Genomic DNA, 137,042 nt, shown 5'->3' on the forward strand with positions numbered 1-137,042 from the left:
TATACCCAAATGATTAGTCATCTAACTTGATCTAAGTTGTATCATTTTGAAGACTTTTCACGTTCTTGTCCTTTCACCAAAAACCTCAAGATACTTTGGATCAGTGCAATAAATTGCTACTATTAGAACGTGTAACGTTTGAACAGATTGTGATTTATAACATTTCTCTTTCATGCCCCACTTTACTTAATGTGAAGATTCAATCAGTTGTTTCTGTTAATATAGGAGATAAATTCCACTTGGAATCATTTATGAGCATTAAGAATGTGAACCTGATGCTTGTTTAAATACTTGGGATTGCCTCATGCAGGTAATAATAAAATCCATCTGGTCTTATATATTCTTGCATGTATACATGCACTTCCTGTTGAGGGACAGTTGGCAAGTCTTTGAGGTTGTAAGGTTACCATTTCAGTGTTCAACTCCAGAGACTTGTGGACAAAAATCCAGTTTTGACATTATAGATCACTGATAAGCGACTGTTGCTTTGTTAAAAGCTTTGTCCTCCTCTAGAGCACAAAATGTGCTTAGACCACGACAAACAGACTGTGTACATTTATGGTTAATGTACTACTGGAAGGATGTGATAGCATCAGAGAGGAAACAGGAAGGCTGCAGAAGGACTTACACAGATTAGGAGAATGGGTAGAGAAGTAGCAAATGAAATAAACTGTTGGAAATTGTAGTCATACACTTTGATAGAAAAAATAAGTATGCAAACTATTTTCTAAATGGAGAGACAATTGAAAATTTCCAGATGAAGCGGGACCTGGAAGTCCTCATGCAGGTTAGCTTGAAGGTAAACTTGCAGGTGAAGTTGACATCAAAAAATGTAAATGCAGCAAATCTGGCATTCATTTCAAAAGGAATAGAATATAAGAGCAAGGATGTGATGTTGAGCCTTTATAAGGCACTGGTCAGACATCACTTGGAGTATTGTGAGCAGTTCTGGGCTCCTCATTTAGGAAAGGATGTGCTGATATTGGAGAGGGTTCAGAGGAGGTTCACAAGGATGATTTGGGGAATGAAAGGGTTATTATATGACAGCTTTTGACCTGTACTCTTTGGAATTTGGGAGAATGGTGGGATCTCAGTGAAATATTTTAAATGAAGAAAAGCATGGACAGAATAGATGTAGAAATGTTATTTCCCACAGTGAGAGAGTCTGGGACAAAAGGGCACAACTTTAAAAGTGAAGGATACCTACTTAGAACAGAGATTGTAAGAACTCTTTAGCTTGAGGATGGAATTTCTTTAGCCAGATGGTGATGAATCTGTGGAATTTGTTGCCACATTTGGTTGTGTAGGTCACGTTGTTGGGTGTATTTAAGGGAGAGATTGATAGGGTATTGATTAGCCAGGTCATCAAAGGTCATGGGGAGAATGTGGGGCTGTGGGAAAATGGAGTAGCCCAAGACTGAATAGAAGGGCAGACTCGATGGGCTGAATAGCCTGTTTCTGTTCTTGTGTCTTGTGGACTTATAGCTTTAAGAGATCTATGTTGCTAGGCCTGGGGCATTTTAGTCATTGAAGCTAAGTGTATTCTTTGGTACAAAGGAAACTGAAGGAACTTATAATTGAGAATACAAAAAGCTGATGGAGGAGGAACAGGTGAAGTCCAGAAAGGGATTTTTTTTTAACCACGGGAACGCAAACTGAAGTTAGTTAGTAAATGGATAAAATGGATCTGAAGATGAATACTTTCAACTAAAGACAGTCTAGTTGAAATGATGAAACTGAGTATTTGAAGTACCTTGAGAATAAGGATGGAGAGTGGGGAGGTGGGATTCAGTAAGATCATTTTACTTTTGGCCAGAATCAATCTGATGGGCTGAATAGTCATCCATGCAGTAAAATCCTCACTCTAATCTGAAATATTAAACTGAGGTAATTTTCACCCTCTCAAGGGGAAGCAGAATATTTCAGAGGTATCCCATATTTAAAAGAAAAATGAACTGGACATCATTCTTTCTTTATCCTTCGAACACCCTTATTGTAACACATCACCCGACACTAACACACAGTTATTTAATGAATATTAAATTATTTATGCACATTGGTTGTCACATTTCCTTTGTTGCTGCAGTGACCACACCTCAATTAAAATTTCATTAAACCTGTTTGCCTGGAGGTTATGAAATGTATTGTTTGTGCAAGTATTTATTTTATTTCTTTGAATTCATGACTATCCGAGTATGATTCTTTAATTTTTTCAGCATATCTTGCTTCAACATGAAAGTAAGATTCAGAATAACAGTAATTATCTTCTTCACCTAACACCATGACAGCATTTACTCTTATTTCTGAATCCTCCCATCATCACTCTTACCAGAAATGCTATCAATCTGGCATTAATATGAAACATCTATAATTCTATATCTAAAAAAAAATTGCACCCTCCAGTTAGATCCTGAGCTTTCTCTTTGGCTTGGCTTCGCGGACGAAGATTTATGGAGGGGGGTAAATGTCCACGTCAGCTGCAAGCTCGTTGGTGGCTGACAAGTCCGATGCGGGACAGACAGACACGGTTGCAGCGGTTGCAGGGGAAAATTGGTTGGTTGGGGTTGGGTGTTGGGTTTTTCCTCCTTTGCCTTTTGTCAGTGAGGTGGGCTCTGCGGTCTTCTTCAAAGGAGGTTGCTGCCCGCCGAACCGTGAGGCGCCAAGATGCACGGTTTGAGGCGATATCAGTCCACTGGCGGTGGTCAATGTGGCAGGCACCAAGAGATTTCTTTAGGCAGTCCTTGTACCTTTTCTTTGGTGCACCTCTGTCACGGTGGTGGAGAGCTCGCCATATAACACGATCTTGGGAAGGCGATGGTCCTCCATTCTGGAGACGTGACCCACCCAGCGCAGCTGGATCTTCAGCAGCGTGGACTCGATGCTGTCGACCACTGCCTTAGCTTTAACTTACTGTTATATCTCATTGTGTGTGAAATAGTAACTACAATTCAAGCTCATAAAATTACTAATGAACCTTAGGAGCTACTGCTTCTAAAGGACATAATTTCCTTTAAGGAGAATTATTCAGTCCACACAACTTCAAAACTAGTACTCATGGTTAAAAGAAGCATTTGTCTATCATAAAATGCTACAATTATAAGCTTCCTCTCATTGGAATGATATCACTCATAAATCAGTGAAAGTGTTCCGAGGATTCGTATTAAGACAAGATACTTTATCCTTGCCTGCAGTTTTTCTAGTTTGATCTGGCAAGATCCTTCCTCTGCAGGACCATACATAGAGGATATCTTTTATTTGGTGAAACCTGTTTTGAATTGGATGTGTGTAACTTGATAACTTGTGCAGTTCCTGCAATTAAGTGCCAGTATAAGTTATTTAGGAATGATTTGCTAAAGAGTAAATCATTGAACCAGTTGCTCATTTCTAATTGTTCTACACTTCTGGAAAAAATAGGTGCCTACCAAAATGGATCTGTTCCTTCTGTGATGTAAATGAAGCATATTATGTTGTTGAGAAGTAAGAAACTACAGATGCTAGAATCTTGAACAAACAAAGCAAAACTCAATGGGCCAAGCAGTATCCACTGAAAGAAGTGAACAGTCAACATGTCAAAACATTGGCTGTTCACTTCTTTCCAGGGTTACTCTGTTACTCCAACATGTTGGAATCCCAGGCCCGTTACTGCTCAGAATGAAGGTCTGTGGCTTCCTCTACTCAATGCCCTTACTGATGAAGGCAAGTGTTTCAAATGCTTTTTCACCATCCTGTCTGCCTGAGTCAGAGAATTATGTTCTTGTACCCTGACATCTCTGTTCTACAACACTCTTCAGGGTCTTGGTCAGTGTTAAAGATAAATATGACCAATCGATTTGTTACATGTAAAAACTTCTCTACCAAATTGGGTTAAGCATGTAATGATGTAAATATTTTTAAAGAACAAAGTTCAATGAGTTAAATCCACCATACTCTATCATGAGTGTTCCCTGGTCCCTGATTCCTTAATTCGAGTTGATATTTGGTTTTTATAAAGGATTAATTAAGCATTCTGCAAAGGAAGAGTCAAAGCATGCTGTGGAAAACTAGCATAGAACAAAGAAATAACACAGTTACAGTATTTTTGCTCTCATTAGAGAGCTCAGTGGATTGTATACTGTGGATTGTACACTGTGGATTAATGTGAATTGGCAAAGAACAATGAAAATAAAATTAATTCAAATATTAAAAGGTGGTTTAAAAGCTAAGTGGCCACTGGCATCACTGGGGTAGGGGTGGGGTGGGGTGGGGGGTTGCGGACCGCACTGAGTGATGTTATCAGAAGGGGTGACACCAAAGTGACTGTCTATAACATTTTTGTGCAGTGTTTCAGAAGAATTGTATTATTTATAAAAATTTCCTTATATTTAATTGTAACACAAAAGCATTTTTCGTAAACCCAGCATACATGTATCAATATAGCTAGAAGGCTAAAACTCTATGCTAATTTACTTTTGAACCTTCTAATGCACTCTGGTCAGAGCTGTCATTATTACCTAGTTGCAATGGTGCATTGAATCACACGGTTTTGTATCCATGTGCTGTTGTTTTCATTGCTGTTGTTGTTTTTATAGTCACTAATTTTGTCCAATTTTTTGGTATTTTACCCACAATATTGTGGTAATTAGTATTTTGAACCTATTGTTAAAATCAATAAAATTTTGATGTAATTCTTAAACATTTTTATTTTGAATTCTATCGTTTTCTTAACAAATTTTTACTTTAACAACATGAAACTGTAAATGTAATTACATTTATTCTGTGCTATTATTTGTAATTTGAAGATGTAATTTTAATTTTGCTAGTTTTTATCTATTATTGCCATTACATTCAGTGATATATAGGAATTATAATTTATGAGTAACATTAGGGAAAAAAAAATCACTAAGGATTCTGCATGGTCTGGTATGAGAGAAGGTCCATGTTGGGTGACACTGGGTGACACCAGCCCTAGTGATGACATTGTAAGTGTCATCTTTGTAACGATCCTTATTTAGTTATGTACATCATGCCAAAAAAAAACAGTATTTACCATTCTTTCCCCTAATACTAACATAACATAACAATTTACAGCACGGAAACAGGCCATTAGGCCCTTCTAGTCCACACCGAACCAAACACCCCTCTCTAGTCCCACCTCCCTGCGCAATGCCCATAACCCTCCATCTTCTTCTCATCCATATACCTGTCCAACCTTTTCTTAAATAATACAATTGACTCCGCCGCCACTATTTCTCCCGGAAGCTCATTCCGCACGTCTACCACTCTCTGAGTAAAGAAGTTCCCCCTCATGTTACCTCTAAACCTCTGCCCTTTAATTCTTAACTCATGTCCTCTTGTTTTAATCTTTCCTCCTCTTAACGGGAATAGTCTATCCACATCCACTCTGTCTATCCCTTTCATAATCTTAAATACTTCTATCAAATCCCCTCTCAACCTTCTACGCTCCAAAGAATAAAGACCTAATCTGTCCAATCTCTCCCTATACGCTAGATGCTAAACCCAGGTAACATTCTGGTAAACCTTCTCTGCACTCTCTCCACTCTGTTTATATCCTTCCTATAATTAGGCGACCAGAACTGCACACAGACCTCCAAATTAGGCCGGACCAACGTCTTATACAGTCTCAACATCACCTCCCAACTCCTATATTCCATGCAATGATTGATAAAGGCCAGCATACTAAAAGCCTTCTTCACCACCCTATTCACGTGAGTTTCTACCTTCAGGGAACGATGTACCGTTACTCCTAAATCTTTATGCTCTTCCGTATTCATCAGTGCTCTCCCATTTACCACGTATGTCCTGTTCTGATTCTTCTTACCAAAATGAAGCACCTCACACTTATCAGCATTAAATTCCATCTGCCATTTTTCAGCCCACTTTTCTAAGCAGCCCAAATCCCTCTGCAATCCTTGAAAACCTTCTTCATTATCCACTATTCCACCTATCTTAGTATCATCTGCATGTTTACTAATCCAATTTACCACCCCATCATCTAGATCATTAATGTATATAACGAACAACTGTCAGATCTTTTGATCTGGTTGTCTGCCCAACTGCTATCAGTGACTATCTTGATGGCACAAATTAATAAAAGTGATTTTGATATCACAAATAAGTTATTAGTCTTCCATCATCAGTACAAATAACATGTTACCAGTAATTCAGAAATGGATCGGATAAACCTTGTTCTGATTGTTTAGAACTCAAAATTAAAACATACTAGGTTACAAAAAACATTGAAAGTGAAATAACTTTTAGACACCCTGTTAGTTGAACAAATCACAAGAAATGTGATGAATGATAATTTACATATTAATTTATAAATGTTCAAAGGCCCTTTAAGACCTATAATTTTTTAATAGAAATAAATCATGTCTATATAATTGTCTTGGGTAAACTTATACCTCTCATTTTGTTCATTTTAGATTGGTCACAGTGTTTGAGCTACCGAAAGAAAATAGACACACACACCGAGAGCAGTTCAGTTTATACAAATGTTTATTACTAATTCAAAAGCTGATTTCACACAACAATATGCAAGCCCTTCCCAACTATACTTATCAACGCTTGGACTGGTCCCAACTGCCGAAGCGAGGCAACGACTGCACACTTGTAGTAGGTTGTCAGGGCGCTGGTAGCAGCTTCTCCACCTCCCCCGACCGGGACGTTGCTCGGACTCTGGCTGTTCTTCCTTCTTGACAAGGGGTATTCCCACCCCTCGGAGAGTCTAAACTTCAGCAGCAGGACCACAGGCTTATATACCCCAAAAACAATTAATCATGCGCCTACTCCTTCTAATATTTGTCAGTCAAAATCAAAATTGAACATTACATTCTACAATTTAGAAGATTAATTATATGGAACCAGGATGTTATGATTTCCTGGTTTATCTCGTAGATACAAAGACTTATTAAAACTTCTCTAGCAAGACAGGTTGTGACCAATTCGTCAATTTCAGAGTGTTGCATTTTACAACTGCTTTCCCTGGGCCTCACAGTGGAATTCCATTTCAAAGTGTATCTTCAGATAAGTCCCCATAGCTGAGTTTAATTACATCTGCTAGTTCTGAAAGTAAGGTGACCTGCGTGTGGACCCAGTGTCGTCAGTTCCACATAAGCAAAAAGCATCTGGGTACATGGTTTTAATCCTCCATTACAATAATACACACAAACATCTATCTATCTATCTATATACATACACACATTTATGCGCGCGTGCACACACACACACACACACACACACACACACACACACACACACACACACACACACACACACACACACACACACACACACACACACACACACACACACACAAAAATATATGTGAATGTATGTATGCCAAACAAGGAGTAATATTTCAGATGAAGAAAGATAAGGCATGGCTAAATATAGTAATTACATTAAGTCATTCCAGTGTTTCACTTGCCTGTCTAGATTTGAATGTACTAATGTCCTTGCTGTTTGAGCTTCCCAATGAAAGTTTAAAAAATATATAATTCCTCTAATGATCATAATTTATCATAAGTCTTCATGAAAATATTTCCTCCACATGCAGGTGAACATAAGAGAAAATTTCACAACCTAACACAAATATCATTTAAGCAATCTGCTCTATGTGGACATCATGTTTTAATATCCTGAAAGAACATCCTGCTTCAAATTCTCTGATCCCCTTGGGTAGTTAAGGTAATCCACCATATTGACCTAAACACAAATCCCCACTCTTCAACCCTGACTTGTTGTTCTTTGAATATTTTATTTAAAATCAACACATATAATGACAATTAATAAAATCATAAATCACATTGTTATAAAACTTACAAATATATGTTGATTTATATATCTATAAAAAAGAAAAGAAAAAACCCCATATAACCCCCAACTAATTCCTACTTCCGACCCTAACCCTTACTACCTCTACTAAAAAACTGATTACTAAATTAGATAATAACATCGTTATATATTGAATTGGATTGCTTCAGAAGGTGCTCAAAGTTCCAAAAAAAAATAATTTTTCTAAAACAATTGTTACTGATTTTTAAGGGAAGACTTCACTGGTCTGGAGGATCTGAAGGAACTATTTATAATTTTAATCCCATTGTTAGAGCATACAGGCTCCAAATCTGTAAAAATACAGAATATTTACCCCTCAAATTATATGTAATTTTATTTTTATAATGCCATCTTCCTAATGTTTTTTAAAACTTTATTTGAAGAATCATTAATAGTAATACAAAATACATTCCATAAAGAATATTTTATATGAATATATATAAAAAAGGAAAAAAAAGAGAAAAAAAAAATCAAATCCCCACCCCCCTTCCCACCCCATCAGCTCTCTTAAGGAGAGCTAAAAATATATAAACATAAACTAAAAGTACATAATAAATCAAAATATATCTAAATGCATATATTCCAAATATGATAACCACTTATTAACAAAAAAAAATTATCATGTAGATTATATGTATTTTTCCATAACAATACAAGCTTTCAATTCATTATGTCATCGCATTATGTCAATCACTATATTGTCTTTCCATGTACTTGCTACACATTTTCAAGCTACAGATAATGCTCAATATATAAATGCAATTTGAAATTTATCTAACCCTAATCTCCTTAAATGAATCATATAACCCATTAAAAAAATAGATGGATCTAATGGTAACTTAAAATTATTTAATTTTTCCAAAGTTAACTTAATTTCATCCCAGAATGGTTGTACATGCACACAAGATCAAACAGCATGTAAAAAAAGTTCCAGTACATACACCACATCTAAAACAAGAATCCGAGTTACTGAAACCATATTTTTTCAATTTCTCTGGTGTTAAATACAACTGATGTAGAAAATTATAATTAACCATTCCATACCGCACATTTGTCAATTTAGTAACACTATCATGACACATATCTGCCCAATAGTCTTCAGGGAAAAACAAAGGCTAAATCATTTTCCCATTTAAGCTTAGACTTCTCCCATTCAGACTTATCCATATTGTCTTGTAATACTTGGTACATGACAGAAATATAACCCCTTTTTGGCTTAGAAGAAATCAAAAACTTGAATTCCATCAATACAGGTAAAATCATCTCTCTACCAGACATATTTTTCACCAAAGATTGAAGATGATAATAAACAAATAAAGAATTTTCAGCAATATCAAAATGATCTTTCAATTGATTAAAATAAAGAAACTGTCCTACAAAACAATCCTGTAACATTTTTATACCGTTAGAATCCCAATTCTTTAAATGACTATTAAAGATTGAAAAAGAAATAAGCTGATTGTTATATAATGGGGTTAAAATTGACAATTTACCTTTTGATTCTAAAATCTTATTTTTTTAATCCATAATTTTAATAGATGTTTTAATATCGGCATATTATATTCCCTCAACAAATTTACATTCCATTGAAATATAAATTGACACACCTCGACTTCAGAAATACAGGCCATCTCAATTTTAGCCCAACTTGGGGGATGGTCCAAATCCATCAATCTACTAATAAATTTCAACTGGGCTGCTTCATAATAATTTTGAAAATGAGGTAATTGAAGCCCACCTAATGCATATTTCCAAGTAAGTTTATATAATGCTACATGTGGTAGTTTACCTTTCCATAAAAATTCCCTCATAACTTTATTTAAATCCTGAAAGAAACTCTGAATGAAAACACGTTATTGATTGAAATAAATATCGAATATGAGGAAAAATATTCATCTTAATACAATTAACTCAACCAATTAAAGTTAACGGAAGAACTTTCCACTTAATTAATTATGCTTTAATCTTTTTTTAATAATGGAACATAATTTAACTTATATAAAGATTGATACTCAAAATTAAATATTTAGGAATAATTGTAAATACTATCAGATCATTTCAATTTTATAATATTTTTATACTCTGAATAATCTCCTTCTCTGACTGACAAAATTTCACTCTTATCCCAGTTAACTTTATATTCAGATAATGTTCCCTATTGTAATAAACATTCCCGTAAATGTGGCAATGATTGTTCTGGGTTTGTTAAATATATCAAAACATCATCTGCAAACAAATTAATCTTATACTCTTCATCCATAACTCTCATCCTTCTTATCTGTTCATTCTGCCTTATTGTTTGAGCTAATGGTTCAATAGCCAATGTAAACAGAGCTGGTGACAATAGGCAACCTTGTCGAGTTGAACATGTCAATTTAAACGATGATGAAACTTGACCATTTGTCACCACCCTAGCAGTCGGGTTCGTATATAAAGTTTTAACCCAACCAATAAAAATGGGCCAAATTTAAACTTCTCCAATACTTTAAATAAAAATCCCATTCGACCCTATCAAAGGCTTTTTTCTGCATCAAGCGCAACCACCATTGGATGGTTGGGCTGCTGTCGATATGCATTGACCAAATTAATCAATCAAAGAATATTATCTGAAGCATTTCTATTTTTAATAAAACCTGTTTGATCAACATGTATCAATTTAGGTAAATACTTAGCAAGTCGATTTGCTAACACTTTTGCTATTATTTTATAATCAACATTCCATAAAGAAATAGGTCTATATGAAGACACTTTCAACAGGTCTCTATCTTTTATCAGGATTACAGTAATTAAAGCACTAGAGCAAGATTCTGGTAACTTATACTGTTCAGTCACTTGTTGTAATACCTCCCCAACCACTGAAGATAAATATTCATAAAAAGTTTTATAAAATTACACCGAAAACCCATCATCGTCTGGTGACTTCCCATTGGGGATTTCCAACATAGCTGCCTTAATCTCTAATTCTGTAAACAATGCTTCCAGATCCATAACATCCTCCTCTTCTAATGGTGATAACGTTAACTTAGATAAATAAGAATCAATAGAATCACTATCCTGTTTCCCCTCAGAAGTATATAATATTTTATAAAATGAATAAAACTGATCATTAATTTCTTGAGGTTTATAGGTAACTGTTGAATTCTTTTTTACAGCATGAAATCTGTCCCTTCTTTAACTGCCATGTGCCCTCTCACCCAACTCATAATAATGCTGCTTAGATCAATTAATTAAGCATTCAAATTGATAAGTCTGCAACGTATTTTAATGCAATTTCAATTTAGTCAAAGCCACTTTTTTAAAATCTTCTGTCACTTCTTTCTAAAATTCCTTCTCCAATTCATCAATTTGCTTTTCTAATTCAAAACTTTCTCCCATATACTGCTTCTTAACGTTAGTGGTATAACTAATAATCTGTCCTCTTAAATAAGCTTTTAACGCATCCCATAACACAAAATGAATTAACATTTTTAGACTAAAAAAAAGTTATAATTCTTTAACAAAAATAAAAAACTCTGTTTTTTTCAACAACATTGTGTTAAATCTTCATCTATAAGATGAATGTACCACTTCTGAATTTACATAAGAAAAAAATGATAAATTATGATTTGATATAACCCTGCTTTTAATTTCTGCCTGTAATACCCTTCCTTGCAAATGTGCTGATACTAAAAAAAAATCTATTCTAGAAAATGAATCATGACGAGATGAAAAAAAAGAAAAATCCTTCCCTGTAGGATTAACCCTTTTCCAAATATCCACCATATTTAAATCCTTCATCAAGGCCCCAATTTGTATTGCCATCTTTGATTTCTTTATACATTGTGGGGATCTATCCAACAAAGAATCCAAGACACAATTAAAATCTCCCCCAACTAAAATATTTTCATTAGCTTGATTTAATAACAAAAAAACATCCAAAATAAAACACTCATCAATGTTAGGTGCATAAACTTTAAGAAAAGTCCAAGATTCAGTAAAAAATGTAGAATTCACCTTTAAAACCCTTCCAGCATTCCCTTCCATAGTTTGCAACTCAAAAGACAAATTCTTATAAATTAAAATTGCTACACCCCTTGCCCTAGAATTAAATGAAGAAAAAATCACATGCCCAACCCAATCTCTCTTCAACTTCAAATGTTCTTTTTCAGTCAAATGTGTTTCTTGTAAAAAGGCAATATCAGTTTTCATTTTCTTGATATAAGCCAAAACTCGCTTTAGTTTAATCGTATTATTTAACCCCTGAACATTAAAAGTTGCAAATTTCAAATTAGACATCCTTACAAACTAACAATATAATCACTTACTACAAAATATTGCTCCCCTCTAGTAAGTTAAAACCACTTTCCCTCCCCTAAATATTTTTTTTTAAAGAAAGTATATATAGAATTTTTTTTAAATTATCCCCCCCCCCAAAAAAAACACTACCCAAAGGTAGTAATACCCTAAGAAACTGGATATGGTAAACCCCACTAGTGGCAGATGACTATCAAAGATTTCAGTGCTATCCACCCCCCCAGCTAAAAATTCATCATTCACATCAATACAATCAAGTACTGTAAATATATTCAACCCAATGACTCCATTCCCAATGATTGTTCCGGATCTTCAATGTCAATAAGACTTTGTGTTAAAACCACTTTCTTTCCATTTTTTTTTCTATTTTTCCCATTCTGCCCATTTCCATTTTCCCTCTTTTTAGGTGACGATGGCAAAACTCTTCCATGTCCTCGTAAATCCGTTAATGAATTAGCAAAAATTAATGCATCATAATCATTCTCAAAAAATTAAGATTGAAAGTGATCATAAAAGACTTTTAACACAGCAGGATATCGAAAAGCAAATTTATAACCCTTCCACCACAATACTTTAGCCGAATTAAATTCCCGTTGTCGCCTAAATTTCTTGACTCCAATCTGCATTAAAAAATACTCTGTTATTGTGAGTCATCATTGGAGATTGACTTTGTTGTCCCCTCTGTCCCGCCAACCGTAATATCATTTCTCTGTCTTGGTAGTTCAGGCACCGAACTAAGATCGCTCGTGGTGGTTATCCCGGTAATGGTTTCTTTCGTAACACTCGATGTGCCCTCTCCAATACTAAACCTTCAGAAAAAAAAAACTCTTTACCCAACACCTCGGGACTCTAACTCTTGAAAAATTTTATTGGATCAGACCCTTCAATATCTCTGGAAGACCCATAGTTTTCACATCGTTTCTCTGACTTTGATTTTCCAATGAATCAATTTTTTTCAATAAGTCTTTCTTCTGGATTCCCCAAATCACAAACAAATTTTCCACTTTCTCTATTTTTTCCTTATTACATACAACTTGAATTTTACATTTAGAAAGAACTGCTTCAATTTTTAAAAAAATTCTTAATACATTTACTGACATCCCTCTTAACTGTAGATATATCTTCAGACATATTAGATATTTTAGTTGTCACATCCAAAAATCCTTGAATCATTTGTTTAAACATATTGTCCATATGACAGGCAATCCCTTCCAAGACTGTGCAAACAGACTCCATTCCAGGTTCCGGTTCCACATCTTGAGGTCTACCTTCTCTAGACTTCACCTCCAATTGTTCCTGTGAACTGCTCGTTAAAGATAAGTCTTCCTCTTCTTTCAACATTGTTGGGGCCTTCCTGGTGCGGCTGCGGGTCTGCACACTTGATGATGGTATCCCGATCATGTCGGGACGCTGCTGCTTGGGCCCCCCCACAGCCCACATGTGGTCCAATAATTCATGGATCCTTGAGGCTCCATGTATGCTCGCCAAAGCCAGGGACCATGCAGAGGCAGCTTCCAACGCCATTCTGTGTGAGCCCGGCTCACCCGACGGCAGCCTGGGCTCAAGGGCTCTTCTCTCAGCCAAGTTGCCCATGCATCCAACATGGTGAATGTGCGAATCGACTCCGGCCAAGCTCGTCAACCTGCTGGCACCATCTTGTGGAGACAAGGTTGGTGCTGATGTAATACTCAGTCTGGCAGGAGTTCTCAGTGCCTTGTAGGTTCCAAACAACAAGTCCGTGGCTTCAACTGGACAGGAAGGCCTCAATTCTTCAGCACTTTTAAAAGGTAATTTCTTCTGTAATTGAGTTTTTGCTTTTTTTTAACATTAGTTGCCATTGTGACCCACTATTGTTCCCAAAAATAAAGATACAACTTTTATTTACTTAGATAAACTTTAAAGACGGGTGCTTAAAAAACTGGCTGAGATGGGGTAGGATCGCAAGTCTGCCTCTTCGCCATCTTGCCATGCCCCCCATCTTCCTAATGTTAATGAAACATATGATTTCCAAGTAACAGCAATATACTTCATTGCTATTACCAAAGATAATTTAACAAATTTCAATTAAAAAGAGATAATTTAGGAGTTATATTCTCAAAATTTCCCATCAACCATAATTCAGGATTTAATGGAAAAACAACACCCGTAACCTGTTGTAAAAACTTACTAATGGAAATTCAGAAAGGTTTAACCTTTGAACAAGACCATTTAGAATGGATAGAAGTTCCAATATCTTCTCCACATCTAAAACATCGATCTGATGTGTTAAATTTCCATCTATTCAATTTCTGAGGCATAATATATAACTGATGTATATATTATACATTTAAGATACATTTAAGAATTTAAGATAAATTAATTGCATTGGACTTAACTTCTTTACATAACTCTTGCCAAATCTGTTGATCTATTTAAATATTGTTTCCATCTTTCTTTTGACTTAAACAAACCTAATTTAGGTGCTGTTTCTTGTAATGTCATATAATTTCTTGTAAAATCATATAATTTTTTTAGCCATTCCATTAACAATTAACTGTTCTTTTAAAATCATATCAGATCTTCATTTCTCTCTTAGATAAGAACTTGATTGAAAATAACAAAAAAGTGTATTACGTGGAATATCATATTTAGTTTTTAATTTATCAAATGACATAAATCTACCATTTTCATAATAATGTCCTATTTAGAAATTCCTTTGTTATTCCAATTATTCAAAAAAGGGTTATCTTTTGAAAAAAATTAAGAAGATAAATCAATGGCATTTTTAATGACAAAAGATTTCCATCATTTTCTAACTTAATTTTATTTCAAACATTAATCAAATGCTTCAATAATGGAGCATCTCTGTCAGTGGTCATTAACTTTGGTTCTCATTTATAAATAAATTCTTCAGATATAGTTTCTCTGATCTTATTTAATTCAATTTCTACCCATGATGGTTTAACTTTCCCAAATAAAGAAACAAGAAATCTTAATTGTGCTGCTTTATAATAATTCTTAAAGTTAGGAAGTTGTAATCCACGTTAATGATTTTCTTGCCATTTTCCCTTTCCAAAGAAATTTCCTAACTTGTTCATTTAAATCCTGAAAGATATTTTGAGGCATAGAGATGGGTTAAGTCTGAAATAAACATTGAATTATTGGAAAATATTCATTTTAATGCAATTAACTCTTCCAATTAAAGTTATAGGTAAATTTACACACCTTTCAAAATCTTCAACTGTTTTCTTAAATAATGGAATATAGGTTAATTTATATAAAATTTTCAAATTATTATCTGTATGCATACCTAAATATTTAATCTTATCTGTCCACTTAAATTGAACGTCTTTTTGACATTGTGAATAATCACCCTGTACTAATTCCATTACCTCACTTTATCCCAATTCATTTTATATCCTGAAACTCTTCCATATTATATCAAAGTCTAGGTAATGATAATTGTGGTTGAGTTAAATATACTAGCACATCTGCAAATAAACTAATCTTGTGATCAATCTGATTTACTACAAACCCTTTCAATGTTGTCCAAATTCAAAAAAGTATCTTGTATAAATTTTTCATCATTTGAATTTGGTGCATACATCTTCAACAAAGTCTTATTCCTCTGAAAGTATATGACCATTTTCTATTAAATATCTAGCGGCCAGCTCTATAATCACATTTTGAAACTTAATTGGCAAATTTTTCTTAAATAAAATTGCCACTCCTGTAACCTTAGAATTAAATGAAGAAAAAACTACTTGATCTACTCAATCTCTTTTTAATTTTAAGTATTCTTTTTTCAGTTAAATGAATCTCTTGTTTAAAAAAAACATTTAAACTCCCAATTACTTTTTAATAGTTACGTTAATCCCATTAATATTAAAACTCATAACCTGAATTACTTTATTCATTTTGCTGATTTATAAAATTTATAAAATTCCTATTCAATAATCCTATCCAGGAAGAATTCCCATAAGATGATTTGCTCCTGAACTTTATCATCTGCAATCCAAAAACCTCAAGATTATTCAAACGAAACACAAAAAAATGAAAGAAGATAAAGGAAAAAAAAAAATCCCTCCCAAAGTGCTAGAAGAATTAGCACTACCTCTCTCCATTTTACAGGTTATGGGCAAGCCACAAAAACACATGCAGCCACCAGAAATCAACCTAACACATCCTCCGACCCCTATGGGGGGGGGGGGGGGGGGGGAGGAATAAAACCTTTTTTTTAATCTAACCAACAATTCCAGCCAATATAGAAATTCTTCATCCATAAAAGAAAAGAAAGAAAAAAATGTGGGGGCATGGTAAAACCCCCTCTCCCTATACATTAAATTTGTTGCAACAAATCGGTACCTTCTGTTACTTGAATTTTTGACAGACTCTGAGCATACTCTTCAGCTTGCATGTAATTTGTAAAAAACATATTCTATTGACCTGGTACAAATATTTTCAAAGTAGCTGGATTACGCAAAATATATCTATAAACTTTATTATATAAGATTTTCATAACTAAATTCTCTCCTTTTCTTTAATAAAACTTTTCTCAAGTCTGGATTTTTAAAAAAATCATCCCCTACAGAGCTCAAAGGTTCATGTTCTTTTGCTCTTCTCATCACCAAACCTGAAAGGCTCTCTCTATCCTGATAATTAAAAAATCTAACCAGGATAGATTGAGATCCCTGGCTTAGACCCGGTTTGGGTCTCAATTAAAATGTTGCCTTCAAAATGTTCCTATCCAAATATCTTTGGAATCCATTCTTGAAAAAAAAGAATCATGTCGTCTTCTTCTTTACCTTCAGACATTCCCACTATTTTAACATGATATCTTCTACTATAATTTTCCAGACCATCAACTTTTTCCAACAGTTTTTCATTCATCAAAATCAAATTAGTCATCATGTCTTCAATATGTTGAACTTCTTGAATCTTATTTTCCAACTTATCAACCCTCTGTGAAACATTATTTATTGCCTTTAATGCATTATCCACTTTAACTGTCAAATCTGTTTTAACTTGCTGCAATACTGTAGTCAACAATTTAAAATTATTTTCCAAAGACAAATTAAGTTCATCTATTTTTGTCTCAATCTTATTCATTTTTTCCTGAAAAAATCTTTTTCTTGCCTCTGGATGGTTCCTCTTCTGAACCTGACATTTCTTCTTCACTCTCATATTCTTCTGAAGCCTCTTCCAGTGGAGATGTATCTCCTTTTTCAGTTATTGAAACACCAGACTGCCCCTTTAAAAGACCTTGTATTTTTTCCCAACTTTTTTCTTCTGCACTGTGCATGCCTGACTTCTCGTGCATACATAATTTTTCCTCTGCTGCCATCTTTAAGGGACGCCACCATGAAGACTCTGGAGGAAGGTCCCTCACCACGGTCCTTGCCGGCAGATCCAGAGAGAACTTCAACGGCCTGCTTCGTTGATAAGGTTGGCCCAACTTCTTTCTTCTTCTCTTCTGATTTTTTTGGTAGTTGTTAGTTTAGGCATATCTTCTTAGGAGCCATTTTTATTTTCTTCTATAAATCACCTTATATTAACTTTAAAATAGTTTTTATAGAAAAAAATTCTTAATATGCTCTTTTTAAAATTAATCCCATGGGCGTCATTAGGGTGCATTGTTGCTTCTCACGGCATCATGTGACATCCCCCAAGACCGGTTGTTCTCCTCACACTTATTCAAGCAATAGAAATGACTGAAATTTCTTAGAGAAATATTCCTTTGGCATAATTCTTGAAGTGTCATGGATCCAAATACCTTTATTTATGCATCAACAAGTGTCATATTTGGTACTTGAAGTTGCTTGTTCAATGTATTTAGATTCTCAAAAAATGTTCATCAAGTAACTCACACAAGCTTGTCCATCTGTTGTTAGCAAGAGCTTCATTTCAGGTTTGTCTTTCAAAAACTCGCTGAGGAGATCAAACAGTTCCATGAACCTTTTGAAGTAGTTTCCCTTTGACAACCACCTTACTTCAGTGTGAAGCAATAATCTCACGTTCTGCATTTTTATCAACACAAAACTGCTTAAACAGACATTCACATTTGGCATGAGCTTTGATGGCATTGATACATTTGACCACATAATGCAGTCTCTTGTGTAGAAAAGGGGAAACTTTCTTGGCAACAATTTCCTCGGTGGATAACACAATGCACAACCAACATGTTTGGATTTTCATCCTTTATTAATTTTAAACATCCCATCATAGCAGGTGCACCATCTGCAGCACAAGATGCATTGTTTCCTTTTGGTATTTCATTTTCATCCAAATAATTTTTGAGCTTGCTGTAGATATCAACTGCATTGGTGGTTGTTTCTAATGATTCACAAAACAACATCTCTTCTTGAAACTCTTCCTGATCAATATATCTCACATAGGCCAATAACAGTCTCACCGACCTGTTGTATTGAGAACTTTCATGATTTCAATTTCTCAATAAGCTGTTTTTCAACATCTTGACCTATGTCATCTATTCTGTTGCTGACAGTCCTATTACTCAAAGGCATTGCCTGGACATCCTTGTCATCCTTTTGCAGAACAGTTTTGAGAAAATAAAATGATATTGCGGGTTTAATCAGTTCCTCCCCAATTGTATGATTCTTCCCATGTTTTTCTTCCCATGAAATTTCATCTCTAGCTTCAAGGGTACGATTCAGGGCTGTAGTTTGCAAATCTATTTTCAAACCTCTTTCAGAGATTTAAGATATTCTAATTTCGAATTGACATGGTTAGGATGTTTTAACCTCAAATGAGCTTCAAGATGACCTGCTTTCATGATTCATTTGTCAAAGTCTATTGGCATAATAGGCAAAAAGCTGCATGTTCATTGTGTACAGCAGGTAGAAACACAAACTTCAAGATCTCCACTGAATATTGACAAACCTTTTTCTTGCTTGGTCTGCTCATTTTGAATAAATAACAATGCAACCTCCCTGAAACAGATTAATCAATATTTTATGTCTTCGAACTGAAAAATGGAATAAAAGTAATGATCGAATCAAAGGAATACTGACCCTAAAAAAAAAAGAAAAAAACACTAACGCGGTTTCTGACATTTTTTTTTCGCAGAGAGGGCATCAAAACTGCCTTGGCCTCATGCTTTACTTTCTGGGGTCCCTATATTTTTTTCCAATTCTTGCATCCACCTTAGGCTGGTGTCTGGGGCAGACTCCCACCCCACCCCACAATCAAAATTGTAGTACATAAAGATACATACAGATACAGGTCTCACTCACTTCAAAACTGAAAAAGTAAAGGGGTATGGATGGAGACATGATCGTTGAGATAATTTGGAATCCTCCTTGCCAATGAGATATTTGGAATGGATGATAATAAAAATGGTCAGAAAAAAAATATAATTATAATGTTAACTGAGGATAATAACAGTTAAAATAAGAGAAACATTGGAAGAGCAAAAACATTTTATGAAAATAAAAAGAACTAAGTGATTTTACTTGGCAGTTACCACAATTGTGTTGTACTGACAGTATTGCCAAGTCACATTTTCACACCAATATAACGAGTTTTTTTTTCAAACCAACTTTTTAATTATTTACCAAAATATTCCTACATCCCATGAAAATATTCTTAAAACCCACGCCCCACCAAAATATTCTCACGCCCCACTGGTGGGCTGTATGCCCCACCTTGAGAACCAAGGAACATTCCAGACTGGAAATTAATATAGATGATCTCTTCTGCCCCAGGCTCTGGAATATATAATGCATTTAACACAAAGATGCTAAATGCTTGCCACCTGACTCCACTACTTGTCAAACAGGCTGACATTTTCAAGTGTTAATGAATAAGTGAGACTGAAGCAAACAGAGAAATTATATTGCAAGCAGCTTCCAGACTGCTTCCATTGTATATGCTACAAATTCATATCTTTTAATTATAACGTGTACATGTAAAAAGCCAATTGACATCAACCATTTTCTTGTCTTTAGAAATGTGCAAATACTGACTTCAACAGCCTCAACGTAACAATAATTTCAAAGCGATAACTAATTTGTATGTGAGAATGGTCCTTCAATATTATACCCCTCAACTGGATTCTTTGAATGAGATTCACCAGTATTAGTGAGGTGACCGTCGGCCCTTTCAAGCAAAGAAAATGCCCAACTATAAAGGCGAAGGTTCGCCGCCCTTGCGTCTAGAGACTTAACTTTCTGAATGTGCCTTGGCTGGCTCTGAAGCACTGAATGCAACCCTTCTAGATGAAGGATAATTGCACTCTGCTGCCCCACATAAATCTACGGCCATTTAAACGGCTGGTTAGGGATGGGTCGTCAGCCACGACCATCTCCCCACTCCCCCTTCTCCCTCCATGACCCTCTCAAGGCAGGGGTGGCCGTCGGGGCCGTCATAGCAGTCAGGGGTGACCGGCGGGGGCAGTCAGGGGGCAGCTGGTGTGGGCTGTGACAGTTTCACCAGGCCACTTCGGCCTTTGGTGCTGTTCTCTGCAGCTCAAAATGTGGCAGAGCAATGACAGTCTTCCCTACCTATAATCCCCCACGCAGCTGGAACTGTTCTGGGAAACACAGAGCGGTTCCAGTTGCATGGGGGATTATGGGTAGAGAAGACGGCCATTGCTCTGTTGCATATTTATGATGGGTGGCGCTACCGCACCAGTCGCCCTGCCTTCATTAGCTCCGGAGGGCACTATGATATGGCGCTCAACATGAGTGCAATGCTAGCGGCTGCTCAATGAAAGGTAAGTTTTATGTTTTCTCTCCATGCTTATAGTCGGCCTCTGGCTGAGGCCTGGCATGAAATGACCTCTTGTCTATCCACCTCTAAAAACTGCTCATTCCCACTGGAATGATTTGAATAAAATCTATGTTTTGTACTGTGTGGTTTGGTTGTACCCTTTGTACCTTGACAGGAGCGGGGCTATTGCATGCTAAGCCCACTACTGGTGATGTGTCTGCACTGCCAACAGAATCATCACATTTGCAGATGATACAACAGTAGATGGGCTCATCCACAATAATGATGAATCACATCATGGAGCTGAGATGGAAAGGCTTGTAAAATGATACAAGAATCACAATATGGAGTCTCCTTATGACAAAGCAGATGATTGTGGATTTCAGGACAATTCTCCACTACATATCAATGGTAGAGAGAGTGGAGAGTACAAAATTCCTTAGCGTGTATCTAAAGGCCATTTAATGGCAGGCCTCTCCCTGTAGGCCGTCTACAAACACGGAGGGAAAACATAAAACTTGCCTTTCATAGAGCAGCCCAAAAAGGCTGCTCCTGCATTGCACTCATGTCAAGCGGCGCCTTGTAGTGCCCTCTGGAGCCCTCCGGCAGAGCAATGTCCATCTTCTCTACCCATAATCCCCCACGCAGCTGGAACAGCTCTGTGTTTCCCAGAACAGTTCCACCTATGTGGGGGATTCTGGGTAGTGAAGACGACCATTGCTCTGCTGCGTTTTGATCCGTAGAGAGTGGCCCTGAAGGCCAAAGCAGCCCAGAGACCCCCTGTAGCCCCTACTGCCCTGACAGCTCCTGCCTGCTGCCCCTACCTTGAGGGGGTCATAGAGGGAAAGGAGTGAGTGGGGAGATGTGTCGCGGGCTGACAGCATAATCAGCCTGCCCCTAACCAGCTGCTTGCAGCGGTTGTACATTCATGTGGGGCAGCGGAGCGCTGAGCTCCACCAATTATCCTTCCCCGAGAAGGGTTGCATTCGGCGCCTCAGAGCCGGCCACAGCACATTAAGAAAGATAAGTCTCTAGATGTAAGGGCGGAGAACCTCTGCCTTTACAGTCAGGCATTTTTCTTCCTTGAATGGGCCTTATGGGATGACCTTTCCTCGAAGCACAACATCTCCTCGTTAGTCAGGAAGGCACAACAGTGCCTGTGTTTTCTAAGGTAGTTGAGGTGGACAAGGCTATTGTCCCCTACCTTGACATCTTTTTACAGGAACACAATTGAGGATGTCCTGTCTGGTATCTTCTTTGGCTTGGCTTCACGGATGAAGATTTATGGAGGGGTAATGTCCACGTCAGCTGCAGGCTTGTTTGTGGCTGACAAGTCCGATGCGGGACAGGCAGACACGGTTGCAGCGGTTGCAAGGGAAAATTGGTTGGTTGGGGTTGGGTGTTGGGATTTTCCTCCTTTGTCTTTTGACAGTGAGGTGGGCTCTGTGGTCTTCTTCAAAGGAGGTTGCTGCCCGCCGAACTGTGAGGCGCCAAGATGCACGGTTTGAGCCGATATCAGCCCACTGGCGATGGTCAATGTGGCAGGCATCAAGAGCTTTCTTTAGGCAGTCCTTGTACCTCTTCTTTGGTGTACCTCTGTCTCAGTGGCCAGTGGAGAGCTCACCATATAACACGATCTTGGGAAGGCAATGGTCCTCCATTCTGGAGACGTGACCTACCCAGCACAGTTTGATCTTCAGCAGCGTGGATTCGATGCTGACGGCCTCTGCCATCTCGAGTACTTCGATGTTGGAGATGAAGTCGCTCCAATGAATGTTGAGGATGGAGCAGAGACAAGGCTGGTGGAAGCGTTCTAGGAGCCGTAGGTGATGCCGGTAAAGGACCCATGATTCGGAGCCAAACAGGAGTGTGGGTATGACAACGGCTCTGTATATGCTAATCTTTGTGAGGTTTTTCAGCTGGTTGTTTTTCCAGACTCTTTTGTGTAGTCTTCCAAAGGCGCTATTTGCCTTGGCGAGTCTGTTGTCTATCTCATTGTCGATCCTTGCATCTGATGAAATGGTGCAGCTGGAAAGCATCAGATCAGAAGTCCAACAATAGTAAGATTGAAAATATGTTCATTTAATTGAAATGACATTGAGAATTTAAAGCAGCCAAGAAGATCCATAACCATCATTTACTGGGAGCATTGTTGAAATAGGGTTTGAGGAATTATTGAAGATCCTTTCCAACCAGTGCACAGTATCTTCAACCCACTACCAGATCTACAGGAGCATCAAAATCAGGACTGCCAGGCTGAGGAATAGCTTCTTCCCACTGGCTGTGAGATTGATGAACAGTATCCTGTAACAATGCAAATAATCCCAAATATTTCTACATATTTATTTAGATTATTTATGTAATCATTATGGTCTGAATGTTATGTGTTTTTGTGTGGTCTGGAAAGACACAGTTTCATCAAGTTGTATATCTGCAACCAGGTGATTTAAAAAAAAACTTGAACTTGAAAAGATTCCCAAGAATATTACTGGGATATGGGTTTGAGTTATAAGGAGACTCTGGACTGCCAGGGACTTTTCTTGGTGAGATGTAGAAGGCTGAGGGTGACCTGATAAAATCATAGCATAGATAAGGTAGATAGTCCTAGTCTTTTATCTGGGGTGGGAGAGGGGATGAGGTGGGGGGGGGGGGGAAATCTAACATTATGGGGTATAGATTTAAGGTATGAAGGAAAAGATTTAAAGGAGACTTCAGTAGCAATTTTACATACAGAGATGTGTGAAATGAACTGACAGAGGAAGTGGTAGAGGCAGGTACAATTGCAACTTGTAAAATATGTTTAGACAGATATGTGGATAGGAAATGTTTAGAGGGATTATGGGCCAAATGTAGACCAATGGGACTAGCCTAGGTAGACAATTTTGTCAGTGTGCCCACAAATGTATCCTGATTTATCTATGTAACAGGGCTGTTAAATTAGGATTATGGGCCAAATGTAGACCAATGGGACTAGCCTAGGTAGACAATTTTGTAATTGTGCCCACAAATGTATCCTGATTTATCTATGTAACAGGGCTGTTAAATTAGGATGCATTTACATGCCAGTACACTGGAGAAAAATGGGGTAAAATTTGGTTTCCAGCACTTCTATGGGTGGTACATTGTCTTCTTACAGGGTAAGTGTGCAGACACATCTCTGATGGAAGTGTGCTGGCTGCCTTTGCCACACAGGGGTTTGCACATGCTTTCATAACTAGAGGCAACATATGAGCAGACAGATTATGAAATCAATCACTGATCTGTTACCAGTGCACTCATTTTCAAATGCCTTGTTCCATTCTACACCCTAATTTATCCAGACTAAGTGAATATGGAGCTAAACATGGAGAATTGTCCTCTCCAGTGCAACTTAAAGGGAACATATTAGTTGCTGAATTATTTTTTCTGCCTGCCAACACAACTTCATACATTATTTTCATCTTTCCTATTCTCGATGAAGGTATGAATAGCCCATTGGATTTGGCTGGCTGGAGTTGAAATACCTTTTAGTTCATTTAAAAGCTTCTGATGAAACAAATTGCCTCCAGGTATGGGTTATGTTATTTCAGGAATGAATGGGGATCTTCATTGTTTTGGTGCAAGTGTACTATTCATACTTATTGTGTGACATCACTTACTGGTGTACTGTGAGCAGAAAACACACATTGTAACTCTGAGAGCAATCTGAAAGTGAACAATGAAGTTTAAGCCAAAGTGTCATTTAGAATTGGATCTTCGGAAGCATATTAATTAACGAGTAAATATTCATAAAATAATGGGCAATGCATCTGAAAATGGTAAATCATTTTATGTTAATATCTTATTTAATTTTTAATTTAGACATGCTGCACAGTAACAGACCTTTCTAGCCCATGAACCCAACCCATCAAAATACTCCAATTAACCTTTAATCCCCATGTGATTTGACGGTGGGTGGAAACTGGAGCACATGGAGGAAACCCACACAGACATGGGGAGAACCTGTAAACTGCTTACTGACAGAGCTGAATTCTAACCAGTGGTTTTGGTCCTGTAATAGCATTGTGCTAACCACTACGTTAACCGTGTTGCCCTATTTTCTTTAGTCAAATGGCAATGAGATTTTAATTGGGCCGGATAGTGCCAGGATGTGAGTGATGTGAGAGCAGAATTTCACTCTTTCAAAAAAATTCAATGTGCAAACATCTCTGTGTATAAATATCCTGAAAGAAGATTGCTATCCAAAGAAAAATTTGCTGATTCAGATAGTATATGGAGGAGGTAAAATTCCACAAATTGAAAAAGTCAGAAATTATCAAAACACAAAAGATCGGCCAATCTGGCTCTGGTAAATTGAGGGATTGTAGTTTAATTCAGTGAACAACAATGCACAGAAGAAAACATTGGGAATTTAAAACAACATGTAAATTGCAAGAAACCTCATCAAATAATGTATTTGTAATGTTTTAATGAAACTGTTGGATGTTTAGATGATTTTGAATATCACATTGTAGAACCCCCCCACCACCACCCCAAGGTGAAACACTTTAAAACTGCTGCACCTCCTGGGACCCAGGTGTGTTTAATGGGTCAAAGGTGCTTCCAGCACCTTTTAACCTTCAGGGAGTTGTCACCACATTTAATTGCCAACCCAGCGATATAAGGGGGATTCCGCCCCTGCGATGACATGGTGAGTGACACGTCATGCACTCACTGAATGAAATGAAATAAAAGATTTCAACACTACTCTTCCTGGGAAACACATTTAAACCATGTTATAATATCCCTTTTCCTGACCTGCACTGCTGAGTTCCTCCTCTACATTTGAACTTGGCGCCATCATGCTGCCCATTCACGCACACAAGTGCTGACGTCTTCAGAATAATCTGGTCGGCCATTTTCATTTTCAAGCCGTGAGACCTAGGTAAGTTTAGTTGGGTTCCGTGACTACCTCTGAGGTAGGGCAGGGACCAGGTTGATTTAGGAGCATGCTGACCGGGTCAGATCCTTTCAAGCTGCCTTGTGAGTGTTGGGGGGTGGGGGGGCTAACCAGGCAAATTGCCTGGTTAACCCCATTTTACAAAGCAGCTTGAAAGTGCCTATTGTCTCTCCTCTAATGTAAAGTACCAATCAATTTGTAGGAATTCCAAGAAATGAAGCAGAAGTGATTAAAAGTCAAAGTTAATGAACTTCACTATCTGAGTCAACAAAATTGTGATGAAAGATCAGTCTATTGCATGCATAATGAAATGCCTGGATATTAAGGACTTGAGTTAGATGATCAAGGAAAATCCACTACTGAATTCAAACTCTACATCACCTCTATTGGCAGAGCTTTAACTAAATTTGAGACCAGGATCATGTACTGGAATGCAGATCATTGTCACTCAACATGACATGAGGATGCAACCATTTCTAAAGGTTACCTTTTGTCATTGACCCAAGGTAGAAGAGACTCAGAGGGTACAAAGGAGCAGCACTCACAACTGATGATATCCAGATCCATAGACAAAGTCTATGACAGCCATTTCCACAAGGCAATGGAAAGAAAGAGAAGGGCTGGAGTTATAGTGCATGCTGACACTTCAGGAAATGGTGTTCAAGAATGTAAATTCTTTGGAATGCTGTACACACAAGATGGAGCTAAATGAAGCCCTGAGAAAGTTACTGTGATGGAAGCATGGGGAGGATAAGAAAGAACAGAGAAGCTTTTTACAGCCAATCCAATACATTTTTTATTTCTCACAAATCAGAATATGCATAGTCATGCAAAGCAGGCATAGGCCCTTCGGCCCAACCAACAATGCCGACCAAGTTGATTATCCAAATTGAGCTAAGATTTTCTGGCAAATGTGAGTGATCTAAAGAAAGAGGTTACAAAATAACGGTGGTCATGATTATGTGAAATGAGTTTACGGAGATGCTGGACACAGAGAGGAGTCTATGGCACTACGACAGATCAAAAACTGCCATGGTACAGATGGAAACTTGATTCAAAGTGGCAATTCTGGGGGAAGTTAGAGTCAGAGACAGACTCCAGCTATGGCAGGGAATACAGCCTACTAAGCAAGGCCAAACACCACGAGCTGAACACCTATGTCTGCTTTGAGGAGAACCCAACAGTTTCTACTAGAATCTCTGAAAAAGCTGAAGACCCTGAGGCTGATATCAGAATATCATTCAAGAGGGTGAATTCTCAAAAGGCAGCAGGTCCAATAGTGGATTAATTACCTCCCGGGCCCTAGACTGAGCTTTAGTAAGGCCCAAACCTGACCTTGCTCTGCCACGGGCCTGGGCTAACTCTGGCGCCACAGGGCTGGCTACCCTCGTTCCCCAGCAAAGGCCTGGCCACCCAGGCACCACTCACTACTGGCCTCTCATCTAGCAGTACCAGCCACCAGTCAGGCACTGCTAGTCACGCACCCCTCCCATTGTTCATTTACTACCACAGGTGACGTGCTGGACGCTGGTATTTTGGAGACCCTTTCTAGTACGTGCTGCAAATTTTCATGCCGCCGCCAGCTCACAGAAACCACCTTGCATGCTACCCCAGCAATGGTACAGCACCGACCGACTCTGGCCCACAGTTAACGGCTTCACCCAAGTGGAGTTGGGATGTTGGAGAACACACTGCATGCTCCTTAAGTCACTTCTGAGTCAACTGTGCCCTCGGCTCTTTCAGTGGAGACAAAGATCATTTTTGCTATGGGGTTTCGGGGTATTTCTGACTGCCATGAAACTGACTGCTGAACTGTTTGGTGTTCTGTGATGTTCACCCCAGTCACTTTTCAAAAGCCCGAGGTTTCTGAATTTGATTTGGCATTTTAAAGCCAAGACAAATGCAAGGCCATATTGACAAGTGAATTCAATGGTGTACTAGTGGTTTTGAAGGACCCCCTTACCTTCTGGGCCCCTAGGATTCAGCCTACTCAGCCTAATAGTTTATCCACTGATCAGGCCATGATGGCATACCTGGCAGAGTACTGAAAATCTGCACCAACTAACTAGCTAGAGTGTTTTCGGACATTTTAAAACTCTCATTGCTGCAGTCAGATTCTACCTGCTTCAAAAGAGCATCAAACATGCCAGTGCCCAAGAAGAACAGTGTGAGCTGCCTCAATGTCTATCTACTGTGATGAAATGCTTTGAGAGGTTGGTCATAGCCAGAATTAACATGTACCTAAGCAAAGGTCTGGACCCGCTGCAATTTACCTATTGTCACAATTGCTCCACAGCAGATGCAATATCACTGGCTCGCCACTCAACTCTGGATCACCTCAAAAACAGTAACTCATACATATGGCTGCTCTTTATTGACTACAGCTCAGCCTTCAACACTATTATTGTCTAAGTGCTGGACAAGAAGCTCCAAATTCTGGGCCTCTGCACCCCACTCTGTAACTAGACCCTTGACTTCCTCATTGGAAGACCACTGTCAGCACGAATTGGTAAAAACATTTCCTCCACATTGATTATTAACACAAGCGCACCTCAAGGATGTGTGATTAGCCCACTGGTCTACTCACTATACACCCATGACTGTGTGGCCTGGCACAATTCCAATGGCATCTACAAATTTGTTGAATATAGCATAGTTGTTGGAAGAATCACAAATGGCAACGAGGAAGCTTATAGGAGGGAAATAGATCAGCTCTTTGAGTAGTGTCACATCAACAACCTTGTGCTCAACGTTAGCGAAACCAAGGAGATGATTGTGGTTTTCAGGAGGAAGACAGGAGAACACAATCTAGTCCTCATCGAGGGGTCAGTAGTGGAGAGGGTCAAAACTTCAAATTCCTGGGTGTCAACATCTCTGAGGATCTGTCCTGGAGCCTCCATGTCGATCCAATCAGAATAAGGCTTGCCAGCAGCTCTACATTGTAAGGTGTATGAGGTGATTCGGTATGTCGCAAAAGACACTTGAAAACTTCTACAGGTGTACTGTGGAGAGCATCCTGGCTGGTTGCATTTCTGCCCAGTACAGAGGTGCCAACACTTAGGACAAGAAAAAAATTCCAGAGGGTTGTTAACTCGGCCCGCGGGGCACGAGACCACTCCATCGAGGACACCTACAATAGGCGATGTCTTAAGAAAGCAGCCTCTATCCTCAAGGATCCCCACCACCCAGGCCACGGCCTCTTTACTCTGCTACCATCGGTAAACAGGGACAGGAGCCTAACGACGAGCGCTCAATGGCACAAGGAGAGCTTTTTCCCTGCTACAATCAGATTTCTGCCTTACTTTGACGTTTCACATACTATTTTTATTTATTGTTGTACGGTGGTTTATGTGCATGTCTGCACTGTGAAGCTGTCGCCAACCAACAAACTTCATGACTTGCTCATGGCAGAAGGTTCTGATTCTGAGTTGCTTGGCCCATACATAGGTATGCCAGTATGGGCATTTGTATCCATAGCACATGCGCTAGGAGAAAAAGGTTATACCAATGCAGAAAAAAAGAGAAATGTGTAGCTGTAACCAGACACAAGAAGTTCCTTATTTCCCAAAGAAGTAAAACTGAAAATACTGGAAACACTCAATTGGTCAGTAGCATCTGTAGAAAGTCAAATATTTAATAGTTCAGTTCCAAAACATTTCATTGGAATGTTGATAAAAACAGGTTAGTTGCCAGTAGCAGTGAAGCGGGGGAGGGGATGCTTCTGTTAACAGCAATTAAGTAATATTTAAAGTCAGATTAAGCATCTTTGTGTGATATGCAGTTTATATCAAGCTGTGAGACGTGCCCAGCCTTGCTGCACTACATTCTCTGCAGAAGTGTCGAGAGCAAGTGATGTCCTGAAAAGACAAACTAAACACAGCAGTGAGAAGATGTTAATGGCTAATCAGAGATAACCCCTCAGCAGAGGATGGTGTCCAGATCTATCATATCCAAAATGACTCAAAGGATTCTCTAGAAAGGTGATGTGGGTGCAGAGGATTGCAAATTGAAAGCTAGATCAGCTGTACACTGAAGAACATCTGTAGATGGAGTCAAGATGCTTGGTAGGTCAGTAGCAGAGAAAGTGTAACTATATCTGATGATGGAAACAAGAGAGGCTGTGTTTACTGGAACCTGGGTCACGCAACATCAGTGGGAGAAAAAGACTGTGACCTTTTGGATCAGAACCTTGCATCAAGAAACAATCTCCACTGCAATACCACACGCAACTGCCATATGGTAGACTTTTGACCAAATTACCATTCAGAGGAAAGATTAAAGAATGACCAAAATAAGGATATTTATTATTTCTCTCTTTTAAATATTAGATCATAGAACCTTACAGCACAGTACAGGCCCTTTGGCCTATGAGGTTGTGCTGATTTATGTAAAGCTACTCCACAACAAGCTAATTTTTCCCTACCTCACACCCATAACTCTATTTTTCTTGCATCCATGTGCCTATCTGAGAGCCTTTGAATGTCCCTGTGTTACAGGCCTCCACCCCAGGCATTACATCCCAGGTGCCCACCACTCTCTGTGTGTAAAAAAAACACTTACCTCTGACATTTCCCCTAAGCTTTCCTCCACTCACCTTAAATAGATGTTGTCTGGTATTTGCTATCTAGATGTCTATATACTATTATGACCTATGACAACCTTCTACATTATCCACAACACTTCTGACCTTTGTATCATCTGCAAACCCACCCTTCCACTTCTTGATCTAAGTAAAGAGCAGGGGTCCCAGAAAAGATGCCCATGGAATGCCACCAGTCACTGATCTCCAGGCAGAATATGTACCATCTACAACGACCCTCTCCTTTCATTTTCTCCTCTTATATGAATGTTGTGCATTATAAGTATCTGGGGAGATGCATTTGTACATTGTACTTAAATAAAATGGCTCTGAGGAGAGGGAGTACCTTTGGTGCTGATAGCTGCGCCTCACTAAGATGGGGATGGTAGGCATCACTGGACCTCACTCATCTAAATCTCTTACTTGTTGGCTCTGGAAACTACTTCAGCTAGCGGGCAAAAACAAGTGAGGGGATGGTGTCATTACTACACCACTAAGTGATCATCCCAACGGCGGAGCAGGCAGAAGAGGAAACATCTCCCAATGGCTGCAAAGGCAGATGAGGATACCCAACAAGGGTAGGGAGGCTTGCAAGCTTGCTGCAGGAACTGCCGTGGACCCACAACACTCCGGGTTTGTCCACCTAGTGTTTGAAGCCTGGATTCAGCAGACTGTATGTAAGAAACCATCACTAGTTCAATGGACAGAAAGGTGATTCTCAGCAATGTGTTGTGGAGCACTAAGAGGGTACGGTGAGACACATACAAAAGACTGCTGGCCATCCACTGCATCCAGCCATCTCAACTATGTCTTGCCACTGAGTCCAAATAGGCCAGGGTGAGAGAGTGAGGCTGACGACCTGCACAACAATTCCTCACTTTAATCCAAGTCAAGCGCAAGTCATGACTTAAACCCAATGCACATCACCTAAAGTCCAGTGGCGATGGGGGAGTGGCGAAGCAGCAGATATGGATACACTGGAAGCTGTAGTCACAAACCCGCACACAGGTGGCCCAGGGCATAGGGTTGCTCTCTCAGGGACCAAAGCAGCAGTTGAGTTCGGCAGCCCCCTGGGTGTCTGAGCAGCCCTCTTTAGGATCACTCTGCTCACCTCCATGGAGGAAGGGGCTGAAAAAGGTGCTTCAAACATAGTCTGCTTCACTTCACCCTGGCCATCTTACTGCGGCTGGTGGGGATCCCTTATAGTGGTCGACCTACAACAGTGAAGAAGAGAGTGATGGTGCTCAACCTTGGCACATGGAATGTGAGAACTCTGTGAGATAACGTCAAGTCAGACAGGCCAGAGAGAAGAACTGCACTGGTTGCAAAAGAGCTAGCTTGCTACATAGCAGCTCTCAGCGAAATGCGCCTAGCAGACAAGGGCCAGCTGACAGAACTCAGTGGTGGATACAAGTTCTGGAGCAGTCACAGCAGCGCTGAATGATGAGAAGCAGGCGTGGAATTTTCCATCAATTCTAACCTCGCCTGTAAACTCACTAAGCATCCAGAGGGTATCAATGACCGCCTGATGACACTCCATCTCCCACTTGCAAACAAGAAGAATGCTACGCTGATTAGTGCCTACGCCCCCCACCATGGCCAACCCAGATGACATGAAAGACAAGTTCTATGAAGAACTCGACGCCCTCATTTCAGCAATCCAACAGTCAGAGAAGCTCATTGTTCTTGGGGACTTCAATGCCAGAGTAGGGACAGACAACCAAACCTGGGAAGGGATCATTGGAAGACACGGCACTGGCATGTGTAACAGCAACAGCCTTCTGTTCCTCAAGACATGTGCCACCCATGACCTTGTCATCACCAACACCCTGTTCCGCCTACACACACCCATAGGAAGACATTATGGATGCACCCACACTTGAGGCACTGGCATCTTATTGACTATGTCATCACCAGGGAGAGGGACATGATGGATATCAGAGTGATGAGAACCATATGTGGTGTTGACTGCTGGACCAACCACCGCCTCATTGTATCCAAGTTCAGGCTTCGCATTCTGCCCATGAGAACACCCCAAGGGCAGAAGACTGCAAAGAGGCTGAATGTCTCTAAGCTGAAATGCAGTAAGGTTGCAGAAGAATTCGCCATTGACCTTGAAGGCAGACTACCAGACACACCACAGGAAGATGGGACCAGTGTTGAGGAACAGTGGACGGCCTTCAGAGATGCTGTCTACACTACCACCCTTGAACATCTCAGACCAGCAACCCGAAGAAACCAAGACTAGTTCAATGAGAATCATGAAGAAGTACAGGTACTACATCAATAGTACAGTGCGCATCAGAACGTCCCCACGTCACTAGCCAAAAAAGATGCCTTTGCCAATGCAAGAAGAAAGGTGCAGAAAAAACTGAGATGCAGGACAGCTGGTTCAGCAAGAAGGCCGATGAAATCCAGGGCTATGCAGACAGCCACGACATAAAGCGCTTCTTCGATGCACTTAAGGCTGTATCAGACCCCAGTCCTCTGGCTCCTCACCCCTCCTCAATGCATATGAGACACAGCTGATGACAGAAAAGAAGCAGATTCTGGAGTGGTGGGCTGATCACTTTAACATCGTCCTTAACCGCCCTGCATACAGCAACGACAAGGCCATTGTCCGCTTCCCCAGGTAGAGATCAACAAGAACCTCGACACCTTTCTCACAGATGATGAAGTCAGGAAGGCAGTGAAGCAACTCTCCTGTGGCAAAGCGCAAGGACCCGATACAATCCCTGCTGAGGAATACAAAGCAGGAGGCCCTGTCATGATGCAAAAGCTCTTCCAGTCCATGTGGTAAAAGGGACAGGTCCCACAACAGCTGAAAGATGCCAGGATAGTCCACATCTACAAGAGGAAAGGCAGCCGACAGTCTTGCGACAACCACCGAGGCATCTCCCTCTTGTCCATTGCGGGGAAGATTCTGGCCTGTGTCCTGCTCAACTGCCTTCTCCAACATCTTGAGCAAGGTCTGCTCCCAGAAAGCCAGTGCAGCTTCCGTGCTGAACGTGGGACCATGGACATGAATTTTGCTGAGTGCCAACTCCAGGAAAAATGCCAGGAGCAACACAGTGACCTCTTTGTGACCTTTGTCTATCTAACCAAGGCTTTCGATACGGTCAGCAGAGAAGGCTTGTGGAAGATTGTGGAGAAGTTTGGCTGCCCCAGCAAGTTCATCACAATCGTCCAGCAGTTCCACTATGGTATGATGGTGAAAGTTCTGGATGACGGCAATGAGTCAGAGGCCTTCCCAGTGACAAATGGCATCAAACACGGCTGCATTCTCACCCCGACTCTGTTCAGTATGGTATTGTCTGCCATGCTGATAGATGCCTTCCTTAACTACGAAGAAGGAATCCACGTCAGGAACAGGACTGATGGCAGGTTGTTCATCCTCAAGAGCCTGCAGACAGTTACAAAGGTGCAAGAGACTGTTAACAGAGACTTCTTATTTGCTGATGACTGCGCACTCAATGCCAGCACAGAGCAAAAGATGCAGTGTGAAATGAACTGCTTCTCACAAGCCTGCGACAATTTCGGTCTCACTATCAGCACCAAAAAGACCAAAGTTATGTACCAGCCTTCCCCAGGAAAGCCATACCAGGAGCCACGCATCACTGTGAAGGGCCAGAACCTCCAGGCAGTCGAAAATCTCACCTACCTGGGCAGCATACTCACTCGCGCAGTGAACATAGATGCTGAGGTCAACAACAGGATTGCTAAAGCCAGCGCCACCTTTGGTGGCTTTGGGAGACTCCGTGAGAACGTCTGAGTGGAGAGGACCACCAGACTGAAGGACTAATGTGCAGTGGTCCTTACCACCCTCCTTTACACCAGCGAGACCTGGACTGTCTACAGTGGACATGCCAAACAGCTCAACCACTGTCACTTGATCTGTCTTTGCAGACTCCTCCACATCAGGTGACAGGACAAAGTCCCTGACATGGAAATCCTGGAACGAGCTGGGCTCTGAAGCGTCTACACCCTCCTCCTGCAAGCCTAAGCCAGGTGGGCTGGACGTGTGGTCAGAATGCCAGACAGCCAATTGCCTAATCGGCTGCTTTAAGGAGAATTGTGTCAGGACAAGAGCTCACTTGGGGGGCAGAAGAAATGATATAAAGACTGCCTCAAAGCATCCTTCAAAGGCCTGTGTCTCGACATCGACACGTGGGAGACGCTTCCCCTTGACAGTCCAGCTGCAGCAAGATCACCACAGGAGCCCACGCAGCTGAAGTCAGGCACATCATCGAGGTGCAACGAAAGCATGCTGTGCACAAGGCCCGAGCAGCATCCACTGCCATGACAGCACCCACCCACTTTTGTCCCACATGTGGGCGATCCTTCAGGGCCCAGATTGACCTCAACGGTCACTTCCAGACCCACAGCCACCAATCTCCCAACAACAACATCAACACTTAAATAAATGACAATGAATTTCATTCATTCAAATAAATAGATGTGCAAAATAGAAGTGCATTAAGTTTTTAGAATGATAGATTTCTGCAAAACCGGTGTATGACATTTGACAACAGTGAATATAATTCCAGAATATTTGATCAAGTTTCTTCAAGTCATGAAATGCATTTCCTTATTTGTTGTGAAAAGAATAGTTTGTTACCCCTTCTTGCTTGTGGCTTGTCAAAAGTCTTTTGACAAGGCATCTAATCATTGTATATTTCTTAACAGTCTAAATCAGTGGCTTTCAAACTGCCTCCAAAACTTAAATTCCACCTTAAGCAATCCCTATGCCATAAGTGCTCTGTGATTAGTAAAGGATTACTTAAGGAGGAATGTGAGTGGAAAGAAAAAGGTTTGAAAACCACTGTTTTAATTGTACCTATTTGACTCGTTATGTGCACAGTTTCATAGCTCCAAAGGAAGTGGGCCAATGGCAATTTTTCTCAAGCAAAGTATTTCAGTAGCAATTGGGTCTAGAACAGTGGTTCTCAACCTTCCCTTCCCACTCATATACCACCTAAAGCAATCCCTGAGCAATCACAGAGCATTTATGGAATAGGGATTGCTTAAGGTGAAATGTGAGTTTAGGGGGGCAGTTTGAAAACCACTGGTCTAAATGAATGGACTGAAAGGATTAAAAGAAAAACACAATGCATCCCAAAATGTGATTGAACATAAAATGGTTCTCAATTGTTTATCAACTTTGTTCCATAACAGTAGGAATAGCTAAATTTGAACAGACATTGTATATATTATATGAAAACTTGTGCTGTAAATCTTATCAATTGCAAGATTACAGAGTTGCTCATTTTGAGAAAACAAGGCATTTAAAAAAAAATGTTTTCATAAAGGCCAGTCATTACAATGATCTTTTGCAATCAATAAAATATATGGATTGACAAATAAAACTTTCTTCAAGAAATATCTGGTGCCTGAAGCAACTTGCACGAACAAATGCATTTTGCCATTTTTTAAATAAACAACTTAATGTGCCTTTTTATAAAGTTTAACCTCACTGGAAATTGTTTCTCTTTGCAATTCACATGAAAGTTTTGACCTGTCAAAACATGCAAACATTCTTCGATGTGAAAGAAAACTATTTCAGAAAGCACTTCTCGTCTCATCTCTGGAAATATATTTTTTTTAAATTGGCTGCCAAACTGGTTTGAGGACAGGTAATGTTTGAAAAATTGTTCTATGTGTACTTATTATTGTTAGACAAACACTTCATCCTATCAGGGTGATCTTCATCATGGCAGGATATTTTATCTTTCATCTGGAACATTTGTCAGTTACAAATCAAATGTTCTCATCTTTCTGGTCTCTGTGGAAAACAGTGACATTTTATCCTCCCAGCTCAAAGGTGAAATTTATGTCAGTTCATAAATTTGATTGATGAGAAAGCAAACAAGTACCATTGAACTGAATTGGATTAAACATGCAACTATTCCTGCTATGCCTTGACAAACACATACAGCAGAGGTCCAAAAATCCAGATGCCAGAAATCCAGACCATCTGAGAATCTGCAGTTTTCAAAAACTCTCAAACTTTTAAATTTAGTGGGCTTTTGTGTGCGTGCATGCTATGTGTAGGTGCTACAGATGTACAGCGACTACAAGTGTTGACTTTATTTTTCTTTAAAACTGCTCATTTTGATAAATGAAGCCTGTCGTATTTGCTAATGAGTAAACTATCAAAATTTACTGTTTATCTTTATTGCTCCTTAACTTTGTATTTTAAAAGTACTGCTCGAGAATCTGGAAAATCCAAAAATCCAGACTGAGTTACAAGATTAGGAGATAAAGGAACAGAAGTAGATCGTTCGGCCCATCAAGTCTGCTCTGCAAATCCAGCTTGAGCTAAATTGTTCTCACATCTAGTTCCAAATTCCAGCATTTTCCCCATATCCCTTGATACCTTGACTAATTACATACCTATCAATCTCCCCTTTAAACTTTCCCCAATGATCGGTCCTCCACAGCTGTATGCGGCAACAAATTCCACAAATCCATGATCCTCTGGCTCCTCATCATTGTTTTAAATGGGTATCTTCTAATTTTAAGAGTGTGCCTTCTTGTCCTGGATTCACCCATCAAGGGAAACATTTACCTTGTTTCTATGAGATCCCCTCTCATACAGTCCAAGAGCCTGCATTCCAGGAATTATCCTGGTAAATCTTCTCTGTACTCTCTCCTACATTATTACATCTCTTCGAAGATAAGGGGCCCAAAACTGCACACGTTACTGCAAATGAAGTCTCATCTGTGCCCCATCGAGACTCATCAACACTTTTTTACTCGAGCACTATTCCTCTTGAAATAAATGCCAATATAGTATTCCTTTCTTTACTGCCAATCCAACCTGGTGGTTAACCTTTGAGTTATCGTGCACAAGGACTCCCAAGTCCCTTAGCACTTACGAATTTTGAATTTTCTCCCCATCCAAATAATAATCTGCCTGTTTATTTCCTCTTCCAAAATATACAAGCGTACATTTCTCAACATTCTATCTCATCTGCTCTTTCTCCTAAGCTGTCCAAGTTTCTCTGCAATCTTTCTGTATCTTCAACACTTCCTACTCCATTACCTATCTTCGTGTCATCTGCAAACTTTGCTTCACAACCATTCAATTCATAATCTAAATCATCAATATACATTGTAAAAAGAAGCAGCCCCAACACTGACCCCTGGAGAATACCACAAGTAACTGGCAACCAACCAGAACAGGATCCCTTTATTCTCACCCTTTGCTTTCTGCCTATGCTCCACCCAGTCTAATATCTTTCCTACAATCTCATGGACTCTCATCTTATTAAGCAGCCTCTTATGCGGCACCTTATCAAAGGCCTTTTGAAAATCCAAATACACAACATCCACAGCCTCTCCCTTATCCATCCTACTTCCTCAAAAAATACCTCAATTTTTTGATTTCCTCAAAAAATTCCAATAGGCTGGTCAGGCAGGATCTTCCCTTCATGAAACCATACTGGCTTGGACCTATCATGGCATGCACCTCAAGGTATTTCATAATCTCATCCTAGAGGATCGACTCCAATAGCTTTCCAACTACCAACATCAGACTAATAGGCCTATAAATTTCTTTGTCTGCCTCCCTCCTTTTCTTAAACAGTGGAACTACATTTGCAACCTTCCAATCCTCTGGAACCATGTCGGAGTCTATTGATTTCTGGAAAATCAATTCCAATGCCTCCACTATCTCCAAAGCCATCTCCTTCAGAACCCATGGGTGCACCTCATCCAGTCCGGGAGACTTATTTATCTTTAGTCCATTCAGCTTACAAAGCACTTTCTCTCTAGTAATCTTGCCTGTACTTAATTCTATTCCCTGGGACCTCTATCAGGTTTATTGTATGGTCTTCCTCAGAGAAGACTGACACAGAACACTTATTTAGTTCCTCTGCCATTTCTTTATTACCCATTATAATTTCTCCAGTGTCATTTTCAATTGGTCCTATATATATCTATCTTTTACTCTTTATATATTAAAAAAAACATCTCCTAGTATTCCTTTGTATGTTATTTGCCAACTTCCTTTCATTATTCATTTTTTTTCTTTCTTAATGACTTTTAGTTTCTTTCTGTAAGTTTTTAAAAGCTTCACAGACCTCTGTTTTTCCACTATTTTTTGCTTCCTTGTACACCCTCCCTTTTGCTTTTATTTTAGCCTTAACCTTGTTACCCACATTTGCGCCATTTTTCCATTCATAATTTTCTTTTTTCTTGGAATATATCTATCCTGCACTTGCCTTATTTCTTGTAGAAATATCATCCAATCCATTTGTCCCTCTATCTAGACTTTTTCAGTCAACTTGGGCCGGTTCCGGTCTCGTACCACTGTAATTTACTTTATTCCAGTGAAATATTGACTCACTTGATATTAGCTTCTCCTTTTCAAAATTGAAACTAAGCTCAGTCATACTATGATTACTACTTCCTCAGGGTTCCATTACCTTTAGTTCTCTAAATACCTCAGGTTCATTACATAGCACCCAATCCAAAACTGCCAATCATCTGGTGGTCTTATCGACAAGATGCTCCCAAAAGCCATCCTTTAGGCATTCTACCAACTCTCTCTCCTGAGATCCAGTACCTTCCTGACTTTCCCAATCCCCTTTCATGTTAAAATCCCCTTTCATGCTAAAATCCCCCATAGTTATTTTGACATTTTCCTTCTGACATGCTTTGGTCTATTTCTAGTTGAAACTCATAGTCCACTTCCTGACTGCTGTTTGGGGGCCTGTATATAACTGCCAAACCCTGAGGAGTCCAGATTTTAGGACTTCTACTGTAAATGGATTTGTAATTTGTGGATAAGATCACATAAACAAGAAAAGAGAATAAGGAAAAGCATTGGATACAACTGATAATGACTAAAGAAAAAAAGGAATGTCTGCAGATGTTAGGGCAATGCACAAAAGTGCTGGAAAAACTCAGCAGGTCATGCAGCATCTATTGGAAGTAAAGGTATATAAATTACATTATAGGCCTGAACCCTTTTTCAAGGTATGAGCAGAAAGCAGACAGGCGCCTGAATAAAAAAAGTGCAGGGGGGAGGGTAGAGGGAGAAGGGCAAGAGGCAGATGGAAGAATGGCAGGGGAAAGTACAGGGAATAGGCCATAGGTGGATATGGATGGACAGAAGAGAAAAAGGCTGAGGGTCAACTGGGGAGAAAGTAGGTCTCTGAAGGGAGAGTGAAGGGGGTGGGGATCTGGAGGAAAGGAGACAGAGGGATAGGGAAAGAGAGACAGGGAAAAGGCCCAATGAAAACTGGAGGTTAATGCTAATGCCATCTGGTTGGAGAGTGCCCAGATGGGATATTAAGTGTTGTTCCTTCAATTTGCAGGTGGACTCAGATTGGCTGTGTTGGAAGCCATGGACAGATATGTCTGTGGGAAATGGATGTGGAATTGGTTGGCCACTGTGAGGTCTCCATTATTGCAGCAGGATGAAGATGTTTAACAAAATTATCTCTAGTTTGCGTTAAATCCCCCTGATGTATGGAAGGCAATAATGGGAACATCAAATGCAGTAGATAACCCTTGCAAATTCACAAGTAAAGTGTTGTTGCACTTGGAAGAATTTTATGGGGCTTTGAATGGTGGTGAAGGAGGAGATATGGGCACGTGTCGCATTTTCTGTGGTCACAAGGATAGGTGCTGAAGAGGGGATTCGTGAGAAGGGAGGACTGGATGAGGGAGTCACGAAGGGAGCAATCCCTGCGGAAAGAGGAGTGGGGAAGAGAGAGGAAGATGTGCCTGGTGGTGGGATCACATTTTAGATGACAGAAATTGCAAAGCATAATACGTTGGTCGTAAAGGCTGGGGGGGATGGTGGGTCGATAAGGAGAAGGCTAATCCTGTCCTTGCTGTGTCTAGGGTCAAAGGGGGCCAGGGCAGAAGTGTGGGAAATAGAGGAGATGTGGGTAAGGGGTGAGTTAATATCAGAGGAGGGGAAGTCACATTTGTTGAGGAAGAAAGATATCTTGGATGTTCTGGAATGGAAGACCTCATCTTGGGAGCAGATGCGACAGAGAGGGAAGAATTGAAAGAAAGGAATTCAATCCTTACATGGGAACAAGGTGTTGAGGTAATGTGGGAGTTGATGGATTGGGAGAAAATGTAAAGAGTTTATCTCCTGAGATGGAGAAAGAGAGATCATAAAAGGGGGATGAAAATTAGCAAAGTGGATAAAGGTGACAAGTTCATCCTGGGTGTGTAGTGATGCTATGGTGGTACTACAACTTCCAGAAGGCATCGAACCAGCCACATGACATCAGTGGGTGATGTTGTCAGTGCATGATTCTGGCTTTTAAAAGGTTGTGTGGGTGATGAAGAGTAATCTGTTTGATTCACTCTAGAAATTACTTGTGTGGTAATTTCATCATGTACACTATGATTTCAATGGCCACAGGTGCATGAGACAGCACCAAACACTCCATGTAACCAACAAAAAGGCAGACATAGCTGGGATTCATGCAGGTAACATGGCTACTCCTTCAATTTAGGAATGTGGGATGAGTCAATGGAAAAGTTATTGAGGTGAGAACAAATTCTGCCAGGTGGAAGAGATGGAGGTGGACTGGTTGGGTCTATTGTTGAGAAAGAAACGAAGGCCTTTGAGATCTTTGGTATGGGGGTTGGAGGTGTTTTGAGATTTGACGGTCCATGGTAAAAATGAGGCTGTCAAGTTCAAGGAACTGGAAGTTATGGATCATGGGTAGGATATAGATGTGGGCAGTATGGGGTTGTGAAACAATGAGGTTAGAGGCTGTGGGAGGGAGATGAACAGGTGATGAGGTCAGAAATGCTGCATGAGACAGTGGCTTGGTGTTTTTTGATGGGCTCTGTGCAAGGGGTAAATAAGAGGTGTCTGAGAGCTGTCATTTGGCTTCAGCAAGGTAGAAGTCAGTACACCAGACAACAATAGCACCATGCTTGTCTGCGGATTTGATAGTGAGGTTGGGATCGATGTGGAGAGAGTGGAGTGCAGAATGTTCCGAAGGTATGAGATTAGAGTGGTGAAATCGAGATGGTTACTGTCTTGGCAGCAGTTGGAAATGTAAAGGTCCAGACCTGGCATAAAACTGGAACGAGGTGTCCAAGAGGAGAAAGAAGGCTTCAGGAGGGAGAAGGGGTCTTCAATAAGGGGTCAAGAATCCTGGTGGAAGAAGTGGGCAAGAGTATGGAGACTATGGAAGAAGAGTTCAGTATCATGGCATGTGCAGAACTCATGAGAAGTGGGAGGAAATGGACAAAGGTGAAGCCTCTACTGAAGACAGATTGTCTGCCTCCAAGAGGAGAAGGAAGGAATGGATACCAAAGACCCAGCAGGGGTTAAAGTGGGGATTAGTTTGGTGGAGGGTGTTGGGGGAGGAGAGTTAGTGAATTAGAGGGATGAGGTGGAGAGCTTGGGACATCAGAGAGGGAAGTTTGAAGGTTGGGGATATTCAGAGGGGAAGATGGAGGTTTGCAGGTGTCAGGGTGAGGTGGAGGTTTAGCTAGGTGAAGGAGTGAGCTGAAGAGTGCAGGGAGTTAGAGGGAGAGGTGGAGAGTAGGAGCGATCAGAAAGGTGAGGGAGAGGATTGAAAGGGTTAGAGGGCTAAAGTGGGTGGGAAGAAAGGGGGTGGGTTCAAAATGGGTAGATGAGGGATGAGCAAGGAGAGGTGTAAGGGTATAGGGAGGCAGTGAGATCCAGCAGTGAAAGCACTCAAAAGTCTTAGCCTCGAGGAGGCTAAGCTTGGTGTAGGACCTTGCGAAGGCGTTAGTGCAGATGCTGGAATTGGAGTGGTCGGGAATGGGATAAACACCTCCGTCGATGGAGGTGTTGGGGGCTTTGGCATATGGGTGGCCAAGGTCAGGGTGAAAACTTGCATTAGAGGTTGCAGAGGCAGCTGTCTCTTGAAGGACAGCAGCTGAGTGAAGAATCAATGGTTGTACACATGGATCCAATGGAAGGTGAAGTGCAAGAGTGGTCCATGGCAGTTCGTGGTGAGTATGGATCAGAGGTGTGGTAGCGATAGGGTAAGGGTTCACTGGGTAAGGGTTGCATGGAGGCAAGAGGATTCTGTAAAATTTGGTAAGAGAAGCAAAGAGAGCAACAGTCAATGCAATGCAGGCACCTGAGAATCCTGTGGGGACTAAACTGGGGGCCTGGAAACAAAGCTGGAGACTGCATGGTCCAAGTGGAGGCAAGTAGCTATGAAGGATATGTAGCTATGGTCATGCGTCTGGGTGAGAACGTGGTCATAGAATTTGAAAGCACAAGGGAGTGTTAATGAAGTGTAATGAAAGACTCACAGAACTCCCTTTGAAGAGAGGGGAAGAACTTCAGATTAGACATTCTGATATCCATGATAATAACTTGCACAGCTTGCCTTTAAAAGGACAGGGTCTTAGCTGCCTGTTTCACATATCCTGTTCATGTGGAAAGTGGCCAATCAGCTCTTCCATGTTAGCCATCACATTTCCCCAGTTATTTTCCTGTTGCCTCTATTCTTCTGTGAGCAAGCTGAACAGATTAACTCTAACATTCATACGGCCATATAAAGTAGAAGAACAAGAGATTGAATACAGAGTATGGAGTTAAGGTGAAAATAAAAATCAATAAGTGCAAGGCAAGATCATCGTGAGAACATTGTTGTGGGGATCATTTAGGAGTGTAATGGCGGAGGAGAAGAAATTATCTTTAAGCCTGTTAATGCATGACTTCACACTCTTGAGTTGTTTTCCTAATGGGAAGAGGGAGAAGATAATGTGTCAGGCTGTGTTGGTCCTTCAGTTTGTGGGGTTCCATTACTAGGCATTGGGAAATCTAGATGAAGTTCATAGATGGGAAGGAAGTATGGGGTATGTTCTCAGCTACATTCACTACCTTCTACAGCTTTATCCAGTCTTGAACAGAGCAGTTCCCATACCACTGTACAGTCATGGGTGTAGAGAGAGTAGAGTAAGTCACAGATTTCTGGAGGAACTCAGTGAGTCATGTGGCTTCGATACAAAGGAATATATATTTGATGTTTTGGGTCAATGACCCATTATTGGGAATAGCAAGAAATGGTTGGACATCTGAGTGGGGGAGGAGCACAGGGTGGTGGGTAATGGGTGAATATAGATAGGAGGAGAAAGGAGCTGAGGTGAAATAGTGGAAGGAGCTGAGAAAGTTGCACTCTGATGGAAGGGAAAGGAGTGGGGGGGGGGTCTGCAGGAAGGGAGGTGTAACTGACAGGTAAGCAGGGAGAGTGAGTGATGGGAAAGAGAAGGAAACTAGAAATATAAGGTGGGTCAGAGAGATAAGAGAATGCTCTTGGATGTGGAATGATGCCATTTGGTTGAAGACTGCTATGACAGAATATAAGGTCCTATTCCTCCTATTTAGTAAGACCTTAACTTGATGGGCATGGACAGACATCACTGTGGGAAAGGGAAGTGAAATTGAAGTGACCGAACATTGAGAGATATTTGTTGTTGCAGCAAACAGACTGAAGGTGCTCAACAAAGCCATTCAATGATCATCACTTGAAAAACATTCCAGGAAATGGAAATATTGCCAGGGCAGAACAATGCTAGTGATCAATGATGAGGAAAGGAATCAAGGGTTATTGTAAGAAGGAGGATAATGGAGCTTAAAAGGATAGTAAATCATCCATGATGAAATGAAATGGAGGACTTGATGGGCCAAATCGCCTAATTCAGCTCCTATGTCTTATGGTCTGATTCAATGTTGCAGTTTAGTATTTAATTTTGTTGTTATCAAGACAAGGCACCATTTTCCCACATCTCTTAAAACCAGGCACATCAATATTTCCACAATAATTTCTCTTGCAGTTGTAACTTGTGACACCTGGTGGGCCATATCCAATTCCCTGTCTCCACTTTCACAAGAAATATTAGCATGAATCAGTTTGTGATGATATAACTAAAGTGTAACATTGTTCAAAGATGAGTAGAAGGTGGATGGATAGAAACAGATGTGTGGGCAGAGAGAGAGAAACATGGGTCACCTGCAAGATGGGAGAAGGTATCCGTTGATGTGAACTAGTTAAAGTTGAGTGAAGAGCTGAGCAGGTCAAGATACACGTAGCTATCCCAATGCAGTCATTTTTCCTGCCCTGCTCATATTACTAAGCCCCTTCCTGCATTAAATTCAGTAACATTCGACCATACACTTGTATCACCTGTCAGGCCTTCCAAATATTCCTAAAGGCTCCCTTCTTTTGCTAAAGAATCGCATCACACTCACATCACTTCCTGTACATCCATGCAGTGCAGGATTCAACTAGCTGAGTTCCTTTGCATCAACACATTCTCTCTTCACCTTTCCTAGTGCTTAAACTTGCTGATTGGAAGGGTTTTTAATGACTTACTTAGATTGTGTCATGGAGTCTCCGTTATGCCCCAACAACCAGCAACACACCAAAGAATGAAGTGATTGCAATAAAAGGTCATCAAGTTACAATTGACTGTCTGAGTGACTGACAAAAACTCATCCCATTCTACTCCCAGTTGGGTACACTCAAGAAAATCCAGCCCGTGGCACAGTTGGTTCTCTGTGACAATTCAAAATTAGCTTGTTCATAAGTGCCCGACTGTTTTGGAGACTTGGTGATGCATATGGCTATTGCAGTACCATAATAACTGACCTGAGGGTCTCACTATTATTAAACAAAGTAAACATAGTGTAAAAAATACTTTCAGAAAATGGACACCCAAATCCATAACAGGAACAAAAGGAAAGCCTATTCACAGTTACTAAATAATTATCAAATGCCTTGATGGTCAGCACAATCCCTGGTCTTTAATCACCATTGAATCATACAGTGGAGACATGAAGCACCATTTCATGTAATGATTTTTCTGCTTTACAGGTCTGCTTGTACAGACCTGTACAAAAGGGACGGACTCCACTTGAACTGGAGGGGACCAATATCCTGGCAAGCAGATTTGCTAGAGCTGTGGGGGAGGGTTTAAACTAGTTTGGCAGGGGGGGTGGGGAGCAAAGTTTGCGAGCAGTGTCTCGGGTGCATGGCCACCTAGTTAAGAATGATAAAGATAACAAAGGAAGGATGGAGGTTAAGATAAAAGGTAGAAAAGGGAATATATGTGAGGGTCATTCTCTGAAATGCATGTACTTTAATGCAAGAAGCATAGTGAACAAGGTAGATGAGCTTAGAGCATGGATTGGCACTTGGAATCATGATGTTGTGGCAATTAGTGAGACCTGGTTACAGGAGGGACAGGACTGGCAACTAAATATTCCAGAATACAAATGTTTTAGATGTGATAGAACAGGGGGTAAAAAAGGGGGAGGAGTTGCTCTGGTTGTGAAGGAGGACATTACTGCCGTGAGGTGGCAGGATGGTTTGGAGGGATCATCCAGTGAGGCTGTTTGGGTGGAATTGAGGGGTGGTGGAGGCATGAGGGCACTAATAGGAGTGTATTATAGACCACCAAATGGGCCAAGAAAATTGGAGGAACAAATTTGTAAGGAGATACCATATATGTGTAATAAACATAAGGTAGTGATCATGGGAAATTTTAACTTCCCCCACATTGATTGGGATACCCATACAGTAAGAGGGCTGGATGGGCTAGAGTTTGTCAAATGTGTACAAGATAGTTTTCTTAATCAATACGTAGAGGAACCAACTCGGGACAGTGTAATACTGGATCTCTTGTTAGGGAACGAGATAGGTCAGGTTTCTGAGGTTAATGTTGGAGAACCAATTGGGTCTAGTGATCACAACTCAATTAGTTTCAGGGTAGTTTTAGGGAAGAGCAAAGAAGGGCCTAAAGTTGAGGTTCTGGATTGGAGAAAAGCAAATTTCGAAGGAATAAGAATGGATTTGGGGAGTATTGAGTGGAACATGATTTTTTCAGGAAAGGTTGTAAATGAAAAATGTAAAATATTCAAAGAAGAAATTTTGAGAGTAGAGAAGATATGTTTCAGTGAGGATCAAAGGAAAGGCTGGAAGTCATAGGGAGCCTTGGTTTTCGACGAATATTAGAAGTTTGTTCGGAGAAAGAGGGAGGTGTACAAGAGGTACAAAGAGCAGGGAGCTGAGAGTTTGAAAGAGGGCTACAAGGAGTGTAGAAAAAATCTTAAGAAAGAAATTAGAAAGTCCAAAAAGAGGCACGAAAAGGCTTTGGCAGGCAGAGTAAGAATAAATCCAAAGGGTTTCTAGAGGTACATTAAAAGTAAAAGATTAGTGAGGGATAAAATTGGACCCCTTGTAGATAGAGAGGGTAGGCTATGTGAAAAGTCAGAAGAGATGGGGGAAATTTTAAATGATTTATTTTCCTCGGTATTCACGAGGGAAAAAAAATATTGTACCAGTAGAAGTTAAGAAAAATAGTGGGGAGGTCATGAATTATTTAAGGTTAACCGAGGAGGTAGTGATGGCAGTGTTAAAAAAGATAAAGGTGGACAAATCTCCGGGTCCGGACAAAGTATTACCAAGGACACTCAGGGAGGCTAGTGTACAGATAGTGGGGCCATTAACAAAGACATTTAGGATGTCACTGGTCACAGGGGTAGTGCCAGAGGATTGGAGGGTGGCTCATGTTTTTCCACTGTTTAAGAAAGGGTCCAAATGTAAGCCTGGAAATTATAGACCTGTGAGTCTGACGTCTGTGGTGGGTAAGTTGATGTGGGTTCTGAGGAATGGCATTTACAAATATTTGGATGAACAGGGATTGATAGGTAGTATTCAGCATGGTTTTGTCAGGGGTAGATCATGCTTAACAAACCTTATAGACTTTTTCAAGGGGGTTACAAAAAAGATTGATGAAGGGAAGGCTGTGGATGTTGTCTATTTAGACTTTAGTAAAGCTTTTGACAAAGTTCCCCATAGAAGGTTAGGTAAAAAGGTAGAGGCATTAGGTATAAATAAGGAAGTAGTGAAATGGATTCATTAATGGTTGGTTGGATGGGAGGTGTCAGAGTGTACTGGTAGAAAATTGTTTGTCAAATTGGAGGCCGATGACTAGTAGAGTTCTTCAGGGATCGGTCCTGGGTACACTATTGTTTGTTATATATATTAACGATCTTGAAGAAGGGGTGGTGAATTGGATAAGTAAGTTTGCAGATGATACAAAGATTGGTGGTATTGTGGACAGTGAGGAAGAGAGGAGTGGGCTGAGAAATGGCTGATGGAATTTAATACGGATAAGTGTGAAGGGTTGCATTTTGGAAAGGCAAATCTAAATAGGTCATATACATTGAATGGAAGACAATTGAGGAGTGCAGAGCAACAAAGGGATTTAGGAGTTATGGTAAACAGTACCCTCAAAGTTGATACTCGGGTAGATAGAGTGGTGAAGAAGGCATTTGGAATGTTGGCCTTCATAAATCGGAGTATTGAATTCAAGAGTTGGGATGTTATGATGAAATTGTACAAAGCATTGATGAGGCCAAATTTGGAATACTGTGTGCAGTTTTTGTCACCAAATTATAGGAAGGATATAAACAAAATAGAGAGAGTGCAGAGAAGGTTCGCAAGAATGTTGACAGGATGTCAGGGTTTGAGTTACAGAGTAAGGTTGAGCAGCCTGGGGTTTTTTTCTCTGGAGCATAGAAGATTGAGGGGAGATTTGATGGAGGTGTTCAAGATTTTAAAAGGGACCAAGAGAGTCAACGTGGATAGGCTTTTTCAATTAAGAGTGGGGGGATATTCAAACCAGAGGCCATGGTTTGAGATTGAAAGGGGAAAATTATAAGGGGAACATGAGGGGAAATTTCTTCATGAAAAGGGTGGTTGGGATGTGGAATAAGCTTCCGGCGGAGGTGGTTGAAGCATGAACGTTATTTACATTTAAGGAAAGACTGGATAATTACATGGAGGGGAGAGGATTGGAGGAGTATGGACCGGGTGCTGGTCAGTGGGACTAGGAGTGTGGGGATTTGTTCCGGCATGGACTAGTATGGCCAAACTGGCCTGTTCTGTGCTGTATATGGTTATAAAATAACCTGTTGCTGGATCACGAGCCTTTATGACCAGTACGCTGAGTGGTCATATCCTCACCAACCACACTTGGGTTTATATATTACTTTTAATGTAGACATATGCCCAAAGTGGGACACTGACGGTCAAAACAAATCATGACACAACATCATGTTATTGATAATAAGTCTTTGTCACAAATTATCAAAAAAGATAGGTTTTAAAGAGTGTCTCAAAGGAAGAAGGGGGTGAAAAGAGGTAGAGAGGATAGTGATATGGATAAAAAAGTTTAGAAGAATGGCAGTTGAAGGCATGGCCTCTGTCCAGTGGAGGAGTTAAATTCAGGAATGATCAAAAGACCAGCTCTCGGGAAAGTGATAGGACAAGGAACAGGTAAGGTCATTGCATGACTTGAAAACAAAGATGAGAGTTCTGCAATTAATGCATCAGTTAACTTGGAGTAAACAGAGGTTGGGAAACACAGGGTAAATTTCAAGTTAAATCATGGATATAAAACTTTGAGTCACTGATTTATGAAGAGTTGAATAACAAGGGAATATCAGACATGTCATGGACTTATTAAGTTTGGAGGTAACAAAGGAGTGGATTAAGTTTTGAGCTGAATCAAGACTTGAATCAATTGATGTTCCAAGCTGTCTAATAATGTTCAACAACAATTCCAGAAAATTAGTCACCTCAGTTGTATCTCTGAATATGTTATTACCTATGTTTGCTAAATGCAACTGTTGACAAATCATTTAAAAAAAAGTACTGGAAGAAATCAATGGATCAGGCACATTCATGGCGAGAGAAAGAGTCAATATTTCTGGTCAAGGACCCTTCATTGGAACTGGGAAAGTGAGAAAATAAGACTGTTTAAAGTAGTGGAAATTGGAAGAATGGAGAGAGTCGAAAAAATGTCTGAGTTAGGTTCAGAAAAAAAGATGTCAAGAATTCATATTTCAGCAGAAGACAGAAGAGAACAAGAAGGAATACATTAAAAATGGAACATCTAACTACATCTGTGAAGGGAGGTGAATAGAGACAGTAACTTAGTTCAAAATTGAATGTGTGCTGCATGCCCAGAATGAAGAGAATCTTACATTGGAATTATTGGAGCAAGGTAGAGAGCCAAAGAGAGTGATGAATAACTAAAATATATCCTCTGCATTATCCTCTGCAATTCTGTCACCTACAACATGATCCCACAACCACACACATCTTCCACTTTCCTCCCATCTCTGTCATCTGTAGGGACCATGACTCCCTCATCCACTTATCCCTTCCCAGTAATCACCCCCTTGGCACCTTCCCCTTCAGCCACAGTAAGTTGCACACTTGCACCCACACCACATCACACGCTACCATTCAGGGTTCTTAACAGTCCTTCCAAGTTAAGCAACAGCTCACTTGTGTATCCAGGGGAGTCGTCTTCTGCTCCCACTCGTGGCCTTCTCTTGGAGAAACTAGATGCAGACTAGGAGATTGCTTCGGTGAGCACCTTCACTCTGCCTACATTAATGACAGGGATCTCCCAGTGACCAACTATTTCAATTCTGTGTCCTTCTCTCACGCTGACATGTCTATCCATGGACTTGTACTGTCAAACCAAGGTCACCCATAAACTGGAGGATCAACACCTAATATTTCATCTAGGCAATGGTCAACTGGATGGCATTAAAATTGACTTTGCCGGTTTCTGCGAGACAAATTCCCGTTCTCCCTCTCTTCCCTATCCTTCTGTCTTCATTCCTTCAGCTCTCCATCCCCTTCCCTTTCCATTCACAGAGCCATCCCTCCACCCCAGTTTACTGATGTGTCTTCTCTCCCTTAACTATCTATTATATCTTACCTGTGGGACTGTGTTCCTTTCCCCTTCACCTTCTCTCCCCCTCCCCCACTATTTTGTTTGGGTGCCTGACTCAATTTTGCTCATACCTTGATGAAGGACTCAAGCCCAAAATGTTGGTTATGTATCTTTATCTTTGCTATATAAATTACACTGTTTAATCTGCTGAGTTTCTCCAACATTGTGGTTTTATTTGTATCAAACAATTGCAAGTTTGTGGTTACCTTTGCACATTGAACAGAGAAATGTTGTAAAGTGGCCACCCATTTTGCTTTGGTTTCTCTGATGTCAAGGAAACCATATTGCAAGCACCAAATGCATAATATTAAAATAAATGAAGCAGGTTTGGTTCATTGCTGCTTCTGGAAGACCATTTTGGGTTTTTTGGCTGATGCCTTGGGAAGAAGTAAAAGGGCAAGAATTGTCTCCTTCAGGTGCATGGCAAACTGCCAAAAGAAGGGTGTGGTTTGGCAGAGATGGAAGAGTGAACAAGGGCGTTGCAGAGGGACTGGTCTCTTTGGAATGCTGAAAGGGGAGGGGAGGGAAAGAGATATCTGGTGATGAAATTCCATTAAAAGCAGGAGATGGAGAACAATTTGATGAATGTCGAGAATGGTAGTGGGGTAAAAGGGGAGGGCAAGCGCTGCATGTACTGGCTGGGACATATAGGGCTGAGAAATGCAGGATATAATGGAGACTCAATTGACAATACTTAAAGCAAAAAAAATCTTTGAGTGAAAGGGAGCCATCCTGTGCCTTTATCTTATGTGTGCTACATATTGGCATGTAAGTCAATTTAAAAAATATACACTTCTCTGACTAGTTGGTGACTGAAATACATTCATAAAATTTTATTATTTATTTCATTTGTTTTACCATTTAACAATCTGACGTGTTTCTCATCATTAAAAACCCTACAAACTTGGATATTTTTTTCATTAAAACATAAGTACGATACTTTTGGCAAAATATGGCAACCTTATCTAGAGAACATTGGTGCTCAGCTATAGCAACAGCCCACAGTTGTATAAAGACTGGTGGGGCGCTGAATTTCTTATTTTCTTTTTCTTTTTACCATTTTTCTGTTTGTCACTTTAATTATTGTTTAATTTTCAAAGTTTTTTTTGGGGGGGGAGAGGGAAATTGTAAGCAGGCTGATTATAGTGTTTGTATCTGAGAAGTGAATTATACTACAAGAAAGTGTAAATATATTAAAAAGATTTTTTTTCAGATGTGTTTTAGAAAAATTGAAAAAAAATTACAAAACAGAGGCAACAGGAAAGTGTTCATGGATAATGGGTTACAGAATTGTAAAAAAAACAATGGTTACAAAGTATACTTACCTCAGCTTTACATCTCGGTCATGCCAGAGAAGGGGCATTAAAGCTTGCATCACAACCATTGAATTCACTGTGACAAATGTCATCAGTAACTAAAAAGGAATAGATTGTTATCAGACTGCAGAAATGTGTGCAATGTACAGTTAAACATTAAAAGACTGTGTATAGATGGTGGACTCACTTCCATGGTGATTTTCTTCCATGAACTATTACTGTATTTTGCAGCTCAAACAAAGATTCTTCTGACAAACTCAATAACATTTGTGGGATTTCTGATCAAGTGTATGACCTGGAATTATTCAGGGGCATGAATAGGTAACAAACCACAATGAAATGTTTCCATTAATCAATTGATTTTTCTGATACAAAGCAAATTTGAAACAACTGTTGTAGGGCATCAGAGATGAAAAATGGCAGTGTTGCCAGAACTGTTGTAATGGCAGTTTTGCTGCTACTGTGGACCTGGGAGAGCGGTCAGAGGTCCTCCACAGTGGTCATGATGCTGATAACCCATACAGCCTATTAAAGAGGCTAACAATTATTTTTTAATGTAAGGATAGGGAAAGAGGGAGATTATGTCTGCTGGGTTTCTCCAGGACATTTGTATATTGCACTGGTGCCTCCTTGTGTGCCTTCATGGCAGGCAAAAGTTGACAAATTTTGTGGATTATTACATGATGATAAAGGAACCTCGAATCTTGAAAAAGTAGATTGCAGTGAGGGCAATGCTCAGCAATTTATTCAGAGTTTAAAACAAAATGCAATTCAAATTTGCAACACGGAAGCCTGATGATCCTTCTTGTCACTGCATACAGAGATGTGCCAAGACAATTGTTTATATTTCCTGGGAATCTTCTTGGTTGTGCCTATACAATTAAACTGAAGAAACCTCATACAACAAGGAGGAAACTGCTAATTAGATAACTGGCATTCAAATATTTAAATTGGCAAAACAGAGGGAAGATGAATTTAATAGTTTTATCTTTCTTCGAACGTTTGAGATTAATGAAAAGATGCATTCTTAAATTGTTAATAAACTTGTTATTTAGCCACATCTTCTTGTAAGTAAGTGGCCAATGTAGAAATAATATTTTGGGCAATGTTCACTAATTTTATTTTAGTATTTATTTGATCATATATAAATATTTGCACTTTGTGAAATAAAAGCTTTTGTTATAATTAACTAAAAAATTCCACATACAGTTTAAGCTTTTATTTTCAGTACATTCTTGTACGTGTATGTGATACCTTTGTTAAGTTGCTGAAACTTTGCCATTTTTAATTTACTAAGGCATATCAGAGTTATAAACTCTTAATTTACAAGAAATGGCTGTTGAACGCGGCGACTGGCAAAATATTGTGTGGGCTGAAACGCCCGTTTCCATAGGCTGCCGGCAGAGTGGTGAAACTGGCCAATCACTGCCGGTGAATTACAGGGGGCCCAATTGGGTCCCAGGCATCTGAGGTAGCCCATCGGCAGCCGGCCCGCTCAAGCTATGCCCCACTGGTGAAATGACTCAGCTGACTATAAAAGACAGAGAGGCCCCTGAACAAACTCAGTGTTGAACACACTCTACTGGTGTGTGTGTCTTTCTTCTCCGGTGAATCCGAGCCATAACCAAAAGCTATAACCCAGCTGTAGCCATAATGACAGTGTTGACCCAACTGGTCCAAACAGCACTTTGGGCCCGAAGATGGAAGAGCAACCTGTGGTCAACGCTGTAACTTTGAAGCTTCCCAGCTTCTGGACTTCGCAACCATGGGTGTGGTTCCAGCAAGCCAAGGCGCAGTTTGCCATTCAACGGATCTTTGCTGACAACATGCACTACTACCATGTCGTCAGTGCCTTTGAATAGGACACCACAGGCCACATCATCGACTTCCTCCAGCAGGCCCTGGAACAAAGAAGGTATGTGGCCATCAAAGAGCAGTTAACTTGCACTTTCGGGCTCTCAAAGTGCAAGTGTGCTGCCCGACTGTTGCATAACAATGATTTAGGGGATAGGGGCACTTCTGCCCTCATGTGCATCATGCTTAGTCTCAACAATGGCCACATCTCCTGCCCGCTGATCCAGCAGATTTTCCTGGAGAGGCAGCTCAAGGACATCTGGCTGCTCATCGCAGAGGAAGACTTCAATTACCCCAGGAAAGTGGCTTCCCCAAGCTGACCTGCTATGGGTGGTGAAGAGGGATGCCTACGCTTCACTTAAGCAGGTGAAAACATTGCATCATCAGCACTCAGCCAGGAAGACCACTGATCAACCATCCGACCACCCGAAAGCCACACCCCAATGGTGAGCAGTACTGTTTCTATCACCAACGGTGGGGCTATGAGGCCCGTTGATGCCGCTCCCCCTGCACGTTCCAGGGAAATGCCCAGGCCGGCCGTCGTTAATGATTGCGATGACCGGCCAACTGCATAGCCTGCTACACATTCAAGACTCATTGTTGGGCCGACATTTCTTGGTAGACATTGGGGCACAACTCAGCGTCATTCCCCTGACCAGCCTGGAGGCCTGCTGTGGCAAAATGGGCCGGGAGCTCCAAGTGGCAAACGGCTCCAACATCCGAACATTTAGCACCCACACCATTCCCCTACGCTTCGGGGACAGACAGTTCACTTGGAAGTTTATGGTGGCAGCCATGCAACAACCATTACTGGATGCAGATTTCCTGTGGGCCAACTCACTCTTGGTGGATATTAAGGGACGCCGGCTGGTGCACACCCAGATATTTCAGAAACTCTCATTTAAGGGCACTGAACTCACTAGCCCCCACCTGCACTCAGGGAGTACTGTTGACAACTAATTCGCTCGAGTACTAGCAGAATTCCCCTCCATCACCATGCCTTACTTCCAGTCGGCAGAACCCAAACATGGGGTGAGGCACCAAATCATTATGGAAGGCCCTTCCCTCCACGCCAGGGTGCGGTGTCTCCCCCCTGAGAAATTCAACTAGCCATGGACAAGTTCAAAAGGATGGAGGAACTCGGCATTGTACAGAGCAATGGTAGTCCTTGGGCCTCCCATCTCCACATGGTCCTCAAGGCAGCGGGTGGTGGAGGCAGTGCAGAGACTACTGTTGTCTCAATGAGGCCATCATTACCAGACAGATATCCCACGCTCCATATCCAAGACCTCACTGTTAACCTTCAAGGGGCACGGATATTCTCAAAGGTGGACCTCATCAGGGGCTATCACTAGATCCTGATACACCCCAAAGACATCCCAAAACCCAACATCACAGCCCCTTTTGGATTGTTTTGGACTGCATGCTTTTCGGTTTAAAAAATGCAGCTCAGACTCTCCAGATGCTGATGGATGCAGTGGATGCAGTGGGCTGGGATCTGGAGGACATCCAGATCATCCCTGGCAATCGCACACTGCTCTGCGATGCCTTGATGGGTAAACCTCGCCTTGTCATTCCAGCTGCATGGAAGAGGCAAGTTTTCGACTCGGTCTACAACTTGACTCACCCACCATCAAGGCTACAGTCAAAATAGTCAAGAACAGGTATGTCTGGTGTGGCCTCTGCAAAGCGGTTGCCCTGTAGGCTGGGACTTGTACTCGGTGCCAGTCATCAAAAATCCAGACTCGTATCAAAGCTCTACCATCGAAATTCAAGCCAGCACATCGCCGCTTCAGTCACGTGCACATTGACATTGTGGGGCCCCTACCCATATCCAGAGGTACACATTACCTTCTCACAATGGTCAACCAGATGGCCAGAGACAGTGCCACTATCAGAGGCTTCCACAGAAGCATGTCATAGGCTTTACTCAACACTTGGGTAGCATGTTTTGGGGTCCATGAACACCTTACATCGGACAGGTGGACCCAATTCACTTCCAGTCTGTTGACCGCCTTAGCCCACACCCTGAGGATCCTACTCCACCACACCATGGTGTATCAACCACAGGCTAACGTGTTGATGGAGAGGTTCCATCAAGTTAGTCTATGGTGTACCCCTAGTTATACCGGGTGAATTCATGACAGCCCCTGAGGACTTGGGGGAGCCCCCAGCGACCACATTGTCCCAACTATGTGAGACACAAATACTGTGACTAATTTTCAGAGGCTTTGTATCCTGAAATAATTCAGCTTCTGACACCCGAAAATCTTTCCACTTTTAACAAGGCACACATGAGTCATGCAATGAAATATCTGGATGTGCGCAGTCACCAACTGCACTCACGGATCTTGATGTAAAAAGTAATGGATTTGAATGGTCGTCCGTAAACCACCTAAAACACTCATCCTGTTGCAAATGATGCAACCTCAAAATCCAGAGTTATTCTTCTAGAGGACTTTGATGCAACCTCCCAAACCTGTAAACTTAGGATCAGGGCAGCGGGTGCATGGGAACATTTTCACCTGCCAGTTCTACTCTAACTCATTCAACACTCTCCCAGTTTTTCAGGGGTCCAAATTCTGGAATTCTTTATCCATCACTGTTGTTGGAGTACCTTTGGCAGGAGGACTGCAATGAATGAAGAAGATAGCTCATTACCACCATCAATTAGGGATGGACAATAAATACTGACATTGCCAGAAATGGCCAGCAACTGAAACATGAATAAACAAAAAGAAAATCCTGTTTCAGTGGATGTGTGACATTACAAGCCCATGCTAACTTACATCTGGTCAATGATTGAAACATGAAATTAAGTTTGAAGCGAGATTTTTGTTGGATTGTAGCACGAATAAAAGCTCTCATGACTGGAGGGAGAACAAACAGCTTTATTAACTTATAACTATAGGTAGACCATTCACAATAGTCTTTGGAAGGGTTCTGGGTTTCAACGGGAAACCAGGGTTATATGTGAGCAGATGGGGGCGGAATCAGGAGGCGCAATCACACTACCAGTGAATCCCAGTTCACCGCATGAATAAAAAAAGCAACACACTACCAGTGAATCCCAGTTCACCGCATGAATAAAAAAAGCAGGATCAAGCAGCAATACTAGCAGTTCCAAGACTGATAGCAGAGAATAGATTCACTGCAATGGTCGCAGGGATGAGGGACTTAGGTTCTACAGAAAGATTGGAAAAAAATGGATTTGTTCATATTGGAGGAAAGGTGAAATTTAACAAAGGTATCCAAAAGCACAAAGATTTCTGGCAAAGTAAGTGAAGAAAACTGTATTCAATGAGAAAGGAATTGTGAAGCAAAAGTAGAGAGAAAAATGCTGGCAAAGAAACCAGAGGTGAAATGCAAATATTTTTATGAAGCAAGTTATCTTATCTGAAATGCCTTGTGTAGCTCGATCAATGACCACACACAGACACGAAGCACATGGTCAAAAGCTTTAATATCCTGAAACCTCCAGCATAAACTATATGCTTCTGGCCCGGTTCCAAGGCTGGAACTGAGGCAGGAAACTAGGGTTCTTAGCCTTTATTGGGAATTTACAGGGAGGAGTTACCTGGACTGAGGTGGGCCAGCCTGAGCAGTCCAGTGAGGTCCCCCACCTGCATTACCCTGATCCCCCACACCTTGCAATAAAAAAAGTGATGGCATCTGATATCAGGTTTCTTGCTAATGTCCAAAGGATACAGTATATTCATTCACTATCTGGCTGCCTTCTCTCTTTTTTTTGTGCGGATACAGATAAGCTCCCATTGTGCTCAATACTTCCAGTTCTTGATTCTCTGCTGGTTGTTTGGACAGGAGAGGGGAAGTTTGGATCACATGGTTTGAGTACCTAACCCAGCAGATGTTTTTGGTCTGCCCCCAGCATACCTGTCATTGTTTTCATACATTAATGAATACGCTATGAATATATTTAATTTATTAATGTCATTGTTTTCATGCATTATTTTCATATGTTCATCACACTTTTAAGATGGTCTTGACATTTTAAAAAAATCTTCCTTAAAATCTTGGACATTTAAGAGTAGAATTTAAAGTAGCTTAGAATTTAAAATTCTAAAACCTTCAGCACCAGAAAAGACATCAAGAAACATTATACTGCAGAATTGCCTGCAAGTGAGCGCGAGGTAAAACCCACGTGGAGGGAGTGGAAGCATTTCTTACAGGGAAATTCCTTGCTCCTATCACCATTTTTATTACAATTTCCATAACACAGACCTAGGATGCATTGGTAAGTGAGGCTGAAAAAAGGAAGCTCTTTGGAATACAGGCATCAACCATTATACCCATCCACCCGATTCTTTCTTATGATGAATATAGAGCAACATTCAATAGAACTTAGGAGATCTACATCTCAGTTGGACAGTTGATGCAGTCCTGCACTCTTGGCCATAAGACCAGCAGGGGAGGTCACAGGGAAGAATTCGCCCCATAAACTGATAATGATTATAATAGTAGGGAGTTGATTGCGACATATATTGTACATACGCACAAAATTCTTACTTGCTGCAGCTGAACAGGTGCTTTGTAAAAAAAATTCGAAAACTAAAATAGCAACTGCAATAGTATGTTGCAATTACAATTACAAAAAAAAATTGCAAAAGTGCAAACAATCCTTTTGTGGTGTCAGAGAAGTCCCTGATTAATGTAACAAGGAGAGGTTAAAAGGGTCTGATTGATGTTGGAAGGAAACGGCTCTTGACTCTCGAGGTGCTGGTCTTCTGCTAAAAATGGCAAAGAGAAGAGGTTGTGACCAGGAGGGTGTGGATCCATTATAATGTTGGCTGCCTTCTTTAGGATTCAATGGATGGGAAGTTGGAGCCTGTAATAGATCTGGATCTGTTTGTTATCTTCAGAACCCTTCAGCATTCCTGGGCATTTGAATTCCTAAACCAGGCTGTGATGCAACCAGTCAGTAAACTTTCCACAGTGCACCTGTAGAATTTTGATCAAATATTTGATGACAAGAAAGTAGAGGCAATGATGTGCCTTCTTCCAAGATGTCTTGATGTGTTGGCTCTAGGACAGGTCTTTTGAAATATGGATTCCCAGGTGCTTGAAGGTCCTAACCCTCTCCAACATCCCATCATTATGGACAGGTGTGTGATCCCACCCATTGCTAAAATCAACAAAAAGCACCTTAGTATGGATGATATTGAGAGCAGGTTTGTTGTTCTGGCATCACTCAGATTCCTGATCTCCATCCTGTATTCTTACCAATCATTTTGAATAATTCAGTGTAATCGTTCATGTTGGAGCTGATATTGATTATGCAGTCATTGCTGCACAGTGTAGAGTAGGAGACTAAGCACACAGCTTGAGATCCCCCTGTGTGGATGGTCAACGTGGAGGAGACCTTAATATTTCTCTCAACATACACCTAGATATCATTTAGATTATGAAGAAAAGGTTTTATTTTCCATCTGTATTCAAATTTTTGTGGCTAAACGCACATCACGGCACAGAAGTATCTCATTAGGAAACCACATGATTTGAACTGAAGAAGGATTAGGTTTTGTTTTTTCTGCCAGAAATACTGTGGTAGTATGATGTGTATTTTTAGACAATAATCATATTTGCCGCATGATGATTTTGCATATGGAATTTTTATTGGTTTCTGGTTTATGATAGGCAGACTGTATGGGTATTATGTTTCATGTTTACTTGTCATTCATTGAAAACAAATGGTTTATCTTATAAGTCCTGTATGAAAATCAGTAAAGGATGCTTCACCACATTATTTTGTTCCAATATTGTTACCTGTGCATGCACATTTTATTTACATCCGTGGAATCCCAGATGCATTTCATTAAAACGACATAGCCATGTGTATGAATGGTTTTAATATGAATGTAAATGGAACAGAGGAACCACTGACATGGTCTTTGCCCTCAGACAGCTCCAAGAAAAGTGTAGAGAACAAAACAAAGGACTCTACATCACCTTTGTTGACCTCACCAAAGCCTTCGACACCGTGAGCAGGAAAGGGCTTTGGCAAATACTAGAGCGCATCGGATGTCCCCCAAAGTTCCTCAACATGATTATCCAACTGCACGAAAACCAACAAGGTCGGGTCAGATACAGCAATGAGCTCTCTGAACCCTTCTCCATTAACAATGGCGTGAAGCAAGGCTGTGTTCTCGCACCAACCCTCTTTTCAATCTTCTTCAGCATGATGCTGAACCAAGCCATGAAAGACCCCAACAATGAAGACGCTGTTTACATCCGGTACCGCACGGATGGCAGTCTCTTCAATCTGAGGCGCCTGCAAGCTCACACCAAGACACAAGAGAAACTTGTCCGTGAACTACTCTTTGCAGATGATGCCGCTTTAGTTGCCCATTCAGAGCCAGCTCTTCAGCGCTTGACGTCCTGCTTTGCGGAAACTGCCAAAATGTTTGGCCTGGAAGTCAGCCTGAAGAAAACTGAGGTCCTCCATCAGCCAGCTCCCCACCATGACTACCAGCCCCCCCACATCTCCATCGGGCACACAAAACTCAAAACGGTCAACCAGTTTACCTATCTCGACTGCACCATTTCATCAGATGCAAGGATCGACAATGAGATAGACAACAGACTCGCCAAGGCAAATAGCGCCTTTGGAAGACTACACAAAAGAGTCTGGAAAAACAACAAACTGAAAAACCTCACAAAGATAAGCGTATACAGAGCCGTTGTCATACCCACACTCCTGTTCGGCTCCGAATCATGGGTCCTCTACCGGCACCACCTACGGCTCCTAGAACGCTTCCACCAGCGTTGTCTCCGCTCCATCCTCAACATCCATTGGAGCGCTCACACCCCTAACGTCGAGGTACTCGAGATGGCAGAGGTCGACAGCATCGAGTCCACGCTGCTGAAGATCCAGCTGCGCTGGATGGGTCACGTCTCCAGAATGGAGGACCATCGCCTTCCCAAGATCGTATTATATGGCGAGCTCTCCACTGGCCACCGTGACAGAGGTGCACCAAAGAAAAGGTACAAGGACTGCCTAAAGAAATCTCTTGGTGCCTGCCACATTGACCACCGCCAGTGGGCTGATAACGCCTCAAACCGTGCATCTTGGCGCCTCACAGTTTGGCGGGCAGCAGCCTCCTTTGAAGAAGACCGCAGAGCCCACCTCACTGACAAAAGGCAAAGGAGGAAAAACCCAACACCCAACCCCAACCAACCAATTTTCCCTTGCAACCGCTGCAATCGTGTCTGCCTGTCCCGCAACGGACTGGTCAGCCACAAACGAGCCTGCAGCTGACGTGGACTTTTTACCCCCTCCATAAATCTTCGTCCGCGAAGCCAAGCCAAAGAAAGAAAGAAATGGCACAGTTAGTAAGTTTGAAGACAACAGCAACATTGGTGATGTGGCATCGAGTGAAGAAGGTTATCTAAAGCTAAAATAGAATATTAATCATCTGGGGAAGTGAACAAATGAATAACTGATGGAATTTAACTCAGGCAAGTGCAAAATGATTAATTTGAGAAATTGAATGAGGCCAGAACATATGTAGTCACTCATCAGGGTTCTGGTGAATGTTTTTGAACATAGAGGCCCACGGGTACAAGCACATTGCTTGCTTAAAATGATGGTTAAAGATGAAAGCTTATGGCGTACTTATCTTCATTGGTTGAGACTTTGAGTACAGGAGTTGGGACATCATGTACAAAACTTGTATTAGGGTGCACTTGGAGTATTGTCCGGAGTTCTGGTCACAATGAGTTTGAGTAGTAAAGTAATTTAGTTGAACCTATGCCTTCAGGTGAATGTGAAAGTTCCCATGGAATGATTTTGCTGAAGATAATGGAAGTTATTCTTCATGATGATGATGTCCTGGCTGATATTTATTCTTCAATCTACATTGATGAAGCAGGTTATCTGATCACTTTCATTGTCTTTAAATGTGGGAACTTGGCAACTGCATTTCTTAGCAGTCATTACACATCAAAAGACTTCATTATTTGCAGTGTGCTTTGGGACATCTTGAAGATATATGAGACGTTTCAAATATAAATACAATCTTTTTTTTCCTGCAGGCCAAGATAGAAGAAGGGAAACTTGAAACTAAGCCACTGACATCATTGTGCTCATATAGCGTGGAGTTCAATCAGAAAGGTCAGAGCTGTTGACAAATTTATGCAGAATGTCTGCTTATCACTTGCATTCTCTCATTCAATTTGGCATAGATGCACTCTGTTCAACAAATATCTCTCAATGTTCAGCAATTTTAAACTTCCCTCAGGATTTTTATTGATCATGTTGAGGGTCTAATTTTCAACAGAGCCATACAGTCATATACTTAGAAACAAGCCCATCATCAAGTACCCATGTATACTGATAGCATTAACCAGCTCTTGGTCTGTACCCTTTTGTACCGCGGTGACTCAAGTGCTTGGCTAGATTTATCCTGAACTCCTCAGGTTTTTTTTTATATATATTTCTTTAGGAATCTTTTCCGTGAAAAAATTCTGGAGAAGTACAAACTTTAAAGGAAAACATGTTGCCTTAGAATGTAGAAGTAAAATACTGTGAATGTTGGAACTGTGCGTAAGACAGAAATGCTGGAAATGCTCAGCAAGACATAAAGCATTGATGGAATGAAGCACAAAAGTCTGCAGATGGACTGAGCCCTTCTTTAAGGTATTGATGGGAATCTGCTAGGGGTGTCAAGCTTTCCAGCCACCAGTTCAGATACTGCAACTCAGTACCACCAAATGCAGGTGTGTACAGATCTGCAGTGGAAGCTACCAGAACAGAACAGTCCAGGGGACCCTACATAAGGCTGCAAGGCCCTTAAACTCATGCAGGTAAACAGAACAATTGGTCGAACAGAATTGTGCCAAGACTGAAAAGAAATGCCCAAAGCCAAGGATTGAAAATCATGCCTGGTGTCATCTTGCATGGAATCTCTGTGACTGCCCTTCACTGTGTGTGCAGTGAATTGGTATTCACTGTTTATGTATTGTTTAGATGGTGGGATCCTCCCCTCACCTACCCCAATATAAGCCCAGGTGTTCCTGCCTTGCCTCTGATTCACCTGAGGACATTGAAAGCTATTAAAAGTGTGTTTGTACTCCTCACTTGTCTCTGAGTGCATTCAGTTGTGTTACAATTTGAATAGCTTAACTTTGAGATGGAATGGAAGCCCTATTGAAGCCAGGCATACTCCAGATCGACCCTCTGTTCACTGTGGCCCTGGAGGAATTCGCCTATTGGCTGGAAAGCTTTTAGTCCTACTTGACGGCCACACAAGATGTCTTCAAATCGGATGGTTTCCAGAGATCGGTACTTCTCTCTCGAGTTGACCCCAAAGGGTTCATTGTCATCAGAGACTGTGCTATATACGAGTCAGCCATAGAAGCTGTGAAGGCCCATTACATGAGGCCCCGGAACAACGTGCTGGCGAGGCACCAACTTTTTCAATGCCTGTACTGTCTGGGTGAGTCGCTGGACATCTATGCTCTTCAACTGTGGGCCCTGACCAAGAAATGCTACCTCAAAGCGGCCTCGGGCCAGGTGAGAGAAGAGGAACAAATCCGGGACATCCTAGGGCAGGAGTGAGGTCGAGGTATGTGAGGCAGCGACTGCTGGAGTTGGGGAAAAAGGACTTGGCCAGCACCCTGGAGGTGGTGAAAGTGCTCGAACAGATCCAACTAGGAGCTGATGACCTCACAGGCAAAAGTGGTGCCTTTTCAGAGGACCAGGTCATTGGGGCACCTGTGACCTCCATAGCCCAAGTGCTGACCACTATGGCCACGCATGATGGCGAATGCTACTTCTGTGGACATGCACAGCACCCCTGCACCCGATGCCCCGCGAAGGACTCCGTGTGCATAGGATGCGGTAAGCGAGGGCACTAGTTGAAGATCTACTGGGCTAAAGGGAACCCAAAGAGGGTGACTACATGTGCAACCCCTGAATTGTCTCTTGACCTGAGCCCAGGTCCCAAAGGATCTCCGTATAGTTCACTGCCAGCATCTTGCTGCGTCTCATGCCGACACCCGCCACTAGACGTGAAGCATCGGTGAAGCCACAGCGGCCATTTTGACGCACTTCGAGGTCGGTGCCACCTAGTCCATCATTGAATCAAGATGGAGGGGGGCCACTTTGCTGTGCCTCTTGGTCGACGCTATCTTGTTTGCCCGCGGGCCAAGAAGGGAAAGTTGACATCAGCGTGGGAAGCGACGGGGTTTCTGGAGCACTGGCCTCAGTCATCCTGGATCAGACAATACCTCACTAATTAAATAATTTGCCGATGGAGGTGAGGGTAAATGGACATTTGACTGATTGCTGAGTCGACATTGGCTCCACAGAGAGCTTTATAAACTCTGCGACAGCTCTGCTGTACAACTTGAGAGTGTACACGACGGACTATCGTATTTTCCTAGCTTGAGTCAAACAGTGTAGAAGGCTGGTAGGTAGGAGCATGTACTCTGCATTTGGAGGGCCTTGAGAATTCATTATTTATCCATGCATTTTTTTGGTATTTTCTTGAGTCTTTGTATTTTTACTGTTAACTGTCTTGAGAAAGAGTGAAGAACTGAATGGATGGATGGATAGTTTATTGTTAAATGTAGAAGTACAATGTACAGATGTAACAAAAGCCTTGCCTGCTGCCACTGATCAGTTAGGTATAATTAAGGCACCAGGAAAAGAACAAAAAAAATGCAAAAGGAGCAGAAAATAAAATAAATAATAAATGTTCACAGTTGATTGGCTGATAGTGCAAAAATGTGCTCTGTCAGGCGTCCAAATAGATCTTTGGTAGACTTGTAGTGGTGTTATAAGTCCTTTTTCCACTGGCATCCCAGTTAATTGGCCTGGGATATGAAGCTGTTTGTGCCGTTTCCACTCGGCCATCTTTAACCGGGACACTGACTAATTTTTCCACTGAATGCACTCATCGCCGGGGTTTGGAGAGTCTACCTTCGAATAGAATGGAAGGAAGTTGTTCTTTTTCCACTGGTCTAATCTACACTCCAGTGTCAGCTGATGCCAGTGATATGAGTAGGGGTAGAGGCCATCAATCCCCGATGTGATTTGATGTCATTTGACACTGGCATGCTGATTGTTTTCCTTTTCCACTGGACCCTTAACCAGTTAATTCCCCGTTAATTCCAGGGATAAGGTGCCAGTGGAAAGGAGCTGTTGTTTGGGTTATATAGGGACATTCAGAAACCTGATATTCATTGTAAAGAAACTATTCTTGAACCCAGAGGTACTGGACATCAGGCTTCTGTACCTTCTATTGGAAGGTAGCAGTGTGAAGTGAATATAACCACATCGATGAGAATCTTTTTGCAGCAATGCTCATGTCGGTGCCATCAATGGATGGGAGGTTGGTGCCTGTGAAGGACTTATCTATGTTTCCCACTTTCTGCAGCCTTCTATGTCCTTGGGGATTTGAGTATCAAAACCGTCCCAAGATGCATTTAGCCACAATACTTTTCACAGTATGACTGTAGAAATTCTATAGTCTATTCAATGACATGTTAAACCTCCTCAAACTCATCAAACAATAGAAGCATCAACTGCTTTCTTCATGGTTGCTTCCATGTGCTGGTCCCAGGAGAGACCCGCCAAAATGTGGATACCTAGGAACTTAGAACCATAGAACACAACAGAATAGAAAAAAGGCCATTTGGCCTTCTAGTCTGTGCTGCAACATAATTCCACTAGTCCCACTGACATGCACCTATTCCATAACCATCCAGATGTCTCCCATCCATGTATCTATTAAATATATTCTTATAACTTAAGAGTGAGTCTGAGTTTGCCATGTCAGATGGCATCATGTTCCACACTCCCACCACTTTCTGAGTGAAGAAGTTTCCCTAATGTTCCCCCTAGCCCTTTCCCCTTTCACCCTAAAGCCATGACCTTTCATATTTTCTCTCCTAATCTAAGTGGAAAGAGCCTACCCACATTTACTCTATCTCTACACCTCATAAATTTATAAACTTCTATCAAATCTCCCCTCATTCTTCTAGACTTCAAGGATTAAAGTCCTAACCTGTTTAATCTTCCCTTTAACTCAACTCTTGAAGACCCAGCAACATCTTAGTAAATCTTCTCCGGACTCTTTCAATTTTACTGATATCCTTTCTGTAAGCTGTTGAGCAGAACTGCACACAACACTCCAAATTTGGCCTCAACCATGTCTTATGCAACCTCACCATAACATCCCAACTCCTGTACTCAATACTTTCAGTTATGAAGGCCAACATACCAAAGCTTTCTTTACAACCCTATCTACCTGTGACACCATTTTCAGGGAATTATGTATCTGTATTTCCAGATCCCTTTGTTCCTCTGCATTCCTCAGTACCCTACCATTTATTAGTATGTCCTACCTTGGTTCATCTTTCCAAAATACAACCCTTCACACTTGTCTGCATTAAATTCCATCTGCCATTTTCTGGTCCATTTTTTCAGTTGGTCCAGATCCCTCTGAAAGCTTTGAAAGCCTTCCTCACTGTCCACAATACCTCTAATCTTAGTGTCATCTACAAACTTGCTGATCCAATTTCCCACAATATCATTCAGATCATTGATATAGACAACAAACAACAATGGTCCCAGCACTGATCCCTGAAGCACATCACTAATCATCGGCCTCCAGTCTGAGAAGCAATCATCCACTACCACTCTCTGTCTTCTCCCATTCAGCCTAGTGTCTTAACCTTCTGAACTAATCTCCCATGTGGGATCTTGTCAAAGGCCTTACTAAAGTCCATGTCGACAACATCAACAGCCTTTCCTTCATCTACTTTCTTGATAACCTCCTCAAAAAACTCTATGTTTTGTTAAACACAACCTACCATGCACAAAGCCATTCTGCCTATCTTTAATCAGCCCTTGGCTATCCAAATTCTTGTATATTTGATCTTTCAGAACACTCTCCAATAATTTAGTGGACTACTGGCATCAGGCTCACCAGCCTATAATTTCCTGGTTTACTTTTGGAGTCTTTTTTTCAAAAATGGAACAACATGAGCTACCCTCCAAACCTCTGGCACCTCACCCGTGGCTAAGGACATTTTAAATATTTCTGCCAGGGCCCCTGCAATTTCTACACTAGTCTCCCTCAAGGTCTGAGGGAGTATCATGTCGGGCCCAGGGGATATATCTACATTTATTTGCTGTAAGGCGGCAAGCACCTCTTCCTTTTTAATCTCTATATGTTCCCTGCCACTACTGTTTGTTTCCCTTCCTTCCTTCCTTATACACTATGCCAGTTTCCTTAGACAGACTAGAAGGCCAAATGGCCTGTTTTCTATTCTGTTGTGTTCTATGGTTCTAAGTTCCTAGGTATCCACATTTTGGAGGGTCTCTCCTGGGACCAGCACATGGAAGCAACCATGAAGAAAGCAGTTGATGCTTCTATTGTTTGATGAGTTTGAGTAAATACTAATGAAAAAAGAAATTGTTTAAGATCTCCCCCATTACTTGCGGCTCCCCATCTAGATCACCACACTGATCATCTATGGGGCCTATTTTATCCCTTGCTATCCTTTTACTCCGAACATACTTGAAGAAACCCTTTGGGTTCACCTTCACTCTATCTGCCAAAGCAACCTCATGTCTTTTCCCCTTCCTGATTTACTTCTTAAGTATTTTCTTACATTGTCTATTCTCTTCTAGTATCTCATTTGCACCTTGTTGCCTATACTTGGTATACACCTCTTCCTCTTAACCAGATTGCTAATATCACTTGAAAACCAAGGTTCTCTATCCTTGTTAACTTTACCTTTAATCCTGACTGGAACATGCAAACTCTGGAATCTCAACATTTGCACAAAATTGGTCTGTCTCCAATTTAGAATCTTAACTCGAGGACCAGGCCTATCCTTATCCATAATTAACTTGAAACTAATGACATTATGGTCACTGGACCCAAAATGTTTGCCTACACATACTTCTGTCACCTGACCTCACTAGTAGGAGTATTGCATTCTCTCTCATTGTACCTCTATATATTAATTTAGAAAACTTTCCTGAACATGTTTGACAAACTCCAAGCCACCCAGCCCTTTTACAGTATGGGAGTCCCAGTCAATATGTTAAAAGTTAAAGTCCCCTACTATCACAACTTTCTGTTTCTTGTATCAGTCTGCTCTCTCTCTCTCTCTACAGATTTGCTCCTCGAATTCTTTCTGACTATTGGCTGGTCTATAATACAACTCTATCTGTGTGGTCACACCTTTCCCATTCCACTTCTCCACCCATATGACCTCTGACATGAGCCTTCTGGGGTGTCCTGTCTAAGCATAGCTGTGATATTTTCCCTGACTAGCAATGCCACTCCTCCCCCTTTCATTCTTCCCCCTCTATCATGTCTGAAACAATGGAACTCTGGAACATTGAGCTGTCAGTCCTGCCCATCCTGCAACTAAGTCTCAGTAATAGCAATAATGTCATAATCCTCATGCCAATCCACTCCATAAGATCATCTGCCTTTCCAACAATACTCCTTGCATTGAAATAAATACTCCCGAGAACATTTCTATCACATAAAAAACCTTTGATTTCTGTCCATACATGCAGTCCTTGCATGACTGTTATCCTCCTGCACCTCACTATCTATTCTGACATTCTGATATCCATCCCCATGCAAACACAGTTTAAATATTTATACATTTATTCTGAGAATTGTATAAGAAATAAAGAAAGAGAAAAAAAGAAAAAAATCTAACCCAATGCCAACCAAGTTTGTAATTTGTATTGTAAGTAGAGATAACATCAAACAATAGAAATATGACCAAAGCATATGTATCAAAGAGGCATCACACATTTTACATTTATCACAGAGTGAGTTGATATCTGGATAAATTTGAGGAAGTTTAAATTTGGAAAAATGTATTTGATGCACCTCTTTGAACGGAATCAATCTGTGCCCACCGCACAATGAGATGAGTCGTAAATCAAGCCCAAAATCGACTTCCAATCTTCATCTGAAGAAGAGATATTAAGATCATTCTCCCATTCAATTTTAATCTCAATTAGCAAAGTTTTTTTTTAATATTCAATAATTTACAATAGAGGGCAGATATACTCCATGAGCGCATTGTAATTCAAAAAGTTCATCGATAAAATTTGGATCTGGAAAAATTGGAAATGTTAAAAGCTTGAAACAAACAAAATGTCAAATTTAAAAATACCTGGAAAAGTGTCTATTTGATAGATTAAATTTGATCAGCAATTGTTGTAGAGTTATCAAGTTTTGTTGTAAAAAAAGATCCTCAAAACTTTTAATTCTTGAAAATCTGCATCTAAAATAACAAGTTGAAATAAATGATTAGATAGGATAGGACTTGTGTTTATAAATCTCATAATTCCAAAAAAAATTCTAATTTAACTCCAAATCTTCAGTCTATATATCATTATTAATTTTTTTGCCAGTTTTAGAATTGGGAGAAGTATAGGTGAACCCAATACCACCCATAAAGAAGTGGATTAGAATGGAGACATCCCTGATTTTTGCTTTGGAAGATGAATGATAATATTGCCCCCTCCATTTAATGTTTGAGTAACGTTCCAGTCCTCCATCCCACATACTCTATCTGCTATCATCAATTAGACTGTAAACTATCCTGTTTAGCTTTTAAATTAGATGTTAAAATTGATATACATGTTGGAAAGATGAAAAGATTAATTCAACTAAACAGACAGTCACTAATTGTCAACTTCATCTCCTTCAATCTTCCTTGCTTTCGTTGTAAGCCAATATACCATCTAACAATTGTCTGAGCAAGGGAGTGTTGGATGCACGTGCAGAAAGAAATGTAACAGTTACTAAGATCAAGCAAGTACTAATGTACAAGCCCCAAAGACATTCATCTGAAGCCATTAAATTATAGGTGATTAAGTATTTAAATCAGAAACATTTTTTACTCTGTTTTACTCAAGGCAGAAAAACAAAGTTTAAAAAAAACCCCAAAATCTTATTTTCAGCTCTTGGTTTTTGATGCGCATGTGCAGATGAGGCCAAAATACACACATGAAGAGAACAAAAATTCAGAAATTTAACAGTTACTAAGATCCAAATGAATACTAATGTTCAACCCCCAGAGACATATTACCTGGAGCTGTTAAACTGTAGTTGACTGAGTATTTAAATCAGAAACATTTCTCAATAAATTCAATTATATTAGCTCTTTTTGCCATTAAACTAACAAATGGAGAAAAGTGAAAAGTTCCTTCTGCATTCTGCAGTTTCAAATAACAGCAGGTTGGTTCATCTCAGAGGAGCAGTCGATCGTCCCAGGGTCACCCTTTTGACAAAGCCCCAAGTTTCTTCGGGCGAATTTGAAAAAATCTTCTGAGTGCCACATCTAATCCTCAATCTTGCCGTGTATAATAGGGCAGGGTTAAAACTTTTTTTATATAAATCTGCCATAACTTCATAGTAGACTTTGCGAAGCAAAACTACTTCTGGGCAGTAATCTTTGAGAATTTGAATGCGTGTTCCTTGGTAAGTTAAATCCTCTTCGAATGAGACAACCTCAGAATTAATTCCTTTTTTTTGGAAATAATGGAAATGTTTCATAACGGATTGAGGGAATTCTGAAGACTTTTTAGAGGATAGAAAACCCTGTGCTCTTTCCAGCACTGAATCCTTTCCAATGGCTACCACCGAAATGTTACGTAAGTAAATCTGTGAAGAATTTTATTGGTAGTTTGTCCTTCTCAATATTCTCTTTCAGTCTTGAAATATAAATGTTATTTTGGAAGCTTTGACCTTCCAGATTCATTACATGCACTTTTAATCTATTGTTTTCAGCAATCAAAGACTTGTTTTGTTTTTCTAGCTAATCCAGCTGGTTATTTATCTCCACCCCCAATCTTCTTCCAAAGTTATCTGACACAGTTCTAGTTGTGGTATTGACTCCAAAACCAGATCCAACTTTTGTTCAATTTTGGTCCACATTTTTAGGGCATTATTAATATCCTTCAATTGGTTAGAAATAATTTTGGAGACCACACCAAGCCCAAGAGGAGTATCCTGTTCGGGCTCATTTTCCTCCTCCATTAGTTCTACATCATCTCTTTCTTTCATGACTTTGAAATGAAGTATTTTAGGAATTTTAACTCCTCTCTTCAGCATGGGAAGTTCTCTGGTGAATGTAGCCATCTCAAAGATGAGCTTTGAAAGGTTTAGTTGATTAAAAGTGAGAATAAGGTTGGGAAATGTTTAAAAAATACTTGGAACTCACGACCACTCCTCTTCACAGCATCTGCTTGCCAGTGGAAGTCTCAGGCAAAGGTATGCAATCTACTTTGTGTCTTTTTGGTGAGACTAGTGAAAGATGGATCCATATGTCATATGGAGCCTAGCTTTCCCCCTCCTGTTGAGATGTAAGTGTGCCTAAAAAAAGTGTTGGACAGCTGACCCTTCATTGATTCTGAGTGGATCAACAATAAGGGAGTAAAAAAAACACTTCCACAGTTGACCTGAAGTAAACAAGAAAGATCGCAGATGCTGGAGAACTGGAACAATGCCCAAAATGCCAGAACTCAGCAGACCAGCCAGCACACTTGGACAATAGATAGTCAAGCTGAACTACTTTTTCTCTAAGGCCAGGGAACTTTCCACCAACTAGACAGTCACTGGAGTGGGATGTAATGTGAATATGTTCAGGAAAGTTCTTTGATTCTCGGTCCAATCTCACTTCTCACTCCTTCAAGTTCACTGGTATCAGGCAATTCTTATACTGTGGACAGAATTGAACATTTATGAATATTCACCAGACTCTGGTGAAAAAGCGATAAATGATTACCATTCAGGAAGGTTCTTGTCAGTTTCAGAGAGAGAGATTTGCTGCTCATTGGACACATACAAACTGATTCCCTCTGATCAGCCACTTCAGTGACTTGCCATAGAAACTTGCCACATCATAGGTTTTCCAAATGATAACCTCTTCTCCCAGGTCACCACAGAGTTCCTCATGTTTCCCTTATATTCAGGAGAAACACTCTAGCCAGCCATTTCCTCTTGTAAGGACTACCCAATCAGCCCATGAAAATCCTTTGATTTAAGGGCAGTAAAGTTGCCTCTTCTATACATAACCACATTTCTTAGAAATTCACCAAGATAAATAGTTACTTAAATAAAAGTTGTTTTTAATTTTCCTTAAACATAAAAATAGGATCAAACTTTAACTTATTACTATTAACTTAACCCCTTTCTAATTCTAACTGCATGTGTATGTAATGTGTATAAGTTCAGAAAAGTTTTTTGATTTACAGTCCAATCTCACTTCTCACTCCTCCAGTTCTTATACTGTGCACAGAATTTAACATTTATGAATTTTCACCAAGCTCTGGTGCTTAAAGGCAATTGGCTACTGCTCAGGAAGGTTATTGTTGGTTTCAGAGAGAGATTTGTTGCTCGTTGGACACACACAACTGATTCCCTCTGATCAGCCACTTCAGATTCTTGATGAAGAAACTCGCCCCATCAGGGTTTCCCAAATGATTACCTCTTCTTCTGCAGATCACCCCAGAGTTCCTTTTGTTTCCCTTTTTTCAGGTGAAACACTCTAGCCAGACATTTCCTCTTGTCAGTTTGCCATGGTGCAGAAACCAGTTCTCTCTCTCTCTCTCTCTCTCTCTCTCTCTCTCTCTCTCTCTTTCTTTCTTAGAGAAAGCCTGTTTGGTCTCCTTTCCCTCTCTGCTTGCAAAACCACATGACCTCCTTAGAACAGCAAACTGCAATAAGACAGATTGCAGCACCAGACCCAATCTTCCAAAACCATTCATCTGTTGCTCCACAGCATGTCCAACTAACACCTACTTGTAAAGTCTCTATAGGTATTCTCCAACATTTTTGTAAAGGCACTCGGAGCCTGGACTGTCTGGCTTGAGCAAAACTTTGACATTTGAAATGAGATCTGTTTTGTGAAGTTTTTGTGTTTGTTTGTCACCTGCACTACTCCCACAATCTATCTCCTTCAAAAACATATCTATATACAATATAAAATACAATATAATCTGTCACACTGATATTGGTTCAGAGATTCACTAGGCTAATTCTGAATTGAGAGGATGCTCCTGTCAGGAGAAAGTAAAGGAACTAAATCTATGTTCTTTCTTTAGAAGAATGAGTGGTGATTCCATTGAAACATAGAAGATTCTGATGGAGCATGACAGGGTAAATGTTGAGATGTTTCCACTAGCAGGTGAATCTCAAATGAGGTGACATGGATGTAGGATTAGGGAATAGTCACAATACGTTTACTGGGGGCTCGGCCACAGGTAAGTGTCAGGACTATTGCATAGTGAGGATAGTTTAAGCATTAAACAGAGCAATGATTGATTGGAGTGAGTGCTACAGATAAAGGACAGTAACAAATAAAATAAAGGAAGCTAAAGTAAGTGGCCAGTGTAGAGTGGCTAATGTATGAGTGATGCAGTATCTATGATTGGAACTTTGAGGCATTGACTCGTAAAGCTTTGGCAAAGAGGCACAGGTAAGGAGCTATTAAGGCTTTTGTAATGGTTATAAAATAAAGTCATCAAATTTCAGGTAATTAAATAAAGTCTTTCTTCTTCTGGCTATCCATTCCATAGGATAATTATGGTTCCTTTCAGTCCATTTGTGGGGTGTGATAATATCACTACAGGACTTGGATGTGTTGAGGATACCCCACTCTTCAGAAGGGTATATAAAGTAGGTTGTTCAGGATCAGGTCATGTGTTGTAGCTGCTTCATGTGGGAGCAGGTGGACCCCATTTTGGTTCCTGAAGACTGCATCAGCAACAAGTGTTGGTTGCTTGAAGAATTCAGCTCAAAATTGAAGATCTAGAACCTGAGCTTCAAACACTGTGACACAACAGGGAGTGAGAGAGGTATGTGGACACTTTGTTTCAGGAGGAAGTCACACCCATTAGAATAGCTGTCTCAAATTCAGCTTGTGGTCAGGGACAAGAGGGTGTGACTGTGAGTGAGGTAGGTAGTGGGATCCAAGAGACAGTGTTGGAGGGACCTCAGTCCTAGATCTTCTCACAAGTCTGAAATTCTTACTCCTTGTGTGGTTACGAGTGGGGACTGTAGGAAGGATAAGCAACCTAACTGTGGCACTGTGGTTCAGGAAGCCATTCAAGAGGTGGGGGGGGGGGAAGAGCAAAAATGTGGTGGTAATCAAGGATAGTATAATTAGGGGAATAGACTGTAAAGGTTGAAACTTTGTGTTTTTAACCCTTAGTTAATTTTGTACCTGTCTCTTTAAGAGAACTATTGTTTGTTGTGTTACCAAGTGACTATGATCTAATATGTCATAATATCCACCCACCCCTAATTCGACAAGATTTGAAGGAAGTGTGAGCATGATAAATTTTTCTTTGTATTTGTGTATTTCCTTAAAATTTTTGAATCTCTTTAAGATTTTGTACCTTTATATATATTTTAAGTCTCTTCAATCTGAAGTGCCTGCAAGCTCACACCAAGACACAAGAGCAACTTGTCCGTGAACTACTCTTTGCAGACAATGCCGCTTTAGTTGCCCATTCAGAGCCAGCTCTTCAGCGCTTGACGTCCTGTTTTGCGGAAACTGCCAAAATGTTTGGCCTGGAAGTCAGCCTGAAGAAAACTGAGGTCCTCCATCAGCCAGCTCCCCACCATGACTACCAGCCCCCCCCATCTCCATCGGGCACACAAAACTCAAAACGATCAACCAGTTTACCTATCTCGGCTGCACCATTTCATCAGATGCAAGGATCGACAACGAGATAGACAACAGACTCGCCAAGGCAAATAGCGCTTTTGGAAGACTACACAAAAGAGTCTGGAGAAACAACCAACTGAAAAACCTCACAAAGATTAACGTATACAGAGCCGTTGTCATACCCACACTCCTGTTCAGCTCCGAATCATGGGTCCTCTACTGGCATCACCTACGGCTGCTAGAACGCTTCCACCAGCGTTGTCTCCGCTCCATCCTCAACATTCATTGGAGTGACTTCATCCCTAACATCGAAGTACTCGAGATGGCAGAGGCCGACAGCATCGAATCCACGCTGCTGAAGATCCAACTGTGCTGGGTAGGTCACGTTTCCAGAATGGAGGACCATCGCCTTCCCAAGCTCGTGTTATATGGCGAGCTCTCCACTGGCCACCGTGACAGAGGTCTACCAAAGAAGAGGTACAAGGACTGCCTAAAGAAATCTCTTGGTGCCTGCCACATTGACCACCACCAGTGGGCTGATATCGCCTCAAACCGTGCATCTTGGTGCCTCACAGTTTGGCGGGCAGCAACCTCCTTTGAAGAAGACCGCAGAGCCCACCTCACTGACAAAAGACAAAGGAGGAAAAACCCAACACCCAACCTCAACCAACCAATTTTCCCCTGAAACCGCTGCAACCGTGTCTGCCTGTCCCGCATCGGACTAGTCAGCCATAAACGAGCCTGCAGCTGACGTGGACATTTACCCCTCCATAAATCTTTGTCTTTGAAGCCAAGCCAAAGAAGAAAGAAAAGAAAGATATCTCTGTATATCTTTGTATCATTATACAGTAAATGCTTTGTTATTCAGTGTTATGAAAGTCTTGTTGCGAAGTTATGCACAATGTTTATTTTTTCTATCAATGAATTAAAACTACATAAAGTACAGCCACAGAGTTTGATTAAAGAGATCTAAATTCAGGATATCGCAGCTCACACTTTGGAAGATGATACTCTGAAATTAGGATATATTGGAATAAGGAAAGTATCATCTATATAGATAATGTCCTCTGTCATAGGCATAGAGTGTCCCAAATGCTGTGTTGTCTGTCCAGTGCTCAGGTTCAGAGCATCTTATCTGCATAGGAACTTGCAGTGGGAGGGGAAAGATCCAGTTGTTGTTATTCATGTGGGTACCAATGAAGTATGTAGAATGAGGAGAGAGGTTCTGCTAAAGGAATTTGAGGAGCTAGAGACCAAATAGAAAAGCAGAACCAACAAATTTGGTAATCTCTAGATTACTACCTGAGTCATACGCAAATTAGCACAGGGTCCAGAAGATTAGAGTATTAAATGCATGCCTCAAGAATTGGTGTGGGAGAAATGGGTTCCAATTCATGGGAAATTGGTACCAGTATTGGGAAGGAAGGGAGTGTTCAAAGGGCAGGCTTCATCTGAACCGTGATGGGACATGGATCCTGACGAGTTGCATAACTGGGGTTGCGGGATGGACTTCAAACTAAAGAGAAGGGGAGGGGTGGATTCAACAGGTGGGAGAGGGATGGAGAGAGTAAAAAAGAAGGGTGTGGATAAAGTAAAAGCAAAAGTTAAAAAAGTGAAAAGTAAGAGAAGAAGGGATACAGTCAAGTGCAAAAGAGACAAATATTATCTGATTTTAAAATCATAATGGGAAAAAGGGCTTTTTATCTAATTGACCATAGTATTCGAAACAAGGTCAGTGAACTTATAACACAAATCAATACAAAGGAGTATGATTTAATGGTTATTACAGAAATGTGATTGCGGGGTGGAGAGGATTGGAAATTAAATATTCAAGGATATCAGGTAATAAGACAGGAAGGTAAGGGTGGTGGGGTAATGCTCATAGTTAAGGAGGAGATCAGGGCAATAGTGAGGGATGATGTAAGATCTAATGAGCAAAATGTTGAGTCCATTTAGGTAGAGATTAGGAATAGTAAGGGGAAAAGCACAAATGGGAGCTGTCTATAAGGCCACTCAATAATAACATTATAGTGGCACAGGTAATAAACCAAGAAATATTGAAGGCATGTCAGGATGGAACTACAGTTATCATGGGGGACTTCAACATGCACATAGACTGGGTGAATTAGATTGGTCAAGGCAACCTTGAGAAGGACTTCCTAGAACGCATACATGATGGTTTTCTTGAACAGCATGTTAATGAACCTACAAGGGACATGCAGGGGTGCAGTGTGATGTATGATCAATTATGCAAAGAATTTAAAAAGGGGGGTAGAGAAAAAGCAGGGAATTATAGGCCGTTGAGCCTTACATCAGTAGTGGGCAAAATGATGGAATCCATTATTAAGGATGTAATAGCGGAGCATATGACTAGCAGAGAAGGGATCGGACAGAGTCAACATGGATTTACAAAAGATAAATCGTGTTTGACAAATCTATTGGAATTCTTTGAGATGGTGACAGGTAAAATAGATAGGGGAGAGCCAGTGGATGTGGTGTACCTGGACTTCCAAAAGGCCTTCGATAAGGTCCCGCATAAACGATTGGCTTACAAAATCAAGGCTCATGGGATTGGGGGCAAAGTATTGATGTGGATTGAGAACTGGCTGGCAGGTAGAAGACAGAGAGTTGGGATAAATGGCTTGTTTTCTGAGTGGCAGGCGGTGACCAGTGGGGTGCCACATGGATCTGTACTGGGACCCCAGCTGTTCACAATTTACATTAATGATCTGGATGAGGGGATTGGATGTAATATCTCCAAATTTGCAGATGACACTAAGCTAGGAGGGGTTGTGTGCACGGAAGAGGGGGTCAGGAAGCTCCAGTGTGATTTGGATAAATTGAGGGACTGGGCAGATACATGGCAAATGCACTACAATGTGGATAAATGTGAGGTTATCCACTTTGGTAATACAAACCGGAGGGCAGATTACTATTTGAATGGCAATAGATTAAGAGATGGGGAAGTGCAGAGAGACCTAGGGGTACTTGTACACCAGTCTCTGAAGGCGAGCATGCAGGTACAGCAGGCGGTTAAAAAGGAAAATGGTATGTTGACAGGGATCTCCAATTTACAGGGTTTGAGTATAGGAACAAGGATACCTTACTGCAGCTGTACAGGGCCTTGGTGAGACCCCACCTGGAGTATTGTGTGCAGGTTTGGTCACCTTATCTAAGGAAGGATATTCTTGCAATGGAGGGAGTGCAGAGGCGATTCACCAGGCTGATACCTGGAATGGCAGGAATGACTTATGAGGAAAGATTGCGCAAATTGGGATTGTACTCGCTGGAGTTTAGAAGACTGAGAGGGGATCTCATAGAGACATATAAAATTCTGGCAGGACTGGACAGAATGGATGCAGATGGGATGTTTCCAATGATGGGAAAATCCAGAACCCGGGGCCATGGTTTGAGGATAATAGGCAAACCATTTAGGACCGAGATGAGGAGAAATTTCTTTACCCAGAGGGTGGTGAATCTGTGGAATTCATTGCCACAGAGGGCAGTAGAGTCAGGTTCATTAAATATATTTAAGAGGGAATTAGGTATATTTCTTCAATATAAGGGTATTAAAGGTTACGGAGAGAAGGCGGGGACGGGGTACTGAACTTTAAGATCAGCCATGATCTCGTTGAATGGCGGAGCAGGCTTGAAGGGTCGAATGACCTACTCCTGCTCCTATCTTCTATGTTTCTATGTTTAATGAAATACTGAAACTGAAAGCTTTTATTAGCAAGAGATGGACAGCATCCCTTCTGTTGCTGGCTCACACTGACACATGTTCAAAATGGGGGCAGGGCTGCGGCATGACAGCCTTTATGGGAGATAAAGGGGAGGAATCACAAGCCAGCCAGTGAGAGCAGGGTTGAACACAAAAAGTCATGTCATTTATATACACAATAATGGTTTCACCACACAGTGCAAAATTTTTAGGTGCCAGAGCTCACCAAAAATGGTGACAATGAGGTCGTGTGAAACCTGGCCTTGGGGCCGCCATGTTGTATTTGGCCTTGTATAATTGACAGCAAACTGTAGGACTATGAAGTAGGATGACTGGTCGTGGAAGAAACATGTATGTCCAGAATAGAAAAGAGCACTCTGTTGCGAGGTGTGGGGGGGGGGGGGGGTGTGGGGGGTGCAACGACAGGCATGCACGTTTCCCTGGCACTGGCAATGCTATGATCTGCTCCTGTGCAATCAGACACATTAAATTAGTGATCTTGTAGTTAGAGATCCTCTTGGAAAGAATGATCACAGTATGGTCAAGTTTCTCATACAAACAGAAGGTACAATAGTCTAAAACTAGTGTGTTATGCCTAAACGAGAGAAACTACAAAAGGATGAGGGAGGAATTGGCCAGTTGAGAGTGAGAACAAGGCTATATGGAGAGATGGTTGAGGAACATTGGAGGACTTTCAAAGAGATTTTGCATGTTGCTTGACAAGTGTTTATTCCAGTTAAAATCAAGGACAGTAAGGGTGGGAGCAGCTAGCCTTAGATAACTAAAGAGATCAGGGAAGGCATCAAACTAAAAGCTTGTGAATTCAAAGTTGCCAAGAGCAGTGAGAATCTAGAAGATTGGGTAAACTTTAAAAAGCAACAAGGAAGCACGAAGTGAGCAATAAAGAAAGGGAAAGTAGACTATGAAAAATGATTGGCACCAAATAAAAAAAAGGACATAAAAGTTTTTATAATTATATAAAGTGCAGAAGGGTGGCTAAAGTGAAGTTTGGTCTGTTGGATAATGTAAAGGGGGAATAGGTAATAGGTAATGAGGAAAAAGTTGAGGCTTTGAATAACTGTTTTCTTTTGGTATTCACTGTGAAGGACACATCAAACATGCCAAAGACAGACTTTATGGATGTGATGGGAGGTGAAAACCTGGATATTACTAAAGAGATTGTACTCAGAACTTGAGGGTCTAAAGATAGATAAATCACCTGGTCCTGATGGAATTCATCCCAGGGTCTTGAAAGAAATGGTAGGTTATATTTGAGATTTTGGTGATAATTTACCAAAATTCTCTGGACTCTGAGCAGGTCCTAGTGGATTGAAAAGAGGGGAATATCACACCGCTTGATGTAGACAAAAGGCAGGAAATGCCATTTAGTGTAACATCTGTAGTGGGAAAATGTTTGAAGCTATCATTAAAGAAATAGAGAGGCATCTGGAGCGAAATGAATCCATCAGGCAGACACAACATGGATTCAGCAAAGGGAGGTCCTGTTTGACAAATTTACTGGAGTTCTTTGAGGATATAATGAGCGTGGCAGACAGAAGGAAGCTGGTGGATGTTGTTTACTTTGAATTCCAGAAGTCATTCAATAAGGTGCCTCATAAAATATTTATACAGAAGATAAGGTTGGGGTGATGTATAAGCATGAATAAAGGATTGGTTAACCCATAAAAAGCAGAGTATTGGATACAGAGGTGTCTTTCTAGTTGGCAATCAGTTGAGAGCGGGGTGCCGCGTGGGTCGCTGGTGGGCTTGCAACTGTTCAGGATATACATTAACTATCTGGGAGGGGATTGTGTGTTGTATATCTAAATGTGCAGATGACACTAAATTGAGTGGAAAAAAGCAAATTGTGCAAAGGATAAGGAGAATCGACAGAGAGATAGGTTAAGTGAGGGGGAAAAGTCTGGCAGATGGATACAATGTTGGCAAATGTGAGGTTATCCACTTTGGAAGGAAAAATGGAAGATCAGAATATTATTAATGGCAAGTGACTGCAGTGTGCTGCTACGCAGAAGGAATCGGCAGCGCTTGTGCATGAATTGCAAAAGATTAGTTAGCAGGCGCAGCAGACCGTTAAGAAGGCAAATGGAAAATTGACCTTCATTGCTAGATAGATTGAATTTAAGAACAGGGAGGTTGTGCTGCAACTGTACAAAATGCTGTTGAAATGGCATATGGAGTTCTGCGTTCATTTCTGGTTTCATTACTTGAGGGAGGGTGTACTCTTGGAGATGGTGCAGAGGAGGTTTGCCAGATTGATTCTAGGGATGGAGGCTTGGCATATGAGGAGAGATTGAGTCATCTGGGATTTTACTTGCTGGAATTTAGAAGAATGAAAGGAAATCTTATAGAAAGATATAAAATTATGAAGTAAAAACAAAATGCTGGAGAAACTTCTCTCAAGCTCTAGTTTTACTTATAAAATTATGAAAGGCATTGATAAGATAGAGGTATTGGTAGAACTAGGAGACTTCAAGATTCAGGGTAGTCAATTTAGGATGGAAATGAGGAGGAACTGCTTTTCCCAGAGGATGGTGAATCTGTGGAATTCACTGCCCAATGAAGCAGTGGAGGCGACCTCAGAGAATATATTTAGGTTGGATAGATTTTTACATCAGAAGGGGAATTAACCAAAATGGGGAAATTGCAGGTAGATGGAGTTGAGCCAATCATTAGATCAGCCATGATCTTATTGAATGGTAGATCAGGATTGATGAGCCGGATGGCCTACTCCTGCTCCTATTTCTTGTGTTCTTATCTAAAATGGAAGTGTCTGGAAATTACTTCTCACAGTGACTGGTGAATATCTCGAGTTCTCTATTCTGGGACAGTTGGAAGCTACATCATTGGGGATGTCAAAAGAAGTAACATTTTTGAATGATCAGGGAACTAAGCACAACAGGTAACTGGCGTAGAACAGGAGATGCCTGGAGCAGATTAGTATATGGTCATATTGATGGCTGGGATTGGCTTGATGGGCTGAGTGGCCTATTTCTCCAATTTTCTTGCATTCATGTTTTTATTTTAAACTTTCAGGAAGCTTTTTGACAGTGAGTGAACCAATTGTAAATTTGTGATAATATTTTCATTAACTCTATTATTTGCCTTAAAACTGATACAATATTTTTATACCATGTTTTACATTGTGAGAATACACAATAGTTGTTAAATGAAGAATGTCTCACTCTTAAAGATTTGCTTCTCCTGGGACAAAGTCTAAAAGAAAACATTAGATCCATCAAGAGAGAATATTATTGAGATTCTCAACAAAATGTTGTACTTTTTAGGATGTATAAGTCATTAAGAGATCTAGCCAAAAAGACTCTGGAAATCTATACCAAGATTGCAAAATGCTAAGAGAATCCAGAGATAACAAACACATTGGGGGGGGGTAGGAAGTGGGGGGGGGGGGCGAGAACAGACAAGTTAAAGGGCTAAAATAGACTGGAAAAATAATGTCTTGTCAACATTACATGCTAAAATGACAGTGGGGGAGGAGCAAAGGCCCACAGTCAAGAGGTAATAAGTTGATAAGAGTTGGAGGGCACAAGATAAAAAAAAATCAGGGGGAATAGCTCTGTGAATCAGAGGAAAGGGTGTGGAGATTTGGAGGAACGGATACAAAGAGATAGGGAAGTTAGAGAGTACAAGGAATGGTCAAGCTGAAACCAGAGAAGTCAATCTTAATGCCATCCAGTTGGAAAGTGCACAAACCGAATATTATGTGTTGCTTCTCCAATTTACAGGTAGCCTTGATTTGGTAGTACGTGAGGCCATGGACCAACGTCAGCATGGGAGTGGTTAGTCATAAAGGTTGGTCACTGGGAGATCCCTGTCAATGATGCAAACAGAGCAAAAGTACTCAGCAAAGTGATCTCCCAGCCTGTATCCATTTTTTGTTTGCTATGTTTGTGGCTATTTACATTGATAATATCACTATTCAGAGTTTCCTATCTCTCATTTCTTATCATGGAGACACACAACATGAAAACAAGCCCTTTGCCTCTCTGGGTCCATGCCAAACATAAGAACCTATTTGTTCACGAATCTTACCCTTGCTGTTTTAAGAAAGGATATACTGACATAGGAGAGGGTTCAGAGAAGATTCACAAGAATGATTCCTGCAATGAAGGGATTAGCATGAGGGTTGTTTGACGATTCTTGGATTGTACTTGTTGGAGTTGGGCAGATCTCATCAAAGCATTTCAAATCTTGACAGGCCTGGACAGAGTGGATGTGGCAAAGTTGTTGCCCATGGTAGGGGAGTCAAGGACAAGAGTGCATGTTCAGGATTGAAGGGTTCCCATTTAAAACAGAGATGTGGAGGAATTTCTTGAGCCAAAGAGTGGTAAACCTCTGGAATTTCCTACCACGGGTGGCCAAAGAGGCCAAGTCATTGAGTGTAATCAAGGCAGAGATTGATAGCTATCTGAATCATCAGCGTATCAAAGGTTATGGTGAAAAGGCAGGGGAGTGGGGCTGAATGGGAGAATGGATCGACTCCTGATAGAATGGTGGAGTGGACTTGATGGGCCAAATGGCCTACTGCTCCTATTTCTTAAGGTCTTATGATCTTATTCTCCCTACATTCAAATCAATTCCTCCCCCTCCACCCAAGATTCTACAATTCACCTATACACTGAGAATAACTTATAGTGGTCAGTTATCCTATTAATTGGCATGTTTTGAGGAAACTAGGGCTCCTGTAGGAAATCCACATGTCCACAAGGAGGACATATGAAAACTTGACACAGACAAGGTAAGGATAGAGGCTGGGTTGCTGGGGTTAGTAAGGAAGCAGCTCCATTTGTCATGTCTCCTCTCTATTCTAAAAATAATCTACACTGAGAAATCATATGCAGACGTCCTCTTAATGATTTGTCATTATTCTATCACCAGATGCCTACCTCCCTCCTCTGCACTCATCTTTCAGCCTCTTAGTGATCTGCAACTGCCTGGCCTTCTCTGTTGTCCTTGCCTGACTTAGGGCATGTATAACACGAGTACTTGCACTCTTCCCTTCACAACTGCCTTTGCAAGTGAAGCAGTGGTTCACTTGCACTTCTTCCAATCGAGGGTACTGCATTCAATGTTCACAATGTGCCCCCCCCCTCCCCACAAAGGAGAAACCAAAAGCAGATAAGGTCAATGCTTTGCTCTGTTGAACCAGTGACACTAAGCTACTGGTACTCTCCATGCCACTCCCACACAAAAATCTTTGGCTGTGCCTTTTTTTTCACTATCAATGCGAGCTCACAGAACAGCACCTCATCTTCCATCAGGGCATGTTGAAACCTGCAGGGATTATTGTATTCTCCAACTTTGGATAACTCATTCTTCCTTTCTGTTGCACAAGATCTGGTTATTTCTCCCGAACATTGTGATTTTGGCTTTTTTTATTTGTAGAGTGTAACCAACCATGAATGTCCTGTAGGTGGATCATTAGCAATGAATTGCACAGGCAAAATAAACTTAAGCCAATCTAAATTAATTTCTTTCATAGCAACATGAGCAAATAAACACCCCACTGGACATTCACTCTGTTTTAAAATCAAATATAATGTAGTGTTGCACCTTATGCAGCGAGCGAATCGGCCCCAGCAGTCGTGGACAGGATAGCAACCGATGGCATGTAGCGAACCTCACGCGGGAAGCCCACATCACTTTCTGAACGAATCTTTCTGGAGCAGATGCCTGAAGATATCCAGCTCCTCCTATCTGATGAGGACTTCATTGATCCACGAAGGGTAGCCGCCTACTGTTATGAGCCCAGAGGACCCCAAAACCCAGCAGCAATTGATATTCACCAAGACAAATGGTTACTGAAACAAAAGATGATTTTAATTACCTTTAAACATGAAAGCAGGATCAAACTCTAACTTATATTAACTAACCTAACTTAACCACCTTCTAATTCTAAGCGCACGTGTATGTAACGTGTATAAGTTTAGAAAAGTTCTTCGATTCACAGTCCAATCTCACTTCTCATTCCTCCAAGTTCACTGGTGGCAGACAATTCTTCGACTGTGCACAGAATTTAAGATTTATGAAGTTCACCAGGCTTTGGTGCTTGAAAGGTAGATGGTCATTAGAGACGGCTGGCCCATTCATTTCCCAGAAACGAGCACAGTGGTTGGCATCTACAGGCCCCAGATCCCCACCATTGGTGGTAGAAACACCAACCTGAATTGTCGTCTCACTCAGGACTCAGGAAGATTCTTGTCAGTTTTCAGAGAGATTTGTGGTTCCTGGACACGCCTTTTAATCAGCCATGTCAGTGTCTTGCTGAAGAAACTTACCCCATCAGGGTTTTCCAGATGATAACCTCTTTCTTTCAGGTCATCACAGAGTTCCTTTTTGTTTCTCTTATTTCAAATGAAATATTAGGCAGCCAGTCCTCTCCTCTTGTATGAACCACAAGGGCTTTGACCAGGCTGAACTAAGCACTCACAACACATCTTCCAAATGGGGTTTTTCCACAAGCTTTCCAGCTTGTCCTGTTCTAGTCCCAGCTGCTGCTGTTGACTGTAGCCCTGCAGAAACTGAATTCTCTCTCTCTCTGAGAAAAGCTGTTTGACTCTCTCTCTCTGCTTGCAAAACCATATGACCCTCTTAGAACAGCCTGCAGCTCCAAACTATTCCTCCGATCTCTTTCATCTGTTGCTTTTCAAAACAACAATCCATTAGTGAAGACTCTTGGGCACTCCCCAAAGTTTTTACAAAGGCTGTCAGGAATCATCCTATCTGGCTTCAGCAGAGCTCCAGTATTTTAAATTAGATCTGCTTTGAAGTGTTTGCATGTGACCCACACCAAAAAACCTGCCCCAATTTATCCCCTCAAAACACATCTATATACAATACAAACACAATATAATCTGTCACAATATGCAGATGTTCCTTGCCACGCAAAGCAAGATAGCACAGCCAGTGCTGAAATTAGTACTGCGTCTTGTCTAAGGACACGACTTCAACATACCCCAGTGACAAGACCGGCAGCGCAAACGACCAGTGACGACGACAATTCAGGTTGGTGTTTCTACCACCAATGGTGGGGATCTAAGGCCTGTAGATGCCAACCACTGTGCTCGTTTCTGGGAAATGAATGGGCCAGCCGTCTCTAATGACTACAGTGGCTAGCCACCATGATAGCCTCCTGTATGTCTGGGTACAGCTTCCTAGTAGACACGGGTGCAGAGGTCAGTGTTCTCGCTCCCTTAGGCCATGATACTAGGACAGAAAAGGCTGGACCAGACTTCAAAGTGGCCAACAACAGCGCCATTTAGACCTATGGCATACAAATCATCCCGTTACAATTCGGTGCTAGCCGTTTCAAATGGACATTTACCCTGGCCACGGTATCACTACCATTGCTGGGCACGGATTTCCTCCATGTGCATAATTTGTTATTGGACCTTAATGGATGATGGCTGGTCAATTTCAAAACATTTCAAACTTTCTCCCTCAGGATGGTAAAATTGCCAGCTCCACATCTGGACTCTGTAATATACTCTAGTAACGAATTTACCAGAGTATTATCAGAATTTCCTTCCATCATCACATCACAGTTTTAATAGCAAAACCCAAACATGGTGTGCTGTATTTATGAAGTTCCCCAAATCCCCAAACAAGCTTCGACTTGCAAAGGATGAGTTTCAAAGGATGGAGGAAATGGGGATTGTACAGTGGTCAGACAGCCTGTGGGCCTCTCCACTCCATAAGGCTCCTAAATCCATGGGAGGTTGGAGACCATGTGGGGATTACAGGAAGTTGAAAGATACAACCACCTCTGTAGTTACCCAGTCCCGTATGTATAAGATTTCACAGCAAACTGGTCAGAGGATATCATCAGGTCTTGGTTAACTCAGCAGATACTCCCAAGATGGCCATCATCACCCGTTCAGCCTCTTTGAGTTCCTTTGAATGCTGTTTAGTCTTAAAAAGGAGGAAAAAACCTTCCAACATAAATGCAGTAGGGTGAAATTTGGATTTTCTATTCATCTATTTAGATGCTATCCTGGTAGCCAGCTGCTCCCACCAGGAACACCAGACATACCTGCGTTTTCTCAATGATTTTGGACTCACAATCAACCCGACAAAGTATCAATTTGAGTTATCAACTATTGATTTTCTAGGACATCGTATCAATTGTCATGGTGCCATATCACTACTGTCTAAGGTGGAAGCCATCTGACAATTCGCTAGGCCTGACATAGTTAAAGGATGATAGGAATTTGTTGCTATAGTTACTTTCTGCCACTGGTTTATTCCATCTGTGGCCTGAATGCAACCTCTTTTTTCCCCTGATATCCACCAAATCCAAAGAGGTCAAGTGGTCAGATGAGACAACGAAGGCTTTCAATTTTTCAATGAAACCATGCTCCTCATCCACCCATGAGTAGATGTCTTTACAGTCCTCACAGTGGATGCCTCCAAAGTAGCAGTTTGTGGCATTCTGGAGCAATTGGTTGATGGTCAATTTAAGCCTTTTTCAGCCGGCACCTGCGACCCCCAGAGATGAAATACAGTGCGTTTGACAGAGGGTGTACCTGGAAATCCAACATTTTTGGTATTTTCTCGAGGGTAGGGAGTTTACGAACTTCACATCACAAACCCTTGACCTTCATGTTTGCTCGCCAGCAACATCACCTGTCATATATATCTGAATTCTCCACAATCAAGCACATCTCTGGGAAAAGCAACGTGGTCACCAATGCACTTTCACGGACTGCAAACCAATCAGTGTGCGCCTTGTCACAAGGAGTGGACTTTACCGCGTTGGCAAAGGCACAACGACCGGGCAAGGAGATACCTACATACTGCACTTCGGTCAATGGACTCTACTTAGAGGATGTGCCCATTGGACCAATGGGCATTAAATTTCTATGTGGTGTTTCAACGGGACAACCCCATCTCATCGTTCCTGTTGGTGCAAACACCAAGTTTTCAACACTTTGCATGGGTTAGCCCAACCTTCAATCTGGGAAACTATCAAAATATTTTATAGTTGCTTTGTGTGACCCAGTCTCTGGAAACAGTTGAGGCACTAGGCCAGAACATGCAAGCATTTCCAAACCTCCAAGATACAAAGGCATGTAAGGGCACTGCTACGGCCTTTTCAGCCAACATATAGGAGGTTTGAGCATGTGCATGTAGACGTCATATGTCCACCACCAATGTCCAGAGGATCAATGTGGGCCCCTTCAAGCTGGCACCCCCTCAGGTGGCGTGAGGCAGTTCTCATTGCAGATATGACGACGAAGACGTGTGCCAGAATGTTCATTGTAACTTGGGTTGCACAATTCGGTCTCCCTGCCCACATTACTTCAGACAGAGGATTCAAATCACATCAACCATATGGTCTGCAGTAGCGCAGCAGCTAGGAACTCAGCTCCACAGCATGACAGCATACCATCCTCAAGTAAACAGCCTGGTGGGTCATTTCCACAGGCACCTAAAATCAGCCCTGATGACACACCTCTGAAGACAAGACTGGGTTGACGAACTCCCCAGGTCATTCTGGGCATCTGCACTGTACCAAAAGAGGATTTGGCAGCATCTTTGGCTGAACTGGTCTATGGGACTGTACTTATGATACTATGAGAATTGGTTCCAGCCTTGCACAAGCAAGAGGATACACCAGTGGAGATCCTCGTAAAACTCAGGGAGAGGCTAGGGCATTTAGCCTCGATATCCACATTGCATCATGGAATAATACTGTCGTATGTACCTGATGACCTGCAACCAAATGGTTTTGTGTTTGTCTGCAGAGGACCACAGAGAACACCCCTGCAATGGACATATGAAGGGCCTTATTAAATAGTTTGACACAATGGGACGACCTGTGTCTTGGACATTGGGGTCAGGAAGAAACTTTCAAGCTGCACACCTTGATATTGAACAGCCTGTTATGATTCTGACCCTTCACACATGAGGCAGACCTTGTAAAAAGGGCAATCAAGCAACCATCGCCACTGCTGATGCTGGCTCTGGGGGGAGGGGAGTGGGGGGGGGGTCATGTAGCATTGTACGTACATAGCGTGGCTCACCTACTGTGGTGCATTGAGGTGGCAGCAAGCAAAAACAAACTCAAAAGACTGTACAACAGGCTTTATTCCAGTAAAAGTCTGAACACCAGTTCAAGCCTTGGTGGCTCCCCATGTGACTGGCTCAGGAGGGGCTGGCTCAGATTGATATTCAGATCGGCTGATTGACAGCCGGCCAGGTGGAGCCAGACTCTTAGGTGGTCTTCCTGCAGGTACAGAGATCGCCCCCTGCAGTAGGCTGATGGTCGTATCACCACACCTATGCAGAGAGCGAACCGGCCCCAGCAGTCATGGACAGGAAAGCAACCAACAGCATCTAGAGGGATTTTAGAAGCGGGGCGAGCCTCACACTGGAAGTCCACGTCACTTCCGCCCCACTGGACGAAAGCGTTAGAGGGAAAGGGTGCGGGTGTTTGAATCACAGGTTTTTGGTTTTGCGTAAAGGAGTTCACACTGTGACATCGCTGGACTCAGCTCATTTCTTTAACACTTCTCACTCGACACAGCCAACCTCTATTAATCGTTGTGACAAACTGGCATAATAAATTTATTTTGTATGTGACCTATGTGAAAAGTAAGAGTGCATGAATGGACCTGCTACTCCAAACTGTTGTTTACTCAATGATAATGCTTTAATAATTAGTCTGATTTCGAGACTCGCTAAGAAGAGATATTCAAATATCCAATGAAAGATTGAAAATTATTCCCTACCAAACTATACAACCTGTTATAAAGAAGCATTTAATGCAAATGAATGTTTTATATGTCTCTGAAATAATTAGCAACAAATTATATGCCATTAGATCACGATATTTCAAAATGATCTGTCCACAGAGCATTTAATAAATCCATTGCTCTTCAAGATCTTTTTTTATTCATTAACAACTGGCAGTTCCATAGAACTAGACAAGAAGTCGACAACCATTTTTCTACCCAGAGCTAACAAATCAAATCATTTGTGTCAAACAGTGTGTTCCTGCAAGTGGTAAGAGGACCAGAACTGGACTTTGGAATTTTGTAATTCCTGTCTGACAACCATTTTTAAGGGTCCTTCCTGTGATGAAGTGCAGAAAAATAGTGCATTTGAGAGAATGTTGAACTTCATCAGAGATGGCAACATTCTCTTTGAATTCCATTGGTCCACTTTTGCCATTTTGGAGTTGCAATATTGGTGCATGCCAGAAGGTATTTTCTCCTATTAGGGCCAATCATTTTTTAAATACCCTGCTTGATTTACTGATAAAGAATTTTTAAATAATCTAGGTTAGTTGCACAGACATTCTTAAAAGTGCAGAATTAACAATCCAATAGGAGTAAAGCTCACAACCGAGGATGCTGGAAAACTTCAAAAGTAGTGACTTGAAGTGTCAACACTGTTCCTCTGTCCCCAGACTTCAAGTGTTTCCTAAATTTTCCAGTTTTTTTCCCCCATTCTCAGCATTGATAGTTATGGTGATTTTAATTTTCTTTGGAAGTTATGCACTTGTTTGCAGAGGCTTATCTGACAGAACTTCACATCCCAACTTTCAGCACCCATTCAATTTGAAGCAATGAGAAGTGAATACTAAATTGCAACTTGCATTCCCGTTGGGTGGATGTCTTGCCTAGGAATGTAATTTCACTCTTAATCCACTCGAAGGATGTATATTCTATTTGCCAAAGGATTAATATGATTGTTTTTTTTCAAGCAGTAGCTTTTCCTTTATTTAGATTATATTCGGGTTCTTGATTTGAACAGACTTTGCCGATGTAAGTCATACTCATACAGTATGGAACATACGCTTTGGCATAAGTCTGATGAATTTGGTACTTTGTGCTGGTCCCACTTACTTGGTTGAGATCCATCAAAATCCTTCCTCTCCATATTGGCTAATTTCTGAACTATTTGACATGAGTTCAAATGACATCTTGCATCTTTTCACAGGAACTTTGTCTCAGATAAATTACAACTGACTTTTATCCTAATCTTTTGAATATAGAAAAGTAAATTTTAGTATGAAGTGGTGCATAGCTCAGCATCATTTGGAATGCTTAAAAGGCAGTGGCACAGCATTCGTCTGTTACTTGCTTGGGCTGACATTTTTTTAAATTGGCTTCAGTGGTTACACGAAGCAAAGAGGTAGACCAAGTATTCAGGAGTGCTGTCGATAAATTCCAACAATATAATGGCCAACATGCCATCAATGCCAAAGCCACTGTAGGAACTTTGTCTTTAACTGAACCCATGCAAAGTGATTATGATGGTCTCTACTGTGTTGTTGAATAGAGAGCAATTGTGTTTTGTAGGGCATCATCAATGATGTCTTTCTCCCAAAACGTTATTGCGTTCAATAATATTCTAACTTACTGTTCAATTGTAGGACAGAAGGGTTAATACAAGATCCAGTAAGAGGGATTTGAGATATTGCAGTCACACTTTTATCTCTTTTCAGCTCAGAAGATTTGATATCTTGATTCCCAAGACTAATAAAGTCTGTTTGATCTTTTGCATGTTATTCTCAGCATACGTGAAAGAGATCAAATTATGATTGAATCAATTTTCTTTGAGGTTAATTTTGTCCTATTTCCAAGTGAAATTATTGATAGTCAAATGGTTTTACTTTTCAATCAAACAATGAGCAAGTCCTGAGGCAAAATGATTCACTTTAATCAGAAATAGAATGTCACACCATAAAGCTTCCGAATAGACATTATTTCAGCATTACTTGCCAAAGCGGCATCTGAGCAAGAGTCTTTACAAATATATTGAAGCAACTGGGAAGTATAAATTAGAAAAGCACTCACCAATGGCATCATGAAGAAAGCCTCTACTTCCTCAGGAGTTTGCGGAGGAGCTAGTGGAGTTGTTCAAGTGAACCGGCATGGACTTGAAGGGCCGACATGGCCTGTTTCCGTGCTGTAAACGGTTATATGGTTATACCTCCACATTTGCTTCAACAGAAATGATAATTTACTAAGAGGTTTTCACTGCTTCCCATGAAACAAATCAAGAAGCAGTCAATGGCATTTTGTCATCAGCAGTAATAGAACATTTTCATGTTGTGCTTTTTTGGTGAAATTTAGTCAATATAGAGAGACTGATTATGTACTTTTTGTTTTGTTTTTATGGTTCATAAGTGTTTAAACCTATCTGCGTAAATGTATTCCCTTCAACATGTAGTGCAACATTGGGTGTCTTCTAACAAGCTAATAACTTAAACAATTCCCTTCCACTTTACAAGGTGAGATAGTGGTCCTTTCCATCTTTTCCCTGGGCAAAAGTGCATTAATTTAGTTGCTGAAAACTAAATTAGGAGATTCATTAAAGGAAGATTTTATATTTAAGGTCAATATTTTGTTTTGCGACTTTTAGTTACAAAGATATTGCAACTATTTTTAAGTCTGAATAATAAAGTGCATTATTCTGTGCAACTGCTTACCTCAGAACAAAAAAAAACACATGCTGTAATATATCGACTACTACAGAACCAGATAACATTACAAGTAAATGGGTGACACAGCTAGTGTAGTGGTATGAACAAAGCTATTACACCGCCAGCAACCCAAGTTTGAATTTGGAACAGTCTGTAAGGAGATTATACCTTCTCCCTGTGTATGAATAGGCTTCCTCTAGTGATCCAGTTTCCTCTCACATTCCAAAGGCATGTGGGGTAGTAGATTAATTGGTCACACAGGTGTATTTGGTGGCAGGGATGAGTGGGCCAGCTATAGTAATGATGTTACTAAGCTGGAAAGGATGCAAAAAAAAAAGATTCACAAGTATGAGGGGCATAAATAAGGTTAATTTTCACAGGTAAGGGAGTCTAAAACTAACAGGCATTGATTTAAAGGGGAACTGAGGGCCAAATGTTCCCCACAGAGAGTGGATCAAGCTGCCAGAATAAGTGATTACAATTACAATATTTAAAGTATGCTTAGGTACATGTTTAGGAAAGATCTAGAGGGATATAAAACAAATGCAGGCAAATGGAACTCACTTAAGGAGACAACTTGGTCAACATGGACAAGTTGGGCTGAAGGGCATATTGTCATGCTGTTTACCTCTATAAATCTAAACTAACTGCAATGCACTTTCTAAGGGATTACATGATCCGTCAAAATTGTCTCCAAGAGAGTTGCAAGTGGGTAACCAGTGTTTTAATTAAAGATTGTGAGAAAAAGTTCATCTGAACATAGTATGTCTATATTTTGGGGCATACCTGTAAGTATGATACAGATTACAACCTGCTATTCAGCAATGTGCAGCTGTTAAATTACATTGGAGATGTAATATAAAGCAAAAAGCAAACTGCTATAAATTAAAAAAAAGCAGCAGATCAGGTAGCTTTTGTGATGGCAAAAGGACAATTAACATTTCAGTGCAAGGTCTTGGCATGAAATTACAAACATTCTTCTAGCTCTGCATCTGCTGCCTGACCTGCTGAGTTCTTCCAGCTGTTGAGAGGTAAAAGCGTGGCATCGTCTGGAGTTGGTGAACTGGGCAAAATTCAAGGAATCTGAGTGAACATGCCACAGTGGTTACTGACTTTATCAGGAAATGTGTGTAGAAGTGTGCTCCTTCTCAGTCTATCTGGCTGTATCCTAATCAGAAGCCATGGATGAACCAAGAGATTAGCCAACTGCTGAAAACCAGTGTTCAGCACTGCAAATTCTGAAACATCCCAAAAGACCAGGTTCAACCTCCACAAGACCATCATCAATGCAAAGAGACAATTCTGGGCAAAGCTTGAGTCTCAGATTAATGTATGATGGTGGTAACCCATCACAGCCTCAAAGGTGAAACAAGAAAGTGTCATCAACAGCAATACTTCACTTCAGCTTGAGCTCAGTGCCTTCTACGCTCACTTTGAGAAAGAAAACAATCAAGCACCTTTGTGAGCCCGCAGAGCCCCCGGCAACTTGGTGCTCTAAGTTTCTGAGGCTGACGTGAACAGAATCTTAAGGAGGGTAATGGATGGCCATGTCCTTAAAACCTGTGCAAACCAACCAGCTGGAGTTTTTGCGGACACTTTCAACCTCCCTTTTTAAGGGTCAGAAGTCCCCACCTGCTTCAAAGGGGAATCCATTATTCCTGTGTCCAGAGGGAGCAAGCTGATGTGCCTCAATGAATATCAGCCAATGGCACTGACATCCACCAAGATGAAATGTTTCGAGATGTTGATTATGGAGTGTTCAATTCCTGTCTCAGGTAGGACCTGGCCCCACTTCAATTCACCAATCGCCACATCAGATGCCATTTACCTCCACTCTGTGTTAGAACACCTAGATCACAGAAACACTGAAGTCATGCTTCATTAACTGCAACTTAACATTCAACGACATTATACTTACAAAACCTTTGAGCAAACTAAAGGATCTGGGATTCTACCCATCCCTCTGCAACTAGATCCTTGACTTCCTCTGCAGCAGTCCCCAATCGATGCAGATTGGCAACATTGCCTCCTCTACTTTTTTGTATTTATAGTCTCTTTATAATTCAAGTATTGTAATTGATTTATAGTTACTTTTGTAGTTGATTTTTTTGTAAACTATGTGACTGTTCAGCTGCAGCATGTAAGAATTGAGGTGCAATTGTGAATTGTACAATAATTATGACAATAGGGTGACACGTTTATTGTAGTGGTTAGAGCAACACTGATACAACGCCAGCGATGGGAACCGGGGTTCAAAACCCACGGTGATCATAAGGAATTTGTAAGTTCTTCCATGGTCTGCGTGGGTTTCATCCAGGTATCTGGTTCCCTCCCACCCTTCAAAACATACTGAGGGTGTAAGTCATTTGGGTGTATTTGGGTGGCACAGGCTCGTGGGCTAAATGGGCCTGTTACTGTGCTGCATGACTAAACTTAATGTTTTTTCAAAATTAATTGAAAGCTCATTATCATTGAATCTTACACATTTTATTTCCCACAGTTACGAAGATACATTACGGCTCCTCCATTACTTCCATCCTCTAGACAGAAATGTATCATATCCATCTAGGCATACAAAGTCACTTTAGAAATTAAATGGTCAAGGGGAGTTTAATGAGTTCATTCATAAGATCAAGGAATTTTTGCAGCTTTGACTTTAATAATCATGATTGGAGGAGGGACTTGGACAGCTCAGTCTCTTGATATTGTTCCCACACTTTATTTATTTATTTTTAACTTTGGAGATTCTGCATGGTAATAGACAAAATGGCAAAGTGTTTAATTGGAGAATGGCTAATTAGGATGGGGTTTGACAGGAGCTTGAGAGAGTAAATTGGAAACAAATGATCTGAGGAAAAAGAACAGAAGTAATGTGGAAGATGTTTAGGGACCACTTGTGTGGGGTTCTGGAAATGTTTGTCCCACTGAGATAGGGATAAAAGATGGTAGGATAAAGAAACTGTGGGTGACAAAAGAGGCAAGGCAAATAGTTAAGAGGAAGAAGGAAAAGGAAGGGTTTGAGAAGCAGAGGTCTGGAAGAGCTCATGAAAATTATATGGTAGCCAGGAAGGAACTTATGAAAGGAGATCTGGAAGAGGGCATGGGAAGTTCTAGTAGGATTAAGGAAAGCCCTAAAGTATTCTATGCAGTGGAAAGGGTGCTGACCAGCTGCATCATGGTCTGCTATTGGACACCAATATGCCTGAGCATAAAGCCCTGCAAAAGGCAATGGACACAGCCAAAGACATTACTGGCAAAACCTTCCCACTATCGAGAACATTGACAGGGAACACTACTAGATTAGCAGCAATCATCAAAGATCCACACCACCAGTGCACACTCTGTTCTACTGCTACCATCAGGAAAAATGCCGCATGACTCGCACCACTAGGTTCAGGAACAGCTGCTATCCCTCCATCATCAGACTCCTTAACAATAAACTTAATCAGGGACTCATTTCAGGACTCTTATTTTTGTACTTTATTGATTTTCTTTTCCTCTCTGTATCACAGTCAGTTTATTTACACTGCTTTATTTGTTTACATGTGATTGTTTTTTTTTGCACTGCCCGTTCAAAGTAATTCTGCCTCGCAGGAAATTTTTTTTTAGGGTTGTATGTGACGTGATGTATGCATTTTGACAATAAATCTGAAATTTAAAATCATATATGAAGAACAGAAGTATGATTAAAGTGAAGTTAGGGTCTCTTAAGAATAAAGGAAGGAAGATGTGGGTGGAAGCAGAGGAGATACAGGAGATCCTAAATGAACAGGCTGAATTTGTCAAACCGAATTACTGTAAATGGGACTAAATGCAGCCATCTATTGTAAACTTCTTTTTACTGGAGAAAGGATTATACCTGTCTCATACTCCTCCCATTTACAAAAGTGCATGCTGCTCTTTGCAATATCCTGATAATTTTCCACAGCTAAAAATCAAACATGGGTCTTACTGTTGTGGGTGGATTGGAAGTATTAATAAAGATAAAATGCAGAAATGCAATCCCGATAATGCAGTCTTGCACTGATCTCTGTATATTGTCTTTGAGAACGTTCATGGTAATTCTGACATGGCATTGAATTGTTTTTCAGAACTAGTTCCTAATGAGGGAGATATTCACTTCAATGAATGCCTAAAGTGGAAAAAGGTAAATATTATTTAAACATATCTTTTTTTCCCATTCAAATAAATTTAATCTGCATCTTTCAGTGTGTGGTAGTAGTTTGGCTATAACCCACATTTCAGTTACAAACATAGAATGTCCCATCCAGGAGAAATAAGATTGGGAATTTGCCAACACATGAAAGATAAACACTTTGCTTTTGCTTTCATTCATTCATGGACAAAAAAAAAGAAACATTTGTGTGAAAAAAATATGCAACAAGATATTAAAAGGGATAATTTATCTCTCATGGAACTTATTTCCCTCAAATTTCAACTTTTTAAAAAAACAATCTCTGGAGAACAATTTGGTTCCAACATGCAACAATACCTTTAAGAAATAAAATAACTTTGAAAAATATAATCATTCCCCACTGTTCAACAATTATTTTGAGAGCATTTACACCTCCCAAGATTTTAGTTGTACCCTCCCATTTAATTGTTCTTCAATTTCCTTTGCTATAAATTTGCACAAAATAAGTCATTGTAGTCTAGAGTCTTGCGTGAGTAGCATTTCAAGTAATGTAGAGATCATCCTGATTGCTCTATTTTCACATTCATATGCATAACACTTAATATCCTTAGAAAAATAAAACATACAATTACTTTTCCAGCATTTACTACAATATAGCATGCTATCCACTATCTACTGTGGGACATATTATTTAATTCTGGACTTGTAGGCTCTTATTCTCTGTTTTATTGCCTTTATATCCCCAATTCGATGACACCTTTCAACTCTTCCATGAGAACTATTTTTGCCTTTTCTCTAAATCTCATTCTTTCAAGAGAATCTCACTGCTCCTTCCCTATCCTCCTACAGCCCTCCACCCAATCTCTCCCTCCATGCCCTCCTCCCCTATCCCAACCCTGAGACCTCATCTCTTCCCCCCTCTAGCTACCCTCCCTAACTCCTTCTTCCCCCTCTGAACCCCACCCCTCCCTCACTTTCCACCCTCTCTGACCGCCCCTACCCCCTCCCTCCTTCCCTGTCCCTCTTACCTCCCCAACCCCCTCCTCCTCTCTCCAATCTCCCTCACCTCCATCCTCCATCTTCAGACCTCCCCAACCCTCTTCCTCTCCCCTCACCCCAACACCTTCCATAACTATCCCCTTGGACCTTATCCTCTCTAAGATAGAGCCCTCAGTCCTCAGTAGAGGTCTCGCATTTTCCCCCCTCTGCCCACACCTCAATGAGTTCCACGCATGCCATAATGTTGCCTCTGCCTCCAGGCCCACTTCCATAACTATGACTCTCTATCCCCCCCCCCACCCAAGATCATTTCTCCTGCTTGAAGCCTTCCTCCTCCTCCTCCTGGACATCTCGTCTTGGCCAGCTGCCCACTCTGGACCTTTTTATTTTCAACTGCCGCTGAGACATCAACAGCCTCAACTTTACCATGCCCCTCTCATATTCCAACCTCACTTGCTCAGAGCACTCTGCTCTCCACTCTTTCTGCAACAATCCCAACCTCACCGTCAAACCCTCAGATAAGGGTGGGGCAGTTGTGGTCTGGCACACTGATCTCTACCTTGCTGAGGCCAGTCGACAGGTCTCAGACACCTCCTCCTATTGACCCCTCACAGGACCCCACCACCAATCAAGCCACTATCTCCAAAACCATCTTCCACCTCATCATCTCTGATCACTTCCCCTCCATGACTAACAACTTCATTCTCTCCCACCCCCAGACTGCCAATTTCTACCTCCGACCCTAGATACACAATCCCAATCATCCAAATTGACCAATTGTTTCTGCTGCTCCTGCCCCACTGAATTCATTTCATCCCACCTTGACTCTATCCTTTCTCCCCTACTCCAGTTCCTCCCCACCTACATCTGCGACACTTCACATGCCCCCCATCTCCTCAAAGACTTCAGATTTCCTGAACCAGAATGCCTCATCTTCACAATGGATATCCAATCCCTTTATACCTCTATCACCCACACAGAAGGTCTAAAAGCAATTTGCTTCTTCCTGGACCAAAGACCTGACCAGTCACCTTCTACCACCGCCCTCCTCCACCTGGCAGAACTTGTCCTTACTCTCAATAACTTCTCATTCAACTCATCTCACTTCCTCCAAATTAAAGGTACCATGGGTCCCAACTACATCTAGCTGTTTGTGGGCTTTCCATGCTGTAAGCCTACACAGGAAAGAGATCCAACTCTTCTTCCAGTATACAGACGACTACATTGGGGCTGCCTCATGCACCAGGGATAAGCTTGTCAACTTCATCCACTTCACATCCAACTTCCACCCCGACCTCATACTCATCTGGTTCATCTCTAATAACACTCTCCCCTTCTTGGATCTCTCTGTCTCCATCTCGGGAGACAAGCTTTTCATTGACATATACTATAAACCCTTCATCTCCCACAACTACCTGAACCACACACCCTGTCCCCTGCAAGGATTACATTCGCTTCTCTCAATTTCTCGTCTCCATCTCACCTGTTCCCAAGATGAGGTCTTCCAGTCCAGAGCTTCTGAAATGTCTGCCATCTTCCACAAACATAGCTTTCCCTCCACCACCACCATTAACTCAGTCCTTACCAGCATCTCTCCATTTCCCTCCCATCTGCCCTGGCCCCCTCTATCCCCCAGATGCAACCAAAATAGAATTCCCCCTCATCCTCACCAACATCCACTGGAATTTCCCTCCCACTTTTTTGTTCTGGAACTTCCTGACATTTTCTCATACTTTGATGAAGGGCTCAAGCCTGAAATGCCAGTTATGTATCTCTCCTTTGCTACATAAAGGACACTGTGTGAACTGCTGAGTTTCTCCAGCATTTTGTGTTTTTATTTGGATCTACCGGGATCATTTCCCACATCAGGTGCTCCCGAAGCAGCCTCCTCTACATTGAGGAGAGGGAACACAGATTTGGAGGTCATTTTGTTAAGTACCTTTGCTATGTCTGCTGCAGCATTGAGAACCTTCCAGTGGCCAACTACTTTAATTCCACACACCATTGCTACATTGACATGTCTGTCCATGGCCTCATGAACTTCCAGGTTGAGGCCATTTAAACACTTTATTATTCCATCTCACCAATCTCCAATGAGACAGCATCAATATCGACCTCCAATTTCTGTTAACTCCCTCCTCTGGTCCTTATCTTTCCCTACTCCTCTATCTCATTTCCCTACCCCCTGCCCTTTCATTCTCCTATCAGAGAGCTACCCTTGTTACCCATCACTATTCCCTCTTCTACCCTCCTACCTGTATCCACCCATTAAATCTTACCTGTGTTCTTCCTCCTTCCCCTTCCTCCTCTCTTCCTCCTCGCTGCCCCTGCATTTTTATTTAGACAGGGCTGGAAGCCCCGAAACAGCTGGACAGCAAAGATACATAAATCAAGATGCTCTTTATTGACTACATTTTGGCATTCAACACCATCATCCCCTCAAACCTGATCAGCAAACTCTAAGACCTGGGCTTCAACACCCCTCTGTGTAATTGGATCTTGGATTTCTTCACCTCCAGACTACAATCAGTTAGGATTGGTAAGAACTTCTCCTCCACCAACTCCTATGGGGTACATTCTTAGCCCCCTGCTCTACTTCCTATACAGCTCTAACTGTGTGGCTTGGTCCTACAACAATACCATTTACAAATTCACTGACAATACCACGGAGTGGGTTGTATAAAAAGGATCTATGAGTCAGATTACAGGAGGGAGATGGAAAATTTTGCTGAATGATGCACCAACAACAACCTAATGTCACCAAAACCAAGGTACTGATAATTGACTTCAGGAAGGGAAAGCCAGAGGTGTACGATCCAGTGATAATTTGGGGAGCAGAGATGGAAAGGGTGAGAAAATTTGTGTTCTTATGAGTCTCTGTCTCGGATGATCCAGTCTGGTATGGGGACACCAATATGTAGTGAACACAGGCCAGGGCATCACAGGCAAAATTGTCCCCACCATCGAGAAAATTGACAGGGAGCAGCGAGCAGAGAGCAGCAGCAATAATCAAGGATCCACATCATCCAGCACATGTTCTCTTCTACCATTAGGAAAGAGGTATGGATGCCACAAGACTCACACCACCAGGTTCAGGAACAGCTGCTTCACCTCCACTGTCAGACTCCTCAACAACAAACTCAAAGAGAGACTCTTTTAAGAACTCTTACCTTTGCACTTTATTCTTTTCTTTCTCCCAGTTTATTTACATTTCTTTATTTGTTTACATGCTTATGTATCTTCTTTTTTTAATATTTTTTTTATTTTTCACACCATGAACCATATTAACCAAAATACAAACATTTCCCTCTTGAATGTACACACTGTCATTTTCTCCCCTTTTCCCCCCCTCCCTTCCCTTCCTCCTTCCCACCCCTCCCTCCCCATTAAACGTTCAACATATACAATACAATAAGCTCATTAAACAATGTTATCACACAATGAAAATAAACAAGAAAATTGTGTCATCTACTTTTACACACTAGGTCAGTTCATTTTGTCTTCTTCGCATTCTATCATTTTAGGGGGTGGTGGTCCGCGGTAGTCCCTCTCTATTGTGTTCCATGTACGGTTCCCAAATTTGTTCGAATAATGTGACTTTATTTTTTCAATTATATGTTATTTTTTCCAATGGAATCCATTTATTCATTTCTATGTACCATTGTTGTACTCTCAGGCTCTCTTCTAATTTCCAGGTTGACATAATACATTTTTTTGCTACAGCAAAGGCTATCATAATACATATTTTTTGTGCTTCATCTAGTTTGAGGCCTAATTCTTTACTTCTTATATTACTTAGAAGAAAGATCTCTGGATTTTTTGATATGTTGATTTTTTGATTTTATTTAATACCTGATTTAGATCTTCCCAAAACTTTTCCACTTTCTCACATGCCCAAATTGCATGTACTGTTGTTCCCGTTTCCTTCTTACAGCGAAAACATCTATCTGATACTGTTGGGTCCCGTTTATTTAACTTTTGGGGCATGATATATATATAGCCTGTGTAACCAATTATATTGTATCATGCATAACCTCGTGTTTATTATATTTCTCATAGTTCCGGAGCATAGCTTTTCCCATATTTCATTTTTTATCTTTACGTTTAGATCTTGTTCCCACTCTTGTTTGGGTTTACAGCTTATTTCATCATTCTCTTTCTCTTGCAGCTTGATGTACATGTTTGTTATAAATCTTTTAATTATCATTGTGTCTGTAATCACATATTCCAAGCTGCTTCCTTCTGGTAATCTCAGCCTGCTTCCCAATTTGTCCTTTAAGTAGGTTTTCAGTTGGTGTAATGCAAACATTGTACCATGATTTATTCCATATTTGTACTTCATTTGTTCAAAAGATAATAAATTATATAAAGCAGAAGTATTACAAGCTAGGAGGAAAAATGCACAAAATACTGGCTTGGCAGCTTAAAACAGAACAAACTAAAAGAACAGTATTGGCATCAAGGAAAAAGGACAAACAAATTACATATAACCTAACAGAGATCAATAAAAACTTTAAGGAATTCTATGAGCAATTATACCGAACTGAGAACGAAGGAAAAGAAGACAAAATAGATGAGTTTCTAGCTAAAATTGAACTATCGAAATTGCAAGAAGAGGAGCAAAACTAATTGATAAAACCATTTGAAATAGAGGAAATACAAGATATATTGAAAATACTACCGAACAATAAAACGCCTGGGGAGGACGGACTCCCAATAGAATTTTATAAAACATTTAAAGACATAAATTTCTCCTCTTCTGGAAGTAATGAACCAGATTGAAGAAACACAAAACATGCCAGATTCATGTAAAACAGCAATAATTACAGTAATACCAAAGATGGGGAAATATCCACTAACAATATCTCTACTTAACTCAGATTATAAGATAATAGCTAAACTATTAGCAAACAAATTGGCCGACTGTGTACCAAAAATAGTAAAACTGGATTTATTAAGAAAAGACAAACAACCGACAATGTCTGTAAATTCATTAACTTAATCCATGCAGTACAATGAAATAAGACGCCAACAGTGCTGGTTGTTTTAGACGCAGAGAAAGCCCTTGACATGGTAGAATGGAATTATTTATTCAAAGTACTACAGAGGTTCAACCTACCGGAGAAATGTATTAATTGGATTAAAGGATTATATAAGTGACCACTGGCGAAGGTGACAGTAAATGGATATATATCAAACCAATTTAAATTAAGGAGGTCAACTAGGGAGGGATGTCCACTATCTCCCTCACTGTTCGCTTTAGCTATAGAACCATTGGCAGAACTGATAAGAACAGAAAATAAAATAAAAGGGATAAAAATAAAAGAGAAGGAATATAAAATCAATCTATTTGCTGATAACATCATAGTATACTTAACAGAAGCAGAATCATCAATAAAATAATTACATAAGAAATTGAAGGAATATGGAGAAATATCGGGGTACAAGATCAACCCAAATAAAAGTGAAGCGATGCCAATGAATAATGCGGATTTCACAAAATTTAAGAAAGAATCACAATTTAAATGGCAAACACAAGCAATCCAATACCTAGGTATTAGACTAGATAATAATCTAGGCCATCGATACAAATTAAATTATCAGCCATTAATGAAGAAATTACAAAACAACTTAGAACATTGGAAAGATTTACCACTAACATTGATAGGAAGGGTAAATTGCATTGAAATGAATATCTTCCCAAGGATACAATACCTATTTCAATCATTACCAATTCCCTTAACAGAGAAATTCTTCAATGAGCTAAAGAAAATAATAAGGAAATTCTTATGGAAAGGCGAGAAACCGAGGATAGTGCTAGATAAATTAACAGAGTGGTACAAACAAGGGGGCTTACAGCTACCAAACTTTAAGTATTATTATAGAGCAGCATAATTAGACATCTATCAGATTTTTACCAAACAAGGGAAAAACCAGATTGGACCAGGTTAGAGCTAGATAAAATAGGGGAGAAGGTACCAGAACATATACTTTATAAGTGGGATGAAAAACTGGTGCAATATAGAAGTTCACCAGTACGACACCATCTGCTCAACATTTGTAAGAAGATTCACGTAGAAAGGTAAAAAACAAATTACCAACTACCAAAATTATTATTGACGCAAAATCAACTAATCCCTTTCACAATAGATAACCTTTCCTTTAGAGAATGGGAGAGAAAAGGGATTAAAAGCATATGTATCTTCTTGTGCAGTTTTCTGAACTAAGTGGTAATTCTGCCTCACCTGCATGACAAAATAATCTCAGGGTTGTACGTGGTGTCATGAATGTACTCCGACAATATATCTGAACTTTGAACTGAACTTTTAACCTATTTTTCCCAGATAGGAAAACTTTGGGCACAGGCCCAAAATTTTTATTGCCTTTTACTTCCTAATAATGCTGCGTAACATACTAAGTATCTCCTCCGTGTGTTGTACTAGATCCCAGCATCTGCAGATTTTCTTTTTTAACTACCCTTGTCGCATATTATGATCGAGCGCAGTGAAGAGACTGAGACAACAGGCTGTGAGCTCGAGTATCACAACTGCTTTTTTTAAAAATTCTGCGCTGCTGCCTTTTAAGCCTGTCCTTGTTTCCACCCCTAATGTCCTGGCACTTGTGTTCCAGTAATGCAAGCGTGTACGCGACCTTCGGGACTAGACTGGAAGAGACAGTCCCATGACGTCATCCTTTCCGTGGCTGCCCCAAGATCTGTGTGACAAGCAGGGCTGGTTCGCCATTGGAAACATTTGTGTCGTCATACAATCCCCCCACCCGAAAACTGGCACCGATGGTCTCTGGATGCATCGAGGGTGAGGCTGACCCCTATGCGCTGATGGGGATACTGTACTGGCTGGGACAAGTCCAGATGAGCTGGTTTTAACCGGTCCAGTGTGAATAAATCTTCCTCGCCTCCCCCCAATGCCAAAGGTGAACATTGAAGCATTCCAGCGTAACACCCTGTATGGACTTTCGTAAAGTTGCTGAAGTGGAGTCCTGTGTGCACCTCTGCGCACGAACTCATAATCACAGGTGGTCAAGTCTGGGGGTGTAGTTGTAGGACAGTTGACCATGTCATGATGGGGGGTGGTGCGATAGAGGCCAGTTTGTCACAGAACCTTTCGAGGATGACGGCAGTGTCTGCATCATCTTTAGTTGCTGGAGGGAGAAATTGGCCAGGCACTGTGATGGTCTCTCCATAGACTAGTTCAACCAAGGAGGCCCCGAAGTCATCCTTGGACACAGTGCAAATGTCTAGGAGAACCTACGGCAGTTTGTCCACCCAGTTGAGCTTATTGAAGCATGCCATCAGTGCCGATTTGAGATGGCGGTGGAAGCATTCAACTAGTCCATTGGCTTGAGGGTGTGATGCAGCTGAGTGCCCAGGAGTATGAAAAAATCTGTCCACAGCACGGAAGTGAATTGCACCCCCCACCCCCCCTCCCCCCCGGTCGGTTGCAACATGTGCCAGAACACCAAAGCAGGAGACTCCAGTGATGAGGAAAGCTCTGGTGCATGTCTCTGTGGAGGCATCCAGAATGGGTATGGCCTCTGGCCAGCAAGTGAATCTGTCCACCACCGTGAGTAGGCAGCACAACCTCCTGGAGACTGGCAGGAGTCCAATTATGTCAACGTGGATGTGTTGGAACCTCGGGTCATGGCGCCAAACTGCTGGAGTTGGTGCTTGGTGTGCCGCTGGACTTTGGCCATCTGGCACTCCATGCCATTCTCCTCAGGCAAGTTACTGGCTACCAGGATGTCGTCGAGGTAGATAAAGAGAAAAGGCAAATCTCTGCCGACTGCATCCATGAGGCACTGAAAAGTCTGCACTGCATTTTGTAAACCAAACATCAAGCATAGGAACTCGAACAGAATGAATGGGGTGATGATAGCGGTCTTTTGGACGTCATCCAGGTGAATGGTGATCTGATGGTATCCTCGAATTAGGTCGACTTTGGAGAAAAGCTTTGCACCATGGAGGTTCGCTGCAAATTCCTGGATATGGGGGAATGGATAGAGGTCCATCATTGTTACATCATTGAGATGTCTGTAATCGCCACAGGGACTTTGGCACCAAGTGGAGGGTTGAGGCCCATGGGCTATCGTAACGATGGACAATGCCCAGCTCCTCCATGCGCCTAAACTCTTCCTTGGCGAGGTTGAGTTTGTCTGGTGCTAGGTGGCAGGCACATGAATGCCATGGTGGGCCAGTGGTGGCAATGTGGTGTTAGACACCGTGCTTTGGCATGGCTTTACTGGCCGTGTTGGGTTTCAATGGAAGCGAGTTAAGTGGAAGGCTCATTGGACTTGCCGAGGGGCACCATGTGGAAAGTCTCAGCATGGACTAGTCATCTGCCCTGGAGGTTGAGGAGTAGGGAGTGCACCCAGAGAAAATCCATGCCTAGCAGGGTTTTTTCCACTGAAGCAAGCGTGAAGGACCATTGGAATGTGGTGCCATCAAAACATACAGGAATCTGTCTTTTTCAAAAGGTTCTGTTGGCAGTGTTATTGGCCATTCATAGGGAAGAGCCATGGAGTCTCGTGCACATCTCGAGTGCCATAGGGGGTATGACACTTATCTCTGCCCCTGTGTCCATGAGGAACCTGTGGCCTGAGATGCTGTCCCAGATGTGGAGAAGGCTATTCATTCAGCCAGCTGCTGCAGCCACTAATGGGGGCTGGCCCCATTATTTCCCGGGAACGAACATGGCTGGCAGACCTTGCAGGTGGATGCCCCACAATATTGGTGGTAGAAACACCATTTGGGATTGGACCTCTCCATCTTCTGGCGGGGTGGGGCCTGCTCACATGGTGAACTGGATTTGGGCATTGTCCTCGGTGATGGCCATGAACATGGTTGACCGAGTATATGGCTTTGCACTTCAAACTGTAGAGAACATCCACTCTGCTGCAACCTTGCGCGGGTTACTGAAGTCCACATCAGCCAATAGGAGTCTGATGTCTTTGAGCATCTGCTCGACAAATGCCTGCTTGAACATGAGGCAAGACTTATGCCCTTTCGCCAGTGTGACCATCTCGTCCATGAGGGGAGAGGGCATCCTATCACCTAGGCCATCCAAGTGCATGACCCTGGAAGCTCGATCTCATCATGGGAGGCCATAAATGCTAATGAGGAGGTTTTTCAGAGCCATGTATTTGCCTTTCTCTGGCAGCACCTGAATGAGGTCATTGACTCGTGAGGCAGCATCCTGGCCGAGCGAGCTGATGACGTAGAAGTATCTTATCGAATTGGAGGTTATCTGTTTGATCTGGAACAGGACCTCATCTTGGCTGAACCAAGTGCAGGGCCTATTGGTCCAGAAAATTGGCAGCTTCAATGCAACGGTGCCTACAGCTGCTTGTTTCATTGTTTTGAGTCTTCAGGACGTGGATACTCATTGGGGTCACCAATGTAGCTAATTGTGAGTGAGCGCAGCAAAGAGACTGAGACAACAGGCTGTGTGCTCGAATATCACAACTGTTTTATTTTGAATTCCGTGCTGCAGCCTTTAAGTCCGTCCTCGGTCCCACTTTTAACTTCCCGGTGCTTGTGTTCCAATGATGCAAGCACTTACACGACCTTCCAGGCTGGACTGGAAGAGATGGCCCTGCGAAGCCATCCTTGCCACGGCTGCCCTGCCGAAAATGCGTGAGAATCAGGGCCGGTTTGCTGTTGCAAACATGTGCATTGTCACACCCTGCTTATATTTTCAGCATTTTACAAAGTTGCATTTAAATAAATGAGGAAAAAGTGACAAAGCAAATGAATTAAGAATTGCTTGAGAGAAGATCTGATGGAGAACATAATTGTTTCCTTTCAAGCAAATTCTAGATTTGCAAAAGGAAAGTAAAACTGGCATGATGCTTTCTTTCCTGTGGCAAAAATTTCACATAGATAAGGTTAAAACAAAACACTGCAGTGCTGATATAGTTAAGGAGTATATGAATGTTGTGCCCTTTTACCCATAGGAATAGGGCTTGTAGATACCACATCCATGACTTATTTAATGTTTCATCTTCACAGTGGCTTGCTTAGAATTAATATTTTCCACTGAGAAACTGAAACTATTGCAAAATAACTCAAATTTTAATTTTAAGCCAAATTGCAAAAGTTCTGTATCTATTTGGATCTTTGAATATTTTATCATGCTTAACAGAACACATATAAAGATGCTCCATTAAAGAGCAGATCAAGGTTTGAATGCTGTTTTAATTGCAGGCTGAATTGTAAGTTTTTCCTGTCAGTTGACAATAATAGGAAATGGACCCGGGACAAGATGATTCTCATTCATTATGGGAGTTCTAATAAGTGGGGGCACTCATCTCAGCTGTGCAAGTCGTGATTATATTCTTGTAGTTTGGATTCTCCAGTAAAATCATCAGAAAACCACATTACAGCCAATAATGTTCCCAATGGCCATAACCCACCTGAACTTCTGTGACCCTCATCTTGCTTCTGTATCACTACTAGAGTAAGCCTGAACTCAGTCAGCCTCTCAAATGCTGTACCCAGTTAGAATGAAATATCATCAAACGTTTTCACCAACATTCATCCAACAACATTATTGCAGCAGTGAATGTAATCAGCTGTCTTTATATTGTTAAGTCATATTATTATCTTTTTGACAGAACCTTAACATGAACACCACTCCTTATGGATGAATACTCACAGCAGGTGATTCTTTCTGAAATAAATCATAATAGGATTTACGTTTATTGCCCATCAGTGCAGGTAATCATTCGCTGGTGGTCCCAGTTTCTCAGATAATGAGAAGCTTTTCAAAACCCTCTTTCCTCTCTTTCAGCCATGATGAGTGACTGTCACAATCAAGGCCAGCCATAGTTATTCTTGGTAAGCTGGCACCTTGAACCATTACAGTCCATGTGGAAAAGGTCTCATAACATTAAGCAGTTTTGATACACTAAATGCCATGCTGGACCATAAATTAGAGTAGGTTATGAGTTACAATTCATAAGAAATTGTTTTTAGTGATTTTAGTTTAGAAACAATTGCAATGTTTATTTTCCTTCAAGAAATATTGTACATCTTTGCAGGTACAAAGAAACAAAAAGGAAATATAAGTATCAACTGAGAATGATTTTATCAGAATTCGCAAAGGAAATATTGGTGAAATAAGTGAGACCAAACATTCAGGAACATAGGAATGGATTAGGATTGGAGGAAGGGCTGGGGAGGGGCAAAGACATGATAAACTGCTGACTGCTGACTGCTGTCAGCAGCTATCATTTCCAGACCCCTCTCAGTACTTCACCTCACTGCTTTTCATGCTTGACATCTCTTCTTCCCACCCCAGTCACGTAAAATGCTCCCTACCAGAATCACTGACTGCCATTTCTCTCCAATGGATGGTTCCTGTTCTGTTGAGTCCCTTCAGCTCATCTTAATTGCTCAAGACTTTAGCATCTGTGATTCTTGTGTTATTCTGGAAATAGATTTTGTCATTTCACCTATTGTAGAGCTCGTTGAAAGAATCAAAGACTTGTTGATCCAAACCAAGGCTTTTATTAGCAAAAGACAGGAGCTCTTCACAGGTGGCCGACCAGTCCGGAATGATCCGACCTGGCTAGGGACACAACCCTTTAAGGCCCAGACAATAGGTGTGGCTTAGCTCTCAGCCAATCGCTGTAAGCACAGTCTAGATACAGTAACTATATACACTATGTACATTGGTGATAGATCTGTACTATCACACCTATTGAGCCCGTTATGTCATTCAGTAAAGCCATGATTGTAGATTAACTACAATCTCTTACCTTCTTACCCATTGTCTTTATCTGCCAGCCACTCGCACCATCCTTCCTCCAATTCTCTTCCACTTCCCTTCTTTTCTCCTATCAGGGTTTATCTTTCTCAACCCTCTGCCTCTTTCTACCATCACCTCCTCAGTTCTTACTCTCCCCCCCCCCATTTCTTCCCCCCATTTCTTCCCCCTCCCACCTGTATTTACTCATTGCACATGTCTCGGCTCATCCCTCACTCTTTATTCAGGTTTTTTGCCCTTTTTCTTATTATTCCTAATGGAGGGTTACAGCCTGAAACATGACTGTCTATTGCCTTCCATGAATGCTGCCTGACCCACTGTTCTTCCAGCTTTTTGTGTTGCTCCAGTTTTCCAGAATTTGTATTCTCTTTAGTTTATCAACAATAACTTACCTTTGCCCATTCCCTTTATACCTCTGGTCAACAAAAATGATTCATTTAAAATGATTTAACAATTCACTAATGTCTCTATCTCATCAGATACATTCTGAAATTTTAAGAACCGGCTGCAGTGATAACACTGGACAACAATATTTTTTCAAAAGATTTGCTTCCTGAAAAAAAAATTGGGGATTATGATAGACAACTTCAAGATGAACACAAAGATAATTTCAGAATTGCTGTATTGTGTAGGAAGTTGAAGAAACATTAAATTAACTTTTATTGAATTTATCATGTTCAATTGCTTAATTATGTTTATGTTTATGTTATGTTCAACTGACCTAAACATGTTTTGCCACTGATTTTTGTTTGTACTCACCATCTGATGCCTCTTGTGACAGTGTCCAAAAATAGATCGATTCCAGTTCCCCTGATATCACTTTTCCTTGGTCAAAATGTCCTGGTGAAATATTTTCACCATGTTCTTCAATGACTGCACCAAGATCAGCAGGGAAGAAGTCCAAGTGCAAATTAATTTTCAATGACACTACACTTCATGGTTTGTATGTTTGAAGTAGATTTAATATATGTCAGGAAATCACAAAAATAGATTATATCTAAAAAGTAGTATGTGATGGGAAAAAAAAACCTTCTGTGATCAGCATCCCAAAATCCATAAAATACACCCAACAATGTTTAGGAAGCAAACTTTTCATTGTCTGCGGTAATAGGATCATTGATTTGGATCTTGTGGAATTGTCTAAATTCTACATTTCATCCCCATAGATTAAGAGGTGGAAAATGTAACCCTGCTGCTCAGTAAGGGAGAAGGGAAGTTTCATTCAAGTTAGCCTGACATTAACAGAAATATTTGTAGAAATCATTATTCATGATTCAACAACTGATTAATTGGAAAACACAATGTAATTCGACAGATCCAACCAACAATGTTGAGTGAAAGCAAAATCCTGCTTGTCAGATGAGGTATAACCAAAAAGATAAGAGAAAAGAATAGAAGCATAAAACACTATAACACAGAAACAGGCCCTTCAGTCCAATTGGTCTGTGCCAAACTATTATTCTGCCAAATCCCATTGATCTGTATTGGGCCTGTTGCCCTCCATATGCCTCCCATCCATGTACTATCCAAATTTTTTTTTAAATGTCAAAATTGAGCCCATATTCACCACTTCAGCTGGCACCCCATTCTACATTTTCACCACTCTCTGCATGAAGAAGCTTCCCCTAATACTCCCCTTAAACATTTCACTTTTCACCCTCAACCCATGTCCTTTAGTTCTTGCCTCACCAAACCTGCTTGCATTTAACCCTCATAATTTTGTATACTTCTATCAAATCTTCCCTCATGCTCTGATACTCCAGGGAATAAAGTTTAACCTATTTACTTTTTAACACACTCTTCAGGACCCATTAAAATCCTTGTAAATTTTCTCTGAACTCAATCTCAAAACAAAATCTGGATAATTAAGTTTTAGGACACAAGCAGTGATAGGAAATCAATTTCAGGGTGCTAAATTAAAAAAAAAAACTTGCTCACATTTTAAACCAGAATGCAAGGAAGAAAAACTAAAATAAAGGTTGTCAAATCAGCTACTGACAAGGTTAAATTGAATAGTACAAGAATAATCTTCCAACTGACTGTGATACATCTCTCAACCTCCTCTCCAACCTGTTTTTAAGTCTTTTTAAAAAACTGAAATAAACATGGAATGGCTTTGCTAATGGATAATTTTGAGACTGGGATTGAATTATTACTTTTTGGGCAAGGTATGCAGCTAGCTAAAAAGTCTGTTGACAAACTATTGGTCTTTCGAAGTGCATAATGAAAACTCAGCTTACAATAAGTTCCTTCAGAAGAGAGCTGACTTCTAGCTGACTTACTTGATCTGCTGTCATGTGCAACCCTTGCTGAGAAATCCACTGTTGTGTGAACCTTACCATATACTTCTTTGTCATTGCAGGCCAAATGGTGGGTGTAATGGGCAGCATCAATAAGTACCTATGAATTAAGAACACTGATTATGTCTAGAATCCATTCAAGACAGCTTCTGAGGAGGGTCATTCACTAACATTATAATCTTGAAGTTTTACAAATCAGCTTCTTCCAGGTGATAAATCATGATGAACAGATTCAGCTGGAAGAATCAGGTTGTAAAAGAAAAGCACTGCAAGGAACAAGGCAGATAAAGAAATATAAGACTTTGGATTTTCTTGCTCACCATAAGGATACAAAAGTTCCACTAGAGGGAAGATGGTTGCCTTTAATCAATGCTTACATGAGAAGGCAGCTTCCTTGTCAGGTACTGACCTTTCCTACCTGAAATGCAAAAGGATTGGAGATTAAGTTCATTAAGACCCTCATCTTAATTCATTTGTGATCCGGATCTTATTCTAAGTACAGAAGTGCAATAGGGTGTGAGGGCTAGGATCTTAAAATAAACTGTCATCAGACCTCCAGCTCATTCTTAATCTCCACACTATAATGTTCTACCAGGGAAGACATACAGAAACTAACATGCATACTGCATTCTGCTGGATTTGTACAGAACAGATGAAGAGAAACACAATCAAGCCCATTATCCTTACAGTTTACCAGAGAGCATAATCCAGCAGTTTTCAACCTTTTTTTTCCATTCACATGCTACCTTATATAAACCCTTACTAACCACAGAGCACCTATGGCACAGGTGCTCGTTGGTTAGTAATGGATTACAAGGTGGTATATAAGTAGGAAAAAAAAGGTTGAAAGGTTGAGAACCACTGATCTGAATCATCCTAACTTATTTCATGTCTATCTTGAACATTAAATACCATAATGTAATGAATGAAGACTAGCTATTATTCATTTAGTTTTACACTTCAACTGGCTTAATGATCTGTTTAATTTTACATCAATCAATTCATTGTAAGTACCTTGAGTATTCCTAATGCTAAGTATTACGATGCTCTCATCAATGTTTAAAACCAATGGTTCACCACCTTTTTTTCCCCCATTCTCGTACGACACTAAGTAATCCTTTACTAACCATAGTACATCTATTTCTGCTACTTGCATATTGAAGTATATCCCCCACTCACTGCATATTCATATCTATCCAAAAGCCTCGTAAAAACTATCATATCTGCTTCCACCACTAACTCTGGAACTCTATTCCACCTACATACCATTCTCTGCATTAAGAGAGGCTTGTCCTGACATCTCCTTTAAACTCCCCTTTGCTCACCCCTTGATAACTAAAAAAATAAATGTTTGTAATAATTTTGCAGTACAATTTCCTAAGGATATTTTAAAATGTATTTAATTTTTTTGCTGATTTAGCAGTATTTTTAGAATTGTGTACAAACTTTGGGTTTTTTTGGGGGTTATCTTTTTCTGTGATGCTCGTGGGGTTTTTCTCCAAGCACAGCTGTAGGATCCCTTTTATCATCTGTTTCCTCAGACCCAACCTTACTTGTTCCTTTCGGAATAATTTGCTTTATTTTGCTAGCTGGTAAAACACTGAAATATTAAAGCTCTTTGAACTTCTGTAACTTCTTTGAAACTCTAAGAATAGGGAATGTTAAAATAATTGCAGTTTAAGTCAGCACTGTGAAAGCAGAGCCAAACGCAAACAGCTGGAGGAACTCAACGGGTCAGGCAGCAACTGTTGAGAGAAAGAGACAGCATTTTGATCAAGACCCTGCATCAGAACTGAGAGTGTAAAGAGGAGATAGCCAGTATAAAGAGGTGAGCAGGTAGGCGGCGGAGAGGCAGGAAACAGGAAGTAACACTTAATATTCTGTCTGGATATGCCTGAATATTCAAATATCTGTGAAAGAAATGATGATCTTGTTTATTTGGTGGACTGCAACACAAGATTTTAACATGATTTTTTTTTCACTATGAGGAGAATTACTTACTTTATACTTATAGTGTCTTCTTTTTCTTTGGCTTGGCTTCACGGACGAAGATTTATGGAGGGGGTAAAAGTCCACGTCAGCTGCAGGCTCGTTTGTGGCTGACAAGTCCGATGCGGGACAGGCAGACACGGTTGCAGCGGCTGCAGGGGAAAATTGGTTGGTCGGGGTTGGGTGTTGGGTTTTTCCTCCTTTGCCTTTTGTCAGTGAGGTGGGCTCTGCGGTCTTCTTCAAAGGAGGTTGTTGCCCGCCAAACTGTGAGGCGCCAAGATGCACGGTTTGAGGCGATATCAGCCCACTGGCGGTGGTCAATGTGGCAGGCATCAAGAGATTTCTTTAGGCAGTCCTTGTACCTTTTCTTTGGTGCACCTCTGTCATGGTGCCCAGTGGAGAGCTCGCCATATAACACGATCTTGGGAAGGCGATGGTCCTCCATTCTGGAGACGTGACCCACCCAGCGCAGCTGGATCTTCAGCAGCGTGGACTCGATGCTGTCGACCTCTGCCATCTTGAGTACTTCGACGTTAGGGATGAAAGCGCTCCAATGGATGTTGAGGATGGAGCGGAGACAACGCTGGTGGAAGCGTTCTAGGAGCCGTAGGTGATGCCGGTAGAGGACCCATGATTCGGAGCCGAACAGGAGTGTGGGTATGACAACGGCTCTGTATACGCTTATCTTTGTGAGGTTTTTCAATTGGTTGTTTTTCCAGACTCTTTTGTGTAGTCTTCCAAAGGCGCTATTTGCCTTGGCGAGTCTGTTGTCTATCCCATTGTCGATCCTTGCATCTGATGAAATGGTGCAGCCGAGATAGGTAAACTGGTTGACCGTTTTGAGTTTTGTATGCCCGATGGAGATGTGGGGGGGCTGGTAGTCATGATGGGGAGCTGGCTGATGGAGGACCTCAGTTTTCTTCAGGCTGACTTCCAGGCCAAACATTTTGGCAGTTTCCGCAAAGCAGGATGTCAAGCGCTGAAGAGCTGGCTCTGAATGGGCAACTAAAGCGGCATCGTCTGCAAAGAGTAGTTCACGGACAAGTTTCTCTTGTGTCTTGGTGTGAGCTTGCAGGCGCCTCAGATTGAAGAGACTGCCATCCGTGCGTTATCGGATTTATAGAGTAGCATTCAATAAATTGACACATCTTTTACTGTGTGTGCATGAACATGCAGTTCAATACAGAAATTAACATATCGTTCCAATTTGATTAATTGTATTGTTAACTAACCTTGGCAAATGGTATATGAAGATATGGAAGTTGTGCTTTGTTAATTATGTGATTTTTCTTACACATTTGCTGTTCCACAAATTTTGCTGCAAAAAGATACATGAACCTAACTTTTGGCTTTTTCAAATGTTTTGTTTTGGACCCTTTACGTGCATGACCTCTATCCAAATTGGTAATTATGAGCTACATAAGGAGCAAAATGCAATGCTCGATCTAACGTTTTTTTGGGAATTTTTAAAAAAATTTTCATAGAGATAAAAATGTAAACAAACAGAACAATCCCTTTCTACACTCATGTAACATACAGAGCCTGTATCTGGCTTTATGATGGGTAAAGTCAAGAATGAGTGATCTGACAGTAGCTGAGCCATGTACTCAGTTTCTACTATCCTATATTCCAATTGGGATGACACCAAAAATAAATAAATTCTAGTGTAGGAATCATGTTGTCTCAAGTAAAAAGAGTAATCCCTTTCTCTTAGATTCAGCCTGCTCCAAACATCTGAGATTCAACTTTTTCATGATGGCCAGGGTGGATTTAGCCTTGTTATCTTCTTTGCTGATTTATCCATGACCAGATCCAGACAAATTTTGAAGTCCCCTGTAATCAAGACATTCTTGCACCTTTCAGATACTTTCAAGAATATATCTTGCATAATTTTATTTTTTGTAATCGAAATTCAAGGCATATGTATTGTTAAGTGTCCATGATTCTGAGTATATTTGACAATGCATCATCATGAATCTCCCCTCCAAGTCAGCGACCTCATCCCGGACCACCACTGGAACATCCTTCCCTATCAAGATGGCTCTGGAATTGAGGGAGGACATTGACACCTGCCCTTCCCACCCCCTCTTTAACTTTTTATGTTCTTGCTTTGTAAGGTGGGTCTCCTGCAAAAACATTATATCTGCCTGAATTTTTTAAGGTATGCCAATCCTCTTTTTCTCTTTATCATTTTGTTATCCCATTTACATTAAAACTTATGAATTTAATTGTCTTATCCATTACCACAGAGCTTTTCTAGTATCCTTTCCATCCTTGTCCTCAGATACTTACCTTCCATCCCATTTGTCTTCCGCCGACTCATGGCACAGATGTCCGTGCTTGAAACAAAAACAAAATAAACTTAAAAAAAACTAAAACAAACAATTCAAGAAAATGCGTATTATATTCCCAAATAAGCCCCTCTCCTTCTTCTCTCCCCCCAATTTACCCCTACCATTCTCGACATCTCTGTTCAAAACATTGATGCCAAATCCCCTGCCATCTTGGAGCATGCTTATAGCACTCACATAAAACTTGCCGCCTCCTTGGCCACCCCAAAGCTGCCAACCTACTTTTCTTCATTAAAACTTTAACCATCATAATAAACAAAGAGTAATCATTAATTATATTGTATTTATATTATTTACAGCCAGATCACCTCTTATCTTTGGCCCTCCATCCAATTATCTCCCTTGGGGATCTTCCTGGGTGGCGGCCAGAGTATTTGTATACTTCAACACTTCTGTGATGATATGCTGCGGTGCATCACTTGGCCAACAGGTGGCCTAGAGACACGGCACCCGGTCTAATGATATCCAACCACTAGCAGGCCCAAAGGGCCCATGGTATAAAGCTGAAGTCCCAACCATGTGTTCTCCCTCTTCCCCCCCACCCCTCCCCGGGACCACTGTAAGCACAGCTAGCATCCAACTAGATATTTATGTGAGTGAAATAAAGCTGTGTTACCCCAAACAATATTGTGCCTATGTTTTCCTTTGGCACAGCCTCCAACAATTTATTCCATTCACATAAATATGGCCAGCAAGCAAAGATCTCCCCCATCCTGTGCAATCCCATCCAAGCACGAGGAGGAGATCAAGGATGGGGATGAATCCTTCAAGGCTGAGATGTAAGCAAGCCACCCCAAACATGGTGGAGACTGGCTCAAACATGGGGACGAGGACGCCAGACCCTTAGCGGATGCCTACCAGGTAAAGCTCCCCCCGGGGAGCCCCACATCCATCAGTGCAGGCAACTGTCCCCAGCCCCAGCGTGATCAGGGCACCTAGAAATGAATCAACGGCAGCACCTCTCAATTATACTATGGCCAGAACACCTGGAACTAGATCCACGGGCCCCTGGTACACACATGCACTTTAGCCACTGGAGACATTGTTTCCTGATCTATGCTAGTGTGGTGAGGCCGGCTGCGCACTCGAAAGACCTTATCATGCTGCTAGTGGCCCAGCTGGGAGACCACCCATATACGTTACTCCAGGACTGCGCCTCATACAGGGAGGCTATGGACATGCTCCAGTCCCACTATCTCCAAGGGGGAGGCAAGGTACATGCGAGACACTGTCTCCTGACCAGAAGACAGCAACCAGGGGAGTCCTTCTGGGATTTCATGCTCTCAGTAAGAGCCCTAGCATGGGCATGCAACTTCTGCACTAGAACCCCACAGCAAATAGCACAGGACCTGATGAGGGACATGCTGGTGGCGGGGGTCCGGTCAAACAAATTCCGCCAGCGGCTGTTAGAATAAAGCACGGTGTCCCTGGAAGAGGCTGTGAGGGTGGCAGAGGCAATGGAGACAGCTAGAAACATCCTTGGGGAATACGTCCCCAACCACACTGCTAAGCCCCCCCACTCCAACCTTACTAGACTCACTGGCACCCCACCAAGATCGGGCTGATAATGTGGAGATGTCAATGGCTGCAGCAATGGCGGTTCAGCCGGATGCGATAATAGATGCCAGTTCTGCGGCCAAAACCCCCACCCCCGGGCACGCTGCCTGGCAAGAGACGCGGACTTTTCGAAATGTAGAAAACGAGGTCTGCAGGAGCCCATGGGCAAGTGCGTAGACCCATTGTTATGTAAATTGGCGGCGGGATAACTCTGCTTCTTCCCCAGGTCAGCCAGGAAGGAATGCCATGTGCACCCAGTGGGAGCGGTCATCTTGGACCCGGGATCCAGAGGAGGAACGCCACTACTATGGAGACCACGAGGAGACTGAGGGGTGCACACTGCTTCCCTCAGGATCAATCAGGTGAGTCCACAGAATTTGTCAGAGGCTATGGTCTCCGTGAGGTTGAATGGGTTGAAATTTAAATGTCTTTTGGATAGCGGTAGTATGGAGAGTTTCATAGAGATGAAATTAACCAAAGACCACAGGTTCCCCATATACCACAGCAACAGGTTGATTTTCCTAGCATCCAACAACCACTCAGTGAAAGTAAAGGGGTACTGTGTGGTGACACTAGAAATTAATGGGAGGGAGTATAGGGATTTCCATCTGCTCGTCCTGGAACAGCTCTGTGCCCCGGTGCTGTTGGGATTAGACTTCCAGTGCCAAAAGCGGTGTGCGCAATAGGTCCTTAATATAGAGCCCTCCCCTTATTTACCCACCGCACCCCAGACTGTGCCACAAAGAGACAGAGCTTTTATTAAATCAGGGACATGCCGATTGCTGCAGGAGGGCATCATTGAACCCAACAACAGCCCACGGCAAGCCCAGGTAGTCATAGCAAAGACGGGGGAGAAACTATGTTTAGTGTTCGACTACAACCAGACAATTAATAAGTTTTCACACAGCTGGAAGCATGCCGTCTCCCCCGGATTAGTGAGATGGTGAATACAGTAGTCCAGTATAAGGTCTTCTCCACTATTGACCTCAAGGCTGCATACCACCATCAGTGGGAGCAACCAGGCCTATACGGCGTTTGAAGCCGATGGCCGGCTCTATCAGTTCCTCCGACTCCCGTTCGGAGTCACTGATGTGGTATCACTGCTCCAGAGGGAAATGGACCGACTGGTGGATAACTACCACCTGGAGGCTGTTTTCCCATACCTGGACAATGTTACCATCTGCGGGCACTCGGTGAGCAACCACAATGCAAGCCTAAAGAGATTCCTAGAGGCAGCCAAAGAACGCAACCTGACATACAACAAAGACAACTGTGTGTTCAGGGCTAGGAAGCTGGCTTTGTTGGGTTACGTAGTACAGAACAGGGAGATGGGACCAGATCCAGCTCACATGCAGGCCCTGATGGACTTACCCATCGCCACTACGCCCAAATCACATAAAAAGCTGGGTTTATTTGCCTATTACGTGCAGTGGATACCCCAATACGCAGACAGGGACCGGCCACTGATGAGAGCAAAAGAATTCCCTCTGCCCAGTGAGGTGGTCCAGGCATTTAACATCCTGCGTGACCACTTGGCATGCATCACCATAAGGGTTGTAAACTAAACACTCCCCTTCCAGGTGGAAACCGATGCCTCAGATGTAGCCACCCTGAACCAGGAGCGACGCCCAATGGCTTTCTTTTCTCCAACGCTGCAAGGCTCAGAAACCATGCACTCAGCAGTGGAGAAAGAGGCCCAGGCCATAGTGGAGGCAGTAAGGTATTGGAGGTACTACCTGGTGGGCAGCTGCTTTACATTGGTCGCAGACCAACACTTGGTAGCTTTTATGTTTGACAACCAGAACAGGGGGAAAATTAAGATGGGGTCTTTCTCTTCAATCCCCTGTTTTACCCTTACAATTTTTATATTGTTTCTACTGCTGAAAGTTTCTAATTTTTCTCATTTATTTTCCTGGTCCTTTATCCAGGCATCTCTATCATTTTCTAACCACCCTTTCCACCCTCTCAACCCTCTGCACAGTCACCTTCCCAGGCAGTTCCCCCACAGTCCTCCTGATTTCGCCCATTTCTGTTGATATCTTTTATTTTCTGAGGCCTCCACCACCACCTCCATCACCTCCTTAAAGTCTTTCATAGAGGGGTTCAAGTCCCCACCCTCTCTCCTCTCCACTTTCTTCCACTGCTAGGCCCGTAGCACCGGGCATCCTTTCAGCCAATCTCCACCTCCCCATCTGAGCTGCACCCTGTCAGACAGCCAATCTTCCACGAGGCTAAGCTCACTCCTGCTGCTGCCACGTGGCCCCCGGTGCTCACAGGGCTTCCCTTGGGTTGTAGGCAGGGCCACTTCCATGGTGCTGCCTGTGTTCATTCCCCAACTTTTGGTGCAGGGCCAAGTCCACCCACGTCCTCCTCCATCTCTCCATTGCTTCCCATACCACCACCAGCGTTTCTAGCCCTCTCCTGACACTGCTTGTGGGCTCATCTTAGAGTGTGAGAACCGCTTCTCCCACGCCGCTGCCTGCACTCTTTCCTGGGCCTGCTGACGGGCACATCCCAATGTCCTTGAACTTGTCTGTCTGTGTCTTTTCTTCCTGTGGATGCCTCGAGCATTCTCCACCATTTTCTTTTCCATGAGCCCGCTGCTTCTGGTCTTCTCATGGCACTGGGATCTTTCTGAATATTTTATTTCCTTCTTTCCCATTTTTTTCAATGTTTATTCTTCCTTCAGGCACTTTTTCTTCCATTTCTCCATCTTTTTTCTGGCTGTTTTGATTGATTAAATTGGTTCTCCCTGGAGCCCTGAGTTCCACGTCTATCCTCTTTTCTGCATCTCAATGACTCCAGATCTAAGGTTTCTGACCAGAAAATTTCATTCAAAGCAGTCTTTCTTGTCATTGTCAAAAATTGACCTTCTGAGCAATTTTTCACTTGGTTTCTTTGTCCACAGAGACAATCTGAGTTGACATACTTCAAAGAATAAGACCTGCTGTGGGGTAATAGTTTTGATTAAGGTTGCTTAAGATATTTGAGAATGGTATAAAGTCACCCTTAGTGGACAGTGCAGAGGCTGGGGGCTCCATAAAGAAAATTATATTGGCTTTCATGTATTTATTTCAGTGCCCTGCTGGCATTGTTCAGCTTTCCAGCTTGCACATTCATATTTCAGCCTTGTGTCAGCAGCAGGAAAGTTTCAATCGCCATAGTCTCATTAGAGGGCTTCCGTTTTAGACATTACAAAATCAGAGTGAGTGGTGCCTTTATCATTTTAACTTTTCATGGTGAATAGAAATTCACTGTTTTATCTGAAAACAGCTTATGTACACATTTTTAATCAGCCTGTTATTTGGTTCAAAGCCTAAATCTTAGACTGATAAAACTTACATTTATTCTTCCAATGAAAATGACTACACCAGAAGAAACACGTGAACAAACTGATGTTTAGATAAATGGTTTTGTGTAAATCATTCTATTTGTATGGTTCTCCTAAATATTGGCAGAAAAGTTAGAAGACCATATGAGAATCCAACAAGCCTGCTCCACCATTCAATCATGAGCTGATTCATTCTCCTACTCAACCCCACTCCCCTGCCTTCTCCCCTTAACTTTTGATAATTCAAACATAATGGGAATGTACGTTAATGGGGTGAAAATTGGGTGGCACAGACTCGTGGGCCAAAATGGCCTGTTATCATGCTGTATGTCTAAAGAAAACCCTGACAATTCAGATAGCTGTCAATCTCTGCCTTTAAAGTACATACAATGAACTGGCCTCCACAGCTGCCCATGGGCTTCAGGGCTTCATCAGACTCTGTGTAGGGTTAAAATATATTTTATGCTTGATTTATCTGTACATCATTTTATTGACATATTTCATGCTCTCTCCTGGTATCAGCCATTCTGATGGTCATAGAATTCTTGCTTGAGCCAGAGAAGCAGTTCAGTTTTTGATTTCTTTTGTTCTGCAAAGATAGCAGGACTTGAAATGGTATGAAAACTTTTATTGAGTATTTTAAGTATTGTTTTAAGCATCATTTAATCATAGTTTTAGTATCGTTATAATAAAGTTGTAATAATGTAGTAACCAGATTTAATGAACTGTGGAAAGCTCAACTCAACCTTGGTAGGGATCTTTTTTGAATAAGTTAGAAACAACAATGATATTCTAGTCTGTTCAGCTGATTATAAAGGAAGATAGTCGTGTTATTTAGTCAATACAAGAGGAACTATTGGCTTGTTAGTTAATAAGAGTAGAATTTAAGACAATAGAAAGTTGGAAATTGGATTTGGAATTCAGATTGGATTAATTGGGTTCTGTTTAGAGTATTTTGAACTCAAGGAGGCATGATCATCAACACCATCGCCAAGGCCACTGAAAAAGTGGTAAGCCTTACTAAAGGATTCCTTCTGTCTGTTTGTTGGAAGTTAGAACACAGTTTGAAGAAACTGCTGCTTGACCTTTTTTGAGGACTATTTTGGTTTTGGTGCACGTTTGATATCTAAGTGCCTTGATCGATGGAATGGATAAGATGGCAGTCACCACTGAAAATGCTGCACCTGTGGAGCTACATGCCGAGTAGATGAAGAAAATGGAACTTAAAGAAGAATTGTAAAGGTGGCAATTAGGTACAAGTGGAAACAAACAACTCTTCATGCAAGACTGAATGTGGAAATAGAAAAGCAGAAGGTTTCAGCTGCTAGTGATACAGATTCCACAGAATTACTGCAAAAAACTTTAATAGAAACTAAAATCAGCCACAAGGTATTGGTGTTTGGGCTGTTAGGGCGGGGCCTGGCACCTTGTTAGGGATCACCCTCCTGAATGATATTCTGAAGTTTCCCTCAGAGATAGATATCACAGATTCCTCAATCTTTGCAGGGATTCTGGTAGGCACTGTTTGGTTCTTCTTCTCAAACCGGCATAGAATGTGTTCAGCTCACCATGTAATGAAGCATCACAGCCATCTATAGTTTTCGCTCTCGATTTGTAGGTTGTAATGGTCTGCACTCCATGCCATTAGTGGGGTGTATCTGTCTCTGTCTCTAGCTTCCTCTGGAATTTCCACTTTGCTACAGAGATGGCCTTCTGTAGGTTGTACCTGGACTTCTTGTAAAGATCCTGATCCCTAGCCTTAAACACCCTTGTACTCGACCTCAGCAGATTGTGAATTCGCTGATTCATCCAGGGCTTTTGTTTAGGGAACACCTGGTATGTGTGCATGGGCACACACTCATCCACACAGGTGATGATGAAGTTGGTGATACATTTTGCATATTCATTCAAGTCTATGGATGAGTTCTTAAATATGTTTCAGTCCACTTATTCAAAGCAGTCCCGAAGAATGCTCCTCTAACTCCCTTGATCATATTTTCATCATTTTCACAACTGGTGCTGTGGTCTTCAGTCTCTGCTTGTATGCCAAGAGTAGAAATACAACCTGGTGATCAGACTTACTGAAGTGCGGTCATGATATGGATCAGTATGTGTTCTTCATAGTGGTGTTGCAGTGGTCGAGTATCTTAGTTCCCCTAGTATTGTACGTGATGTGTTGGTGGTAGTTTGTCAGGGACTTCTTTAGGTTAGCCTGATTGAACTCCCCCACAATTATTGGGAAGGTATTAGGATGTGTTCTCTCATGAGCTGTTAATCACAGAGCTCAGTTCTTCCAGTGCCAGCCTGACGTTAGCCTGGGGCGGAATGTACACTGCAACCTGGATGATGGTGATGAACTACCTCAGCAGGTAGAATGGGTGAAACTTGATCGCCTGATGTTCCAGGTTGGGAAAGAAAGACTGGGACAAGATCTGTGCATCACGATGTATTGATGATGACACAAACACCACCTCCCCTCATTTTTTCAGATACCGGTGATTGATCAGTCCGATGGAGGGTGTATCCCTTGGGCTGCAGCACCATGTCCAGAATGTCTGTGTTTAGCCATGAACAAGAGTCTTGATATTGTTCTCATAACTTCCTATCTATTCCCCTTACTATCAAATTCCTTATCACTATTGCTCCCCTTGACCGCTACGACTTGTCCTTGACAGACAGTTCCCCCCACAATAATATCCAAAACTGTATATTTATTTTTGATGGTAATGGAGTGATAGAGTGCTATGACCAGGAGGAGTCAGAGACTGAGTGTGTGGCATCAGGGGATTGTTAGATCTTGGGTAGATTCAAGATGGATGCCTTCACATGAGGTCCGCTGTGTGTGTGTTCTGTTCTTAGTGCTGTTTAGTTATTAAAATCTAGTTGTTTAACAAGAACCCAAGTTTCTATATTGTAATACAAGAAACATCACATGGTACCAGGAGTTGAAGAAACAGCCAAGAATAGAAGAAACACCAGGAGTGTGCTGTTGTGCGCAGGAGTGAAAGAAACACCACATTGTTCATAGTGAGTAAAAGCTGATATCAACGGAGAAATAATGGAGAGTTTAAAAATTCCTGAAACTGTACAATGGACTGGAAATGTCAACCATAAGTGGAGACTGTAAAAACAAAATTTATGCTGTACCTGCAAGCCATTGGACATGACAGCGAACCAGATACACAAAAGCTTGCACTGCTACTTACTGTGGTGGGACCTTAAGCACGAGAAGTTTTCAAAACATTTATTTTTGCCGAGGCTGAAGACCAGAGCAAATTCGACAAAGTTATCGAGATGTTTGATAAACACTGTTCACCAAAGAAAATGAAACTTTTGAGAGGTACGCATTTCACTTGCACATGCAGCTACAGGGAGAGAACCTCAATACTTTTTTAACATTTAAAATTAAAAGCAAGAATATGCAATTTTGGATTGCTACAAGGTTCAATAATCCATTTTCAAATTGTGTTCGGGATTAATGACAAGAAAAGAGAGAGAGGTTGCTGTGAGAGATAGGGCATACCTTAGCTGGAGCTGTGAACCTATGCCACACCAGTGAACTAGCTCTGCAGCAAGTGAAAAAAATCTGGTGATAGTGTAAAAGCCAATGAAAATGAAGGCATAGTCACAGCCACACTGTCTGGACATACACACAAACAAAATATGAGACTTAGGAAACAACAAAAAGATGGCGAGACATTCAATTGTAAATGATATGGCATTAAACATGCACCAAAGCAATGCCCAGCTTATGGGAAAGTCTGTAATAAGTGCAAAGGGCAGAATCACTATGCAGAGCAATGTTTTTCCAAAGGGAAATGAGACAGAAGTAAAAGCGTACACGCTATAGAAAAATCTGCTCTCAGTGATACAGTTTTCGTGGGCATGGTAGTGTCCTAAGTGAACAATGTTGAACAGGATAACTGGACTGAGTTATTGCATAAAAATGGAACAAATATTCCTTTCAAGTTAGACACAAGGGCAAAAGTCAATTTGATCTGTGAGCACATCTGGGCAATGAAGATAAAGCCATACATCCATGCAAATTCTCTACTGCTCAAAGCCGACAATGGACACAACATCAATATGAAAGGTACATGTAAACTCAAGAGGAAAGTTAAAGATAAAGAGCACCACCTCAAATTCACAGTAGTCCCAAATGGACATTATTCACTGCTTGGTAACAAAGCATGTAAAAACTTAACTAGTCAAGAAGGTGTATCACATTAACAATGACTATGTACAGAGGAAATACTGGATCAATTTCCAGATATCCTCAAGGGATTTGGAGTTCTTCCATTCACCTAGAAGATACAGTTAAAGGAGGACAGTTGTGCCAAGGCCCCAAGGCAGGATCTAGCACCACTGAAAGTAAAGCTCAAGCAGGAACTCGACTGAATGATGGCACTAGGGGGTCATAAGGAAAGCAGAGGAGGCCACAGAATGGGTGAATTTAGTTGTATGTGTTAAAAAGAATGGTGACGTACATGTGTGCATGGACCCAAAAGACATGAATGCCAATATAAAGCGAGTATGATGACACACATAGTTGCAGCTTGTCATGCAGATTCAGTGGGGCAGCCACGGCTAAGATGCCGTTGTGAGACCTTCTCTTCCAGTCCACGACAGAAGATCTCTGGACACAAGGGGCGGGCCAGATGCAACCTTAAAGGCTGCAGCATGGAATTAAAAGGAAAGCAATTGTGTTCCTCCAGCTCTCAGCCTGACATCTCAGTCTTTTCACTGCGCTTGTACACAACCCGCTACACTGGTAACCCTGACGAGTTTCCACATCCTAAAGACTCGGCATAATGGGCACCGCAGCCATAGGCACCATTGCGTTGAAGCTGCCTCAGTGCTTTTGATGTTCTTTGACACATCCAGAAGGACAAAAATATCTATGGACACTTCAAAAGATGGAATAGATACTGTATTACTCAGGCTGTGGGAGAAGAGTGGAAGCCAGTAGCATATGCACTAAGGACAATTGCAATACCTTAATGTCAATATGCACAGATTGAGAAAGATTGTCTCAGACGAATCTATGGACTCGAGAAATTTCACATTTAAGTGTATGGTCCAACATTCGTGGCTGAGACAGACTACAAGCCATTAATAGCTATAATCAAGGAAATTCTCAGTGAAATATCACAGACAATACAAAGAATGATGAAGAAGCTATAACATTATGACTTTGAAATGGTGTACACACCAGGGAAACTTATTATGTTAGCTGATACGTTATAAAGAACTGAACACTTAAAAGTTTCTGTTGCTGATGTTCATGTTCTGTTGGTGTTGATCTTTAAATTGAAATGAGTACTGTATTAGTGTGTCATGTTAGATTAAACATCTCAAGGAACAGGAATGTAGTGAGTGCTACCACCACGAGGAGTCAGAGATGGAGTGTATGGCATCTGGGGATTGTTAGATCTTGGGTTGATTCAAGCTGGATGCCTCCACATGAAGTCTGCTGTGTGTGTGTGTTCTGTTCTTAGTGATGTTTGCTTTAGTTAAAAAATCTATTTGTTTAAAAAGAACCCAAGTTTCTTTATTGTAATAAAAGAAACATCACAGGTAGCAACCACATGGGTCCACAAGGATACACTGCCCTGACTGCTGATTCCCTTTCCCTCTCCTGACAGTTACCCATTAACCGGTCTTTTGCTCCTTTGGTCTGACTGTCTCCTTTTCGCTCCTGTCACCCTCCTGCCTCCTAAATGATCTGGAGTTCATCCAGCTCCAGTTCCCTGCACGAGGTGCATCTCGCTGCAGTCTGTAAGGAGCTGCAGCTGAATGCACCTCTTTCAGGTGTAGTCATCAGGGACACTTGTACTGTCCCATATTTCTCACATGCTGCAAATGGAGCATTCTACTGCCATCGCTGCCATCTCCACTACCTATTTTGAGATATTATGAAAAGATCTTACCTGACTTTGCCTGTACCTGCGGCACATCCTCAGCCTCTGCTCATCAAAGCTTCTTGAGCCAAAGCCTCAACTTCCCTCTCCTGCACTGAGTCACTCATACACTGGCCACTCCCAGAGTGGCTGCTCCACCAGTGGCTGATCCACTTGTGCCTGCTTCACTTTTATTTGTTTCTACTAATGAATTGTCATTTGAGTCGTCGGCCAAATTCTGTGATCACACCTTTTGTTCTCTTCTTCCTACCCAGTGTGGAATTTTCTCTCCTCTCAAATCAATTGGTCTGTTTCCTCCTTCTTGTGGAGGCAGAGGGCATGGTGGAAAATTATGAATCAATAATTTACGCTTGATCTTACTGAAGAGAATATTGCTAAACTACATGCAGATGTCTAAGTTACTGGCAGAGATTGGCCCATGAACCTGCTTCACATTCAATATGATCTTTGATTATAATTTAACCCTGCATTTCTGCCAACCTTTCAACTACCTGCTTATCAAGAATCCATCCATCATGGACTTAAGGTTGTTCAAACCTACTCTTTCTCCACTGTCATTTGTGGAAGAGAGTGTCTTGGTTCATATGCAGTAAAATTCCAATAAATTACTGCTTCATTTTTCAAAACTCACATGAGTTGGCATCTGGCTCATCTGTTCTGATTTCTGTGCATCTTTAAAACTCAACAGGGCCTTGTTCCTAATACTCATGTTAAACTTACTGATGCTCCCTATAATTTACCTAATTCAGCAGAATTTTTTTTAAACTTCCATGTTACTTTTTTTAATGAATTAAAAGTGTTGTAGAATTAATAGAAAAAAAAATTCAGTTGTCTGGGATGCCTGCCAACCCTACACCAACCAAGTTTCCAAATTGCCTGATTATCAGATCTGTGGAAGAGAACATTTCATTTCATTTCCACCAAATTACATATCCTTTCATAATTAAGCAGTGACCCTCAAGTTCAAGGTTCATCCTCAAAGGAATCATCAACATCCACCCAGTCAAGACCTCTCATGATCATAAATGGTTCTGTTAAGTTCCCTCTCGCTCCCCAGAACTTCATTAAATATAAACATAACCTGTCAAACTGTTCCTCATAGGAGAACTCATTCATTCTATGCTTTGATAAAGATAAATCACAATTGATAGAGTTTTTTGATTAATTAATGAAGAGAATTAATACTGTTTATACAAACAGATAAAAGTTGTTTAATAAAGGAGATGAAAATGGGGTAATGGGAGTGCAAAGCTGATTAAGCAACAGGAAACAGAGAACAGGAATTAATTATTGCTTTATAGTCTTCAAAGAAGTATGTTTTGTTATCTTTTAGGTTTTATTACCAGAAATATTTTTTATGATGTAGCAGGTGTTCAACATGCATCTTTGAAAGCAATAGCATGGCCACAAAACTCTGGATGATGTAATCAGACCAGTAAAAAGGGAAAAAAATAGCAACTTAAAATCAGCATAGAGAAATGTGAAGAATTGGAAAAATAAGGGCAGGAATTATTAATAATCTTAAATCAAATGTACATGCACAGATTTTTTAAAATGGCAGATTGGGTTGAAAAGAATGTATGGGATCCTAGTTTTAATGACATGTTAGTAAAATAAAGAAGTTAAATCAGAGATTTATGTACATTTGTTGGCATTGCACTTTGGAAAGTCCTTCAACTACATGGTAAATATACTTTCTAGAATGCCAACAAAGATGAGAGACCAGGGAGTTGGGGCCATAATTCTTGCAGTTGAAAAGGATAATATCCCTGGTTTTCAAGGGATCTGTATTGGGATCATTATTGTTTGTTGTCTATATCAATAAGCTGGATGATAATGTGGTAAATTGGCTCAGTAAGTTTGCTGATGACTCAAAGATAGGAGGCGTTGTTGTCAGTGAGGAAGATTTAAAAAGCTTGCAGAGATATTGACCAACTGGGAGAATGGGCCAAAAAAAATGGCTGATGGAATTTAATGCAGACAAGAGTGAGGTGATGCATTTTGGGAGGGCAAACCAAGGTAGAACATACACAGTAAATGGTAGGGCACTGAGGAGTGCAGTGGACCAAAAAGATTTGGGAATACAGATGCATTGTTTTTTGAAGGTGGCGTCGCAGGTGGACAGGATTGTAAAGAAAGCTTTTGGTATCTTAGCCTTTATAAATCAAAGTATTGTGTTTAGGAGTTGGGATGTTATGTTGAAGTTGTTTAAGACATTGGTGAGGCCAAATCTGGAATATTGTGTGCAGTTCTGGTCACCTAACTACAGGAAGGAAATCAATAAGATTGAATGAGTGTAGAAAATATTTACTAGGATGTTGCTGAGTCTTCAGGAGTTGATTACAGGGAAAGATTAAACATGTTAGGACTTTATTCAGTGGAGCGAAGAAGAATGAGGAGAGATTTGATGGAAGTTTACAAGGTTATGGCAGGTATAGACAGAGTGGATGCAAGTAGGCTTTTTCCACTTACATTGAAGGAAATAAATAAAAGGTTTAGGGGAGCATTAGCAGAAAGTTCTTCACTCAGAGAGTAGTGGGAATGTGTTGAATGTGGGCTTGATCTTGATCTTGAGTTTTAAGAATAGATTGGATAGATACATGGATGGGAGAAGTCTGGAGGTTTATGGAATGGGAGCAGGTCAATGGGACTTGCGAAATAGTGGTTAGCACAGGCTAGAAGGGCCAAATGCCCTGTTTCTGTGCTATACTACGGTTCTATCAGAGATATAAACTGGTATTCTCAATCATGATGTGAGAGAAGACTGGAGGCTAGATGCACAGTGTTATGAGCCCAGATGACCCCAAAGCCCAGCAGCAATATATAGTCACCAAGACAAATAGATACTTAAACAAAAATTGCTTTTAATTATCTTTAAACATGAAAACAGAATCACACTTTAACTTATCACTACTGACTTAACTAACCTAACTTAACCCTTTCTAATTCTAAGCGCACATGTATGTAATGTGTGTGTAAGTTCAGAAAAGTTCTTTAAATTCACAGCCCCTTCTCACTTCTCATTCCTCCAAGTTCACTGATTGCAGGCAATTCTTATACTGTGCACAGAATTTAATATTTATGAAGTTCACCAGGCTTTGGTGCTTGAACGATAAATGGTTACCACTCAGGAAGGTTCTTGTCGATTTTCAGAGAGGGATTTGTTGTTCCTGGACACAAATTGATCCCTTTTAATCAGCCACATCAGTGTCTTGCCCCATCAGGGTTTTCCGCATAATAACCTCTTTCTTTCTGGTCACCACAGAGTTTCTTTTTGTTTCCCTTTTTTTTCAAGTGAAACATTAGCCAACCAGACCTCTCCTCTTGTATGGACCACAAGGGCTTTGACCAGACTGAACTAAGCACTCACAACCCTTCTCCAAAATGTTTTTTTTTTCCACAAGCTTGTCAGGTTCCAGTCCCCGATGCTACTGCTGAACTGAATTCTCCCTCTCTCTCTCTCTTCCTCTCTCTGAGAAAAGCCTGTTTGATTCTCTCTGCTTGCAAAACCACATGACCCTCTTAGAACTGCAAGCATCACTCAGACGGACTATGGCTCTGAACCCAATGCTCCGAGTTCTTTCATTTGTTGCTTTTCAAAACAGCAATCCATCAGTGAAGTCCCTTGGGCACTTCCCAAAGCTTTTGCAAAGATATTTGGAGCCACGCTGTCCAGCTTGAGCAGAGCTCCAGTATTTTAAATGAGATCTGTTTTGAACTGTTTGTATGTGACCTACACAAAAATAACTTGCCACAATTCTATATAACATATCTATATACAATATAAACACAGCATATTCTGTCACAACAGTTATAAGATATTGCAAAAAGCAATCAAAGATGTGGGAAAATTATCTTATAAACATAGCTGAAATGCACTCCCTGAGACAGTGTTGGAGGCTAATTGAATTTTAATATTCAAAGGGGAACTGGACAGAAACTTGAAGGAAGAGGTCAGTGGAGTGGGAGAAAGGGAGGTGGGGACATAATAGCACTGTGAGTTGGTGAATGCAAGAGAGTGGAATTAATTGAATAACTAAACCAAAGAGGAAATCAGGTGTGTGGTAAACCACTGCCATGCTATGATTGGCTGCTGCTGATGGGACATACCTCCCGAGACCGATCCTACCCATAGCCTCTTGCATGCTCCCCATTCCACTCTGCCTCGATCTGTCAATGAGGTTGATGGCTGTTCCTGTCTATCATTAATAAAATTGATGTTCCATCAATAATCACAAAATACTGGAGTTGTAAAACTATCAGGCTTTTATTAACGATAGACAGAAACAGCCATCAACCTTATTGACTAATTGAGGCAGAGCGGAATGGGGAGCAAACAAGGAGCTATGGGTAGGATCGGTCTTGGGAGGCATGTCCAGCCGGCAGCAGCCAATCATAGCATAGTAGTGATTTACCACATCAGGCTTGACTCCTCTAATAACCAGCTCCATGGTGTATTATTTTGTGATTTGATGATTAAACATCCAACATTCATTTGATAAATTCAAGAAGATGTATCATGTAAAAACTCCAAAATGTGACACTTTTCTAATAGCATGTATTCAGTTGATATTCTCCAATTGATTGTCGTGACTATAGCCACTCTAAACACCTTATTTAAATATAAATTGCTAATTCTAGTCTATATAGCATTATGCTATAATGTGAAAATTGTATTTAATTACTTTTAATGAAAGGTTAGATGCTACTGGCTGCAATGAAATAAGGTTGTTGATGATGTCTCGAGACTGCTAAAACTTCCATATTAAGATATTTTTTTCTGGTTTTGACTGATCACCTTAGTCTCATGGTTCATTATAAATGTTATTGAACTTGAACTGCAATTTGAATCGGCAACTCCACATCATTCTTTTATTCTCTTCATGGAATAGCTCTTGGTAAAAAGGCTATATTCAAACATTACTTCAACAACCTTTTACTTTTAGAAAGATTGGAATTTACTATTAATTGGAAACATCTGTCTAAAGCACACAGTATTTCTTTCTGATGACTCCAAAAAATGGTAAATTAAACTTCAACAAGACGTTCAGTGCATCATTTCTCTCTGACTTTTCAAGTTCTTTAAACAATGTACCATCTGAAGATTTTGCAGACATCTGTTTTGCTGCTTTATTTTGGGAAGAACTATTGCACCACTATTTTGGCAAGAATATTCCCCTCTGAGTAATGCAAAATTCCCAGGACATCTTAGGAGTGTTCCCCTACAAGGCAAGTGTTTGTTTTTGGGTTTTACTCAGATATTTCTCTGCATTAGTCACCAAAGGCCACTCATAAGTGATTTTTTTTTCCCTGAGAATTTAACAATGACTTTCTGTACACAATAATATCTGCTATTTAGTACTAGCCAGTTCCTGAACAAAACTCTTTAATACTGCATTTCTTAAATGGAACTAACAGGATATCTTTTTGCATTTCCATGATGATTGGATGGCAGATAAATAAGCTATTAGTTTTCTATGGCTAAAATTTTAAAGTATGCATTATTATGTTGAAAATAAAATGATTCAACAAGCATAAAGTCAATCTCTTTCTTCTGTTGTTTCAATTACAACTCCTCACATATACAAAAGATGAAATTCACTTACATTCTTAGGAACAGGTAGTAACAGAACAACCAGAAATCAAAATATAAAAACAAGTCCTTTTCTCACAGTTGAATGATTGAATAATTTTATTGAATTATTCATTAAGTAAGGCAGTGGATTTAATCTATTTCTCTTTTGATAGCATAACCACAGTAAGACCAATGATTCAGATACACATAAGGTCAAGAAATAAGCAGTAAAATAGATATCAAACTTCAGAAATTGTAACAGCCGAAGGAGAGAATAAAGATTAAGAATAACTATTAAGTTTGACAACAGTTGAAAATTTTCAAATTATAGGTGCTGTAACAATCAATTATAGTTCAAATTTAAGAATAACTTCAACATGAGTTGGAAGTGCAATTACAAAATTTTCAGACATTACTAATATCGGGATGGACGTGAAAAAAATGTCATGAAATATTGGGAGGCGTTAATACATTTGTAGGATAAGTTGCAAATCAATTTTAATGTATATGTGAGCAGGCATATTTGGAAGAAGAGTTCTTTTGTAAATAAGAGCCTATCTGGTAGAAGAGAAATGGTCTATAGTGGTACAGATAAAACAATGAGATACTGTATTTTGTCCTCTGAGATGGAGAGGTCAAGGAAGGGGAGAAAGGTGTCAGAAACAGTCCAGGTAAATTTAATATCTGGGTGGAAGTTTGTAATGTATTTCATAAAATTGTCAAGTTCAGCATGGGCAAGTACAATTACCAATGCAGTCATTGATTTAACAGGGGAAGTATTCTGGTATCCGGGTACCACTTCCCAACTCCGAGGATGATTGGAGCAATCACTTCCTCTCCTATGTTGATGACCACATTGGTGCCCCTCCAGAACATGACAATTTTATGAAAAACTAATCACTAGTATCTATTGCAAACCCACCCACTCTCACAGATACTTGTATTATATACCTCTTGCCATTCTGTCTCCTGCAAGGATTTCATTCCTTGCTCTCAATTCCTCCGTCTCCATCACATCTGCTCCCAGAACAAAGTCTTCCATGTGAGATCATTCAAGATGTCCTCCTTCATCAAAAATGTGGCTTTCGCCATACTACCATCAACTCATCCCTCACCAGCATATCCTCCATTACATGCACATCTGCCCTAGTTCCCTCCTCTCTCATATCCAGAAGGATAGGATTCTCCTTGTTCTTATCTACTATCCCACTAGCCTCCGCATCCTCCACCATTTCCACCACCTACTACACGATCCTACCACCAGGCACATCTTTCCCACTCCACTAGAGGGAGTGGTCCCTGCATAAGGTGGAGTGGGGTAGATGTGCCTGGTGGTAGGATCGTGTAGTAGGTGGTGGAAATGGTGGAGGATGCGGAGGCTAGTGGGATAATAGATAAGAACAAGGAGAATCCTATCCTTCTGCACATGAGAGAGGAGGGAACTAGGGCAGATGTGCATGTAATGGAGGATATGCTGGTGAGGGATGAGTTGATGGTAGTATGGCGAAAGCCACATTTTCGATGAAGGAGGACATCTTGAATGATCACACATGGAAGACTTTGTTCTGGGAGCAGATGTGATGGAGATGGAGGAATTGAGAGCAAGGAATGAAATCCTTGCAGGAGACAGAATGGCAAGAGGTAAAATACAAATCAAGTTTCAAGATTCAAGATTCCTTTATTGTCATGTAATAAAGACAATATTATAGCAAATTTGTTTTCATCTACTTTAAGGCAGACAGATTCGACACTGGAAGACATTCCCCAAAGAGCCTCTTACAGTCAAAGAGAAGCAAAAGAGAGATCCCCCCCAGAGCCAGTGTGTGTCTATGGATTTGCCTCCAGTGCTCCTGCAGCGTCCACAGTCATGCAGACTCCAGTCCAAGTCATTGGCAACACGAGTTCCAGATCCGAACCTCTGACAGGATCAGGAATCTTTCAGCACTCTTGATGCGCTCTCACATCCCAGTTCTGATACCTGGTAACTCTTCAGCCAGTCTTGAGCCAGTTTCCATCAGTTCACAGCCCAGCATGAGTCCCCTGACACCAGCCTCCACCCTCCATGGGTTCCTCGCCTCAAGTTACCAGCAGCCTGGCGCATGCGTGGGTCCTTCAGCTGCAGAGCCCCCCTCACTGGTCTGCCGCTGTGGTCACCATCCCATGGGTCATCTCCTCTGATTCTCCTTCTCAGATAGGGGAATAGTCTCCCTGTTTTCTGGTGCCCTATATCAGTCTTCCACTCCCCTGTAGTCTTCAACCACTCATGGCTGCTGCCAATCATAGCCGCTGCCATCTTGGGCTCAACTAAAACAGGCCATTTAAAGTCTGTACGGAGCTGACAGCAGATGGACTGGGTGGTTGGACCCCACAAGAGCACTGTGTCTCCGCTCCCTGGTCTCTGCGGGTCTGCACCAGTGGCAGCAGAGCCATTACAGCAACTCAGCTAGCGCCACCATCCTTATACCACTTGTTATGTATCTTGATTATTCAAATGCCCATCAAGCTTTCTCTTAATTGTTGTACGTGTTCTTGCCTCCTTGATCTCCTCTGGCAGCTCATTCCACCTACCAACTAACCTTTGTGTGAAAAATCAAATGTACCACTCAGACCCCCCTTACACTTTCTTCGTCTCACCTTAAACCATAGCCCCCTGTACACATGTACATATACACATTGGCAATAGAATCTGTCGACATAGTCGACATAGTGTGGAACCCATTGGGCATAGTAAGAGAAAAAACCCAGGCAGCGTCTGAGTGTCTTCTGGGTGTGGGGGGGGGGGGGTGGCGGTGGGCAAGTCCATGAAGGGATGCATGCGGTCAGGGTACAGCATGACCACCCCGTTCTCCACCACACAACCCAGAATTGAAAGCAGAGTGGTCCGGAAGACACACTTGTCGAAATTGTAGGTCAAATTCAGCCGAGTTGCAGTCTGAAAAAAATTCTCAAGGTTGGCATCATGATCCTCCGTGTCATGGCTGCAGATGGTGACATTATCCAGATACGGGAAAGTAGCAGTCAGCCCGTTCTGGTCCACCATCCAGTCCATTTCCTGCTGGAAGACCGCGACGCCATTAGTGACCCCAAAGGGTACCCTGAGGAATTGATACAGCCGCCCATTCACTTCGAAGGCCATGAAAGGTCGGTCATCTTGGCGGATCGGGACCTGATGATAGGCTGAATGTAACTCAATGGTGGTTGACTACAGCCAGACAATCAACCGCTTCACGCTCCTGGATGCATACCCCCTTCCACAGATTATGGATGTGGTGAATTAGATTGCCCAATATCGTGTATTTTGCACCATTGACTTACATTCGGCTATCATCAGCTCCCGATCCACCAGAGTGGCCTTTGACTGCATCAAATCGGACATCGTTGCTGCAACGCTGCACGCCATCGATGAGTCCATTCCATTCCAAGTCGAAAGCAATGTGTCTGACTTTGCACTGGCAGCCACTTTGAACCAGGTCGGCCGGCTGGTAGCCTTTTTCTTCAGCTGACACTCCTCTGTCGAGAAGGACACCCAGGCCATAGTTGAAGCAATATGTCGCTGGAGACATTACCTCACTGGTAGGCACTTTACACTGCTGATCAACCAACGTGCAGTCTCCTTCATGTTTAGCAATATCCAGCGAGGTAAGATCAAGAATGACAAAATCACCAGGTGGAGAATTGAGCTCTCCACCTTTAATATGACATACTGTATTGGCCAGGTAAACTCAACGACCCGCCAGACGTGCTCTCCAGGGGGACTTGCGCCAACATACAACTGGACAGGCTGCAGAAACTCCACGAGGAGCTCTGTCATCCAGGGGTCATTAGGTTTGCGCACTTTGTCAAAACTCGCAACATGCCCTACACGGTCAAGGAGATTCGCTCCATGACCCGAGCCTGCCCGGAGTGCACTGAGTGCAAGCCCCACTTCTTCCATCCGGAGAACACCCACATCATCAAAGCCACCCGCCCCTTTGAGCGTCTCAGCGTAGACTTCAAGGGACCCCTACCGTCGACCAACTGTAACACCTACATCCTTACGGCCATCGACGAGTATTCCCGCTTCCTGTTCGCTGTGCCCTGCTCGGACATGACTGCCTCCTCAGTTATAGAGGCCCTGCATAGCATCTTCGCCATCTTTGGGTACCCCAGTTACCCACAGTGACAGGGGGGTCCTCATTTATGAGTGTGGTATTGCTTCAAGCAGGACCACCAGCTATAACCCATGTGGTAATGGGCAAGTCGAAAGAGAGAATGCCACTGTCTGGAAAGCGGTTATGCTTGCCCTCCGGTCCAAAGGTCTTCTCACCTCTCACTGGCAGGATGTGCTCACTAGTGCCCTACATTCCATCCGCTCCCTCCTATGCACCGCGACCAATGCCACCCCCCATGAAAGGATGTTCTCTTTCCCAAGGAAATCTGAGTTGGGTACGACCATACCGGCATGGCTCACGGTTCCTGGCCCAGTCCTTTTACGACGCCACATCAGGTACTCTAAGAATGACCCCTTGGTTGACCGAGTGACTCTGCTCCATGTGAACCTACATTATGCCTACATTGAGTACCCAGGTGGTCGGGAGGACACAGTCTCGGAAAGGGACCTAGCCCAAGCCGGATCAGGCGCAGCAGTGCCTTTAACCCAACCTCCCCCTATTCCTTCTCCCCCAAGTCATGTGCTTGAACAGAGGGACCAGCACCACCCCACCAGCTCAGGCCAGATTTTTGACAATGCCATTGGGGAATTGAGCAAAGCAATGGCTGCACCCTATGGGCCTGCCGGCAACACAACTCCTGCGTCCCCAATCCCAGCGCCACAGCAATCACGCTGGATGGTCAGGCCTCCTGACTAACACAGCCCCTAACCTCCATCCTCCCTTCTCAAAGAATGGGTGAATGTCATAGTACAGATTCTATCACCAATGTGTATATGTACATATGTACAGATGGTAGTGTAGGATGACTGTGATTGGCCGAGAGTGTAGCCACACCTACTGGCAGGTCTTAAAGGATTGCTCCTAGCCAGATCAGGTCATTCTGGATTGGTCGACCTACTTGTGATATGCTCCAGTCTTTTAGTTAATAAAAGTCTTGGTTTGGATCAAGTCTTTGGTTCTTTCGACGCGCACTACACCCCTTAAATACACTTACCACAGAAAATAAACACTGGATAGTAATGCCTCTTATTACTTTATATACCTCAGCCATGTCACCTCTCAGCTCTTATTTCAAGGAAAAGCAGATGTAACCTATTAAATAACTCATTGTAACTCATGCCTTCCTTCCAGGCATATTCCTTGATATTCTTTTCTGCACCTTCTCCAGCATAATGACACACTTCTTATTGTGTGGCTACCAAAACCCATACATAGTACTGACAGTTCATCATAACAAATGTTTTGTATAGCTGTAACATGACATCTCAAACCTTGTCCTCAATCCCTCAGGCCCCTTCCTGAATATTCTCTGCTAATGCATGGATCTTGGCTGTCCTGTATCAATGCAACATTCATACGATGCAAGAGCCCAGTGATGACTTTCATATATTTGTTCAGAGGTCACATTGGACCCTGGTTAATGGGTGAAGCAATTGCAGGAAATTAAAAGTTTGAGTTGAAATATCAATATTTTAAATCTTCATTGTGGATCTGAGGAAAAACACAAACGCTGGAGAAGCTCAGCAGGTCAAACAGAGCCTTTAAGTAGCAAAGGTAAAGATACATGACCAACATTTCAGGCTTGAGCCCTTCATTGTGGATTGGATCATTTCCACTTACTTCTTTCTTTTGGTCCACATACTCTAGGTCAGGGGTGTCAAATTCAAATTCACGGAGGGCCAAAATTAAAAACGTGGACTAAGTCGAGGGCCGAACTAAATATTTATTGAAAATTTTCAATAGCCAGTTCAACGTGGCTAGTCAAGTCCTTCTTTCCCGA

General features: G+C 41.4%; 1 long non-coding RNA gene across 1 annotated transcript; it reads left to right on the forward strand.

The window, feature by feature from the left end:
* Window positions 1-17,464: 17,464 nt before the first annotated feature.
* LOC138753185 (uncharacterized) lies at window positions 17,465-108,679 on the forward strand. The gene is made up of 6 exons (XR_011351022.1): window positions 17,465-17,553; window positions 61,343-61,421; window positions 95,259-95,314; window positions 106,934-106,979; window positions 107,110-107,156; window positions 108,567-108,679. It is a non-coding gene; the product is annotated as an uncharacterized lncRNA (long non-coding RNA).
* The last annotated feature ends 28,363 nt before the right edge of the window (window positions 108,680-137,042 follow it).

The sequence above is a fragment of the Narcine bancroftii genome, chromosome 1 (genome assembly GCF_036971445.1).
Source record: "Narcine bancroftii isolate sNarBan1 chromosome 1, sNarBan1.hap1, whole genome shotgun sequence".
Lineage (NCBI taxonomy): Eukaryota > Metazoa > Chordata > Chondrichthyes > Torpediniformes > Narcinidae > Narcine > Narcine bancroftii.